This window comes from Vulpes lagopus, chromosome 17 (genome assembly GCF_018345385.1).
Source record: "Vulpes lagopus strain Blue_001 chromosome 17, ASM1834538v1, whole genome shotgun sequence".
NCBI classification, from domain to species: domain Eukaryota; kingdom Metazoa; phylum Chordata; class Mammalia; order Carnivora; family Canidae; genus Vulpes; species Vulpes lagopus.
Genome location: NC_054840.1, coordinates 39,185,426 through 39,329,604, shown reverse-complemented (window position 1 = coordinate 39,329,604; position 144,179 = coordinate 39,185,426). Strand labels below are relative to the sequence as shown.

Sequence of the window (144,179 nt, the reverse complement as noted above, 5' to 3'; positions counted from 1 at the left end):
ATCCCAAGACTCCAGGATCACAACCTGAATCAAAGACAGATGCTCAACCGCTGAGCCACCCAGGTGTTCCTGTTCTTGGCATTTTTGCTGAAAATCAATTGACCATAGAAACATAGGTTTATTTCTGGACTCTCAATTCTACTGTATTGTCGATATGCTTATCCTGTGAAACTACCATGCTGTCTTGATTACTATTGCTTTGTTGCATGCTTTGAAAGAGGGAAGTGTGAGTCTTCCTACTTTGACCTTCTTTTTAAAGATTGTTTAGGCTATTCTGAATTAGCCATTAATTTTTTTAAAAAGACCTTATTTTTTTAAGTACTCTCTATAGACAATGTGAACTTACAACTCCAAGATCAACAGTTGCATGCTCTTCTGACTGAGCCAGCCAGGCACCCCTGAATGAACCATTGATTCTTAAAATATTTTGTTTATTTATTTGACAGAAAGAGAGAGGGAGCACAAACAGAGGAGTAAGGGAGGGAGAAGCAGACTCCTGCTGAGCAGGGGCCCCAACACAGGCTCAATCCCAGGACCTTGGCATCATGACCTGAGCTGAAGGCAAACGCTTAACTGACTGAGCCACCCAGGTGCCCTAAACCATTAACTTTTGATTCAAATAAATGGTGGAACTTTCTTTCAATAGCAAGTGTATGTGTAATTATTCAATTATCTTATTTTTAATTGTTTCATTTGTATTTGTGTCTATGATTGTGCTCATCAGTTTATATATATATAAGTCTTCAAGATGAGTACATGGATACATGATAGATAGATAGATACATAGATATATAGATACATAGATAGATGATAGATAGATAAATAGATAAAAAGAGAAAGAATGGAATGAAACAGAATGTACACATGGAGGAGGATTTGCAGGGTCAGAGGATACTTTGACCCAAAGCCCTTGCCTGGCCAAGCCAGAAATAAGTAACAGAGGTCTAGGGAAGACCTTGTGGCTCTTGCTCCAGGAAGGTATGTTAACCTGAGTCTACAAATTCCAGGAATTCCAAAAAGCAATCAACCCTGAAGTCTGCTCTCCAGGGACCTTCAGCCTACCGCCTCCCCTCTGCCCAGACATCATGCTTTCCTGTCACGTGTTTTCTGGGTGGGTAGACCCTGGGGCTGTGAGCTGATGAGGAACCCTTCCCAAGGGAATTATAACTGGAGCTCCTGGTTTGCCTGTAACTACTCTCACCTTTGTTTCTCTCAGCCCACATTCAAACACGGAGGGGGTCGGGTGTGCGGAAAGCTGGATCTCAGGGCTGGGTAGCATCCAGCAGAAGAGGAAGTGGGCTTTCACTTCTTCCTTTTGTGTGTTGAGGGCCCACATCTCTCGAAGTTTGGTGATTTGCTAGAAAGACTGAAAGACTCCATAATAGGTTGTACTCAGGGCTAAGATTTATTACAGCAAAGAATGCAGAGAGCAAGGAGCAGGAAAAGATATGCATTCGGGGAGCCCAGAGAAGTCCAGCAGTCCCCTACCATGCCCCCTTATCCGAGCCCACTCAACATGCTTTTCCCCTGCAGAGAACTCAGGGTCATGTGTGGAAGGCTCTGTCCTGGGGGAACCCCAGGGGCCAAGGTGTTTATGGGGGTTGTCAGATTGACTTATCCTGCTATCAATCACCCAAGGCAACTGAAACTCAGGACTCCCCACAATGCAACCAGGCATACATCATCAATCTTAACATTTGTGAGGGCATCCCAATTAGCTGGTAGGGCCCGCTCCATTGCTCTAGGTGTACACAACAAAATCATCAATCACCTACATCACAAACCTTCTGAATGCCACATTCCCAAGGATTGGCCGAGGATTAATCATGGCTCCAGGTTTCCCTGGAAATATGCAAGGAGCCAGCAACCAGGTCCTCCGTGCTGGCTCTTTCCCCACATTTTAACATTGTCCAAGTGGTCATCAGCTTACAGTTACAGATGCATCTATGCAGCCTCAGAAAACTGTTTACTGGCCGCAAGACACCATCCCCATGGCCCTGGTCAACGTGAAATAGGAGAATAAGGCAATATAAGCACACATGTGGCCTGGTTTTAGAATCTCTAACTTGTATGTGTCCTTGAGAAAATCATATCACATCTCCAAACCTGCTATGGTCTTCTGCATCTCATCCAAGAGAATGTGAGATCGCTATGGTAGGGGATGTACGATGTGAGTTCTTACTCTTGCTGATCATCACACTTGTTTAACATCTGTTTTTCCTGCTTCGGCTCCTCATATCTGAGAGGATCTGTAAATCTATAATCTCCACTTACGGATTGATTCAAGAAATCAGCCCCAACCCCCTGAGGCCATTGGCTGATCTTTTTTAGAGATTTATCCTGCTAAACTTATCCTACTTGGCACTTTCTACCTACACAAAAATCTCTATTTGCTTTTGGACAAATCTCTAAGCCCAGTCTGTCCCATTTTTTGTTAATATATTATCATATGGAAGACAATTCATTTACTGGCAAGGGTACGTTAGTCAGCTAAGATTTACTGGGAGTTTCCAGTAATAATAATTCCCATCCAGCAAATATTTATTGGATGCATACTCTGTGCAAGGCATCGCGTCCGAGCAGGGATACAGGAGATGCCACAAATAACAGACACTGGAGCTCTGCTCATGAAGTTTCCACCTATCTGCAAAGTGGGGTGACCAAGTGTTCACCACTGAGGGGGTCCCTGCGATGCAGTATATTCAGTGCTAAATTTGGGAAAACCGTGAACAAATGAGACAGTTTGGCCACCCTATTTAGCAGATAACTGGTTATCCTATTGCTGAGGCAGATACTTCACAGTTAATTATTCACTGGAATTGTCACTGGCTCTAGCAGAGTGCTGTATACTCAGCAACACCCACTCAACCCATGCTGCTGCCTCTGCCCCCAGAGAATCCTTGGGACTGACACTGCCTTCCAGGGCCACCAGAGCCTGGGACCCCAAGGCCTGATGCTGTTGGAGCCGAAGTCAGAGCCTCAATATGCCAAAGATGGGTGATAGTCTAGAACGACCCCTCAAGCTTTCCACTGAGGCCACGGTTGCATGGGTGCTGCCCTGACTCCCTCCAAAGTCTGGAAAGATCTCACTGGACCTTCTCTAATACCCAGTAGTGGAAACCCCCTTTCACGGTGGGTGTCTTGCTGCCCTCAGCTCTACAGACTCACTGAGAAGTTACGAAGTTAAGCACCAGGCTTAGGCATAAGGCTCTCTTCCCCAGGCGGTGTTCCTTGCCCCAGAGCTGACCACCCTGCCAGGCCCCAGAGACACGGCCCTCCCAGGGGTGTGTGTGTGCCATGCCTGCCCACTCACCCACTTCCACCCTGACCCTCCTCACGTGACTAGCCCTGGGCTTTATATTTTCTCGTATTTTGCAAATTTCCTATAAATGGACTTTTATAATCATAAGAAAATTGTTTTATTTTGTTTGTTTGTTTGTTTGTTTTCCTTTTTGGAGAGAAAGAGAGAGCAAGAGAGCAGGGTGGAGGAGGTGGGCAGAAGGACAGAGGCAGAGAGAGAATCCCAAGCAGACTTCATGCCCAGTGAGGAGCCAAACCCAACCCTAAGATTATGACCCAAGCTAAAATCAAGAATCAGACACTTGGGCAGCCCCGGTTGGCACAGCGGTTTGGCGCCGCCTGCAGCCCAGGATGTGATCCTGGAGGATCCTGGGGATCGAGTCCTGCGTCGGGCTCCCTGCATGGAGCCTGCTTCTCCCTCTGCCTGGGTCTCTGCCTGTGTGTGTGTGTGTGTGTGTGTGTGTGTGTGTGTGTGTGTTGCTCATGAATACATAAATAAAATCTTTAAAAAAAAAAAGTCAGACACTCAACCAATGGAGCCACGCAGGTGCCCCCTAAACAATTTTCTTTTTCTTTCTTTTTTTCTTTTTTTACAATTTTCTTTTAAATAAGCAAAAAAGAGATTCTTATTTTGCCAAAATGTGCACCAGTGTTCTATTTTTGTCCCTAGTGTGGCCACGGCCATAAAGAAGAAATAAGTTGTCTATCCAATTCATTATCTTGAATTATTTATCTCTTTTAAGACGAGCTGTTTCCTTTATTTATTTTAATTTATTTATTTATGTCATCTGAGGTTGTGTCCTAGCTGACTTTTCCTGACGTGGGCTGTGCTGAGTCGTGCAATCTGCTTACTGCACGTCTCCACAGCTGTGCTCACCCAGGCGCCCTGCTTACACCGGCTTTTCCTCGTTAATCCCCAAGTTTAGGATAGAAGACAAGGCTGCTCTGATTTCATTAGACCAGCAGATTGTTTTTGCAAATCACCTAGACGGTGTCTTAAAGGTGCTGGTTAAAATGAATGTTGTTCGACATGTTGAAATGACCCCCAAGGAAGAAAGTGTGATATGGTTCTGATTTACCAAGTTCCAGAAAAGGGAATCTGAAGGCAACAATGGCAAACACTGATGTTGACAACGTGTCCCTAAGACTTCGCTATTTCATTCATTCGATAATCATGTGAGATGTATTGTGTGTCCCACTGTCTGCCCCCTATTGGAGATGCAGGGAAGATGACATATGGTCTTTATATTAATAAAATGAACGCTTTGGGCTGAGACCTGACAGATGGCCTATATAACCCATAAAGGGCATAGAGTGTAGATGGGCCATCTATAGATGGGCCCCAGAGATACTGGGGACAAAGCAGAAATTCTCTCCAGGGATTATCTTGGCTCCCATGTGGTGTTCACTTCCTCCTACCCCTGGTCATGCTCTGCCAGCAGCAAGGACCTGGGGTGTTCACCACCAGAAGACAACTATAACCCACTGCCCCTGCCCCCACCCCCCACCCCCTCCAAGCTCAGAAATTGAGCAAAACTCAACGGTTGAGTTTGTTCTGATTGGCCCAGCTGGGGTCCGGTGTCTGGCACTGACCAATCAGTGGTGTGGATGTGGGTGTTTATAAGATCAAGTGGAGAGATCAGTAGGGTGGACCCTAATCCAATATGACTGAGGTCCTTTTTTTTTTTTTTAATTTTATTTATTTATGATAGTCACAGAGAGAGAAAGAGAGAGAGGCAGAGACACAGGCAGAGGGAGAAGCAGGCTCCATGCACCAGGGGCCCGACGTGGGATTCGATCCCGGCTCTCCAGGATCGTGCCCTGGGCCAAAGGCAGGCGCCAAACCGCTGCGCCACCCAGGGATCCCCTGAGGTCCTTATAAGAAGGGGAGAAGAGGCATACAAATGCATGTGAAGATGAGAGACAGAGATTGGACTGTGTGTCTGCAAGCCAAGGAATGCCAGTGATGTCAGAAGCCAGGAGAAAGGCAGGGAAAAGATCCTTCCCTCGAGACTTCAGAGGAAGCACAGCCCTGCTGACACCTCAGCTCTAGCATCCAGAATGGTGAATGAATAGATTTTTTGTTGTTTTAAGCCACCCAGTTTGTGGTCATTTAGTAAAGCAGGCCTAGGACCTTAATACAATATACAACAAAACATTCCAAAAAGTTAAATATTTAAATGTTTAAAAATAAAGCATGAGAAGAATAAGGGAGAGTATATAGTTTGAGGAGAGGAAAGTCTTTCTTCTAAAGACTAAAGCCTGGGGATCCCTGGGTGGCGCAGCGGTTTGGCGCCTGCCTTTGGCCCAGGGCGCGATCCTGGAGACCCGGGATCGAATCCCACATCGGGCTCCCGGTGCATGGAGCCTGCTTCTCCTTCTGCCTGTGTCTCTGCCTCTCTCTCTCTCTCTCTGTGACTATCATAAATAATTAAAAAAAAAAAATTAAAGACTAAAGCCTGAAATTTTGAAAGGAAAGACTGGCCAATTGACTACGTAAAAATTACGTGTGTGTGTGTGTGTGTGTGTGTGTGTATGTGTGTGTGTGTGTGTGTATGGTCACAAAAAAGACTAAAGTTAAAAGAGCCATATGTGACAAGGAGCTAATATGCACAACGCATAACGGCTTCCATAAATGAAAAAATATCAGTGGCCCAACATATACACAAACAAATTCAACTAGACAAAGTACAGAAGAATACCCAATGATAATGAAATGTGAGGAGAGTTTTGCTGCTTCCCTGATAAATAAGTGAAAATTAGGATAAAACCATATGATTTTTCCCAAATCATGCTGGCAAAGATGATAACACCTGGCGCTGACAGCAGCAGCTCCCCATGTTCCATCCAGAGGGATTTAGAGTACAAGGTTATCTCAGCCGACCCGGGTTGCTCAAACTCCAAGTGTGGCTCTTGATTCACTCCTGGGACACGACCTCTAAGAGAATCTTTCCTGCTAACAGTGATTTTGTGTGTCTGAGAGTCTGGGCCATGCCAGATAGTTGATCCTCGCTGTGGGATTTATGGGGAGCACCTATTTGTGTCCGTCTGAGGCTATAGCAAATGTTGTATGAGGCTGCAGAGTTTGGGCATTTTGCCTCAGACCAAAGCACAGCCTGGAAGCCATTGGGAGCCACTTAGAAGTTATCTTCTTGTTATGGAGTGAATTGTGTCCTTTCAAAATTCATACACTGCAGTTCTAACCCACAATGTGATGGTTTGGAGATGGGGCCTGCAAGGAAGTACCTGAGATTAAATTAAGTCAAAGGGTAGACCCCTGGCCCAACAGGACTGGTGTCCTCGTAGAAAGACAAACAGACACCAGGGATGCAGATGCAGAGAAAAGGCCACGTGAGGCATGAGGACAGTAAGCAGGGGCCACTGCCCTCCAAGGGGACAGGCCTCTGGAGAGGCCAGCCCTGCTGGCACCTCGATTTTGGACTTCTGGCCTCAAGGACTGGGAGAAAATTAATTTCTATGGCTTAAGCCCCCAGGCTGTGCTATTCTGTTACCCAATCTACCTCTGAAATGGAGAGAGAGAGAGAGAGAGAGAGAGAGGCTGTTCTCAGGGATTTACTTGGCCCATTGCTCCATTCTTGGTTCTTATTCTGCTCTCTGAGGATCCTGAGGAGCTGGCTTTGCAGCTGGTGTAGTAGGTGACACCGTGGCCACTGATGTCCCAGGGCAGAGCTGGTCACACAAGAAGGCAGTTTGTCCCGGAGCAGGGTTGTAGCAGAGCACTTCCAGCTCAGGCTCTTGCTCCCATGGAGGACAGATGAGGGGAGCGAGGGGACATCCCAGCCAGGAGGAGCATGTTACCCCAGGGAGCGGGCAGGGTGAGCCTGTCTCCTCATGACCTCAGCCCGACCTGGGCTCCTCCGGCCGCCCTGAGGAGCCTGTCCACCCCCCCGGAGCTGAGTGTGGCGACACCACCCCCATTCTGGGCGCCCTGAGCTCTGGAGCCGGGGCCCTGCTGCAGCTGCCGTGTACCGGGGCACCGGAGCCTGCCAGTAAGTCTCCGGTCCCGCTGGGGTGGCGAGAGTATGCGGGAGCTTGGGTTCAGCGCCTCTGCTCAGAGCTCCCGTAGGAGGCCCCTGATCTCTCCTCCCCTGACCGAGCCTTCACTTCCACCTGCCCTCATTTCCAGGGTGTTCGGTTTGCCGTGATGAGGCAGGGAGGCAGCTCCTGCAGGCCGTTTCTGAAAGCCAGACAGGAGGCAGAGAGAGTGCTCCGGCAAGGCGGCTCCGATGCCATCACTGGTTCTGACCCTGTGTGAGTGTGTACAGTACGTCCGTGTGCAGCTCATCACTTTTTCATCCACGTTTATGTCGTGCCCACTCCGAGCCGAGCACCGTGCAAGATAAACCGTTGAGTTTTGCTAATGAAGTTCAGACAAGTCATGGATTCGATTAAAAAAACCAGTGTATTAACATGAGGCATAGAGTACCTTATGCAGTTAAGATGATCAAGAAAGACTATTTGTGTTTTGTGTGTTTTTGTTTGTTTTGTTTTGTTTTGGAGAAAGACTATTTGGAACTAGCCCACGTTCAGAACAGGGCAGTCGGGCCAGCCCGGGTGGTTCAGTGGTTTAGCGCTGCCTTCAGCCCAGGGCGTGATCCTGGAGACCCAGGATCAAGTCCCACGTTGGGCTCCCTGCATGGAGCCTGCTTCTCCCTCTGCTTCTCTCTCTCTCTCTCTTTCTTCCTTTGTGTGTCTCTATGAATAAATAAATAAAATCTTAAAAAAGAAAAAACAGGGCAGCGGGGATGTCTCTGCTGGGGAAGCCCTCCTGCCCACCGACCATGGTCATGGTCAGAATCGCTGACAAGTGCTTCCCAAGGCTCCTTCTCACTTCCCCAGGCTCGGCTTTTGTTTTCAGAGCAAGTGTGACCCCTGCCCCTGGGACAGTGTGATGCAATCCTCTCTTTGCTTTCTGTTTATAATTTCTGTGAAACGAAGACGTAATTGCATCTCTCAGTTCGGTCTAATGACTTGTCAGATGCCTCAAAGGGAGTTCAACCCTGCTGTTCCCTCGTCTGGAGGGTCTCTCTGAAGCTGCATTTAAATTGTTGGCTTTTTCTTAGAGACAGCGTTGATTCCAAGGGCACAGGAGAGGACTGGGGGTTCCTGGATCTCTACTCTTTAAAAACTGTAACATCCAATTTATGGACATGCAGGCCCATCATTACCTTTCCCCCTGGAAACCACAGCTGAGGCTTCCCCTAAGGGCCAGATGTGAGGGGCCCTTCCTCCCAGGGCTCGTGGTTCCTCTGGTGCTGAAAATTTGGGAGGACAGCCCTTGTCTCGATGGTCCTGGAAAGGGGGGTTCTCACTTCACACCCCTTGAAAGCGGCCTTGCAGCAGCTTGTTAGCCAGCCTCTCCCACGGCCTTCCAGCAGCTTGCCCATCTGCTCATATTTAAGGATTCTTTAAAGCATTCAAAACAAAAATCATGATAAAGAAATGGAATTTCGGGACGCCTCAGGGGCTCAGTGGTTGAGCGTCTGCAGCTCAGGTCATGACCCCAGGGTCCTGGGATCGAGTCCCACATCGGGATCCCCATGGGGAGTCTGCTTCTCCTTCTGCCTGTGTCTCTGCCTCTCTCTCTTTGTGTGTCTCAACGAATAAACAAAAAAATCTTAAAAAAAAAAAGAAAAGAAATGGAAATATGTTTAATACTGTGTGCCAAGCACTGCACAGGCATTTCCTTGTACATCAGTCCACTTGGGCACATTACTTGACCGCCCTGTGCCTCCACTTCCTCCTCCATACAGACACGCCTGATGGTCCTGGGACTTAATCAGAGGAGCCTCGTAGAGAAGGACAGGAGATGCTCAGAACGAGGTCCAGGATGGGAAGTGCCTGAGAAATGTGAGTAGCTATTTTCTCCTCCTCCTCCTTGTCATCAAGGTAGCTATTTAGCCCATTTTACAGATGAGAAAATGGAGGCCAGGGGGATGAAGTAAGCCTCACCAGTCCTTCCTTGTTGGGGGGGAAGTGGTTCAGCGGTGATCCAAACCAGCCCAGCTCCTCCTCCACATCACACCATCTCTCCTGCCGGGATGCACAAAGCATTTGTGAAAACTAGAACATCATCATTACCTCCCTGGTGTCTGTTTATCATCTACTTTCAAGTTCAGTAGCTTTCCAATGGTCCTGACCGCAGCTCTTGGTAAGAAATGCCCAGAACAGATACATATATATAACCGGGAAATCAAAGTTCCCGGAAACATACTTTCTCTTACTATGTTCTATTGTTCTGTGTACCCTGCTATTTCTGTTTGGTACTATTTTATTTCATTTTTAAGAGCTGGCTTCAACGTGGCCTCGTATGGCTGTTTGAAAACCACCAGCCAGATAAGCGAGAGCTGTGGTCCTGAGCGTCCCCTCCAGGTTGCCTGGGCCTCGGGTCCCCCAGCAGCCCCTCCTGCCCGCCTCACGGTCTCAAGAGGCAGGGTTGCAAAGCCCCTGGCGAGAACAGGAGGCAGGTGTCGCCCGAAGCTCATGAAGTCCACCTGCAGGGCCCGCACGGGAACCTGCCGGTCTGGACCAGCCAGATTTGCTCAGGCCCTGTCCAGGAATTTACCCAGTCAGGCTCACCGTTTATTTTGTATTTTTTAAAAATATTTTATTTATTTATTCATGAGACACACAGAGAGAAAGGCAGAGACACAGGCAGAGGGAAAAGCAGGCTCCATGCGGGGAGCCCGATGTGGGACTCGATCCCAGGACCCCAGGGTCATGATTCGAGCCGAAGGCAGGTGCTCAACTGCTGAGCCACCCAGGCTCACCCTTTAAAGGGCAGATGCTGCTCTGGTGTTTGCATCTTGGTGTCCAAGGGACACGTACTACAGAGCAGGGAGACCGGGATGTCCCAGGGGAGGCCAGCCCGTGCTTAGCAGACAGACGGAAGAGCTAGGGGAGGAGGAAGTTAAAGGAATATTCCTGCAGGGATGGGCCTGTCCTGGACTGATCGGCCAGGCCAGGCTGTGTGCTTCCCTCAACCCTGTCTTCTTGCGGCCCCCAGTGCCCTCCACTTGCCAGCCGCCTGTGCTCTTCAGCGTGGCCTGTGCCTGCAGAACGCACGTGGGCGTGACGGGCCACACTGCCGACCCCGCTGGTGCACGAGCCCATGCACGGGCCAGCGCTCCTCCCCACCGAGGCATGGCACAGACAAGCTCAGAGACCTTGGAAGCCTACGGAAGGCCCTGGGGTCCCCGAATCACTGCTGAGGTGAACACCACCTGCTCATCAGAAGCTCCTCCTCAGTTTCACAGGAATGAGGCACAAACTTGGATTATGTAAAGCCGCTAAGCCACAGAGATTATCCTCATACACAAATGTTCTCTGAATATCTAAACTATCCAAGTTCAAGGCGGTGGAGCAAGAGACTCTCAAGTGTGATACATTTAATGAGGCAAAAAAATTTACTCCGAGGATGCCTAGAGGCTCAGTGGCTGAGCGGCTGCTTTCAGCTCAGGTCATGATCTGGGGTCCCGGAATCAAATCCTGCGTGGGGCTCCCCACATGGAGCCTGCTTCTCCTTCTGCCTGTGTCTCTGCCTCTCTATGTCTCTCATGAATAAATAAAATCTCAAAAAAAAAAAATTACTTCGAAACAGGAGATCCTCTGTGTCCCGGGTTCAATAGCGTATCCCCAAAGTTCATCCCCAATCAGAACCTCAGGATGGGACCTTATTTGGAAACAGGGTCTTTGCAGCTGTAACAGGTTAGGCGGCGGTCATCCTGGGCACGGGCGGGTCCTGCCTCTTAATACGACGGCGTCTGTATGAAGGGAGAGGTCTGGACACGGGATCACAGACTCGCAGACGCCGGGCCACGTGCCACCAGAGGCAGCACCTGGAGCGACGCAGCCCTAAGTCAAGGACGCCGAGGACTGGTGGTGGCCACCAGAGTGAGAAGAGGGGAGGGAGGGTCCCTGGGGGGACACCGCACCCCCAGCACCGCTGCAGAATACGAGTCTGCTGTTTCACGCACCCCCATCCCAAGTTTGTGCTGTTGCGTCTCGGCAGTCACAGGAAGCTCATATACTCCACAATCAGAGCCTTGTGTCATTTTAAGAAATTGCTCTATTTTTATCCCCATCCTGGGTCATATGTTCCAGGGAGAGCGCATCCGAAATCTGTGCCTCCAGCTGGAGGATGTGCGCGCAGCCCCAGGGAAGACCCCACCTCCTCGCAGCCCCCCCCCCCCAAAATCCCTGAGGCTGGACTTGCAGGGAGGCTTGCAGGGCAGGCAAGCTCTCCGCCAAGGAGACACACTGATTCTTTGGGCTTCCAGCCCAGGCCTAGCGGCACCTGAGGAACTTGACCCACCCTTCACAGGGGCCTGTGCCTCAGACAGTGGCTGCAGGGCCCACGGTCGCGATTAGGCAGGTGTGACAGAAAACCTCTGGGAGAGGCGCTCGTGCTGGAGCCACAGTGTGGGAGAGGCCGGATGCAGAGAGAGGTGCTGGGAGGGGGCGGCCTGGCGTAGGGATGGAGGGGAGCAGGGAGCTGCAGGGGTCAGTCCAGCCAGGAAGGAGGGCAGGGAGGCTGGGGAGGGACCGAGGAGGAGCACCAAGACGATCACACGTTCTCCTCCACTGCTCTGTGCTATGGCTGCTCCCAGAACCCCACCCAACAGGTGGGTGTCCTTCTCTCACCCTGAGGCCACCCATTTATTGAGGTCAGCTAGCTTTTCTTTATCACCCTAGTCGTGTCTTACCTTCACTACAAGTTTTCAGAAATATCACAAATCATGCATTTGATGGCCTCCTGAATCAAATTCTATTTACTTTTTAAAAATATTGTATTTGGAGAGAGAAGAGAGAGAGCATGAGGGATGGGGAGGCAGAAGCAGAAGGAAAGAATCTCAAGTGGACTCTGTGCTGAGAGCTGAGCCCAAAGTGGGGCTTGATCCCACCACCCTGAGATCATGACCTGAGATGAAATCAAGAGTGGGATGCCCAACCGACTGAGCCACCCAGGCTCCCCATTAAAAGGCAAAATATATCCTAAGCACGATAGCTAATCAGGCTACCTCAAGGAACACTAACTTGGGACACCTGGGTAGCTTAGTGGTTGAGCATCTGCCTTCAGCTCAGGGCTTGACCCTGGGGTCCTGGGATCGAGTCCTGCATCGGGCTCCCTGCAGGGAGCCTGCTTCTCCCTCTGCTTGTGTCTCTGCCTCTCTGTCTCTTATGAATAAATAAATAAAATCTTAAAAAAAAGGAATGCACTAAACAGACATTTTTCTAAAAGTGAATAATCAGCCCGTGAACTATTTGCTAGGGCTACTGTAGTAAAGTACTGTAAAGTCAGTGGCTTGAAGAACTGAAGTTGATTATCTCCTCGCTATCAAGTCTGGAAGTCCACAATCCAGGGGTCAGCAGAGTTCGTCTTCCCCGATGACTGTGAGACAGAATTTGTACCAGGTCTCTCCTCTGGCTCCGGGAGGTTTGCTGCCCATCTTTGGCTTGTAGATACTTTACCCCAATCTACATATGACACACTCCCAGTGTGTGTATCTTTGTCCAAATTTCTACTTTTTATTAGACACCAATCAGATTAGGGTCTGCTCTATTCCAGTATGACCTCATATTAACTAATGACATCTCTAATGACTTTTTTTTCTTTCTTTCTTTAGAGATTTTATTTATTTGAGAGAGAGAGGGAGAGCTAGAGAGAGCGCATGCACAAGCAGGGGAAGAGGCAGAGGGAGAAGCTGACTCCCCGCTGAGCAGGGAGCCCAATTTGGGGCTCAGTGCCAGGACCCCAGGACTGTGACCTAAGATGAAAGCAGATGCTTAACTGACTGAGCCACCCTCAAACAGGCATCTCTCAAACAGCGGGATTCTACTCAGAAATAAAAAGGATAGACTCCAGCCTCACACAACACACAGATCGAATGAATGTTCAATTCAGGCACCAAAGCCAAACAAAATAAAAAAATGTAGGAAGGAAAGAGAAGAAACAAGGATAACGAAGATATAAAAATAGGCCAGGAGCAAGAAGCATGTTTCACCTGCTCTCTGATTTAAAAAGCTCCATTAACCGGGAGCCTGTATGTATGGTGAGTCAAGAAACATGGGTGGAAAATCTTGGATCATTCCCATTGGAAGAACACTCAGGAATTTAGTCCAGCCCAGGGAAATAAATGTGAGGCTCCTTTGCCTTGTTCAGGATGGGCTGCTTTCAGCCTTGTGGCGAGACCATAAAATTAGAGAAAGGCATTAACTAAAGGGAATTGCTGTTTCCTTTATTTTGAGACCACAAAAACTGGTGCAGAATGAAGCTAGCTGTTGGGGCACCATCGGTGGCCCTGACGTGAGCTGCCAGAGGCACAGGACTCTAACATCTCCCCATTGGGTGCCCTCAACCTTCCCAGGCTGGATGTGACTTTTGGAAATGGCCAGAAGATGTTCAGAATCAAGTCAGGTGAGTGATCTGGGTGACCAAAACCAGTTCCCTATTCAGAGGCAAATCCAAGATGTGGCCACCAATGTGACAGTCCTGGTTTCCCCGTGTGAGTTGTCATCTGGTTCTTTTTTTCTATCTATCTATCTATCTATCTATCTATCTATCTATCTATCTATCATCTATCTATCATCATCTATCTATCTAGATTCTATTTATTCATGAGAGACACACAGAGAGAGGCAGAGACACAGGCAGAGGGAGTAGTAGGCTCCATGCAAGGAGCCCGATGCGGGACTGGATCCCACGACCCTGGGATCATGCCCTGAGCTGAAGACAGACGCTCAACCGCCGAGCCACTCAGGCGTCCCCTGTCATCTGGTTCTAAAGGCATTTCCCTACAAAAGTCCCAACGCTGTTTGAGAAGGGCAAGAACACAAGGAAAGCTTGGACTTTCTGCAGGTGCCTTTTCTCAAGGGCTAAAGAAGTTCTGTCAAAAATCAGATCCCTGAGCACCTGGGTGGCTCAGCGGTTAAGTGTCTGCCTCTGGCCCAGGGCATGATCCTAGAGTCCCAGGATCGAGTCCCGTGTTGGGCTCCCTGCATGGAGCCTGCTTCTCCCTCTGCCTGTGTCTCTGCCTCTCTCTGTGTCTCATGAATAAATAAGTAAAATATTTTTTTAAAAATCGGATGTCTACTTTCATGCTCCCCTTATTGGACTCCCACTCTCAGCTGGGTTCACTAATGGTCATCATCTGTTGTCAGACACAGGACAAGGGTGGTGCTGTGGATGCCAAGGAGGAAAAGAGTGTCAGCCCTTAGGGACTGGCCATGGAATGTGGAGAAGGCGGGCAAGAACAGGGTAGACCTGTATTCGCCTCCCATGGCCGCTATCACCAAGTACCACAGACCAGGTGGCTCAAGCAACAGAAATTGTCAAAAGTTCTGGAGGCCAGAAGTGCAAGATCAAGGATTCCCTTGCTTCTCATCCATCTTCTAGTGCTTGGCCAGCGATCCTCGGCATTCCTTGGCTTGTAGGACTTCAATCTCTGCCTCTGACATCACAGGCATTTCCCTGATGTGTCCCTGTCTTCCTGCAGGAGGCCAATCCTACTGGATTCAGGCCCACCTGACTCCAGGAGGACTTCATCTCAACTAATGAACCTGCAATGACCCAGTTTTCAAATAAGGCCACAGTCTGAGGTCCTGAGGGCTAGGGCTTCACCGTATTTTTCCGGGGGGACAAAATTCAATCCACAACACCACTTTTGTCATGCCTGGGATAGAGTTAATTAGGCCCATTCCCCCACCCAACCTATGTTCCTCAGGTACTATTTGTACCTATACCCCATTCCCTTCAAACAAATGCCTTCTTGGAGATCCAATCTGTTGTGCCCCAGAAGATCTCAAAATACAATTTTTGTGCTTTTTTATTCCCTTTGTTTCTGACAGGTGCCCACACACCAAACAAGCTCCTTACTGCAGAAGCACAAAAGATAGGGCTTTGAACAGATAAGGCTTTTAATTCCCACACTAGGTTCTTGAGATCCAGGCAGGAAGGTAGGAGGGCTTTGCAGCAGGCTTGAGTCCTAATGAAATAGAAGGGGAAGGAAATCCATGGCTCCATCCACTGAAGCCTAGGGAAAGTCCTGGTGGTGGGGAAGGATGGGGGGTCTGGGTTGCTGGGTAGGAGAAAGAGGGAAGAAGACTTGAGTGTGGACAGCCTAACACTGCCTGGCCAGAGTCTGGTGGGAGCCAGGGGAAGCTGAGCCCAGGGCACAGACCTTCCCTGTGTGGGTGTCATTCCTCAGGGTCATGGATCAGTCTCTTACTCTGCCCTTTGACCTTCAGTTATTGAGGCTGCCTGTGGCTTATCTCTGGAACATTCTCCATGTCCTGAGTCTTCACTGCCCCACTGTCAACAGTGTGAAGGTGCACCTTGGCTCTGCAGAGATGGTGGTGGGGAGGCAGAGAGGAGGGCAGGGCTCTGTGGGCACCATGGAGGCTGCATCCAGGTTCCTGGCTCCTGCAAAAAAGGACCTACACAAACTGAGTGGCTTAAAACAATAACAACAAAAATATTCTCTAATCATTCTGGAGGCCAGAAATCTGAAATGAAGGCTTTATTTCAACCAGAGGCTCTGGGGGAGAACCCCTTTCCTGCCTCCTCCAACCGGGGGCAGGGGCTGCCCACATTACTTGGCTTGTGGCTGCATCACTCTGACCTGTACCTCCCTGGTCACAAGGCCCCCTCCTCTTCTACATCAGCCTCTTTCTGTCTTCCTCTTATAAGGATTCACGTGATTGCATTCAGTGCCCGATGAATGAGGGCCAGGGCCTAGTAGCCAGGATAATTCAACCTCCAGCTCCTTAATTGAGCTGTATGTGCAAGAACTTTACCACCTGAAGAAGCACTTCTAGGTTCCTGAGCTCAAAGTCTGGTATCTTTGGGCATCATTAGTACCCTACAACAGTGAGGATAGGAGTGGGGCACCCATCTGCATTGCCAGGCTCCCTTTCTAACTCCCCAACAGGTGCACCCAGGGGGACCCCACTGAGGTCCTCAGGCTCTAATGCAAGGGTGAGAGCGGATCCCCCGTTTCCCTTCTGCTCTCCTCAAATCTCCATGTGTCCCCGGGCGCTCTGGTGGTCCACTCCCAGCAGAGCTGGCTCATGCACGGCGGCTCCGGCACTTCCCCTGCACCCGGCTGAGGAGGCAGCCTCTGCGGGCGGCTTCCCCACACTCATTCGGTTCCAGTGACGCCACACGCCAAGTGCTCGCGGCTCCAGCGGGGCGTGGGGAGCACGGCCTCAGCATCGCCTGGGAGCTCGCTGGAAAAGCCGAATCGCAGGCCCTGCCGCAGATCTCCCGGGTCAGGCTGCAGCGAGAGCAGCCCCGGCCTGACAGGCTCGCTCAGCTCAGCGGAGCTTCCCCTCGGCGGGAGGCCGTGGGCTCCGTGGCTCTCGGGGCGGGGGCGATACTCATTCAGGTTACTTATCTTACAAAAAACCTATTTTGCATTTCACCTTCTGAAACGTGGCTGGGGTTGCTATGGGGGGGGGAGGCGGGGGGGGGCCGGGGGGCGGGGGAGGGGCAGGTGCGCACGAGCTACGCCCTGGGACCGCCGCTTCCGGGAGCCGCAGGCTCAGCCTCCCGCGGCCGCCCGCCCCGCAGGCTCCAAACCCGGCCCACGCGGCCTCCCCGCGACGACCGCCGGCTGTTGGTCCCACCGCATTTCACCCCTTCCCAGCAGAGAAGCTCGGCTCCCGGAGTGGCTGCCGGCCACGCGCCTGCTCCCCTCCGCCACCGCCAGCGCCACCGCCACCGCAGCTCCAGGTCACGTGGCAGTCACGCGACTTGGCCCCGCCTGCGTCCTGGTCTCCCGGGACGTGATTGGGCCAGCGTCGGTCACGTGACTGAAGACGCGCCAATCAGCGTCCTTCCCCGGGGCTGTCCGTGCTGAAGCGGGGGAATCGGGTCTGGCAGGGGGTTCAGGGCCGGGCGCTGGCCTGGGTGTCCCCCCGCGCCCCCCGCCCCCCGCCCACCGGCCTCGCCCCGTGGAGAGCGCCCTCCGCCGCGGGGCACTCGGGGCGATCCTGGAGCGGCCTAGATGAGAGCCGCGGCGGAAGAGGGAGTCCCGGCCGCACCCAAAGCCCCCTCCGGCCCTCAGGTCGTCGGAGTCCGGTGCCCAGCACGGCCCCGACATTCCCTTTTCTGCCTTAGGCTAGTCTGGATCTGGTTTCTGTCCCTCCAGCTGCGAGCGCGGACTACGTACGTACGGCATCCCCACCCCGCCGGGACGCGTCCCTCGGCCCGCCCCTCACCCCTGTACCCAGCTCCACCGCCCCCCCCGGCCTAACGTCCTCCCCTGGGACCCCCAAAGGTGCTGGCGCCCGCTGGGATACTCCAGCGCGTTTCCTCCAGGGCTTCAGGGTCCGCACCCGCCGCAGCAGCTTCCCCGCCTGCCCCACTGCCCTTGTGGGGACGTTTCCCTCCCGAGGCTCTGAGCATCCCGAGGGACTCGCAGCCTCGTAGCCCGGGGTCCAGTGGAGCCCACAGTCCTAGGGCATGGTCAGCACCAGGGCGGCGGGAACACCCAGACGCCACGCGTGGGCCTTAGACGCCGTGTGGGCGGGAGACCTGCTGGCTCCGGTTTGGGCGTCCGCCCTGCTGTGGTGGCGACCCCCGGGCTCCCGGGATCGAGCCCCGCGTCGGGCTCCCCGCGTGGAGCCTGCTTCGCCCCCTGCCTCTGCCTCTCCCTCTCCCTCTGCCTCTGTGTCTCGTGAATAAATAAATAAGATCTTTTTAAAAATAAATAAACTCCGTGTGGGCGAACATGTGTGTCTGTGACCGTTCACGACGGCCAGAAAGACCCCGCTGCCTCCTCTGTCCCTCCCCCTAAGGGGGCAACCCCAGCTCCCGCTCCGTGGGCCGGAGGCCTGCAGGTGCCAGTGAAGCACTGAGGACCGTGTCCGGGGCCGCTAAACATCTCTGAGGACTCGCTTGTATCAGGTGCATCGTCTCTACCCCCCGCCACTTCCTCTTCCTTCTCTCACCTTCTCCCCATCCTCTTCTGTCATTCTTCCCACCTCTTCTCGGCCTTTCAGCTCAAGGGTGACTGGCTCACGGGTACCTGCCGCGTCTCCGGGGGGGTGCTTGGGGCTGGTGGGTTGGCCGCTGAGATATGCCGAGATGCTCCCTAAAGTAGGAAATATATCTACCCCTGGGACTCCATTTATCCATCCTGTTGGCTTCATTCCATCCCCATCGCACCACCCCCAAGTTAGAGCCTATTTGCAGCCAGGTGACCCAGAGCGAACGTCTTTATCCTCTGGACATAATCCCAGGCTTATCCCCTGGGACTGGCGGAACAGAGACCCCTGTGGCAGACGCTGGGTGGCTGCACTGTCACAAGGAATCAGCACAGGCCCCAGGGAGCTCCCCTGGCCCCTGAGTAGGAGCCTTGAAAAGGTAAAAGGACACATTTGCTTCTGCACAGTATCTTTTTGCTCTGATTACTATACTCTCCCCAGTCAGATTCACCCAGGAAATTTTAACATTTGAATAGTCAATGCTGACCGTTTACTCTCTGAGAGGCCAAGTGAGGCACTAAATTGTCCTCTAAGTGGACAGCCCTGGACCCCCAAGACAAGGCACTGGGCCGGGAGCAGGCCCTCCTGGCGGACCCCCGAGGTCAGCAGCAGGCCGCACCACTGGAGCCGTGCTTCTTCACAGCTGGATCAGTCTGCTAAATCCCACCACACTGAGTGTTTGAAGCGACGCCTAGAGTTGTCACTCGTGGGTGAAAGACCTGAGGTCAGGAGGGACACAGGCAGAGATGTGGAGTCCTTCCAGGTCATGTGCTTCTGTTGTTTCTCCTGTTTGTATCCCTGTCTGCTTCTCTTAGTAGCAACACCCCAATTTTCTTTCGGGAGGCCCCCGTCCCTGCGTCAGTCGGAGGGTGTGAGTGGGTCCCAGGTCTGGCCACTCAGAAGGCCCCACTTCCCTGCCGCTCTGATCAGTCTGGATGGGCAGGTTCCCAAAGCCAGGCCACAGGGAGGCTCCCGAGCATCCCCAAATCAGTCTGAGCCAAGAGATGGAGAAAGGGAAGGTTTTTGGTTACTTTCTCTGAATGACAGATCCAGCCACGCTGAAGCTGAGGCTCCCTGGCTGTTTCAGGTAGGGGGACCCATCACTGCTCTTTTCTGCACACCTGGTGAGGCTGGGATTCCTGACCCCGCAACAGGATCCCGACATTCCTTCCCATTCCCCGCCATGCTGGCTGGCAGTCCTGTACCAGTCTCCTGGGGCCGCCCTGGCAAATGACCAGTCCTGGAGAGGTGTCAGCAGGCCGTGCTTCCTCTGAAGGCCAGGGAGGATCCTTCCTGCCTTTCCAGCTCCCGGTGGATCCCCAGCGTCCCATCTCTGCCCCCACCTTCCTGTGCCTTCTCCCCCTTCTCCCATGTGTGTCTCTTTCTGTCTTCTCCTCTCTTATTAGGATGTGAATTTGAGTGGAGATCCAGGGTGCCTGGGTGGCTCAGTCAGTTGAGCATTGGCCTTCAGCTCAGGTCAAGGTCCTGGGGTCCTGGGATCGAGCCCCATGCCAGGGGAAGCCTGCTTCTCCCTCTCCTCCCTGCTCCTGTGCTTTCTCACCATCTCTGTTGCTATCTTTGTCTCTCTCAAATATATAAATAAAATCATAAATAAATATATAAATCAAGATCTATCTGATGACCTCTGCAAAGACTCTATTTACAAATAAGGTCCCAGTCACAGGTTTCAGGTGGACTTAAATTTGAAGGGGAAACTACCCAGGCTACTGCAATGCCCCATTCCTTCCTATTTTGCCCCCATCCTGCTCCCAGGACCCACAACTTTGTTCCACATCCTGGAAGGGCCCTGGCACTCACGCTGCTTTGGTTCAGGATTCAGATCCCCCCAAAAATCTGAAGATCTCTCATTCCAGGGTCTCCCATATGCCACTTAAAATTTTCCAGAATTGATCCTGGCGACCCGGGATCAGGTCCCACACTGGGCTCCCTTGCAGGGAGCCTGCTTCTCCCTCTGCTTGTGTCTCTGTCTCTCTCATGAATAAATAAATAAAATCTTTAAAAAATATTCCAGAATTTATGGGAAAGAAATGTATGCAATATTGATGATATAAAAAGTCCATGAAATGACACTAGCTTCTCCCCACCCCCCCCGCCCCTTTGGAGCAGGTCTTTAATATGCTAGAAAGGCCTTGATATGAGGAACTATTTATGGCAAATAACAGAAGCATTTGAAAATGTCTATCTTTCAAGAGTTTTGGTTTGGTTTGATTTGTTTTTATTCCTAATTGTGGCCAAATACCATAACAGAAAATGTACCATTTTAACCACTTTTAAGTACACAGTTCATTCCGTGGCATTAGGTCCATTCACCCCGTTGTGTAACCATCCCCACTATCCACCTTCAGAAATTTCTGTCATCCCAAACCCAAATTCTATATCTGTGACACAAAAATTCCCCATGTTCCCCAAGTGGAGCCCAAAATTGCCTATTTAGAAGACAAAACGTTTTGGCAACTGAGTTTTTTTTGGACCGAACAGTTGAAAACTCAGCTTGCCATTAGTTTACCCCAGGATGAGTAGCAGCATTTCCAGCCTCTGCCTGCTTGTCCCCTCCAGCCACACCCTCATCCCTGCACCCCCGCAGGGCGTGGCGACCCCCTTCACTGCTCAGAGTCTCTGCTTCTTTGTTCTTAAAGCCAGAGGCGGGCCTGATTGGCTTGAAACCCATGCTGCTGGCTCTAGGGAGGGTAGGGGGCTCTATTCTGAGGGCTCAGAACTGACAGTTCACTAAGTCTTGGAGGAGGGACCAGAAGTGCGACAAATAGGATTAACTCCAAAACACATTTCCCCATCCATGGAGCAGGGGTGTCTCACAAGGTGCTTCCAGCAGGCACTACATTTTCCAGCAGCCCCATGCAAGCATGGCCCGGTGGACTAGGAACAGAGTCCTGTGGGTACTTCCTGTGCTAAGGCACGGACGAAGTGGGGTCCCCCCTCCTACCTCCCTTCCTTCACTTGCCCTAGAGGAGCCTGAGGCCTGGAGGGGCAGGAGGACAGGAAGCTTCAGTGAAGATGGTAAATATTTGCAGAAATGTCGCCATTTCGGCGACAGCTGCTGCATGAAAGCCACCGCAGACAACATGAGAGTGGGCATGTCTGTGTGTCGATAAAACTTTATTTACAAAAGCAGGCGATGGGCTGGGTTTGGTCTCCTGGCCAGAGACAGCAGGGGTTGGTACCTCGCCCTCGACTCGGCAGCGTGCGTGCTGCTCATGCTGCTCATGCTGCTCATCTGGAGCCTCAGAGCAGCTGCGCTGCAATGGGAAACAAGTGGCTGCGGGTGTTACAGGAAGGATGAAACAGCAACCGCTTATTTCTTTCCCAGATTTGGGGGCTGACCACCATGCCTGACGTGGGAGACCACGGTGCACCTGGGAGGCAGGCCCCTCACCAGCGCCCTCTGAGGGGATGGCCAGTAAGGTGTGCATGAGGCATGAACCAGGTGGGGGAGCATGGCAGGTGACACGCAGGTGACACCCCCCCTCCTCAGGCAGATGGGACTCTGACAGTGCCTGGAGGAAGCCCGTTCGGCAGAGGCCGCTGGGGAAGACTCCTCCAGGACAGAGGTGGGAGCAGAGGCCCCCAGGGTGTGTGGAGAGGCCTGCTGCATGGAGGGGTGCAGAGGGGTGTCCTGGGGGACAGAGAGGGCAGGAGGCCGGAGGGCCGGCCAGAGCCACCAGGAGCCGGGCAAAAGAGGTCTTTAAACCACCACCAGGCCACCTGCCCTGTAAGAATGGCTTGCACCCACTAGTTCATGACTCCAGAGTGAATCACAATCTTCTGGAGGGGGTTAAACCCAGGTCTCGAGCCACATCTCGAGTCTGATTCCGTAGGTCTGGGGTGAGCCCAGGAATTTGCACTTTGGATGTATTCCTAGAAGCTGATGCTGTAGACCCCAGGAATCTGAGAATCCCCGGGTTTTGGAAGAGCTCACACATCCCCATCACCCTCTCTGTCCCGTCACCTGTTAGATCCCCTGCTCTGGACCAGACGGCTCTGAAATCCTCTGAGTCTCACATGCACCTGTGTCCCTTCTTGTCTTCCTTGGCGGGGACGCAAGCACCCTGGGACAGACACCTTGTCTGTCTGGTTGAGGACGGTGTTTCCACCGCCGAGAAAGTACGCGGCATACAGCAGGCGCCCAGTGGGCGATTCCCCATGTTCCCAATGAGAAATGAGCAGAACAAAGGGGAGCACGAGCTGGTGGGGGCGGCGGTGGGCACGACCCACAGCACTGAGGTCCACACAGGTCTCTGGGGTCGCGCATTTCTGCACATCTTGTGAGGAGAGGAACACACTGCCACTTTGTTCGGATCTCTCAAGGATGTTTGTAGGGCAGACCTCCCTGGAGGAGCACAGAGGTAGTGCTTCCCTGCAGGGGACACGGTGGGTGGGGTTATCGTCCAGTAAAATGAAGCTACTCTCACCCCTGGGGGTGGGCAGAGGCTGGGTGCAAACTGCCGATTATAAAGCACGCATGTTCCCTGAGCTCAGGGCTCGCCAGTGGCGCAAATCCATTGCCTGGCAGCGTCCAAGGGGAGCCAGTGCAAACGCTAAGCTTGTAGTAGCCACGTCTTATGTTTTCAGGATCCTGACGTTTTGGTGTCTGGGCCCTTGCTGAACCTGGGGTGGCCACCTCTCCCTGGGACAGCCAATCCCTAAATGTAGTTAGTGACTCTTCAGGAGGGCACTTTTGAAAGATAAACCAACCAATCCGGAGCCTGCACCCTGACCACCTCTTTTATGGGGCTGTCACTCCAGGCCACCATCCCCCTGTTGTGTCACCCCAGGGCCGGGTACCAGATGACTAGGGACAGCCCTTATGGCCAGAGCCCATGGAAGTTGCTCAAAGTAGCCAGTCCTAAGCCTGCTTCCCTGCCTTGCTTGCTCCTCCCCATAGAAACCACAGCCAAGGCTCTTGTCACAGTTACTCCTGGTGCCCTCTTGCGAGAGAGACACCTGGTGCTTCCCCAGGTGGCCCCATGGGGGCATGCCCCCTCCTCTGGGGAAATGTGTGTAGCAACCTCTATTTCCCATCTGTTGGCCTTACTATCCCTCAAGTTTTCTACTAATACACAATATTTGAAAGCAAAACTTGCACTGCTTGTTCTGCTGTAAAAAGCCCCCGTCCCTGCCCCGGGAGCCACGTGTCACCTGGCAGCGTCCATGACACCCAAGGACAGGCTACCGCGTGGGAGCAGGCCAAATCTCAGAGCGCTCACAGTCTGACAAGACCCAGGCCCCAGGTTGCAGTGGGTTTCGTGGGAGCTGTGGGGTTCAAAGAAAGTAATGGAATATCTGGAAGCAAAGAAGACACCCCCCCCCCATGCCCCCAGTCAAATTGGGCGTGGGAGAAAGCAGATCCTCCTGAGAGAGCTGAATGCTGGGGAGCCCACCTTCTGGCTTTTCCAAAAGGGGGAGGGAGTGTGAGGTCAGGAGGGAACCCCAGGCCTGTGGAGTCTAGAGCAAGTCCCCCGGGGCTCTAATGCCCCCCCCGGGACCCCCATCCCCCAGGGAGCTGGTGCAAAGGTGGACAGATTCAGGGTCTGCAGGCTCCCAGGGGATGCCCACGCTGCTGGCCCTGGGCCGTGCTGGGAGCAGGGGCCTGGGGGTGCTCTCAGTGCAAGGCTTGCACTTACCCATGCGTCTGGATGATGCAACAGAGGCTCCCTTAGGCCTGGCCTATGCCACCCTGGCTCTTATCAAGCCCCATTGCCCCGTCCACCTTAACACACATGGTCCACATCCCAAAGTCTGCATTAATTCAGCAGCCCAAATGAGGTGCTGGTGGCTATGACTGCCAGGCATCTTAGGAAATTTCTGGAAAAGAAGCTGGTGTTCTCAGAATGGCCCTGATCTGTGTTGGGGTGCCTGGGTGGCTCAGGTCATGATGCCAGGGTCCTGGGGTCCAGCCCCTCATCGGGGTCCCTGCTCAGGGCGAGTCTGCTTCTCCTTCTCCACCTGCTCATGCTCTCTCTAATAAATAAGTAAATACATATAATATATTAAATACAAAGGAGGTGGGCGGCCCCAGTGGCGCAGCGGTTTAGTGCCGCCTGCAGCCCAGGTTGTGATCCTAGAGACCTGGGATCAAGTCCCACATCAGGCTCCCTGCATGGAGCCTGCTTCTCCCTCTGCCTGTGTCTCTGCCTCTGTGTGTGTGTGTGTGTGTGTGTGTGTGTGTGTGTGTGTGTGTAGCTCATGAATAAATAAATAAAATCTTAAAAAAAAACAAAGGGGGTGCAGGCAGACTGGGGCGATGTCACCACGAGCCAAGGACGCCAAGGATCACTGGGGGCCACCAGACACTGGAAGACACGAAGGAAGAGCCTTCCCTGGAGCCCTGGCAGGGAGCCAGCCCTGAAGACGCCCTGGTTTGCGCTGCCTGCCTCCAGAGCTGGGACACTACACTTCTGTTGTGGGGAGCACACCCCTCTGCCCCCGCAGCACGTGGCACTTTGAAGCCAACACAGAGGGGACCCAGGCCCCCGGGCCAGTGAGGGCCGCAGTGGGAGCTCCCAGGGGCCGCAGAACACTCAGCGGCAACAAGCGGGCACCTGGAGAAGGCTGGGGTCCCTCTGCTGCCATGTGACCCAGGGCAGGAAGCACAGGCTGCGGGACCCTCCGTGTTCCCTGCTGGCCCCGTGGGGGGCAGCCCGGCTCCTCACCCATCTGCTCGCACCCGTGGTAGGAGCAGCGCCCTCTCACCAATCCGATGGCAGGTCGGGGTGAGGACAGGCTGTGGGGTGTGTCCTCTGAGTACTCGCTGACTGGACGGGAAATTGCAGGGACAATGAGGCCCCGGGGTCCTTGCCTCCCAACCTTCTGCCCCGTACGCCCTCCCTTCATTTCCCCATTTTGCGACGCTCCTGCAAGCGCCTTGAATGCCAACCCCAATCCTTCCTGCCCGTCCACCAACAGGTCTCAGCACCGATCCTCATCGGCAGTGTGACCCTGTCCCACCTTGTCATAGGGATGCTTCGCCTTCTTCCACCCAGTGGAATGACAGTAGGAGCGCCTTCCTCCCCGGGGAAGGCAGCGGGTCTTCAGGGAACAGGGCCCAGGAGGCTCTTCCAAGAGCACCCGGTACCTTCAGGCTCTGGACGTGATTCCCAGTCTTAAGAGCATCAAGGTTAATGGCAAAAACCAGGGGCCAGCAAACAGCCTGCGAGCCAAGAGTGGGTTTTATGTTGAATAAAAAAATAAAAGAACAGAAAGATTTTGTGACACGTGAAAATGATCTGAAATTCAAAGTCCCGTGTCCATAAATAAAGTCTAATGGGAAGCCAGCCACACTTGCTCGCTTCCACGTGGTCTGTGGCTGCTTTGGCCCTTCAGCCGCAGCGGAGAACCGGGGCAGACCCCACGACCCGTGGGGCCCGAAATGTGTGCTAGCCAATGCTTTACCAGAAAGGTTGGTGGCACAGACTCTGGAGCCGAATGGTCTAGATTCAAATCCTAGATCTACTGCTTACCAGCTGCATGAATGGGGGCAAATTCTCTCTCTCTCTCTCTCTCTCTCTCTCTCTCTCTGCCTGCATTTCCATATCTCTCAAATGGACATAATAGCCCTGATGTCAAAGTATCTTTGTGAGGATTAGAGGAATTATCACTTTTAAGGTCTTACAACAGCGCCCAGCACACCTAAGTACTGAGGTTGGGTGACATTCTTTTCAGTCTCCCCAGATCCTATAAACACCAGCGTCCTACATACAGCAGAGTCAAGTGTCTAAGAATTCTTCAGCCCCCCTTCTACTTGACACACAAGAGTTCTTTAAACAATCATTTCCTTCACTTTTCATCATTGCTCCCTATCCAAACAGATCCAGGAAGTCTTAGCTCAGACTTCTCAAATCCCAGATGGGTTCTAATTTGTTATGTCAGAGGAAAAAAGTCTGTCTTCCCCAGCAGGTGCACAGGGAGGCTTTGTTAGTCACAGACGCCACCTCCTTACTCTTCAGCATTAAAAGACGTTTTTGCAAACTCTACGAATCTTGACTGTAAAGCAAAAGCAGAATGACGAAGAATGGATTTCCCACAAGGACAAGGAGGTTTTCGTTTCTTGACTGTGGGTGGTTGGGGTGACGCATGGAGGAGTCTGGGAGAGCTGGCATGTGGACGGTGGACATCGATAGTGTCCCCCACCTCCTCCTACTTGTTCCACATGATTGAGTTATGGTTGGGTTCCTGAACACTCTGCTGGAGATTCCACTGGTCAACCTCTTGCATGCTTGGGCATGGTCCCGTGACTAGATGCACACCCACTGGAATGGAGGTGACAGGCACCACTGGTGCTTCTGGCTCTTAAGGTATCAAGCCTGTCTCCACCACGCCGTCCACCTTCTCGTGAACCACACAGATAACAGCGACACCCTGAGTGATGGCCAGACAAAAAAATGGACAGAACCTGGGTCCCTGAGTGACTGTGTGGAGCTAAGCATCCTTGGACCCTTTGTGAGAGAGTGAACATCCGTGTTGAGTCACTGTCATAGGAGTTTAGCTTTTACCCTCACACAAAGGCCCTGCAGTCCACCACCTATGGGTGACAGGTGAAGATGCTCATGGATTGGGCAATCCCCACCCCCACCCACATCCCATACTTAGCTGCAGAACAAGATCTAGAACCATTCTCTTACTTCAGAGCCTTGTGCTCTGCCACTTAGCATGGACATGTTTATTTTTTGAAGACGGGGCTGTATCACCTCAGGTCTCTGAAATAACCCACCTGATACTTAGCACAGGGAGCCACCTGCTGCTGGAGAACAGTCTGGGTCCAATAAGGAGAGGGAACCACGTAATACTTCAAAAAGGGGAAAGTGTCAGATAAGGATCAGTAACTGTAACAGGATGGGGGTATGAGGAATTGGCTGGTAAGAAGTAGAGACACTAAAGAGGAAATGAATACCAGTTCTAATAAGGAGCAGCCATGCCCTAAGGACTGGGATGGTGCACTTGGGGAAGAGGCTCCCAGGGCTGAGATCCAAATGTCCATGGAAAGGTCCTGGCCATGGCTGATGGGATGGCAGAGAAGTGCCCATGGCGCCATGGTAGCAGAACTTGCCAGAAATCTGCCCTCTAGGGTGTCGGGGCTTAGGGAGGAAGCTGCTGGCATAAAAATGAGAGTGGGCTTGCGATTGTCACAGATTTCTAGAACACATTTATGTAGGCACAATGATCAACTTTTGCTCATCTTTTTTCTATTTTCCTTAAAGACTTTCAACCTTTTTTTTTTTTTGAGAGAGAGAGAGAGAGAGAGAGAGTGTGTGTGTGTGAGCAGGAGGAGGGGCTGAGGGAGAGGAGAGGGAGAGAGAGAATCTCAAGCCAACTCTTTGATGAGCATGGAGCCTGATATGGGGCTCAATCCCATGACCCTGAGATCTCAACCTGAGCTGAAATCAAGAGTCAAACACTATCAATTAAGCTTCCCAAACTTTTTTTTAAACAAATGTGCAATTCATTTTAAAATACCACTTAAATATAGGCACCCAGTTTTATTATTGGGTCATTAAAACCCCCCCACAAAATCAAGGCTCAGGCTCAGATACATATATTCATTTACAATTTGGAAGAAACTGGTCCGGAACTGTAATTGTTTTCTATTGCTGCAGAACACATCGCCACAAACCTCAGCGCCTAAAGTGGCCAACATTTGTTATGTCTAGTTTGTGTGGCCCCTTTGCACACAGCTGGCAAGAAGGCAGGTAATGGGGTGTATGAGTCTCCTCGGGCTGCTGTACAAATTACCACACACTGGGGGACTGACAACAACGCCAGTTTACTCTGTCGCCCTGCTGAGGCCAGAGATCCTAAATGGAGTGTTGGCTGGGCTGCACTCCGTCCGAAGGCTCTAGTGGTTTATCTTCCCATAGATCGTCTCCGATTCACTTCTCCACACCTCCTACCTTGCAGAAAGTGGTTGCTTTTCTATTTGTAGAGTTGCAGCTATTCTCTTCTTAGATTTCTGGTTGAGTTTGCAGGGTTCAGAATGATTTAGTAGCTATCTAGCTGTGCTCCTGGGACCAGACCAAACTATGGTCTCCTACTCCTCCGCCGTCTTGGACTCCCTTTGTGCCTTCTGAAGGCTCTAGTGGAAGACCCTTCCTTGCTTCTTCCACCTCTCATGATTCCAGGTGTTTCTTGGCTTATGGCTGCCTTATTTCAAGCTCTGCTTCTGTCCTCACATCCCCTTCTCCCCTGTGGTTGTGTCTCCTCCATCTTTCTCTTTTAGAGACAACAGTATTTGGATTTAGGGTCCACCCTAAACCTAGGGTGATCCCATGTCAAGATTTCCAACTTAATTACATCTGCAAAGGCCCTTTCTTTAATCAAGCCACATTTGTAGGTTCCATGATCAAGGCTTAGACATATCTTTCTGGCGCCACTATTCAATTGATTTCTATAGATTTAGAAATCTGGTTACATCTATTGCAAAAACCAGATATTTCCCTTCATTTTGCTTGAGCATGTTAGGGCCTTGAGCATGAAGGGAGGGGGCTAAGCTGAGGTGGTACTCCCATCAGAGAGGAGAGGGCGAGGACCCTAACCCCTCAGGCCACCACCTGCCTGGTGTACACAGGCCTTGCATAATCCCCTCTCCTTGAGGACCTGATGTGTATTTGCTTGATGTAGATGAAACTGCCATTTGGAGATGAAGAATGAAGTCTCTCGGCAACTTCTGTGTTTCAATGGAACGTAAGTGTTGTGGAATTGCTAGCTGCTATCATCACAGACAGCTCTGGGGACCTACATCCCTATGGCTCCTCAACCAGAGGAGGGGAAAGGGCTGCTTCCTTCCAGCTCCAGCATGAAAAGCTCAGAAACAGCTATTCTTGTTAACGATTGGTGATTGGATGGATTGAATATACAATAAGTGCACGAGGGAGAAATCAAACAGTAGATCAGGTCACACAACAGAAAGTAGGCTATTTCTCCTTCTCAGAAGTTTCTACCGGTTTCGATTATGTGCTCATCATTCCAGAAATCCTTTTTGTGTCTATCAGCGTGCATATGGAAATACAGAGATATAGATAGGAGTGCCCTTCACCCATTTTTCATGCAAATGATGAGTGCCAGGTGTTTCCGTCTTCATCCTGAGCATTACTCCTCCTCACGCCAGTGGAGACATCTGACCTCATGTCATGAGGCTTCCTTTCCTCTGGTTTCTGGTTCTTCTTGGCCAACACGAGGCCCTGGCAGAGGATCAGAGTGGAGGGGGTGTAAATGAGATAGGAGTGTTGGTTCCCTGGCTGCCTCTCTGGGAGGCCCCTGGGTGTTGGTTGCTCCCCTACCAGCTCCACAGCTCCTGCCTGGGGTCCTCTCTCCAGCTCACAGCCTCTCTAAACCCTGTGACAGCTTCCCCCTACCCTTGCAGGCCTTCAGCCATAAAGTCCCTCCTGTAGCTGCCCCAGGGCCCTGCGCCCACCCTCGTGGGTTCTCGTCCCCCTTCCCCATGCATTGGTAAGTCTTCTGTGAAATCATGTCCCTAACAGGAGGCCCACTCCACACTTGGGTCCTCATCTGGAAAATGTGGGTAATGTTAGCACCTGCCTCCTGCAGTTGGTGTGAGAATCCAATGAGCTATAAAACCCATAGGACAGCCCCAGACCTTACCAGGTGCTGGAAAAGGCACTTTTCATCTCAACCAGGTGTTATCCCAACCCAGGTGTCCCTGAGGCCCCACTGGACAGCGTTTGCTGGGGTACTCACAACATGAAGTTCACTCTACTTCATGTTGGATCCAAGCATGACACTGGGGTTTGGATGGTGACTAAGTAGCCCCTGTGCCCAGAAGGGAGCCATTCTCTATCCCAGGTCTATGTCGGCTCCATGTGAGCAGAGGAAAGTTTGAGACCTGCTCCACTCGGGTGGGTTACACACCAGCCATCCACGCGGCTCCTGGGAAGGACTCAACCAGGAAAGATGGAGCCTTAATATATCAACGTCCATCTGGTTTCCTTTCCCTGTGGCTCTTGTGATCTCATGGAGAGCTAGCACCAGGGAAATGGAGCAGATACAAGACATGTTGATGTGGAGGGAGTCAGGGGGTGAGAAGTGTGAGGTTAGGTCAGTGTGCTTCAGCCGTGGGGAAGGTGGACCAGGGTACCCTTGGCTTCTTAGTTTGGTTCAATCTCCTAGAAAAGGGTGTTAATTACACTTCTGTACCCACCTCAAGTGATTCCAGAGAGAAGGTGCTTTGGTAACCAAGGAGAACTAATTCTGCATAAGAGAATTTTCCCTAGGGAGTGTCTGACCACTTTCATTCTTTATACACCAAGATAAAGAGCTTCAAGCCTACAAGTGTTTCAAAGACCTTTGGTTTAAGACTTGAAAAAAATTATAGGACTCAAATTTTGGAAATAACAATATGAAACTCAATAAATGATTACTTTAGATATTCCTTCTTCATTAATTGTGAAACTGAGTATACATACTAATCTCCCTACATTTGAAAACCATTTGTAAAGCTAGATTTTCTCATGTTACAAGAATTCATAAGTAGGCCCGTGATTGCCAGGAAATAATAGCTAATTGTAAGTTAAACGAGCAACTTGCAGCTAAATCATTTTCAGAACAAATTCATGGCCCTGCCCAAATGCCTCAGAACTCATCATGCCAGGTGATTGCAGATTCCAGAATTGTCTCTATCTCCGCCTTTTCTCTCTCTTGCACATCATGAGCACCAAACAGCAAAAACTGCTTTCTTTAAAGATGAAAAAATACAGAGAGTTAGGTTGAAGACCAAATCATTCTGGTTGCAGCTGCAGGGACATGGCTCCTAAGTCATAAGGTCAAATCACCATCAGCCCGTGTGTATCTTGTGGCCTTTCCCATCCTGCTTCCCGCCCGCCCTGACCCCGCCCCAGTCCCCTGCAATGAAGGGAAAGCAGCTATTGCAAACCCACACCTCACAAATGCCAGGGATTTTTTTCTTTCTCAAAGGCTCACTCTCCATCATTGTAAAGTCTGTTTTTTAAGTGACTCTAATTGGAATAATCTCTTTTGGCTCCCTTGGTGTTGAATCCAGATGAGACCATCTGGATGGTTCCAAACCTCTAAGGATCCTCTCAGGGCCCCCACCCATCTCCCTGCCTTGGAGGAGTGTTCTTTGCAGGTCTCCCTCCCTCTAGAGCTCTTTTGTTCAAACATTCCAGTCACTTGAATGGTTTATTTTACCCAACATGTTAATTAATGATACTTGCAACAAGCTTGTGGTTATTAATTAAGCCATGTGAGTGAGCCCCCCAAAGACAGTTAGCAGCCTGATTGAAAGCCAAACTTCCTATGGCTGTTTCTAAAAAGAAATAACTACAGGGTATGAAGAAGAAAGGCGATTCAGCTGCGGGACAGGAAGAGCCCAAATCGGCAAGGGAACAGGAAAAGTGTTCTCTTTAATGAGATGAGGCCCTCTGGCCGAGTATTAGGAATCTAGCTGTTGAGGAGCAGACGATCCAGTTTTGGCACGCAGCATGGTAGCTTAATTAGGCACTAGAACAAGTGTTGGAGGCTCTCCGGGAAAGATGATACAGAAAAGTGCCTCCCCTCCCTTACACGCTTTGTTAGTTATAAAATTATTTTCCACCTTCTGTCTGGGCACTTGGGAGCCCGCTGGTGGTAGTCGACTTGGAGGGAGAGCTTCTGGGGCTGAGAGTGACGCAGAGGAAGACCCCATTGCATGTTGTGGGAGGGACAGGAACACAGCCTCAAGATCTTGCGCTGGGGTCACATCTAACCCGCTATGTCCAGAGTCCCTGCTGGGACGGCGGGTGGGCCAGCATTTTAGGGGACGGGATTGGGGTGGACGACCACTTCCAACTCTACTGACCCAGAGGCCACTCTAAAGAATATTCTGGAAACCCAGCTTGAATTTGGCTGTTCAGATGTGCATTTACCCCCCTCCACCAGAAACAGAACTTGCATTTTGGTCATCCCCTGAGATAATATGTATGCTCAGGTGGCATCAACTAGACAAAGGCAAGTTCATGTTTCTGTGCCCAGTTCTCTTTGTTTGAACTTTAGGTCCCTCGTGGGGCATCACATCAGACCAAGGTAACTCTGAGGAGCTGGACATTTGTTGGAGGGAATGCTATTTCCAGTTCTATGACAAGATCATTCTCAAGACCCACTTTTGTGGGGTACCTGGGTGGCTGTCGTTAAGCATCTGACTCTTGGTTTCAGCTCAGATCATGATCTCAAGGTCGTGGGATCCAACCCTCTGTCCAGCTCTGTGCTGAGCAGAGTCTGCTTCTGATTCTCTCTCCCTCTCCCTCTTCCCCTCCTCCACTCGCACATGCACGTGCTCTAATAAAATCTTTAAAAAAAAAGAAAAAAAAGACCTACTTTTGCGATGAAGGACAAACAGTTCACCAACTGTTCACCGACAGAGGCTGGTGTGCTCACGGCCATGTTGTAGCAGGTGTAACACCCAGATGCACACACCGCCTCCCCCACTGGCAACATGCAGCGGCAGAGGGGCCGTCATGATGGCTGAAGGACCCCGTAGCCTACCTGAGCGCTCACTCCTGGTGCTGGACGTTCTGGGGGTTTGGACAAATGCCTAACTATGTATCCATCGTTATGGTTCACACAGAGTATGTCCACTGCCCTAAACACTCTGTGCTCTATTCATAGCCAAAACCCATCCCTGGCAGCCATCTTTTACTGTCTCCATAGTTTGCCTTTTCCAGAATCACAGAGTAAGTAGCTTCTCAGACTGGCTTCTCTCACCTGCTAATACGCATTTAGACTTCCTCTGTGTCTTCTTCTGGCTTGACAGCTATTTCTTTTAGAGCTGAATAATATGCCAGGGTCTGGATGCCCCAGAATTTATCCACTCACCTACTTCATTCCCTTAACACCTTATTTTTTGATAGAGTGAACAAGTATCATAAATTACATTTTTGAGTTCAGACGTCCACATTAGCAGGTTTATTTATGATCATATTCATCTATTCTCAGTCTCATAAAACTCTGTCCAAATTTCCCTTCATGACCTAAGCCAGCGTGACAGGTCAGCAACTTGAAGTTCTTCTGGTAAATGTCAGTGGCTTCCAGTGATGATAGGACACTGGGGCTCTATGTCCCTTCCCTATAACCTCCTGACAAGACCATTAAAATGAAAGTTTCACTCCAAATTCTACCAAATGGACACTTGTTAGAAGCAGGCCCCAAAGTCATCAGGTCCCCACTCTGTCCTTGGTCCTCTAGATAGATATGTTGTGTGATCAGCTCTCTCCAGGGCTCACGCAGTGACATCGGTGGCTGACCTTCCAGCTGGGCCTGAGAGAGGGTCCTCTGGGAAAGAACTAGGATGAGGCAGTTCCTGGCTCTCAGGTAGTGATTACACAGGACGGGGCTCTCTCCTCTCTGAAGCAAATTCTTTCTCATAGCTTTGGGTTTTCACAAGTGTTGGAACACAGATAACTTTTATTAGCATGGTGGCCAATCTACAGAGAACCAACAAGCCAAACCATTGCTAAGTTCTCAGAAAAATTACCTAAATTACCCAATTACCTCTTGCCATTTCATTTTGAAGACTTTATATAAAGAAACCAAATAAAGGATCTGGGATGCTTATTTCTGTTCCATGGACCAAGTACTGGCCTAAATTGTCCATTTCAGAGGTGGCTGTGTCAGTTAAGTGTCCAACTCTTGACTTTGGCTCAGGTCATGATCCCAGTGCCCTGGGATCGAGCCCTGAGTTGGGCTCCATGCTCAGCGAGGAGTCTGCTTGAGATTCTCTGTCTCCCCCTGCTCCTCCCCCTGCTGCTCTCTCTCTCAAATAAATAACATCTTAAATAAATAAACAGGTAAATAGACTACTCTGTTTCCTGGGCCATCATGCTCTTCCAGCTAGCAGGAGTGCCCCAGGCCCACCTCTCCCAGAACAGATCCAGCTTCAGCAGATGACACTCTTCCTAGGGTGCCTTAGGTGTGGTTGTCGGCAAGCAAACATCAGCATTCCAGCTGGTCAGGAGGTTCCAAAGAGGAAAAAGAGCAGCTGGTCTTAAACGGCCCATCAGCCCTCCCCCAGGCTGTAGCAACTGAAGAGATTGTTTTCCTGCCATGAATCCTCTACATGGTAGACAGCAATCAGGAGGTAGATCCCCAGCACACCTGACCACATGGACTTCCACTATGAGAAAAACTCACATCGCACCCGTATGTGGTTAAAGACAAGCTGTATTTGGTGTCAAGCTTTTAAAAAGCACTATTTGACATTAAAAAGTATTCTCCTCTGTATTAATGGCCTCTGTCTTCTGAATTTTCTTCTCGAGGTTTCCTAAACTTTCCTTGTCAGAACGAAGAAATCTGAAAGTCCTATCATGCCATTCTTTCTAGATTCTCTAGATTGAAACAGATAAAGGCACTTATTAGTCATTTCTCAGAGCACACAATACAATTTTTAGGAAATGCAATATAATTTAAAAGCTTTACCTAGAAAAATTGATGATTTCTGGTCTCTAATCAGTAATTCTTACCTCCAAAATTAAAGCATTCCGTTTTCTTTTACAAAAATGGGCATTTATTTCGAGGTAAAAAGATCAGTGCCATATCTTCCTGACTGACCACTCAAATTTTAGTCACCACTGAAGCAAAAGTATCCTTCTATTGGAAACGTTGGTCCAGGGAAACCAAAGGACTGTCTTGAATCTATGAAACTTTGGCATTGCCAACAGCGTATCTCTGGATTCTTCTTTTTTATCTATAGATTCTTCTTTTGTTTAAGAGATGGGGAACAATCGTACATTTGTCCTGCCAACATCCATGGGTATAAAAATACTGAACTCGAACAATGTTCACTCTCTATGTCAGTGGGGGGATGAGAACTGTCTCGAGGGCTCATATTTGGAACAGGAATTAGTGGTTCTAAACCGTAGTTTACCATAAACAGCAAGTGCCTCTCACAGCCCCGGGGGAATCATGAGGCCGAAGTGTCCCAAAGACCAGACTGCTGGAGGATGATGCCCGGCCCTGGGCCCTGATTGTCCTGGGCAGGAGGACACCTCTGCAAGTGCGCTTGCTGTCCTCGTCGCACTGACGGGAAACAGAGGGCCATGGGAGTGTATTTCCCGGTTACGGAAGGGCCATTCACCAAGCGATGGAAGAAACACGAACACCGAGTGGGATTTTCTTTGCACTTGCCTTGTGAACTCATTCTTCACTTCAGGCTGCCACTAACGGCTGCAGAACAAATCTGGCCATGAACGCAGGATGCCAGATCCTCCTGGAAACAGGAAGGGGCCACTCCAACCTTCCAGGGGCTTCCCACGCCTCCCGGGCTAGGTCCCTGCAAAGCCACCCCTGCGTCAGCCCCCCAGGGCTTCTCCTCGGCCCGGGACCCTGCTTGGGCTGCCCAGCCTGGCCTGTCACCCACGGGCAGACCCTTGGCTCATCGGCGCCTGCGTGACCAAGACGACAGTGCAGGGCAATGTCCAGCACCCTTCAGTTGGGACGCATGGGTGGGTGTGAAACACTCTTGGATAAGCAATGAGTGAACGTGTGCATGAAAGCATGAGTGAATCCCGGCATGAATAATTACCAAATAGGCAGGAATCGCTCCCACTGGGGAGAGAGGCCTCTTGGCACGTTCACAAAGATGGGTGGGGAGAGGGTGGGAGAGGAAAGTGAGCCGCTGCTCCCAAACGGGGTTACGTGGGGGCATCGGAGCTTTTCCCAGGAGCCCTGAGGGGGCTGTCCCTGGCCAGGGCCACAGCAGCAGGTTATGCACAGGCCTCTCAGCCGGCCCTCCTCTTTTCTCCTCAGCCACTCCTCCAGGGGCTGAGCCACCTCTGCTCAGTCCCGGGCTGCAGGCTGAGCTGGGGAGCCAGAGCCCCCTCTGAAGTCACCATCATCAAGGTCACAAGGTAAGGGACAGCTCCACGGTGGCCACAGTGCCCATCCGACCCTTGCCGCCCCCTCGGCCTTCCCAGGCCCCCTCTCTGCCAAGGTCCTCCTCCTCTTCCTGCTCCCTCCTCCCCCGCTCCAAGCCCGGAGCTCCAGCTTCCGCTGCCAGTGCTCCCCTCATCCTGCCACATGGTCGGCCACCCCCGGGGATTCCAGCCCGGACCCGGACTCGCTGGACACCCCCACCACGCCAGGCCACTCCACAGGCCCACCAGCTCACAAGGCCTGTCCCCCACCCCCCGGCCCGGGATGACAGCAGCTCCCACTTGGAGCCCACGCCCCAAGCCCAGCTAGCACCCCAACCTGGGCAGCCCTTCCTGGCCGGCTCTTGTTGGCACCTCTGCAGAAGCCTCCTTTGTCTGGGTGCTTCCAGGGGTCTTCCCACCAGAACCCACCACCCACTCCCATTGCTGGACAACCGCACTCCCTGGAGGCAGGTCCCTGAGCCTCTCCACCTCCACCACCTGCAGGGGGCAGGCAGCCCCAGGGTCTCGTCCCCCAACAAGGTCCCTGAGGATGGGAGAGCTCGCTGTAAGGGGACTTCCCAGAGGGACACCGAGGGTGGGGAAGCTGCCTTATGGGGAGCACGCTCTAGGAGAGGCCTCTCTGAGTAGGGCTGTGGGGCAGCCACGCAAAGGGGCTGGGATGCTCCAAAAGAACAAGCACTGGGGCCCCAAGTGTGTTTGGGGGGCAGGGGGCATGGCCTGAGTGAAAGGCACAGAGACCCGCGTGGCTGGCGCACAGTGAGCAGAGGATGCGTGAGTGCTACCTGGAGGAGTGACACCAGGCGGCGGGGCCCAGACTCTGTCCGGCCCAGAGGCCATGAGGGCCAGGGTGGGAAGCTTCTGGGAGGTGACTCGACAGGTGGCTGTAGAGGCTGGAGCCAGAGGCAGCAGGCACGGGGACACAGGGATGGATAGAGGGATGCGGGGGCGGGGGAGCAGGAGTCATCCAGGGTCATCCACACCTCTGTGCCGACCTCTCTGTCCTGAGCTCATGGGGGATGGCAACGCAGTTTACAGAAGGGGGAAACTGAGGATGGAAACGTCTGGGAAGGAAGGTGGATTTCTGTGGGGACACTTCCAGCCTGGCGTGTGGGCCAGACGTCCCAGTGGAAAGCAGGCGGTTTGACCTCTAAGTCTGGAGCTGGGAAGCAAGGCCAGCTGGGTGACAGGACCAGGGAGCCTGCCAAGGGCTGAGACTCCCAGAGGGGTGGAGGGAGGGAGGGAGACAGGGGTGCACCGGGCTGGGGTGGGGCGGAGTGTCTCGGAAAGCCCGGGAAAGCCCGCATGGCTCTGGGATGCTTCGAGATGGGCGGGATCCCAGGGAGAACAGAAGGGGGCACGTTGGATACACATTCAGAGAACAAAGGCTAGGAGTCCCAGCCTCCACCTGTAGGGTCATTGAGAGGCGCCTTCGCCTTCTTCTCTGTCACCTCTAACTTGCTGCAACGTCAAACCAGCTGATATACTGGACTTAAGAGTCGAGAGAAATTCTGGGTAAACTTTTTGTAGAGACAGGATACATTTCTCTGACATCTGAAGAGAACCGGACTTTAGTCCACCACTGGCCTGAATCACTCTTGAAGAAAAGTTGCCTCCTGTGGCCTAGCTGCCTTCAGCACCTCCTAGGGACACCTCAGGGACACCTCAGGGACACCAGGGACACCTTAGGGACAATCAGGGACACCCCAGGGACACATCAGGGACAGCCAGGGACACCAGGGACACACCAGGGATACCTCAGGAAAACCAGGGACACCAGGGACACACCAGGGATACCTCAGGGAAACCAGAGACACCTCAGGGACACATCAGGGACACCCCAGGGACATCCCCGGGACACATCAGGGACACACCAGGGATACCTCAGGGACAACCAGGGACACCTCAGGGACACTTTAGGGACATCTCAGGGACACGTCAGGGACATCTCAGGGATACCCCAGGGACACGTCAGGGACACCCCAGGCACACATCAGGGACAGGCCAGGGACACGTCAGGGACACATCAGGGACACCCCAGGGACATCCCAGGGACATGTCAGGGGCACCCCAGGGACAACCAGGGACACCTCAGCGTCACCCCAGGGACACCTCAAGGACATCTGGGGGTGCAGCGTATGTGGCTCTCTCCCAGCAGAGACAGGATCACCCAATACAAAGGTACTGGAGAAATGAGAGAGGAAAGACCTTCTCTAGGGATCAACACACCCCAAGCCCAGCGAGTGCTCATACTCACAGAGTGTCCTTTAAAGTCGCAAGGTAGGACTCCGTGTCCACTTCATGTATGTCCGAGTCCATTCTGGACAAGTAACGGTAAACATAGGAGAAAGTCTCAAACGGGATGCGCGCAGGCCCGCCCTCGGGGTCGGTGGTGAGGATCTCGCACAGGTGCTTCATCGAACTGTTCAGTGACTAGAAACACCACAAACCAGGTGGGGAAACAGTTACTACCTGGAATCACTAAAATGAAAGCACGAGACAGCAGTGGAATAGATGCTTGAGTGTATTTTACAGAAATTCTCCAAAAAGTATGCTCTCCATCTAAATTAGGAACTAGGTAAATTTTTAATTGCTATTGGTGAAGAAGTAAAAAGGAAAGGTTTGATCAAGATGCATTTGGCCTGAAAAGAATTCTAATCCACAGATTTTATTTTATATTAAAATGGAGGCCCCTGGGTGGCCCAGTTGGTTAAGCGTCTGCCTTTGGCTCAGGTCATGATCCCAGGATCCTGGGATTGAGTCCTACATCAGGCTCTCTGCTCAGTGAGGAGTCTGCTTCTCCCTCTCCCTCCACCCCTCCTCCCTGTCGAGTTCTCTCTCGCTTTCTCTCTCTCTCAAATAAATGAATAAAATCTTTTTAAGATGGGAATGAGGAAGCATCACTCTCCTTAAAGGTGGGCCCTAGGCCACGGAATGCTCCAGCCCCTTCAGCACCACGACACATGTGGGGACAGACAGAACTAACAGTCACCAAGCAGAGGGGCCACCTGTGGAGGGCGGGTTCTAGGGCCTCGCCTGCTGTCCTGATGCCCCCCTGTGATCAGGCTCTGAGCAGGCTGCAAACAGGGCTGGTCCTGCTCTGGGCCTTGACTCCATTCCAGAAAGAACCAGCCCTTTCTCCCGTGTGCGCTGTGCACCTGGTTCATGCTCCTTCCATCTGGGTTGGTCACTCCACCCGACCCTGGCTTTTGGCCCAAACGCTGGTCCCTGGAGAAGCCACCCCCATCCTACAGGGTGCACGCTTGGGGCATGCTGGCCCTCCCTCGCTCCAGGAGGGCATAAGGAGCCACTGCCGACGTCGAGTGGAGGATGGTGTCACTTTAGCACTAGATTGTACCCAACCCCCAGTGATCTCACAAGAGCCCCCTAGAGCGGCAGGGACCAGGCCGGTAGCTTGAAATGAGGCACGGTGGAAGCATGTGCTCCTCATTTGGGGGCTCAGGCTGCAAGTGAGGACCCTTTGCCTCTGCAGAGAGCAGGCTGCTAACATTTAGGGGCCTCACTGAGGAGGAAAGAGCGAGAACAACACAGGGGGGACAGGCACCCACGTGGGGAGAGTCACACACAGACCTGCTTGATAGGGATCCTGACATCCTTAGGAACACACGCCTGGCTGGGACCACATTTCCTATCTCAACGTGTCTGTGGGTCCAGCATCTGGGCACCGCTATGCTGGGCTGTCCAAGGCTCCAACTGCGGTGCCACTGGCTTGGCCTCATCCAGAGGCTCGCCTGGGGATGGACCTGCTTCCCCGGCCCACGCGCTGGCCGACTGGCATCCCTGCGGGGCTGGCCCCCTGTAGACCCCTGATGCGGCCGTGCACTTCCTCCAGGCTCCAGCTTGGTCAGCGTCTAGGGAACGTCGGGGAATCCCTCCTGCTTCCGGCAGGGAGAGCACGAAAGGACTCGAATGAAGTCCAGGGGCCCAGAGAATCTGGGGGGTCAGGCCCAGGTAACCCAGCAGGCCCGCACCCCAGTGCCGGAAGAGCCCCAGGGCTGGGGGTCTGGGGGGCTCCAGGCACAGGTGGGCAGTGAGGAGGCCCGAGCAGCCCCGAGCTCCCCAGCGCCCCAGCTGAGCCTTGGTGCACCCAGAAAGCCACTCACCGCGCCACCCGGACCCAGGCCGTGGCCCGGTCTCACCCTGGGGCAAAACGATGCTCTGACGGGAGAGGCAGCCACAGCAGCGCCCGCCCCGCAGGGCCGTCCTTGACAGGACTCGGGGAAAACAAAGCTGCCCATTTTGCAATCCATGCTCCTTGCTTGCAACTTCCCAGAGACACGTCGATATGTTAGCTTCGCCTTTATGTCGTGGCGGGCGGCAGCGGCTGAGGAAGGCAGGCGCCGGAGGAAGCAGCTGGCGCGCAGCCGGCACAGGAGGCCTGTGAACGCGCCGCACACGCTTCCAGGCCGAGGTACTTACGGGAAGCGGACGTGCAACCGGCCCGGGGTCACTGCCTCCTGCAAAGGCACGGTGACGTTACCCGTGTGAATGTGGCTGACAACGGGATGCGTGGCAATTTTTACATCCAAGAGGATTCCTAGAGCAACTTGCCTGGCTCTGTCCCTGGGGGGTCTGTCTCCTGGGCACAGACTCCTGGGCCCAGGGGCTTGTGGGCCGACGCCCCCTCCTGGGCATGCGCTGCCCTTGGTTCCTGCCAAGTACAGTCCAAGCCCCAGCCGGTGACATCAAGGCAGAGATGTGGGAGGAAAACAGGACTGCAGCACCTGTCTCCTGAGCGTGCGGGCAGTGCCAGTGCTGTGGGGTCTGTTTCAGAATTTTGGGGGCTCTTGTGAGGACACCCAGAGCCACCTCGCACCTCCCCAGATTCCCTTTTAGCTCACCAGGAAGTGGCTATCTGCACGACACACGGAGGGACCCCTTTGCCCAGGAGAAGAGGGGACCTCACTCCGAGTGTGGCCTGACCTGAGGGTGCTCGGGAGATGGAGCTCAGTGCTTCAAGCAGCACTTGAAGCTTGGTCCCACCCCCCAAATTCCACTTTTAAAAAGCTGGAGGTGGGGGCACCTGGGTGGCTCAGTGGTTGACCATTTGCCTTTGGCTCAGGTTGTGATCCTGGGGTCCTGGGATCGAGTCCCACATTGGGCTCCCTGCATGGAGCCTGCTTTTCCCTCTGCCTGTGTCTGCCTCTCTGTGTATCATGAATAAATCTTTTTTTAAAAAAAAAGCTGGAGGTCCTTTTCACTTACTTCCTCCCCCTCGCGGTTTTTTTCTCATCTAAAGTACAGCTCAGATCGTGGACTTGTGGCAGGTGAGGCTGGCAGACAGGTGTTCTCCAGCTGGCCGGGGCACAGTCGTCTAGAGGAGAATGGAGCACCCCCGTGTGAGCCCAGTGACAGGCCAGTGGAGGCATGGGGGTCAAGTGCACCCGCCTCTCCTCTCTTCTCCCTGGGTGGGGGGGGACACCCAGCAGTGGGGTGACTGGTGCTGGAGGGGGGGGGGCGTCCAGGGGCCCAAGAGCAGCTCCCCTGCCTCACGGGGCAGCTATCAAGCAAGCCTGTGACTTGGGGCTCCCACCCATGCAGGCCGATTGATGCCTTTTCCGGAGCCACAGGGTGAAAGGAATATTGGAGTCTAAGCCCACCTGAGATGGGCTTAGAGACCTAGCTGGGAAATCTGAGTGGAGAGCAGGAGGGGTGAGCCGGGTGCTGTCTCTGCCACTGGGCTGCCAGGGCACCCGGATGATGGTCCAAGATGCCCAGTCCTACACGGGGAAGCACAGCTGTGCTTGGGTGATGGTCTGGGGATTCCCTGGAGAGTGCCGCTGGGAGGCTGACATTGAGCGCCTTTCTGAGTAAGAATCCTTCCAGGATCTCAAATGACATCACCGGTAATCCCGAGTCGTACTCTCTGGGGCAGGAATCTGCAGGCTCTCTTCTCCCTCGGCATCCGGCCCAGGGGTGGTGCGCTCCTGAGGCCCTCCCTCCTGGGCACCTCGGAGCCTGGGGTCCGTGTGCAAATCCTGCTCAGCCGCTTCTGGGGCAACTCACTGAGCCGGTGAGGTTCCCAGAACAGGCCCTTCCTGGAGGGCTGCCCCGAGGATCAAGGACCACACAGCCCATGGCGAGGACATTCCACGTGCAGCCCATTCCTAAGCCGTGTGCGTGGACAAACACGGCGCAGCACATGTGCGTATTTGCCTCTGCACATGGGGAGATGTTCTTGTGAGGAACCAGATTCAGTGCTTCTCGGGGCCTCACAGAGTCGGGCTGCGGGCTTGTCGTCATGGACAAGCAGGTCATGGACAGTCAGGTGCAGGGGGGATGGGGCACTTCCTTCTCAGTTTTTTTTAATATAATAAAAAAGATCTTCACGCTTAAAAAACAGAGAATTCTGATCCACGGTTTTAATGCTTAGGATTGTTGCGGGGGCTGCAGCAATGTGAAGGGTCACGACGGACCACACCATCATCCTGCCAGGCCAGTATCGGGCAGCGCTGGAGAACACAGCCCTCCCCGCACCCCCTGCCCGGCCAGCCCACGGGCCCCGCCCCCCACCGGCTCCAGGGGTCCGCACACCTGCCTACTGTGCACTCAACAAACATTGGGAAGGAAGGGAGGGAGGAGGAGGGAAGGACGACTCCGAAATGTAAGCAGAGGCTCTGGTCCCTGCAGAGACCTTAAGCTCGGTTCGTCTGACCAGTGATTTGGAGAAGTCTAAGAGCTCAGAGAATGTGTCTGCCAGCAGCCCGCAGAGGCCGGGGATGAAGGAAGCAGAAATAGTCTGTTGTATTGACAGAGGAGCAACTAGATTCCAATTCAACAAATGTGGAGGGGCACCTAGGTGGCTCCGTCGGTGAAGCGTCTGCCTTCAGCTCAGGTTGTGATCTCAGGGTCCTGGGATGGAGCCCCACATCGGGCTCCCTGCTCAGTGAAAAGCAGCTTGAGGTTCTCTCTCCCCCTTCGCCCCTCCCCCTTAAGAAAAAAACAAAGATGGATGCTAAAATGCCAAACTACACCAAAACTGTCACCTCGTCATCTCCAAGTCACAGCTCTGTGTGGTTGGTGTACTTCCCAGCTACCCCGGCCAACGTGGGCACACAGTGGCTTCTCCCCATCGGGCCTGGTCGCCCCAGAGCTGTGTGCACTAGGGGCAGGAGTGGCCGGCCAGGAAAGCGGACACCTCCATCCTTCCCCCGCCCTCCGCTTACCCTTCCCCCAATACATACGTGGTCAGTGAACCAGAGGGGACCCTCCCCGCCCGCCTGGCCTCAGAGTCCACTGCCCACAGCAAACACACTGTTAAGGTGGCATAGCGAGGGGACAGGCCAGGACCCCACACTGCCCAGCTAGGATGAGAAAGAGAGGAGAAAGGAGAGGCCCTGTGTGATGGCTTCCCTGTCCCTGCTCAGTTCCAGGAGGTGACAAATGTCTCCACCTAGTGTCCCACACGGCACATGGACAAGAGACCCCATCTCTTGCTCCAGGCTTGGTTTTCAACCCAGGGCTTACTTTTCATGATTGGGGGAGTTAAAATTACAGAGATGGATCCCCAAAATACGAAATGTCCTTTCTCACCACTGTTAGAACCTAAATTTCACAGCTATGTTTAAAGGCACAAACCACAATTTCTAATATTAGATATTAATTTTATATTATGAAAACCTTGCTTCCAGAGTTCCAGATGAACAGAGCAACGTGGAATCATTTTCAGTAGGCACATCTGTCTTTGTCCTCCCCACCTACCAGCCCACGCCCCCTGCTACATCTGAGCCCCTCGTAGCTGCAGGAGGGTCCCCGGCACCCATTAGCCCAGGGGGGCGACCTCTAGGGCTGGCCAACACCCTGCTTTGGGCCCTTGTGCAGCAACCAGCCCACACCAGGCTCTACTGGGGTCTCAGACTCTCTCACTGGGGCCACTAATAGAACCCGTAAATGGTGGTCTATTCACGGAGTACATATTACACATCAGGCCACGAATGACCCTCAGCGGTCTGTGATGATGCAGATGGGGAGAGTCAGAAATCTAATTGGGAATGAATACAAGTTCCAGAAGATTACTAATAGCAATGACCTCTTCATAAAGTTAAGACCAATGAAAATTAAGTAATGTATTTCTTGGGGGTGTGTACGCGCCCCACAGGAAGCAGATCTGCGGCAGTGGCTGCAGGGGGAGGGATGGAGGAAGAGCACAGGCGCCTGGGGCAGTGGTCACGAGGGGTTCATGCGCTCCTCACACAAAGTGACTTCTAAGACTTAGAGTCAGAGATGAGTGTGCGCCATGAAGCGAGGACTGTGAATGATCCAGTTACGTGCTGAGCAGCCCAAAGACAAGGCGGGGAGTAAAATGACTGCACTGCCCACCTCTGCAGCAAGGGGAGCCAGGGCTCCTTCCAAAATCCCTTCAAAAAAAAAACAAAAAACAAAAAACAAAAAACAAAACCCTTCTTCATGGGCAGCCCAGGTGGCTCAGCAGTTTAGCGCAGCCTTCGGTCCAGGGCGTGATCCTGGAGACCCGGGATTGAGAGTCCCATGTCAGGGTCCCTGCATGGAGCCTGCTTCTCCCTCTGCCTGTGTCTGTGCCCCCCGCTCTCTCATAAATAAATAAAATCTTTGGGGGGTAAAAAAAAAAAAGCCCTTCTTCGCGAGTGTAGAGTGGTTACGCTCCCTTCCCTGGCGCCTGGCCCCCGTGTCTCACAGAGACTCGGACACTGGAGCTGAAGACAGAACTTCCAGATCCCCAGAGAAGTCCTGCCGAATCCGCACGCTCCAGTCCCTCCCTGCCCAGCCCTCCTTGGGTAGCAGCCCCCTGTTCCGTGGGGACTGGAGGGTCCTCTGTGTCTTCTTTCCCAAGTGTCACACTCAACATCGTCAAGGTGGCACCGTATCTGTTAGCCGCTAACCACATATTTTAACTCAACTATAAAATAATTTTACGCCTCTTCCCATAGATGAGGAAAACATGGTATTATCTGTTTACCAAATGATGTGTAGCTCAATAAAAAGTCATGGATGCATTCTCTTCTAGCACCTACATGCATTCTCATAGTATCCTTATATTTTATCTACTGTTAACAATTTTTAAATGGAAGTATTCCTAAGCCTTTAACTTCTGCAAATTAAAATAACTGTAAGTCTAAAAATACGACAGGCATCTGAAAAAGAATCGCTTCTCTCAGACAAAATTACTAAAGTTATGAAAGTGTTTCCTTCGGTTACTGAAACACCTACCTTATTTTTAACCAGGCCTATGATTACACGGGATTATTCATATGCTACTCATAGGTACATACCCCACCAAGCATGCTACATCCGAGCGCTAAAAATTTTATCCACTCGATCTTGTCTTCGCAAGGATCCAACTGCAACAGAGCCCTGAAGTTCTCTATTGGCAGGCACAAATTTTTCCATTTCTGCTCAAGATCTGCTAATTCCACATACTGCTTGTGGCTACACTGTATAGAAAACACAGTGGGACAAGTTTTATAAGCTTTTAAGTTTGTATTTTTCTTTAAGTTTTAAAAACTTGTGAAATAATATAATGCTTATGAATACCGACACGTGTCCAAGTACCCAACTACATGCAGGGAAAAAGGTGAACTCTGGACTCACAACACGGTTACCCTGAGAGAGCAAGGTGGGAAGGGGTGCGGCGGGAGGGCCTGGCCAGGAAGGGGTGGCAGGAAGGGGCAGCAGGGGATGTTTTACTTCTTGGAAGTCAAAAGGCCTGTGATGCAAATATGGCATAATATCATGACTGAGCAAAAGGAGCATACATGCATTGGGTAGATGATTCTCTGCTGTCTGCGCGAAACACTTCACAACAAAAAATGAACTTCAATAAATAAAATAAAAGCATTTAAAATCCAGCCCACTAAACTTAATAGTTAAATGGAAGAAATCTTAAAATTGAAAATAAATGCCTTCCTTCCATTATTTGAAACAATCTGTGAAAATGGGTCACCACTGCGATCTGCTAATGGCAGCATGCTACGTGAAAAGCTTTGAGCAATTTCAGCATATTTTTTCCCAAGTTACTTCTTCCAATGATCATTTGTGTTCCCTTAAGATAGACAACATGGAATAATCCTATTTTTCAAAGTCAGTGTGTCCTGCACAGAAGCACTGTACGTCAAAATGTATAATGGGGAAAAAAACCACTTTAAAGATCAAGGTTAGAATGCCTGGTGGCTCAACGGTTGAGCAACTGCCTTTGGCTCAGGTCGTGATCCCAGGATCCTGGGATCGAGTCCCCCAGTGGGCTCCCTGCAGGGAGCCTGCTTCTCCCCCTGCCTGTGTCTCTGCCTCTCTGTGTCTCTCATGAATAAATAAAATCTTAAAAAAAAAAAAAAAAAAAGATCAAGGCTCTACCAACGATGACACTTTTAGCAACACAACCCAATCGTTAGGAAGGCCCCACCTGGCTGGGCGACAGACTCCCTATTAACTTGAGTCTCTACAAGCAAGGTGGCAGGAGAGGGCTGGCCAGGAGGGGCCTCGCCCACGGCCAGGCTCTCTGCAACACCACACACCAGACACCAAAGGGCAGTGTGTCCTTCACATGAAGGTGCTGGCAGATTGTTTCTTGAGCACGTATACAATTTTTATTTTATTTACTTATTCATGAGAGACACAGAGAGGCAGAGACACAGGTAGAGAGAGAAGCAGGCTCCCTGCGAGGAGCCCAATGTGGGACTCCATCCCAGGACCCTGGGGTCACGCCCTGGGCTGAAGGCAGATGCTCAACACTGAGCCACTCAGGAGTCCTAAACATACTTCAAGAAGAGCCTCATGGCCCCCATTTCCAGAGTGGAACTTTCCTGTGTATGGTCCAGCACCAACTAAGTGTCTTAATTTGGTATTTAAAAGAAGTTCTATTTCACCTGCCTACAATCTAACCATGAATCTGTTTGGGGTTCTTTCCACTGGAGGAAAGCCCCTGAATACAGCAAATCCCTCCCTTGAATGAATCTTGCAGGTTTGTGCAAGGAGAGCAGGCCTAGCAGAGGTGACCCCGCACATCTGTCACCCGTCCGTGCAGCCGCCACGCTTTAACCGTGAAGTTCAGAGCAAACTGAGACCCTCTCCTACCTGCTTGTGCAGGACTTTCAGGAGTCCTTGAGTCAGGCCTGTGTCTGTTTTCTGCGTGGCCACGGGCATCTCGATTCTGTCCTTGACAGGAAGTGGGTCTCCTCTGGACAACGCTGAAAAATACCTAACGGCGACAGACATCTCTGACTTCTCATCCACCCCACAAGGCCCTGTGGTTCAGGCAAGCTTCTCACACAAGCCCTGAGGGTGACCGTGCCGGGGGCAACCCCAGGGACACTAGCGTCTGAGGGCTGGGCTTCCGGGCTGGTTCCTCCACTCAGTTCTCCAACTTAACCCTCTAGGCATGCCTCAGTTTCTCTGTCTGCAAAGTTGATAATGGGAGTCCCTGTCACTGGGCTCATAGGAGCAGTGAGCTCAAGTTGCAACTGGCCATCGGGGGCTCCCAAAACACATGCAGTTCTTACCAAGCGCATGCCAGGAGGGGACCAGGAAGGCTGGTGGGAAGGCAACGACCCAACCGAAACGTCATGGTCCAGTCATTCTACTTTGACAGTTGGCGTTGGGTCTTCCCTTTGCTTGGCCGTGCTGCTTTCCAAGGGGGTTGACTTCAGCCATCTCTGCTCAAGTCTACAGGCCCAGGACCAGGGAGGTCACCTGTCTGCTCCACCCCTCCTCCACCCTTCACTTTTCCTGTTTTTTTTTTTTTTTAGTGATTTTCTTTAGTATTTTTTCCCCTGAGTTGTTCCTTTCTGGGATGATGCCGATATTGGCGCTTCTACTGGGGGCCAGTGGGGGTTTGGAAGCAGTTTAGGGCAACAAGTTAGGAGTGGGTGCACGCGGGCCTCCCGCTGGCGGCGGGGGGGGGGGGGGGGAATGGAGGGAGGGGGACAGGCATGTCACGATGGCTGAAGCCGAGTCATCTGCCATTCTGATGACTAACACAAGAAAAAGAAACAATATACTCTGGAAAATGAACTTACATCCACCAGGGCCACAGGTCAGAGTGGAAAAAATAGGAGTGATTAGAAACATCTGATCGGTAACAAAGACAGCTGTAGCTACATGGGTATTTGCTGGGCTCAATGAAATGTTACATGCATCCCCTTTACTCCCTCCACCCATATTTAGTGGACTTAACGGTTGGAGGGGGAGTCAAAACAAGGGCGACAATGTGGGAGCCAAGACGGACAGGAAGATCTAAGGTGATGGAGGGGCGTGGGGGGGGGGGAGGCACCGGGGCTCAGTTTTGCCATATTGTTCCTCACTAGGGTTTTCACCTACTCCGGGGACTTTATTCCTCCTCCTCCTCACCGACCAAACCCATCACCCAGCTCCACACCCTCTAGAGCAGTGGTTCCCAACAGTCCTCCCACCCACTGCCCTGGGCAACATTTGGAGACCTCTGCGGTTGTCACAAGAGGGGGTGGGTGGTATAGGTCAGGATGCTGCTCAGGGTCCTACTGCCCAGACACCCGCATACCCCCACACTCCCCAGCCATTATCCTGTCATGGGCTCAACAGGGCCAAGGCTGAGAGTCTGCATGAGGGTCAAGGCCCCCCCCCCCCCCCCCCCCCCGTGCTAGTCCCTGGAGGCACATGGGAGCAGAAAGCAGCCTCTAGCACTGGACTAATTCTCACCGCCCCCCTGTCACCCTGTGCGGGGCACCCTGAGCGGGGCACCCTGCGTGGGGCACTGGTGACAGAACACAGACGGTCCCCTAGTGGCCGCATCACAGATGGGGGCCAGGCTGACGGACCTGTGCACCTGAAAGCCTCGCTTGTGCATCTTCCCCAGCAGGTACCCACCACCTGTGATTCGTGGTTCTCTGCTTTGTTTTTAGCTTTTTCGTTTTTCTTTTTGTCACCTCTCCTTTGTTCGTACGCTGTTCCTCTCCCCAGAATGCCCTAGCCTTGTCTTAACCTCAAAGAGCAATTCGCCCTCTTCTGAGCAACCTCTTGCCCCAACAGATGCTGTGACAGCTGGGATTCATACAAGCCCATTTCACACGCACCACTTAGTGAATGACGCCTGCTTTTTCTCCTAAGCTCCAAAATTGTTGAGAGAAAATTAGTTGCATGGAACATCCAGAAAGTTCTCAATGATGCCTTTTAAATTAAAGTGAAGCTTAAATTAAAATAATTTAAAGTCCCAAGAGAAAAAGGGATTTAATCTCGGAATGTTCTGTTAAGTACAAATAAACGCTTGTGCGTCCTTTCATTGATGCTTGAATGACGGTTAAAACCAGAGGACATGATTTTTTTGGGCAAGAACCTTGAGAGGATCTTGCAGAAGCAACTGACAGAAGTGCCTGTCACAAGGTGAAGCACTGGATTAATAAGTAGCCTTGTGTGGTGGGTTCACTAAGGACCACTAATCCTGGAAGCTGTGCATCTTATTTTGCATGGTGACAGGAACTGTATAGATGTGAGAGAGGATTCTGAGGTAGAAAAATTATCCTGCATTATCTTGATGGGTCCTAAATGCATCAGCTTTAAAGATGGAGGAAGGAGCCATGAGCCAAAGAACACAAAGAATGCAGCTCCAAAAGCTGGAAAAGGCAAGCAAGCAAGCGATTCGATTCTCCGTAGGGCCTCTGACAACCTGACTTTAGCTAGGTGAAACTGATTTTGGACTTTCAGCCTCCAGAACTATAAGACAATACATGCCTGTTGTTTAATCCATCAAAATCTGTGGTTATTTGTTATAGTGGCCAAAGGAAACTAACTCACCTTGGTTATTTATACCATTTAGAGGTCAGTGAAATCTGATATGCTAGTTACTAAAACATTTAATTTTTAAAAAAGATTTTACTTATTTATTTGAGAGAGAGAGAGAGAGTGCATGAACAGGGGGAGGAGCACAGACAAAGGGAGAAGCAGATTCTGCTGAACAAGCAGCACGACCTGGGGCTGGATCCCAGGCCCCTGAGATCATGACCTGCGCCAAAAGTACACGCTTAACTACTGAACTACTCAGGTGCCCCAAAACATTTAATTTTATACTGGTTCTTGTAATCATAAAATTGAGTTTCTAAGTCTGTCTACTGAAGAGAGGCAAAGAGCTTTCCTTTCCAAAGGAAAGGGTTTACTTTAAAGCTTCTAAGGTCTGTTAACTTTGTAACTTTGAAACTATGACCATTCCTGAAAATAGCTATAATGCTGCAAGAAAGGGTGAAGGCTTATTTGCCTTCTGGGAACTAAGTTGAGCAAAGTTTAACCTTATTGCAGCATTGGGATAATTACCCCAACATGACCTCGGGGGCTTTGATCTAAGAAACTTAGCGCCGCCTGCAGCCCAGGGCATGATCCTGGAGACCCGGAAAGGAGTACCACGTCGGGCTCCCCGCATGAGCTTGACTCCCCACCGACCCCGAATAAATGAATTTTTAAAAAATCTTAAAAACAAAACAAAACTCAACAGGGTGGGAGGATTCTCCAGAATGAGCAGCTTAGCCTTACAAGAAACCTTGTAAAAACCATTTCACAAATAAAATAAAGGGAGCGGAGTAGTCTGATTTTATCACACAATGCAGAAACTTTTTACCGAAAGCAACTGCTTTTTAAGTTTCGGTCTGAGCAAGTACCAGTCTCCAACAATGGAGCTGTCATGCCTTTGCAGGAAAGGGAGCATTTGGCAGTGATTGCTGGGAAACTCAATCAACTGTGATGCTTCCTAGACAGGTCCTCAGGTGCAGACACCACCCGCGCGGCGCACCAGGGCTGCAGGTGGGAGGCCAGGGGCGCGACCCGGCTCGCAGACCGGCCGGCGGCCCCCGGAGGCGCTTACCCCGCGGACCACTGCAGCACGTCGGCGGGCTGGGTGCGGATCGCAGCCTTGGTGAACTGCTTCAGGATGTCCGGCAGCTCCGGCGGAATCTGGATCTGCTGCGCGCAGAACATGGTGTCGGGCAGCGGCATCGCTCTCCGCGGACCGGACCAGGCTGGGAAGAGTCAAGACGTGCTGCGTGGAGGAGGGCGAACCCGTGAGCCTCGGGCTGCCCTGCCTCCCCCGGATTGGGAGCCCGGCGCGGGGAGGGGCGGCCAAGCGGCCGGCTTCGCGAGGTCCGGGCGGCCGGGGGCCTCACCCGCTCCTCCTCCCGCTCCTCGGGCTCCTCGGGCTCCTCGGAAAGTGAGGGCCAACGGCCCCTCCCCGCGACCGCCCGAAAGCGCCCGCCGTAGCGATTGTTTCGCGGAGTATCCAGGCAACCGGGACGCCCGCGGGCCCCGCCCCTCGGCTCCGCTCGGCTCGGGGCGGCCACTGCGCTTGCGCAGTCTGGCCCTGGCCTCGTTTCGCCTTTCGCTGAACGTTTCACTTAGACCATTCGATCGATTTCCCATTGCGATGTGAAGGGAGGATTCACAAAGGACCCCGCCCCCCCCCCTTCCCTTGCTCTGGCTCGGTCGTCCTCGGAAGGAGGGTGTCACAGCCCGGGCCGGTCGGTGCCGGGAGCACGAGCGCCCCCGCGCGAAGGACCCTGCCCCTTGCCGTCCTCCCAGGTCCCGCTCATGCTGCACGCAGCCCGCCTGCCCCACGCCCAAACCATCTGCGCTGCGTCCAAACCGAGCCCGTCTGCCATCCGGTCCACGCCAAGCCACCGTCTAACACCCTGTCCAAGCCGTCCAGGCCTTCAGGCCTTCACTCGCGCGGTTCTCACTGCCCAGACCTTCCGATTTAAGAGCCACTTCAAGAGTTTAGATAGTGGGCGATTTTCAGCTCAAGACAATGATTCAGGCTGATTGGGTCTAGAAGGACATAAACTGTCTTCGGATACATTAACTTTGGGTCAAAGGATAGGAGAACTACTCGGTTCTGGTGAATCCTGACCAGGGCAGCATACAAGGTGTGAATCAGAGCTGTGGCTACCCACCTGCCTTCCCCTGCTCACTTCTAGCCAGAAAGATGGAGACCCAGACCCAGCTATTTCCAGGAGTCGCCAACGACAAACCCTTCCTCCTGCCCTAGAGGTATCACCCCCATCCATTACTCCCCTACCAGGGGACACATTTCCAAATTAACGGCACACTAGCAAAAACTGAAAAGTCACTATTTAGTGTTGATGCAAAATGGAAAAACAAGGAATCTCCTACAATGATGACAGAGGTGTTAATGAGTACATTCTGGGGGCCATTTGGCACTGTATTTTGATGACTTAGCAATCTATAGATTTATCCTATAGAAATACTAGCCTGAGTATATAAAGTAATATGGACCAAAATGTTTAGTAAAGCACATAATAAAATTGGTAAACTAATTCTTTCAGAACATTTTAAATCATAATCTTAGCCACACAACAGAAAATAATTCAGCCAGAATTTTAAAATACAATAGCTACTTAGGTATTGACATAAAAAGATGTTCACAAAATATGAAGTGAAAAAAAGCACCTGACAGAGCAAAGTCTGTGTCTACCTGTACTGTGATAACAGGAGTCTGTGAATATACATTTACCTGTTGCACATCCTGGGAGCAAACACTAAACTACTGACTGTGGTTACCTCTGGAGAATGGCACATGGCTTTCAGGTTTTGTTTTTACCATATACACATTATTTTGATTCTGATCCATCCATTCATTTACTCAAGTGTATTTACTGAATGCTAAGTATGTCCTAAGAACTGTTCTGAAATATAGTAATAATCCCAAAATAGTTTTAAAAAAATCTCTTGAGGCTTATATTCAAGTGGGGGAAAACATGCAAATATAAATGAGACAGGAAAACCATATGATTTGTTGTTAATACATATGAGAGAGAAAACACAGCAGGAGAAGAGTCAGGAATGCCCCAGTATCTGCAATTTTAGAGAAGCCTAAGACAGTTCAATAAAGAAATGAAGAGCCTGGGGGAGGGCCTAGATGAAGAACATTAAGGCATACCAAGCAGCAAGTGCAAAGGCCCTGAGGTTTGACCTGTTCTAGAAGCAAGGAAATTGCCTGGAGCACAGTGAGCATGGGGCACCATAAGGCAATTGTGAACTTAGGACTCTGAGTGATGGTTAGCTGAGTAGAGGACTACTGTGATCGTAGATCTGTACATGATCACTCTGGATCCTGTGTGGAAAATCAATGGAAGAAAAGTCGAGAGAAAATGGGCAGAGGCCGGGAGCTCAGGAGAAACTTCAGTGACCCAGGCCAGAGGAAGATGATGGTGTTTTGCACCAGGATGGTAGAAGTAGAGGTGGTACAACATAGCCAGAACCCAACTCATTTTGAAGACTTGCTGTCCAACTTTATGTGAAGCGTGGGAGCAAAACAAGTGTCAAAAGTTATTACCATTTTTTATTTAGCAACATGAATCCACCCAATTGCTTACCCACTGAAACAGGTAAGTTTGAGAAAATAGATTTGGGGTAGGGGAATCCTGAGTTGTATTTTGGACCTGCTAAGTTGGGAGTTGTCTGGAAGACTCCACAGAGACAGGTGCACAGAGGTGTCTGCAGTTCCAGGAAGGAAGATGAAATGAATATGTATGTGAGAGATCAGCATGTAGATGGCCTTTAAAACCACGAGTGAGTGAGAACACCAAGTCAATGGGTGTAGGTAGAACAGAGGTCCCTGAAAGATAAAATAGGGTCAGTGAAGGAGTTTATAAAGGAGAATCCAGACAGGAGAAGAATGAGGGGAGTGCTGTGTCCTAACAACCAGGGAAATAGTTTCACCGGAGAAGGGAACCAACCATTTCAGGTGAGAGCTGAGAATGAACCATGTAATTTAGTGTGGCCATTCTCGACCTTTACAAGAGCAATTCCAGTGGAAAAGTGGCACAAACACCTGATTGCAGCAGGGTTGGAAAAGAGGTGAGGAAAAATTGTAAATAACATAGGTTAACTGTTTCAAGGACTTTGCTGGAAAGGAACATAAAGCAGTTGAAGGAGTTAGTGGGTTCAAGATTTTTATGGAAGAAATGACCCCACAATGCTGACCATGAGGGAGGGAGAGGACTGCAGAGCAGTGCCTTGAGTAGGTGCCTACTGCCATCTATTGAGCCTGTGCCCAGTGGGCTTGGGGGCAGGTTCCACACTGCAGTCTGCATGCATGCTGGAGGGGATGGGCTCAGCCTGCACAGCCTGGTGAGCATATGGGCACAGGTGCAGCTGAGAGGGTAAATGTGATGGTGTGAACTTGTAAAGACTTGTTCTGATTGCTTGTCTTCTCAGTGAAATAGAAATTAAAAAGTCATCAGCCAAAAGTGAGAGGAGGCACTCTGCAGAAAGAGAAGTATGAAATGATCCCTTAAGGAATATGTATTACTTTTTGAAACCAAGATGTAATTAACATGCAATGAATTGCACAAATTTAAAACGTACAATTTGTTAAGCTTTAACATATGTGTACATGTCAAACCAGAAGCACAGGAGATAAGGAACACACCATCCCATGTCTTTATGCCTTTTTGAAATCCCTCCAAGTCCCTCCCCACTGATCTGTAGGTCTGCTTTCATTTGGCATTGAGACCTGTCCATGGTGTATCAAGTTAACCGCTCTTTTTACTGCTGAGCTATATCTCATTGCATGGATGATCATTTATCTATTTACCTGCTGATGGGAATGTGGATTGTTTCTAGCCTTGAGCTACTACAAATAAAGCTACTAGGAATGCTCATGAATGAGTCATCACATGGACTTACTTACAGCTTGGTCATTGACTAGAGTGCTAAGTACTTATTGTTAATGTTTTTCAGAACTGCCCAACTATTTCCCAAAGTAGTTAACACCACTTTACCTTCCTTCCAGGAGAGCGTGAGTTCCAGTTCCTCATATCCTCACCAACACATGGTATAGTATTTTTAACTTTAGTCATTCTAACAGATACATGGTGGTAACCAGTGGTTTTAATTTGTATTTTCTAATGGCTAGTTATGTTGAACAGCTAGCTTCTCATATGCCTTTTTGCCATCTGTATATCCTCTTTAGTCGTGTCTAAATATTATTTTTAAAAAAGAGTTATTTAAAAGCAAGATAGGGAGAGCGCGTGTTCAAGAGAGCAAAAGCGGGGGAGAGGGATAAGCAGCCTCCCCGATGAGCAGGGAGCCTGATGAGAGGCTTGATTCCAGGACCCTGGGATGGTGACCTGAGCGAAAGCAGATGCTTAACCAACTGAGTCACGCAGGTGCCACTATTTTGCCCATTTTTAAAATGGGCAAATGTATCTTAAATTACTGAGTTTTGAGACTTATCTATTCTGAATGCATGTCTATTATCAGAAATGTTCTGCAAATAATTCCTGCCGTTCTGTGGCTTTTTTTGTTGTTGTTCTCTAAATAATATAGATCAAAGAGCAGACATTTTCAAGTTTGGTCACGTCCAGTTTATCAAGTTTTTCTTCTATGGATTGTGCTTTGTGTTGTCTAATCTAAATCTTTGCTTCCCAAGACATTTTCCCCTTTGTTTTCTTCTAGAAGTTATATAGTTTTAGGTTTCATGTTTAGGAATATAATCCATTTTAGGACACCTGGGTGGCTCAGAGGTTGAAGGTTTGCTCAGGCCATGCATGATCCAGGGATCCAGGATTGAGTCCCGCACCAGGCTCCCTGCAAGGAGCCTGCTTCTTCCTCTGCCTATGTCGCTGCCTCTCTGTTTCTCATGAATATTTAGTGTGGGGTTTTTTTTAAAGGAATATAATCCATTTTGTTAATTTTTGCTTATGTTGAGATATGGACCAATTTTAATTTTGCATTTGGATGTCCAATTATTCCAGCACCATTGACTTTCATAGCTTTGTCAAAATCAACTGTCCATATACATGTGGGTCTATTTCCTGACTCTTTTCTGCTCCATTAGTTCAATGGATTTGTACAAAATCAGAAGAGATTGATACAACTGAGCAAAAAACAAAGGAGTTACTTTTGAAAGGGGTTCTTGGCATGAAGCTTCTTGGTCTAGAAGAGTTACTGAACAAGCACCGAGAAGCAGAAAGACATGGTACTGTTACATATGTAAAGAGTTTACAGATTTCAAGATAAGACCCTGTAAAGTGTGTAGAGTGGTGTGAAGGGGACCTCCTGCACTCAGGCTCCCGGCTATCACTGAGTGAAGTACACCGCAGGGGGCTTGGTGGGGGGGACACAGGGTGTGGCGGAGGGGTCTGTTCATACAGCCCAGTTAAGGAGTGCCCGGGGGGACCCTTCTCTGTATTCCTCAGGGCATAATATTCAAACCTGGACTATAGCCTTTGCTCATTTTTCTGGCCTTTTCCACTTGAACTGGGCTCCTTGAAGGCAGACATCATACCCTGACTCACTACAGTGAGAGGAGAGGACACTAAACCAAAACACTGTGGGAGAAGGGGAGAGGGTTACCCTCTCATACCCTAAATCCACTTATGATGTCAGTTTTATATTTGCAACAGAAGTGGATGTACACTGTGGGGGGTGAGGGGGAACCGTTGGCCACTTTCTAAGATCTACCATGCAAGGTTCTTTGCTGTGAAACTTCAACTTCACAGATTACAGATGCCCTGTGGTTCAAATGGCATTCTGCCTACCACCAACTGCATTTAAAATGAATAAGAAAGTACTTAAGAAGAAATCCTAAAGTTTAGAACTTAGAAACAAAAGGACCCATTCACATTGAGCACTGAGGAAGAAAAAAAAGCTTCATCCACCTCTGTCCTTTGTCTCTGAAATTTACAAATACATAGAATGGACTTGGGTTTTACTGCATTCCAAGCATCCACTTAAACAGAAAACCTGTGAGGCTTTGGCACGTGCATCTCGTAGAGACAGGTGCGGGAGTGGGTGGCATCTCGTGTGCAGCGCAGGAAGAGGGCCTTCAGTATTCCCAGTGACGATGGTCTGTTAGGACGGTGAGGAGACAAATGGGACAGGATGTGTTCTCTGCAACCAGACTTTAAAATTTATACTTAGAACAGAATAGACAAACTATAATTACATGTACCTTCTTATGTAACTTACATAAAAAACTACCTAGATTTTTCTGCCTATGCAATTACCCTATGCACGTTTCTGTAATTCTGAAGCAATCTTGCAACAAAGCAAAAACACCAATAAAAAATAAATTTATTATAAAAATAAAAAAATAAAAGAAAAAAAAAAAACAAACCAAAAAAACTAGGCTACAACTAACATTCACTTTATTCAATTTTGTTCTCTTGACTCAGAAGGCAACAAACAACCACATAAAAAAGGGAGCATTGTAGAATCTTTTGGCAGAAAATTGGCCTGGTTATCTAAGGTGTTTGCTTGAATAGAAAAAGTGATGTTCCAAATAACCAAACAGTTCTGTTTACCGCTACAACATGCATCCTTAGGCCTCACAGTCATGACACTTCCATTTACGGGACTACTTGACTCTCACGACAAAACAAGGCACTCCTACAAAGTAGATGGGAATGAAGACAGATACACACTGTCCTAACTTTATGTTATTTTCATGCCAAACGTATTGCTGGAGATTATCTGACTGAAACCCTTACTCATGATGGCTGCTTTTAAATATAACCCAGGGCAGTAGGAGGGTGAGAAGGAAATGTCTGCCCAAGGGTCAAATTAATAAGGAGATACAGCCCAACTGAGGGAGTTAAGTCAATCTCCACACTGAGGTTTTTAATAACACTTTGGTGGTAAGACATTTTACTTTTGTCTTTTCTTGACAGTGACTGAGTAGGTAACATTCTAAAGGAATCTTTTCAACAATCATTTAATTTTACAATGTATAGAACTGATCACAGTAAGTAGCTTAAAATACTCAATCCTGAAAGTGAGAATAAGTTAAAAAAAAGTGCCTGTGTTCTTAGACCGGCACTACATTCTCGTGTGTGTGCACACGCATGCATGTGTATGCATGTGTGGTGTGTAAACACAATACAATGGAAAAATGCCCAGTGTTTGTTTTAAAAAGTCATGAATTCAACCTAAATTCAAGTTATACTTTAATAATAGCATTTGCCAATACAGAAATGACCTCTCTAAGACCAAATCCTTTAAGAAAAAGTTATTCTCTATTACTTGAATAACGGAAAGAAAAAACACAAGACAAGAATCCACAGTAAATAACAGCTATATTAGATGTTGAAATAAAAATTACTTTTTGTTTACATCTGGAATCGAGATGTCCAATTTCAACTGTTTCTACAGCAAACTAACAGGAAAAAAAATCACCTAAAAACATGGAACTTTTTTAAGGCGAGCTATACATGAATTTCACATTGGCATTTTCTTCAGTTTTCACCTCAACTATCAGTACTTAATAGTTTTAAAAATCAAACATAATTTGCTAATAATGAACAACTGCACACTTCATACTATGACCATTTGATAACTGGTCATATGAAACTAACTCCCAAATGTTGATTTGTCTTCAACTTATAAACAGTTAAAAATAAAGCAAAATGTCTTCTTTCCTAATTAACTTCCTTGAAGACTGTTTTAGCCCAATGTAAAATGAAGCAAAACTATGCTACTAGATATATACAAAAAAAAAACTATAGGAAGAAGGGCAGTAATATAGCACTTTCTGAGCTAGAGGTTTCAAATGTTTGTAAGACTATTGGTTAATAATAAAATCCTGATGCTACCCATGTAAAGATTATGCCAGCGAATGCTTTCCTTGTGGAAGTATTCATCTGATCGAAAACAGGACAAAGCACAACCGAAAACCAAGAGGAAATCCTTAAGTACAAGATAAAGTTATCTGCCAGTGAAATGGAGGGCAACTTTTTGGCCATTCATACACATTCATATATGTGTTTGGGTTTGTTTTTTTGTTTGTTTTTTACAAAATATGTGGTAAGATTCATTTAAAATTCTGCAGAATAGCAATTTTTAATCTTTTATGGTATCTGCCTAGATCTCTTCCTGGTAAAACAGATAAATGTGTTCCAATGACTTTATATCAAGATCTACAAATTCTCTGAAAAATTAAAAAAGAAACCTAAATTAATATCAAGTTATATGCCCAATTGGTAATATTTTTTCTCCCAAAGAGAACAATTTATATAGACCTTGACCACGACAGGTGGCATTACATTTTAAGACGCTCCTAATTTCTTAAAGTAGGACTAAAATTCTAAGTAAAGGTAGGGCTAGCAAAGATCTTACTTCAAATACAAGAGAAAGGACTGCTACAAAGTGCCAAAAAGTGTAACACTGAACCCTATTGTCAAGCTTTTTTCGATACTGATGTTTTAAAAATATTTTTTTTTAAAGTAAAGTAATAACTACTTTGGGAAAAACTGTTGAAATACAAAACCAGAAAATGTTTATTTTGGTAGCTTATGTTTGGCTGACTTTAATATTTTAAAAAATCTTCAGATTAGAGCCTATAGATTTTAATACTATATGGAAACTCTTTAAGAGTTCCTGAAGACCTATGCTGTCCATTTTCTCTGAGAACTCTAGGTTATCATTCAAAAGCAAACACCACACTTACAATATACCATTATCATTAAATACTTGGATCGGGTGCCCAACTGTTGTATTCCTCTAAACTTCTTACTTGAAGCTTTGGTTATAAGGGGAAACCAGATTTATAAGTGTTCTTAGATTTTACAGCACATTTCCAATGAAATACATTCTTCACTCCTATGTTAAAAGGCCAGCTCAAGTCAGCTTCCTTCTTCAACAAGTAAAATCAAGTTGGTTTTATTTGTAGTTCTATCCTGTAAACAAAAAGCTCTGGAAACTTTGGGATTCACTCATGGAAAACTAGGAAAAATGTACTCCCCACTAATTGTCACCCAATGGTGCGCTAACCAGCAGGACTAGCTGTTCTAACCAGTCTTCTCTAATGCTGCTGGGTCTAAGACCACAAGCCATATCTACATTTAAGAAACATCTCAGTGTGTTCTAATTCCAGTATGATGCATTGTTGGTGATGATATTTTATAAGACTTGTGATCCTGCATGACTTTTGGCCACTGCTGCCAAAAAGGAAACGACAGCTGTGTATGGAAAGGGGGGGCTGAAGGGAACTAATGAGAATGTACTTGTGGACTTTTATTCTCTAAATATAGACATGCCCCTAACAAGCACAAAAACCCAACCCCTAATGCTGATCACTAGGAATATTAAATTATCAAAATTAAAAATAATTTCCTCACCTAGCACAAGATACTATACAATATTATAAACACAGACACATGAAAAAAAATCAGGCAGTAGAAAATGTACAACAGCTTTGGTGTTATACAAAATAACTTCCAAAAATGATTGACAGTGAAGCACAGAGTTCATGTTCTCTTACCACAGACACTCCACTGCTGATTTCTACTTGCTTCCTTTTAGGTTCTTGGTAAGGTCTGAACAGCCAAGAAAGACAGAATGTACAGTTTACTTAATAAGAACTCCTAGGAACACCATGATACTGTGCTCCAAAAGACGTAATTAAAAAGTCTTGCCTCTGCACTATGGCTCTGTGGCACGTTTCCTGTCAAGATCACAGCAGGTCCAAAATAAAGTGACAACTAGATTTAATAAATTAATATACATTTTGCTTAAAGATGTACAATGCACATTCTGTTTAATCCAAGGTTTTAGGGTATCCAGGAACTTCTATTTACACATGTACAAATCTCAGACAGCTATGATGTCGGAAGATGCAGGAAGGGCGGCAGAGCCGTGTTGCACTGCTGCTCTCTGAATGCTGAGAACACAAGTCAAATACAGTTAACTTAAAAACAATGCTGAGAGATCACTGGGAAAAATCTCCAAAGAGAGAAGTCCACAAAAAAGGACACGTAAAGGCAAGGGGAAGGTCAAGGTAGTTGAGACAACCACTTTATTCTTGGGACGACTGTGGAGGTGGCGGAGATGTGCCTTGTTTGCCAGATTTCCGTTCATAATTCACGAGGCGTTGGCCCACAAGGTATCTAGGTTATAAAAACAGGGTGGTTACTCTCTTATATGACCTTACATGTTTAAATATTCTTCCTAAGAGCAGCCAGTGATAGTTTTTAAATTCAAATCAGATCACTCCCGCTTACAACCCTTCGATGGTTAGAAAGGTAGAAAGGGACTCTAGAACGAACACCTGCAAAAGGCACACAAGCAGGCACCTCACAGTGAGGTGCAGGCCAGTGGGAAAACATGAGAACAGCAAACATCAGAAGTCTCAGATGCTGGGCAATGGAGCACGTGGTGCTCTGGGTTCTCACAAACTCATATGCTTGGGAGTGGAGGTAAAAAGGCACAATAAATAATATTATATTATAATATAAAATATATGTATATAATATAAATAAATAAAATTCAGGGAATTTACCGGTTACAGATATTTTATAAAACAGCTCAGGGGACAGATATGCAGAAACAGACTAGAAATATGATCTTCAGAAAGCTAGGTATGGAGGCAAGAGGACTGGAAAGGCTCTAGTTCTAGACAAAGGGAGAAATCAAAGGGCAAGGTTTTCAGTGAGGTCAAAGGGGAGATGGCAGAGAAGTGAGCATATGTAAGGGACAGAAGGCAGGAGGTTGTGGCCCAAGAACAGCATTACCTGTTCCTAACTTACACGCTATGATGACAGGAAGGAAAGAGCAAAGGGTGCAGAACTAGAGACAGAAATGACCCCGGCTGGAATGATAAGACACCACATCCCCAGGACGACAGCAACAACTGTGAAGCAGCAGCAGTGGCCTCACTAAACGTGGGGAATGGCCTGCACGCCAACCCTCAGAGGACATGGGTGACAGAGCTGACGATGGCAACGAGCTCCAGGGTAAAAGGTGCCTGTTTGGAGTGAGCACTGAAGACCCAGGAGTGCCCTGTAAGTCCTCAGAAACCTGGGCAAGCAAGGGAGAGTGAAGCCAGCATGTGATAGGATACCTGGGAGTTGGGTCTCTAAGACCCAGTATCAGTATACTCACCAACAGAGTTCATGTCCTCTGATCATTCTAAGAAACAGAAAGCATACTAAAGCCACAGCAACAAAGGCCTGGCATGCGCTACTCAGGATAGCGACTTTCACTCCACAATTACTCTTTCTACCTTGACTTTCACCTGCCACTTTCTACCAACAAATATATGACTAATGAGATACTTTGGCAGGTGATGCTGAGTAGCTTAACATGTCATTTTTAAAAACATTTCACTGATCCTACTGCTTCTTCATCCATGATCCCACTGTTTAATATTTTCTTTCTGTCTTACCAGTTCTTTTCCTGAAGTTAACTACTACTTTCCACACTGTTCCCCAACCAACCAGTAGTTCTTTAAACTGTGAGGACTTGATAAATGTCTTAAACAGTAACAACTGGATAGACTCATAATGCATATAACTCTACCTGACACACATGTCATCATAAAACATACCAAGTCATGCCAAGAATGGGGTTAGCATTATGGCAATGAAACAGCAATAAAAAAACAGAGAGAAATGGTGTTAATTAACTTGCCCAGGACCGAATGGTAATTCAATGGCAGAAAAAAGGAGACCTTTCCCTAATGCCCTAGCACCTCTCCTGCCCCCAGCCAGCACCCCCCACACCACACGCACCCAATGCTCAGCACCTGCCCCTGATCAAACCCTGCTGGAGGATGGGGACACAACAGTACCCCAGATGCGGCCTTCAGAGAGCCTGAACTTCAACAGTTTTCTCCAAGAAGGAACAAATGGGGAGAGAGAAAAGAATACACTTGGCTGCAGGAAAAGAGCAGAAAATAATGAATAATAAAGGCTGAGAAGTGGGTGGGAAAGGACACCGGGCACACAAGAGGGCAGTAGACAAGAGCTGAAGAAGAAAGCAGCAGAGCATCAGACCTAGCCAAGCCTTATTTGCTTTCTACCCGCAGAACTTACTCATCAGCCTAAACAGGTAACGTGAGGCAAACTGACTGATCTTAATCAGTGAAAGCTGAAACCCCCCCACCCTGTTCTTTCATGGCACACAGAACTTTATACTCTGACCACCTAACTATACTCATATTTTACTGCCAGCAAATGCTGTGGAGAAGCCTTGAACACCTTCAATTTCATTCTTAAAAATATTACTCTAAAGTATCCTCAGAGTAAATAAGGTGACCATATAATTTGCTGTCTAAACCAGGGCACTCACAAATAAACAGGGGTGCTATTAACAATGGCACGAGACAGCATGTATACACTGGAACTGTCCCAACAAGCCAGGGTGGAGTTATCAACTCCTTTTCCCTGCTGGACACCACTAGAGCAGAAGAGGATTCAGCTTTCTGTCAAGGACGTGGAAGGTCAGGTGGCGGTTTTCCCTGGAAGCTATTTCCCTTGGCTGCTGTTGGTCTCCCACTGAGATTGGGTTCCAGAGAGTCCTCCAAACAGAGGCTCTACATTCCTGCTGCAGGGGCCTCACAGCCTCCCTCAGCACTGATCAGAGTGACCCAGTGGCCCGTGGAGGCAGGCAGGGCTGAGGCAGGCTAAGTCTTCATGCAAGCTTCTTATTTTTATCCAAAGCTACTTAATATATTGTCAAATCAAAACATCTGGAAACAGACTAAAAACTATTTGAAAAAGGTGTTAAAAAGTCTTCCTCCCCTTACTAGTTTCTCCCAGTCTTTTCATCGCATAAATGACAATTCCATATTTCCAGTTGCTTGGCTCATCTGAGTCCTTGATAACGCTCTCTTTTATATCCTACACCCAACCTGTTAGCAAATCCTGTTAATTCTATCTCACAATATATCCAGAATCTGAGCACCTTTCCCAACTATGATTTATCACAAAAATTCAGAAATGAGGTATCTTAAGAACAGCTAGATGAATGAAAGTCTAGACTTACTTGTCATTTTTAATGTGTTCATAAAGGCGCTTAAACTGGCGGACCTGGAAGGACAAGATCCCCATCAATACCACAACCATCAGTAAAAATGGATAAATTCGCCGGTGGACCAAGTTCTGCATTTCTGCAGTAACACCTGCAAAACCAAAACAGGAAAACTCTAAGTGTGTATGGAAGGACAGTGAAATGAAAATATGTTCTGCCCCTAGGAGGAAGGGACTGGTAGTGCTTAATTAAAATGGAAACTCTTTAATGGAGGCTCACAGTGAGGCCAGCACACAGAAGTCACAGCTCGAGGAGCCTCGGGAACCACATCAAGGAGCAGACTGTGCTTTATTTTTATTTATTTATTTATTTTTTTTATGTATGATAGTCACAGAGAGAGAGAGAGAGAGAGATGCAGAGACACAGGCGGAGGGAGAAGCAGGCTCCATGCACCGGGAGCCTGATGTGGGATTCGATCCCGGGTCTCCAGGATCGTGCCCTGGGCCAAAGGCAGGCGCCAAACCGCTGCACCACCCAGGGATCCCCAGACTGTGCTTTAAAGGCCACTCATGAACCAACAAGAGAGGATGTTCACTCAAGAGGAACAATGAGACTCATTCAAAAGAAAGGTCATTGTGGCTACAGAGGGGAAAGTGAATCGATGGTGGTGGCTTCAAATTAGGGAAACCATATAGGAGGTCACTGAGGTTAAGGTGAGAGCCATGGAAAAAGGTGCCCGATTAATGGGTTCCGGAGGCTAGGTCAGCACTCTCCATTTGAGCATGGAAGGCAGAGAGCCTCAAGTGACACAGATGACCTACCAAATTTCTAATTCATGAAGCTTATTGGATAACACTAGTCACCGAGAGAGAACTCAGAAAAAGATTTGGAGGGGAAAACTTTGTGCTCGTCATTCTGAACATATGCCGGGTTTAAGGTCCTGTAGGGACTCTTCAGCACACAATAAGATAACATCTAGTTGTTGAAGTATCACTTAATATCATTCCCTCTTTGCTTTTACCTTTTATGGTAGAGAACATTTTGAAAATTAAATATAACAACATTTTTCTGTGGTTTTACAAATATGGGATAACAGTATTTCTAGTCAGGAGAAGACAACCTGAAGAAAAATCTGTTCCTATTTCGCGGACAGTGTAAACATTAATACTTTCTCACCTGCCTAGAGAAAAAAACTATACCAGAGAGCTTCAGGACTCTCCAAATCTCGCCCTAAGTTGCCAAGTCTAAGAAAAATATCCTTCTGAAATCACTGTTTTAGCTAGATTTATATTTACAAATTAATCACTTGGAGCCAGAGAGCCTATGATACTGGAAGTGACAAGAGTATAGTGATATTAATAAACGTGCTCTTTTGAGCTACCCAGCCAGCATTACCCACCTAGTAAAGGAACAACGCCAGACGCTATGACGTAAGGTACACACAGGGAAAGCAAGAGCACAGAGATTACTGGCGCTGCCAGCTTCCGAATGATATAGTGAAGGTCAATGTTCCGGATGCCATTTGCATAAACCTGAAAGATGAGGGAGAAAATCAGAACGAGAAAATAGGACAAATTCCTCCAATTAACAGAGCACGCTCTACTGAATTCAAGCCCAAGGGTGTTGAATCTATTATTTTTCCCGAAGTCAAGACAAATTCTGAACACAAACATAAGTATGGTGTCCACAAGTTTTTATAAGGAATGCATTTACTTCCTTAAACTTTATAGTTAACTATGCTAAGGGATGAAATAAAACACCAATCTAAATCATAACTACACTAGCCTTGCACTGTACAATACCAGATACATCTAATAATGTTAGATGAATACCACATAAACTGAAGCAACTGCACACACAAGATTGTGGAAGAGCGATCTGTGATATTACTCAAGACTGTGTTCATGTTATATAAATACATTATCAATGGGAGATTTTTGACAAATCAAATATTTTATACAAAATTTTAATATGAAAGAATTCTACAGTGAATTTTTTTTACTTCAACAATTTTTTTTAAAGATTTTATTTATTCATTCATAAGAGACACAGAGAGAGAGGCAGAGACATAGGTAGAGGGAAAGCAGGCTCCCCATGGGGAGCCCGATGTGGGACCAATCCCAGGACCCCGGGATCATGACCTGAGCCAAAGGCAGACACTCAACGTCTGGGCCACCCAGGTTCTCCTACTTCAAGAATTTCTACAATATTTTCATTATCTTATCCAGAAAGTTCTAATGAATAGCACACTTCAGAGCAAAGTACAAATCGAAGTGGGGAAAACTGGGAATAATGGAACATAAAGATGGTGTGCAGAGAGGGACAAAACAGAAGAGCATTGTTCTTGTTTTCTCCCTGGCACTTCAACTTCTCCTGGCCACAGAGTACTCTGCAACTCAACCCAATCTCTCAGGAATGGGCCAGAGCATTTAGAAGTGTATGACAACAGGCTTAACCCTCCAAAAGCATGCTTCCAAATCCCAAAGAAATCCAAATCCCAAAGAAATCCCAAAGAAATCCAAATGCACTTGAATCAGTGCAACAAGGCACACAATCTCAATCCTTTTACTCAAATTTACACATATGCATGAGAAAAGAATGCATCTGAGAGCAAAATATTACAAAAAGCAACAATGTTTCACAGCCTTCAACTGGTATTAAACCTTTATTCTCCTTTGCAAAGGCCAGAATCTCACCAGTAGACTCCAAAGTGGAGAGATGCATGCACAAAGCAACTCCTTGGTTCGCCCTAGTTCCACAAATCTCTGGGTTCAGGAATTTTTTTGGTACTTTATTGTGCATACTGGGCTGAGAACTACTGTCTCTTTCCTATACATCAAAAGGAGGTGTACCTTTACTGCAATAGAACTGTAACGCCTAATTTATTTGATGCTGACCTAAGGATAAGAGGGCTGTCCAAAAGAACATTTTCTCGACAATTAAAATGTAAAGAAGTATGTACCAAAATCTGTTATGTTAGTTATTAGATAGAAATCTTCCTAAAGTGAATTATCATACTTCCTAGTCTTATTATCAGAGTATACAAGCACAATCTACTTTTTTCAGGTTATCACAATGATCAAGTTATCTGACAGTTCCACGGTAAGAGGCTTAGGTGCTATGTAGCTAGAATATTCCCAAACAGCTCTGCTTTTGTTTTCATTAAGATATGTAATTTTTAAATTTTACTTTTTTTTTTTTTAATTTTTATTTATTTATGATAGTCACAGAGAGAGAGAGAGAGAGAGAGAGAGAGGCAGAGACACAGACAGAGGGAGAAGCAGGCTCCATGCACCGGGAGCCCGACGTGGGATTCGATCCCGGGTCTCCAGGATCGCGCCCTGGGCCAAAGGCAGGCGCCAAACCGCTGCGCCACCCAGGGATCCCAATTTTACTATTTTTTAAGGCTCTGAGAATACATATATTTTTATGTTTCTATTTTAATTCAAGTAAGTTAATAACACACAGTGTTATATTAGTTTAAGGTGTACAGCTTTTTAATCTATTTTTTTATTTTTTAAAAAGATTTATTTATTTGAGAGAGTGCATATATATATGTGAGCGAGAAGGGCAGAAGGAGACGGTGAGAGAATCTCAAGCTCTCATAACCCTGAGATCATGACCTGAGCCAAACGAAGGAGTCCGGATGCTCAATCGATTAAACCACCCAGGGATCCCTGCCCTTTTTATTGTCTTGAACAGTAACCTCTTTTCTCTGCTTCAGATTTAGAAAATTAAATACTAAATCTAAATCAGAACTCTGGCCTTGAAAAAAAAACACGTGCTAAATTTTTGCCTTTACTTTAGAGAGGGTTTTAGGTACTTTAAGCCACTGGTTAAACTTCAGATAAGGGAAGTCTTAAGAGTGGTTAATGAAAATTCATGGTGATAAAACAGAAAACTTTTTCTTTAAAAAAAACTTATATATTCTTATTAAAGAAAGCGTAAAAAACTCAGAAAGGTAGAAAAATTAAACTTAAGCACCCAGGTACCAAGCACAACCTCTACTACCCCAGTCTCTCCTGAAAGTTGATTCTGCTCACCTGCTCAATCACTGTTTTCAACCACCACTGAGGACCCATCAGTGTTATAGCTGCAATGATTTTGGCATGCAGGACTCCAAGTGCCCAGTCCTAGGAAAATAAAAACCATTTTAAGATTTATTTATTTAGTTATTTAGTTATTTAGTTATTTATTTATTTGAGAGAGAACAAGGCAAGGGGCAGGGGGGGAAGGAGTAGACTCCCCACTGAGCAAGGAGCCTGACATGACGTGGAGCTCGATCCCAGGGTCCTGAGATCATGACCTGAATTGAAATCAAGCTGGACGCTTAACTGACTAAGCCACCCTGGTGCCCTGGGAAATAAAAACCATTTAACAATTTTTGTTTTCAGCAATAAACCCAGCATACAGGATACACAGTTTTCTTGCATATTTCATTTCAAAACAGAAGTTCTACCAGATTAGTAACAATTTTACAGAAGACTAACATACACTAGAAAATCCAGGGAAACTGTCCCCCCAAGCCAAGAGCTCAATTTCAATATTTCTAACAAAAATCATTCTAGTATCTTTTAGAAACCTATGTTGCTTTTCCAAGAGAATTAGAAAACATGTCAACATTAATGGAGATCTCAAGAGCATTTATTTCATCAAACCATCTCAGGCTGCTGTGTTGGTTTTAGCTGAGCTAATTATGTCAAAATAAGCCGGTGGAGCCATGTTTGACCTAAAGAAACCATCCCGAAGGCTGAGAGCCTCTAGCTCTAGTACTGATGAACTATTATTAGACCCCCCCATGGCCACACCAGGCAGCCAGAGTGACAACCATTTCCACCCACTACATGATGTCTTAAAGCACTAATCAGACCACAGAAGGAAAATTCCCTGCTTATAACTGAAAGTCCTCAGCGCAGCATACAAAGTCCTTCATAGTTTGATCCCTGGGGGGTTTTTTTAATGTATTTTTTTTAAAGTAACACATAACGTTTTGATCTATTTTTTTTAAAGATTTTATTTATTTATTCATGAGACACACACACACACACACACACACACACACACACACAGGCAGAGACACAGGCAGAGGGAGAAGTAGGCTCCATGCAGGGAGCCTGATGTGGGACTCGATCTCAGGACTCCAGGATCACGCACTGGGCAGAAGGCAGGCACTAAACCACTGAGCCACCCAGGCATCCCCATTTTGATCTAATATAAAACCAAAACCTAAACACAAAACAAAAAAGAAAACAAAAACAAAAAACAACACCCACAAAACAAAAACAAAACCTTTTGTAGAGAAGGCTGGAGTCCTCTGTGACTACCAGCCTAAATGCTGACCCTTCCCCAGCAACGACCGCTGCTAACACTGGTATGGACCCTCTACATTTTTCCCCTATATGTTTACCTATATCTACACATACACATCCCATAGAAAAGATGCAGTATCATTTTTTTAAAAAAGATTTTACTTATTTGACAGAGAGAGAACATAAACGGGGGGGGGGGGGGGGGCGGGCAGAGGAAGAAGCAGGCTCCCCTTTGTGCAGGGAGCCCAATGTGGGGCTCCATTCCAGGATTATGACCTGAGCCAAAGGGAGATACTTGTTCAACTGAGCCACCCAGATGCCCTGTATTATCATTTTCATATGGATCTTGCTCATACTGCTTTTCCTCTTCATTGCCCACCATCTTGAGGTTAAGGTTCTCATTTATTGATTTGGTTGGTCAGAGGTGTGAGCATCTTCTTCAAATAGGGTCAAAGGATGATGCATGCTCTGAATTCTTGCACATCCTAAACATGGCTCTTCACTCTGACACATGAACGGCTGAGTGACATTTTGCCCGCCTTTTCTGCCAATGGTCGAAAGATGCTCTTCTGCTATATGACTTTGTGGTATTACTGAAAAAAGTCCATTACCTGTATGATTTTCTTTTTTGAAGTTTATGACATCTCTTTACCTTTAGAATTCAGAAATCTTACCAAGATATGCCCACATATGTGTTTTTCTTATCAATCTCATTTCATCAACGTCCACTTTACCAAATCTGATGAGCCCTTTTAACCTGCAGAATCAGGACTACTATCAATCCAGTTAACTTTCCTATTTCATTCCATGCTGCCTCATTTCTGCACTCTAGAGCTCTTATTAGGGGACGTTAAGTCCCCTGGATGTATTCTCCAAGTCACTTACCTTTCCCTTTAACTTCCTACTTGTTCAATTTAGCTCTGTGCTTTGCAGTGGTCTTCCAGGGGCCCAAAATGAACTTCAATGGTGACTACTCACATCTTCATCTACTGAACATCTGAGGCCCATGCTATATACCAACACAGTTTCACTTTGTTTTATTGCCATTGTATGTGCACACACACATATTCCCCTCGATCTCCGTTTTTATTCTTCTATTTGGATGCTCACGGTTCAATGACAGTTCCAGGTCACAGGGCATGTGTTCTGATTGCTCTATCTGACCTTTCTTTCTGTGGTTGCTGTGCACCCCCTTAATAAAGCATTTGTTTAATAGTGAAAGGGAATAGAAGGAAAGGGAGAAGAAGTGGGTAGGAAATATCAGAAAGAACATAAAGACTCCTAACTCTGGGAAACGAACTAGGGGTGGTGGAAGGGAGGAGAGCGGGGGGTGGGAGTGAATGGGTGACGGGCACTGAGGGGGGTACTTGACGGATGAGCAATGGGTGTTATTCTGTATATTGGCAAATTGAACACCAATAAAAAATAAATTTATCATTAAACAAAAACAAAAACAAAAAAATAAATAAAGCATTTGTTATTTTTCTCTGCAGGTTTGATGAGGTTCAGGTCAGACTAAGTATAAACTGAGAGGCTGCCAAAGGATCTTTTACCCTTTAGATCTCTGGGATAGCAAGCTACCAGTCAGTCCCCTATCAAGGACATGGTGAAAGCCTCCCTGCTGCTTCTGTACTATCCCAGGTTCCCGGGCAGGGAAGATTTGACCAAATTTAGCTTTCTTTTGGTCTTTGGGAGTCTAGAAGGCCCTCAAGTAAGGTTCATATTCATTTGAGAAGGTCCACAGATCGCTAAGGTTCAAGCTCTTTCAAGATCCACAGATATCTGGTCCTTCCCCTATGGGGTAGGACACATAACACTAGTTTCTTTGCTAGAATTCCAATAGACTTCCATAAATCTATAGCTGCTTGACACAGGGAAGACAAGTAGCTTAGAGTCAGGAATGGAGACAAAGCAAACTGTTCTTTCAAATGTTAAGAGTTTTATCCAGAATTTTAAGGATACCATGCTGCACGCATCCATCTATAGCTTATATTTTTCTTCTACTTAAAATCATGTCTGAGAGCTATCTGTAGCAAAACATATACACATTTCTTTAGTCAATCTCTGCTGATGAACATTTGGGTTGCTTATAATTTTGACATTAAAAAATGATACAGGAGAAACAACGCTGGTTGTGCTTTCTGCACACATGTAAATGTTTCTTTGCAGCACATTCAGAAAAGTGAAACTGCTAGGTCATAATATATAAATACTCTTAAAACTCAGCAGTTCGTTATTTTGTAAAATTACAACTGTCAAGATCACCAAGGACACACGGGTAACTGTGCAAGCTGCATTTACTACTCACTGTAGGGAGGACGACAATGCAGTATGGGGAACTTGTGGTGCTCAGTAAGAATGTTAGAAAAGCTTAGTATAGTATTTTGGTTTCTGTGAGGTGACCTGAGAGAACTTAAGGAAGCACAGCTTTGCTCTATGTCACATCCTTTAGAAAGCAAAGGTAATCTGTATTAGGTATCTCACTAAATCTTATCCAAATGCAGGGACTACCGTTGGTAATGAAGCAGCAGCCAATGATGTCAGCTGGGAATGGGGGTTGTTTTCTCATTTTCCTGGTTTGAACAATGTTCCTGTTTTGCCTATGTTCAGATGGGATTATGAACGATTCTTGTTTTTATCTTGCTCCATCATGGTCACAGAGTGGTCCTGTGTGATGCTGATGATGCCAGGCCAGCTCCAGAGGTCAGGGCCTATGTGCTCTTCTTCAATGCTGAATACTGTATGACATCAGGAGGCAAAGAGTACCTAGTTACGATGCATTTGCAGTGATCATGGTGGTAAGTCAGCATCTATCTGACCCTTCCATAGCAAAGTTGTGTGTTTTCCTTTGGGATATCAAGTAATCAATCCAGAATATGACACTTTGCCGCCACTTAAATGACTACTTCTACATTGTAGTGATGTTGAAATATGCCTGCAAAACCTCCCATCAAGTGGTTAGGGTCTATAGCCCCTTCCCTTGAATCTGGGCCAACCTTTGTGCCTGGCTTGTATCTAATAGAATGTAGTGAAAAGCAATACCATGGGAATTCTGAGATGAGGTCATAAAAGGTGATGGAGATCCTACCTTGTTTGTTGGGACATTCATTTCTCTTAAATGCATATAAGAAGCCCAACTACCTACCTCGAGGCTACCAAGCTGTGAGGAAGCCGGGTTATATCCAGGAGCTGCAGCTGACAGCCCAGTTGGGGTGATCCACGTCAACCCTCACTTAAGAGTGATGAGGCTCCTAAAGGATTCCTGCCATAGCTCTCAAATCACATTCAGTTACTGCGCTTACCCAGCTAAGGCCCAGATAACATGCAGCAGAGACAAGTCGATATGCCCTGTCTTAATTTCAAACCCACACACTCTCTGGACAAAATAAATGGTTGTTTTGAGATATATAATTGTGATGTAACTTGCTACACAGCAATAATAACTCAGTAACTGAACCATAGACAAATTTCACCTGATGGGTTCAGGATCCACTGACAATCCTTGCTGGAATCAGTTATTTTGCTAACTACTGCAAAATAGTGATTTTCTAATTCTGCTAATTCCTCTACCTTTGTTAGCTGGCATTATTCTGTAAAAAATAGCTTTCCTTCAATCCCTGATTCTATCTGACTATACAGTGATAGAGTTTTTACACAAACACATCACATGTGCTTAATTATCTCCCTCTATTTCTCACTTTCCTCTCCGAGTCTGCTCCAGAGCACACTGGATTAGAGGCAGTTCCATACATATGTTCTGTCTCACTGCGTGGTCCGCCCCCTTGCTCCTTCCTAGAATATCGCTTTCCTTTTTTTACCGACTCCTCTGTACTCTACTGGTTGTTCTAGACATGGTCTCCTAGAGGAAACCAAATCCTAACTCCCAAAGCCAGGATAAATACCTCTCCCATATGATGCCACAGCAACCTTTGCTTGCCCCAATCACAGAGCAGCTTACCTGTTACCTGTCTGCCTTGCCCACCAGCCTGTAAGGTGCACAAGAAGTTCCTGCATTGGCCTCATTTCCATCTGAATTATACAATACAGGGTTTTAGCACACATTAAAGCACTAATGTAAATATCTGCTCTAAATGAAGTTTGTGGAGGCTCTTCATCTGCAAAGTAGAGGAAGGGAAATACATCCCATTTTCATTTCCAGTAATTCCACTGTCATATGCAAGAGGAAACAGAAATAAGGCTGAAAAGCCTCTGAATGACTGAAGTCAACTAGGTGCCTACTAGATGCCTAGCTCTTTCCCCTAGGATCTCTTAACTTCAAATCTATGATATTAATTTCAGGCTCTAAATGCTAAGAGAAAAGTAGTAATTTTTCTTCCGTACTAACTTTAAGATCTTTGCTATGACCTATGTAGGTTTCTTCAAAATGCTCTTTTTAATAAATCTGTGACTTTGTATAGGAAAACAAGCTGTAATTATTTAAAAGTCTCAAACCTCAAAGAAGCAAGATATCTCTTGGAAAGATCAATGAATCTTAGTTTCATCATTACGTATCAGGTGAAGCCTAAATGACTAGTGACATTTTAACCTATAAAGACCTTTTATTTTTTTATTATTTAAAAAAATTTTTTATTTAAATTCAATTTGCCAACATATAGTATATGCACAGTGCTCATCTCACCATGTGCCCTCCTTAGTGCCCGTCACCCAGTTTCCCCACCCTGCCACCCCCTTCCCTAAAAAGATTTATTAAAGGAGTTATATAACCTGCATATTTTGAAGGCAATAAATTAAAATGCATTATTTAATCGATTTTATAAAGGTACCTACAATAGAAAAAATTAAAGAGTCTTTCTAAACAAACCACTAACAATCACTTTAAAAAAAAAATCAAGGATTTTTCGGATTCCAAGTCCACAAAGAAATGTCATAAACAAAAGTCATGTACTTACCTGCCATGGGTAAAAAAGAGGAGTCTGATCCAAGGGAACCCTCAGGGGAGCAACGATAACCAGTTCAAAGAGGAGCCCCAGCAGGAGCGGGACAACCCCTGCCAGCAGCACGGCCACTATCAAGGTCTTCATGATCTATGAAGAAATGAGGCCATGTCACTAGAGTGTCTTTCTAGATTTTGAGCTAAACTTCATTCTATTTGGAAATTTATTTTTCTTCTTTAACCTGATGCCTAACAAAACAAATATATTACCTCACATACATTTATGTGTATTATATTTCATTAAATGAAATTTGAATGTGTATATTCAAGCTTAAGCTATAATGAAAGCATGACATTACTCTGCATTTTTGCTATAAAATTATACAAAATTCATTTTAGGGCAGCCCGGGTAGCTCAGTGGTTTAGCGTCGCCTTCAGCCCAGGGCATGATCCTGGAGTCCCGGGATCGAGTCCCACATCAGGCTCCCCACATGGAACCTGCTTCTCTCTCTCTCTCTCTCTCTCTGTGTCTCTCATGAATAAATAAATAAAATCTTAAAAAAAAATTCATTTTATTCCATATATTAACCAGGTGGCTGTGCTGTTTTTTTCAACCTCATTCTCAAGAATAGGCTTTTGTTTGTCCAAGAAAAGCCACTGATTATCCAGGCTCTTCTAATCCAATGGTGGCTCACAGTGTGATTCGGACTGGTAGGGGAGAAGGGCTCTGCATAACCTCAGTGCAGGTAATTCATCAATGTGACCAAACTGACTCCATCCAGAACCCTCTGTGGTCCAAAACAACTCATTATGATGACAGAAATGTCTTGTATCTGTGTTGCCAGTATGGTGGCCACGAGCCACACGGTTATGGAATTTGAACAAAACAAAAAATGACGGGATCCCTGGGTGGCGCAGTGGTTTGGCGCCCGCCTTTGGCCCAGGGCGCAATCCTGGAGACCCGGGATCGAATCCCACGTCAGGCTCCCGGTGCATGGAGCCTGCTTCTCCCTCTGCCTATGTCTCTGCCTCTCTCTCTCTCTCTCTCTCTCTCTCTCTCTGTGACTATCATAAATAAATAAAAATTAAAACAAAAACAAAAACAAAAAATGAAAATAAAGTCAACACAAAGATTAAAAGTGTCACTACAGAATCCTGATGAAGAAAGGAGTCTTTAGAGTGACTCTGATGTCTGAGGACCTCCCTTTCTCTTAAGGCAGCCTCAGTGAGTATGTCTGTTTTATCTAGAGACTGGTATGAGGTGAGTGAAGATGCAGTACTTGCTTTTTTAAATGGCATACTGAAGACACAGAAGAATATCAAATGGAAACTGGTATTAGCTGGTTTCTGTATATTAAATATAGTTACATGTCTCATTATCATGTGTAATTAAATAGCAAGTAAAGCCTTCTGTTCATATTATACAATAAATCTCATTGCTTTCTTTCAACACTAATATTAACCCTCTAGTGAAATGAAACTCTAAATTCAGATACAAAACTAGAATTATACAAAAGAGGCATAAGCAGTGACTTAAACCTATTTACCAGTCATAACCAAAATCACAATCAATCAGTAAATCACCACACCCGGACAACCATCTTACGCTGATTTCTTTCCCCCACCTTTGTGTAACTAAGTACTTTACTGAGAAATATTTTCCATTACTTACTACACTTTCACATTAGCCAAGACATTCTTGAATTAACAACAGAATGTGTAATTAAAGAAATCCCATTTATATGAAAAACATTAACTTAATCCTGAAGTCAAGATTTTACATATTCAAATAGATCAAAAAATCAAATTTTAGAAAAAATATCTTAAAAGAAATTCCTACTTAAACTGATTTTAAATTCTACAGAGTATCTTATTCCTTAAAAATTTCCAAAACAACTTTTCTAATTGCATTACTTACTTATTAAGGGCCTTATTGGGTCATTTAGCATGCTTTTCCTTTTGACCCTTGAATATATCCGACTGTGGTTCTCAGAATGAACCAGAAAGCTGCATCTTAAAGGAATATTCCTCCTCATAAAAAAAGAAAAAATCAATTCTCTTGATGCTATCATCATAATTAAGAAATGAAAGTGAAAAGATTTAAAGAAATGACTAAAAAAGATTTCCACTATTCCTGTCATACAAGATCAGTTCTTCATTAGAAAAACCTACCATGAGGGACCACTCTTTAACCTTCTGGAAGATCACTCTGCGTCCCTGGGGCATCCATGCCACCAGCACCGTCACTGCCCTTATGGTTAGCCAGCAAACATAGAGACCACAAGCAGCTGTGTAGAGTTCATGAATTTTGGCAGTCCCCGTCCAAAATGACATTAACCAACGGCCAGCAAATACTGAAAACAGAAAGGCTGATAAATGAAATACGTGGCTATACATGTAAAGAGAACTACAATTTTGATGTTGTTCTGTTAGTATTTTCAATTACTTCAATCATTTTAAGTGATTAGTAAAAAAGGAATCACATTCTAATATAACAACATCTTCATTAAAAACAAACAATGACAAAACCCCCCACAAACTCTAAAGAATGCAATTATTTGATTAGGACACAACCAAAGCACAAGAAGTCACTGGGGACAAGCTCTCCTGTGGCATCTACTCTGACTGGCCATGTCAATTATCTGTTCTTTCAGAAATGAAGAGGTTGTTCTTGTTTTTATCACCAAAGAAAATTATTATACAACATAATACAACAAAAGTGGGGTATATTTATTATTTATACTTTCAACATTTAAGAACACTACAAATAATTTAGATTAACTTTCTTTCAATTGACTCATCGAGACAGAAAACTAAGTTTATTTCAATAAATAAGTGGGTATAATAACATTTAAAAGCATAACAATCACAGAATATCGTATTAACTTTCTTAGGAAATAAGATCCAAATATGCTAAAACTTAAACAGATTTGAGAAGTGTCTAAAGAACTGCCTCGGGGATCCCTGGGTGGCCCAGAGGTTTAGCGCCTGCCTTTGGCCCAGGGCGTGATCCTGGAGTCCCTGGATCAAGTCCCACGCCAGGCTCCCAGCCATAGAGCCTGCTTCTCCCTCCTCCTGTGTCTCTGCCTCTCTCTCTATCATAAATAAATAATTAAATCTTAAAAAAAAAAAATAAAGAACTGCCTCAAATAAAGAGTTAATGCAAATAAATTCTACACTATACCCATAAAAATCTACCTCAGGCAAGACCATTATTATATTAACTTTATTCACATGGTGAATAAACTTCTCAATAAGACCAGAAAGAAGAGCAACGCCCAAATGTCTTGTTTACTTTTCTATGGTTGATTTCCTCTTAATACAGTACTATTTGCTATTTTCAAATACCTAAAAGGAGCTTGTGGCTATGCTGAGCACTTTCCGTATATTACCTCATTAATCCTCCCCAAAGCCCTCAAATAGCCACTACTCCATTCTAAAGATTAAGAAACCAAGGATCAACAATAGAACCTTGCCACACCAAGGTCGCATGAGGGTGGAGGCTGAATTTGAACTCATACCTATGTGACAAAGCTCATGCTCTTGACCAATAAACCACACTGCCTCCAATTAAATGAAACCAGCTCAACAGTTAAGTCTTACAAGCCATAATGTTGGCAACCAGACTTCTTTGTAACCCCACAAAATGGTTTGTGTATGAAGAGAAGTTATTTTTAAAAATACACATAAATGTTATGTGAAATAAACACATGTATATATTAATTTGGGGATATAAAAATTGCTACAGATAATTCTGTAGAAATGTCTAATATTTTGTGTGTGTGTGTGTATGTATGCACATATACATTTTTATTCCAAGGTTTTTATAGTTGCTATAGTTGGGTTGGCTGGTTTTTAAAAATGTAATGGACACTTTCTACTGCACACTTCATATTTCACTTACTTCTAATCAAGTGTTTCTGAGAGGACAGGGTCAAGTTTCTAATTTGTAGTGAATTATCATCAGTTAAACTACAGCTACAGGGCAGCCCCGGTAGCGCAGCAGTTTAGCGCCGCCTGCAGCCCAGGGCGTGATCCTGGAGACCCTGGATCAAGTCCCATGTCAGGCTCCCAGTGCATGGAGCCTGCTTCTCCCTCTGCCTGTGTCTCTGCTACTCTCTCTCTCTGCATCTCTATGAATAAATAAATAAAATCTTTAAAAAAAAAAACAAAAAAAAAAACCCTACAGCTACAGAAAAGCAACCTTCGGGGGGAAAGAATCTCCTTGCCACCTTAAATGCATTTTATGACACCAAGTATTTCTAGGATTAAACAACCATGTTCTTCCCATTAGATGGTGGGAATGGGTTAACAGGGAAATATTCAGTTAACAATCTTCAATGAAATTACTTTTAGTGCCCAATTCAGGTAGTAAATTACATTTCCTTCTTTTAAGTTTTCCTTAATATCTCTGATAAAAAAACATGAAAATGGAATATAAAAACCACGAATGTAAAACTGTCCAAAGTTCAAAAACTAAGTTTTCTCAGCAATGTTTACCACATTGTACCCAACCATTAATCACACTTTATCATTTTTAAGAGCTGTGATATGACAAATAGTGAGCTTAGGAGCACAGTTCTTAAGGTCAAATCATTATTCAGAAACATGTAAAAAAAATTTTATTTTTATCACCACTTTAAGTTAAATCACAATTTCTACAGATTAGAGAATATTCTCATTATGTTTAGAAACCTCACTTGAAATTACACTTCCTACTTGCTCCTTACTGACTTTAGCCCTCCTGGAAAAACTCAAGTATTTGATACAAATTTGATTTATAAAATTATAGAGGCAGTGCTATAATCAAAATACTAACTCAATAACATTTATGGGCTTATATTTAAGAGATGAAAAGTATCTTCCACTTAGTGATTATTTAAGTGTCTAACATGTAACAGTATGATTTAAAATTTTGTGGCTTGCCATACACACCAACTGGGAGTTGCTGTTCCCAACACTTTGTCACTGGCTTTGGGCTCAACCCCATTTATCCCTGACCTTTGCAGAACATGATGAACAGTATACTACATTCATCCATTCAAGTAAGATTCATTCATCTTACTTGCTAAAGAAAATGTCTAGCCGAAATTTAAAGATTAGTATCTGCGAATACCAGATGATTAAGGGAAACAATCTGGCTTTATAAAGAGTCTAGGAACACCATGCAGTGGACAGGAAAGATACAATGAGGGCAAACATGTTAACATCAAAAGGCTGGCTTGAAGAAATGATTTAAGCCATACAGATAACTTTTTGAAAACCTACACTATAAAGAGAAGATGCCCAAGAAAACTGAGTGACCATATATACTTTACTTCTAAAAATGAATCAGAACTTTTATCTTGATTTTGTTACCCTGTTGCAATACAAATGACTCCAAGGAGATGGAGAGCCCTAAAAAGATCAATATCCCATATTCAATCAAAAATAAGGGGCAAACTATTTCAAGCTTAAACTTGATGAAAGATACAAAGCATCTTTGCATGTCATTAGCTCATACCTGGTAGAGTAAGGCAGATGAGGCTGGCAATCAGTAAGGTTATACACATGAAGACAATCAACAAAAATATCTGCAAGGCAAAACGTAAGAGTGCATAAATGGTTTATATGTGCTCAACGTATTTCAAAACACCCCTCAAAGAATCACCATAATTCTACCAGTAAAAAGAAATTGCCCATATTTCCATGTTTCCTTCCATTTCACACCAAAAGGAATTTTTAGTTTAGGTAAAATTACCTATAATTTCGACCAAAAGAAAATGTCTATTTTCATATAACAGACACATCAGCAAGTAACAAGTAAATGTATTTCTGAATCAGCACAAAAATAAAACACAATCAGCTTAAGTTTTCCCTATTAATTAAAACTAAAAACATTCACTTTTTAATCAAATTCTCAAAAACAAGTTTTCATAAAAAGAAAGCTCACTTTCTAACAGTGCTGTCTAATCAGAACTGTCCATGACAACAGGACCTGCACCACCCTACACAGTGGCCACTGCGCACCTGACGCGGGGTGTGAAGGAGCAATGAAACTTTACACTGTATTTACTCTGCATCTTATCCTACTAGACAGGGTTTTCTCTTTTTTTCAGCTTTATTGAGATATAACTGACAAAATTATAATATATTTAGAGTGTACAACGTGATTTGCCACATGTACACAATGTCAAGGGATTCCCACCATTAAGGTAATGAATACATCTATCGCACCACAGCCTTACAAAATGAATTCACATCTAATTAAGTTTAAACATAAAAGCCACATGTGAGCTGGTGGCTCTCATACTGAAAAGTACAAATAAAAAGGGAACACACTGAGAGGAAAGCAGCTGCTCTCGGCAGGAAAGGAGCAACTGCTGCTTGCCTTCTACCTTACCGGGCACCCCTCTTCCCTCGTCCAGAAGGCAGGGCTCTAGCAAGAAGGCTGAAAAGGACCTACAATCACACCCCAAGAGGAGCCTCTAAGGCTGCCAGCTTTCACTGGTTGAGAAACTTCTCACCGATCCTCCCTCTGATCCAGGATGGAAAGAAACTCTCACCCATGGAAGAGCCTCATCTCTTCTTTCAGGACTCCTCCCATCTCTCACCCTCACCCTCTAAATACACTTAATTCCCTGCAGTTCCAAACCTACCATGTCTAACCTGCCTCTTGTTTTGGCACGAGCCTGGAGTGCCCTCCCATTTTTCCATGTTGTCTGTGCCTGGCCTAACTTAAGAGGCTTAAAAGCATCCCCTCCTCTGCAAAGATTCCTGAACACTTCCCGAAAAAGCATTCTGTGGAGCTGACCAACTGTGTGACACATTACTACAGAGCAAGTAAAGTGAGGCCCAAGATCTGACCATCAGATTTAACAACACAAAAGCTACAACCCATCAGGAACAGCTTTGGTGGAATTTGGAGGCAAAGTTTCACTGGGACAGCATTTCCTTACCCAGTCTGGTCTTCAGTTTCATCTGAAGGTTACTACTCAACCTTGCAGTATTGGGATGGATAGTAAATGGGAAAAACATTAGAATGCCCATTTCAGTTCCTGATACATAGCTGAAATACATCAATAACGTTAATTTCTTATTTTCACTTAGGGTCTTTAACACTGCTTCAAACAGCAGGGAGCAACAGTACATGGTATCCCAACACTATAACCCATCTCTAAAATCTGATAAACTTATCTGACACATATATATATTTTTCTGCTAATGAGAGGACTAGGGGTTCTTGTCAGGAGACCGTAAGATATATCGATACAGAGGACTGCATGCTAAGAGCATCAACACCACCACCAAATTCCTCAAAAGAAAAAGAAAAAACGTGACTTCCAATAAAGTCTTATTGTACCTACCCTGAGTGGAAAATTTAAAGGTCGGCGATAAGGCTGAAAGCCAACAGGCCCTCCCTGCTGGAGTATGGCTTGGTGGGCTGCATGCAGGCCTTCCCCCACCACGGGAATAGCGTTGTTATTTCGAGCATGCTGATTATTGTTAACTTGTTGATTTGCACTGTTCTCATTTTCTTCCTGGTCTCCCAATAAATAGGAATGAAGATCCCTGTGTAAAAATTACATTCTCACTTCAGACTAGAGTGAAACAGTAGACATGAGACTCACTTTCTTATTATTAAGGTAGAAAATGTACAAGTAGAATCTGTACACAACAGTAATTATTAATTATCTCACTCTGGGCTAATGTTGGTACCTGCTTTAAAGTAAGCTTTTTCAAATTTAATGTTAATATTAAGAACACCCCACAAATTCAGCTCAGCTATTCTGTCTGCTGTGGCATGGAGCTCAAATAAAACCTCCGAACTCGAACAGCCCAGGCAGCTCAGCGGTTTAGCGCTGTCTTCAGCCCAGGGCCTGATCCTGGAAACCTGGGATCAAGTCCCACATCGGGCTCCCTGCATGGAGCCTGCTTCTCCCTCTGCCTGTGTCTCTGCCTCTATGTGTGTCTCTCATGAATAATAAAATGTTAATAAATATTAAATAAAAATAAATAAATAAAACCTCTGAACCACACATCAGTCATGGCAAACCTGGGGCAAGCAGAGACAGACACCTGCTTAACCCAATATAACCAAATGCATATTTCACAGTAAGGTCTCTGCAGAATGCCACATATTTTCTGGGGAAAAAAACTGTAATTACAAAGATTCAACTTTAAAATAAATATATAATATACAAAGATGGAAAAAACAAAAGGCAATATGCGGACTAAATGCCTCCACTGATCAGGATAGGACTTCTAAAATAATACGGGTTGGGGCACCTGGGTGGCTCAGTCGGTTAAGTCTGCCTTCAGCTCAGGTCATGATCCAGGAGCCCCGGGATCAAGCCTGATACAGCTCCCCTGCTGCACTCCTTGTTCATGGGGAGTCTGCTTTCTCCCTCTCCTCTTGCCCCTCCCCCCTGTTCCTACTCTTGCTCTCTCTCTCAAATAAACAAAATCTTTTAAAAAAGTAAATAAATAAAATAATCAGGGCTAAGTTGGCTTGCTTTAAACATACTGAAAAAAAATGTTTACTTTTACCCTGTGTAACGAAATCAAAGAACCTGGGCCAGCAGCAAACTTCTATGAGGACAAAAACATTCTCCATAAAACAATGGAGAATAATTAGAAAAATAAGAAAAACTAAGAATTAAAAGTATTATATACACCTGCAAATATCACTAAATGGTCTGTTCCTAAAACTAATTCCTGAGTGGGGCATGGAACATACCCTGTTAGAAGGGTTATCAGCGGCCTACTTACAGCAAGTATCCAGCGGTAACGGTCCATGCTCGCACAAGCCCCTTCAGCCACTGCCGCGTGTGTCCCTGCTCAAGTAATGCTGGCAAGACCACCTGAAGCAGAAGCAGCTCAAGGGACAGTTCACTCACTGGAGCATCACTAAGACAATTACAAACAGCTGTAATTTACAGTGTGACTTTATTTTCCATTATAACTGTATCACATTGAACTTTGATGGGATGACCACAAAACTCCTTGAGGACTCTTATGAACTCATCGTCATTATCACCAGTCCCCCCACTCTCCTCTTAAGGCTTCTCCCTCAGACTCCTCCAAGACTGTTCCCCATAAGGGTCGCCAATGACCTCTGTGTTAAATGTAATGGTCAGGTCTTGGTCCTCACCTCACTAGCTATATTGTATCATGTTACACAATTGGTCACCCACCCCTCGCTCCTCAAACACTTTCTCACTAGATGTCTATCTAGATCCATTAGTTCCCGTTCAGCTCCCTGGGCTAGAGACAACGGGGGCCCCAAGCTCTGGTCCTCTCTCCTCTCCTCTATACATGCTCTCTGGACAAATGCAAACTCATGTGGCTGAAAATACCATGTTTCTGTAAATTTCTACGTACCACTCAGACATCTTTCTTAACTCCTAACTTTATATCCAAAGTGCCAACTCCATGTCTCCTCTTGACATGAAGACATCTTAAATTGATCATTATCAAATTCCCACTCTTCCCTTTTAATCCTGCTCTCCCACAGCTCCTTCATCTCCATAAATGGTAACTCCATCCTTCTAGGTATTCAGAACAGAAACTTGGATCCTTGACTGCCTTTTTTTCACTCCACAAACAGCCAGAGCCCTGTTGAGTGGACCCTAATAATACCCTAAAACTCACGATTTCTCATGACCTGCACTGCTACTTCCTTCATCTCAGACTCCCTCACCTCTCACCAGGACTACTACACTATCCTCTTGGCTGGCCTCCTGCCCTGGCTACCCTGACCCAGTCTCTTCTCATCACAGCAGCCACAGTGACATGTTAACCTGTATCAGATCACTCTTCTATTCAGGTCTTTCTAAGAACTCCCCAAATCACTCGTTAGACCAAAGTGCTTACACTAGAGCTTATGATACTCTCTAGGATCTAGCTTTCCATGACGTTTCTAACGTCACAGCCAACTACCACATGCTTTACTTCTTCTACTCTGGCCAAACTGGCCTGGCCTTCCTGCTGCTCCTCAAAGAGACCTCAGCACCACTGCACTTGCCTGACCCCCTGCAAGGACACTATCTCCAGGAATTCACATGGCTCACTCACTCATCACCTCCTTCAAGGCTTTCCTCAACTGTCACCTCTGCAGGTCCTTATCAGTCACTTATTCTAAATTACAACCCCATCCTGACCACTTTATTTCCTTTGTCTGCTTCATCTTTTCCCTATAGTATTTATGGCCCCTAATATACTTTATGTTTGATCTATTTTTATGTAGTCTCCTCCTCACTGAAATGTAAGCTCCATAAGAACAGAATCTTCTTGATTCTGCTTTGTTCACTGTTATATACCCAGTGCACAGAAAAGTGTCAGGTATATAATGGGAACTCAATTTTTTTTTTTAAAGATTTTATTTATTTATTCATAGAGACAGAGAGAGAGAGGCAGAGACACAGGCAGAGGGAGAAGCAGGCATCATACAGAGAGCCTGATGTGGGACTCGATCCAGGGTCTCCAGGATCACGCCCTGGGCTGCAGGTGGCGTTAAACCGCTGTGCCACCAGGGCTGCCCGAACTCGATTTTTTTAATGGAGGAACGGACTAAAAAATGCTACGTAATCCAAAAATTTTGTTAAACTTCTAGGTATAACAGACTACGAAAATTGGTCTATCCTAACAATATATAAAGCCAAAATCTGTGCTTTCTGGTTCTATGACCAGACACAAACACATAAGGAAGAAGTGATGACTTACACTAGTTAGGGAACAACTCAGAGGATAAAAATCTTAATTTGGGGGATGCCTGGGTGGCCCAGCAGTTGAGTGTCTCAGGGCATGATCCTGGTCTAGGGATCGAGTCCCTCATCGGGCTCCCTGCATGTAGCCTGCTTCTCCCTCTGCCTATGTCTCTGCCTCTCTGTGTCTCATGAGTAAGTAAAATCTTAAAAAAAAAAATCTTAATTTGGATTTTGAGGAAAGAGAACAAAAGCTTGTCTGGCAAACATGGTGAAGAAGGTTATTACAAGCAGAAAGGAAAAGACAGGAATAGCTAGGTATTTTAGGGAGACTTAATGGAGAGGAGCATGGCTGGAGAGCAGAATTCAAGTCAGACAATGTTGGAACAGAATGTTGAAAAGTCCATGTGAAATTATACCAATCTGCGCATGTCTTTTTAAAAGACCCAGATATTATCATGTAGATTATGGAGGAAGAGGCAGGGGTGTTAAGGATGGTTTATAATGGAGAACAAGAGGAAGGCCTAAGCTAAGGAAGTGGTAAATCAGGTTGGATTAAATATTTTTAAAAATTAGACTTGGAGTGCCTGGGTGGCTGAGTTGGCTAAGCGTCTGACTTTTGAATTCAGCTCAGGTCATGATCTCAGAGTCCTGGGCGCCAGCCCTTACGGCTCCACGCTCAGTGGGGAATCACTTAAGGATTCTCTCTCTCTCTCCCTCTCTCTCTGCCTCTTCCCCCATCCACACACTCTCTCTCTAAAATAATTAAATAAAACTTTTTAAAGATGAGACTTAAAAAATTTAAAGACTAATGAGAAATCTGAGGAAGAAATCCAATTTCTTGGCAGATTTCTGTAATACCAAGTAACTGAAAAAAGGAATATAGGAGGAGTGGTAGAGAGTAGGTTTCTGGGTGATTTAAGGTTTTAAGTCAAAAAGATTTCCATCCATAAGCCTTATATCTTATTTTTAATCTATAATTAAATGCACAACTATGGTTACATACCTTATGATGTGCTTTTCATATAAAGATGTTTGTGGCTAACATGCTCTCATTAAGTAGTAAACATTTCAATGCTGAACAAAGGCATACTTCATTTGCAGAAAAATAATTAAGTCTTCCTTTGGAAAATGAACCTGCTAAACTAATGTTTATATAATCTTAAATGGTAAAAATTCAACTATCACATGATTTCCAATATCTGTTAAGAAATGAACGTTTTAAATATATGCACTCTGGATATCAACAGAGCTAAATTAGTAAAGCTTCCAAATTCAAAAACTCACCTGTAGAGCATGACATTGTATGGAAGAAAATTAGGCAGCAAACTCTTAATTATACGTATAGGAAGCCAGAGCATCAGGAGGACAATGGAGCCAAAGACAATCTGCAGTAAGAAAAAAAGACATGACACCACTGTGAATCATTCCCATGAGAGACAAGCAGACTTCTGAACATACTCAACCAATACACAATCCAAGTCTACACCCATGCATGGCCCAGAGTGCTCTCACTCCACACACTAGACTTGGATCACTCTGGAAAGAATGCATTCTTGGGAAGGCAGCTCCTCTCTCTCTAGGACACAAGGGCTTTAACAGGAGCCACAAAGATAATCACTGCATGGTATTTGAACAGAGACTCAGAAACTTACAATGAAGGACCAGAATTGCCTGCAACTTAATAAATCACCTATAAGTATTTTAAGACATGATCCTAATGTTAACGGCTAAAAATTTTCCAAAGGGCACAATATTACTTTTTAAATTTTATTTCAGAGACACTTAGCTTTAACTAGAGGATTTCTTCTATGCGGGGGAAAAAGCTTTGACATACTTCTGTTAAGAGTTAATTCAGAAGCTATTAAATATATCTCCACTGCTCCAATGAAATTCTTTTTTTTTTTTTTGCTCCAATGAAATTCAATGTAATTCAGAAACCCATAATTTGGCAATTATGCCACTGAAGAACTAGACAGCATCTTTGTCTTAGTAAGCATTTTATTTACTTTATCAAAGTAACCAATAAAACAGCTATTTGACGATGAAGTTCTACAAGCTTTGATAAACATAGATTATTTAATATAGCTACTCTACCAATCCCTGACCCCAAAAAAAAACCCCAATAAAACAAAAGGGTAACAGACTTCACCTGAAAAACAATAAAAAGGTATGCTTACCACTGACAAGATAAATCTTCGGAGATGCCTATAAATGGGCAAATGGATCATTTCCTGTACTGGATTAAAATCTGGATCATTCAAATTTCTTAGAAACCATAAGACACCAGGTCGAAGTACCTGCAAATATATTTTAAAAACTATAAATATTCGGGCAGCCCCGGTGGCGCCACGGTTTAGCGCCGCCTGCAGTCCAAGGTATGATCCTGGAGACCTGGGATCAAGTCCCACGTCAGGCTCCCTGTATGGGGGCTTGCTTCTCCCTCTGCCTGTGTCTCTGCATCTTTCTCTCTCTGTGTCTCTCATGAATAAATAAAAAAAAATCTTAAAAAAAAACGATAAGTATCTTCAGACTCTGTATATTAACTAAAATATTAACATAAAAATAAGCTCTTAGAATTTTGGCTTCTTAGAAAAATGGGCACCAGAAAATTCACATGGCTCTCTTTCTTATGAAAAGAAGTCTGTGGGGTGCCTGGGTGGTTCAGTCAGTTAAGCATCTGCCTTCAGCTCAGGTCATGATCCTGGAGTCCCTGCTCAGCAAGGAGCCTGCTTCTCCCTCTCCCTGACTGTGCACTCTCTCTCAAATAAACAAATAGGAAGGAAGGAAGGAAGGAAGGAAGGAAGGAAGGAAGGAAGGAAGGAAGGAAGGAAGGGAGGGAGGGAGGGAGAGAGAGGGGGGAGAGAGAGAGAGAGAGAGAAAGAAAAGAAAAGAAAAGAAAAGAAAAGAAAAGAAAAGAAAAGAAAAGAAAAGAAAAGAAAGAAAAGAAAAGAAAAGAAAAGAAAAGAAAAGAAAGAAAAAGGAAGAAAGAAAAGAAAAGTTCCTAAATCTGAACCTATATGAAAACTGTATCTTTTGTTTGATGTCCTTTGATGCTTTTATTCATTCTATGAAAAAGATTTAAGTACAATTTGTCAAGAAATCGGGGATCCCTGGGTGGCTCAGCAGTTTAGCCCCTGCCTTTGGCCCAGGGCATGATCCTGGAGTCCTGGGATCAAGTCCCACATCAGGCTCCCTGCATGGAGCCTGCTTCTCCCTCTGCCTGTGTGTCTCTGCCTCTCTCTCTCTGTGTGTCTCTCATGAATAAATAAATAAAATCTTAAAAAAAAAATTTTGTCAAGAAATCTAAGTCTCTGAGGTGAAAAGCTTTTAAAAAAAAAAAAAAAACTGTCACTATGGGATGCCTGGGGGGCTCAGCGGTTGAGTGTCTGCCTTCGGCTCATGTTATGATCCCTGGGATCCAGGATCGAGTCCCACATCGGGCTCCTTGCTGAGAGCCTGCTTCTTCCTTTGCCTTTGTCTCTACCTCTCTCTCATGAATAAAATCTTTAAAAATAAATAAATAAGAAATAAAAATAATAATAATAAACTGTCACTGTACTGCATCATCTGGTGAAAGAATTAACTGCAATTTATAAATGCTCTAAATAGAAGAACTGATTCCAGTCTTACACTCCCAAGAGGAATTACCTTATTAAGAAACCCTAAAGTTTCTCAGCATTTTCATTCTACTGTCTACATCTTTTTTCCCTTTCTCAATGGAAATCATTAACCCAAGAGGCTGTGGGCGACAGGGCAATGGATGAGTCTAGGTATTAGTCCTTGGTGGTCCAAATTCATTGAGTTACCCCATGTTAAGCCCCTTAACTGCCCAAACTGTATTTCTCCATCTTCCGAGTGAGGGGGTATACGACCTCTAAGGTTCCATCCACCTCCCCAATATGAGGATTCTGTACCAATAAAAAACCCACCACACTGAGAAGATGAAAAACTCTAATGTAAAAAACTTTATCACTTAACACTATAATTCAGAGGTTACACATAATTACAGTTTTGAAAAGATTAGTCTCAATTGCTTATTTCAAAGAAAGAATACAGGGACCCCTGGGTTACTCAATGATTGAGCATCTGCTTTCAGATCAGAGCATGATCCCAGGGTCCTAGGATCTGCAGGGAGCCTGGTTCTCCCTCTGCCTATGTGTCTGCCCCTCTCTTTATGTCTCTCATGAATAAATAAATAAAATCTTAAAAAAAAAAAAAAAAGAAAGAATACAAGTTTTTTTGCAAATAGGCTTTACTAAACTTTCACTATATAATTCAGGAGAACTCTTTGACCCTAGCCTCGTCTTTAACTCCTCAATCTCTCAAAGAACAAAGTACACCAAGAATAGCATTAAGCCTTGGTGCTTTTGTATTGTATTCACATTGGATTAGGTGGTCTCTTCTGGCAGCCCTGCACATTTTCCTGCCCTGCACTTCTCCATCACTTCTCTCAATGGAATAAGCTGACTTGTCTGATGGCTATATTGCTTCCCAGGATATACAATCAAAAAGAATGGGAAAAAAAAAGAAAAAAAAAAAAAAAAGAATGGGGATTCTGTTTTTCTATTACCTTAGCACAATGTCTGGCCCAGAGTGAATATGCAATAATATTTAAGGAAAGAATATATAGCAGCAAGTACACTTGTCAGAATTACTCCTTTTGTACTTCCCACTGCATCAGAATGACTGAGCATGAGATGTACACTAATTAAATACTGACCCTACTTTCACTCTTCAAATCAGTAAGGACTATATTCTAAAAATAGGATTAGTAAAGATACCCATCTGGCAAATGAATTGGAATCATAAAGGACCCTCACTATAATTCCAAACTTAAGGGGCTTGATTAACTTATTTTACATTTTGATCCTACAAAACCATATCCCCCTTGGGTATTTCCAGCACTGTATTTCCTTGAATGGAGTCCAAGACAGATTCACATCACATAAAATTTCAACAACTTGTATGAGTAGATGATCCTAATACCTATCAAATAAAACAAGTACTTTGAGTTTTTTCCCCTCAATCTACTTATCTTTCAAACTCTAATCAAAGACAGATTTCTATTAAAACTTGTCAATTTTTTAGAGAAACGACTAAAAAGAGTTTAAAGAAATAAAGCCAAACTCATCAGCTATTCCCTCTTAGACTAAATTAGAGAAAACTAGTTAGGAGATCGTCATAGCCTTTGAGGCACGACTTATGATTAAAACAAAAGTCCTTCCTATAAATTTACAGTGTTGGCATTTTCTTGTAGAACTTACCTCTCTCAGCAACAGGATGAAGGAAGCAAAGTAGAACACATACACCATTCCCACTAGCCAATGCAGAAACATGGTAGTACCTGGAGCTGACTGAAAACTCAGTTCTCGATCTTTCAGAGTAGCATCAAACATTTCCTAATCAAAGCAGAACAGATGAGAGAGATCTGTATCACTTACATCTACCAAATCAACATCTCTATTTTCTTGGAAGCGAATAAATCACTGTGTGTATGGATTATGATATTCTAGAATTACAGTTCTTTTAATGTCATTTCATAGCATCACAGAAATATAAATGATAAGGTTGGATTCTACTTCAGGGATGTATAATGACACTTTAAAAATTTAAATATAAGAAGCAAGACTGATAAACTAATTGGTGAATCAGAACTTTACTAATGCTGCTACTGTGAAAGAGCCATTTGTTAATAATACCTTCTTTCCGGGGCGCCTGGATAGCACAGATGGTTGAGCATGCCCATTCTTGGTTTTGGCTCAGGTCTGATTCCAGGGTCCTGAGATCGAGCCCCACACCTCAGGCTCCAATGAGTTGTGCTCTGCACTTGGCACCTTGGGTTTCTCTCTCCCCCTCCCTCTGCCCCATCTCCTCTACCACTTGCACACACACTCTCTCTCTAATAAATAACTCTTAAAGAAAAAAAAAAAAAACCAATACCTTCTTTCCATGATTACAGGTCTGCATTCATGACAAGTTTTTTGTTTTCTTTTAAATTTTATTTAATTTTATTTTTTTGAGAGAGCACAAGCGCACACACACAGGAGGGAGGGGGAGATGAACAGAATCTTAAGCAGTCTTCCCACTGAGTGTGGAGCCATACGTGAGGCTCAATCTCACAACCCTGAGATCATGACATGAGCCAAACCAAGACTCAGATGCTTAACCGACTGAGCTACCCAAGCGCTCTTCCTGACAAGTCTTAACAGTAAGGTATGGGTGAAAATGTTATCTCAGAACCAAAGGCAGCATGTTTCTATATACAAAATATTTTTGAAAAGTCGAAACTTGACTATCACTGATAGCTATTAAAAATTATAACCAGGATTAAGCATCTTAGTTAAAAGAAATGGTCAGAGTTGAATTTATTATTACAAAGACAGTCTTATCAGATTGTTCCCTTTATGTGTATAATGTCTAGGTATTTATATGTATAATATCTTGGTATATAAAATTAGGAGAGTAAAATGAGTACAAAAATTCTTCACTGGTTATTAGAGAGGTTCCTGTCAAAATACTCTCGGCAAATTTGCATAAAGCCTCAAAAAAAATCAGGTACTCAGGAAAAATTCTTAACATTAAGACTTTACAATGATGTTTTCAGGGAGAAAAAAAGCCAATTATTATCACATAGTTTCCCTTAAAAGGAGTCCATTCTAAAGACCTCCCTTTTTGATGTCTCTCCATTATTAAATTATACAATGAGTATTAAACTTACCAGGGAACAGATATCCAGCCACCATCCACAAATGAGAGGGAACACTCCGATCTCTACCACCACTAACAAAGAGACCTTAAGTAAAGACAAAGACCATCAATATCCAAACAGGGAGAAATCATTTCCAGTATTAACTTGTAACAGGAATTACCTTAACAACAATATAGCAGACTCCCAGCAAGCGACGAGACCTATGAAATTTAACAAGAGTTGCCAACCCCTATAGCATTTAGTCAAGGAAAAATTGAGTATTTAAAGGTACAAAGGAAGAGGTACTTATATAGGCAACATGTATTACTTGATAGAATTTATTTTATGCTTTGTCTGCCCTCATTCTCACTACAAAGAGCTACAACTTTTACTGAGAGGACAGAAGAGAAACAGATTTGTCCTTAACAGGAACAACTCTTTAGTATGAAAAACAGTATCACCAAACATCCATGTTAGTTCATTAAAGGATACATGACAAATTATCAGTGTTATTGCTAAAAGTATATACCCAACTATGGTTGTGATTAGACCTTCAAAATGAGATGCTTGGACCTAGAAATAAAAATAAATAGAATTTAATTTTACCATATGGCCTACCTCCCATTTTAACAATGTAGTAAATACGAGCAGACTCAAAGTGAACTGTTTCAGCAACTTACAACCAGAAAACTATAAAACCCCCTTGAATGACATCTCTGCAAACCAGATTCTCCTACTAGTGTTCTATTCAAACAAAATAAAATCAGAGTGAATTAAATTTTATGAAAACCAAAGTTTGTACTACACTAGTCTGCACTCTATTCTACCTGAGAGGGACTGTGAGCTGAGCAATGAAAGTAGCAGCGCACTGTCTGAGCAGCCCACCCACCAGGTACTACTCAGCCTCACCTCCTACCCCCAGAAGTGATTAAGTTTCCCTTGCTTTCCAAATCTGTTCCATTTTTAACTTACAGAAAGTAAAAGTTTGGACAGTGACAAATATTTTAGATTCCTGAACTTGAGACAGCAAGTGCTGATAGTTTGGAAATTCAAATTTATCAAAGCATGTATCTGAACCTTTCAAGTTTTTGTGTTCAACCAGCAAGAACTGAAAGCTGCACTGAATATTGGAACACATCTCCTTGCTCTTTCAGAACACTTCAGAATGATCTTTCAGGATTCACATACATAAATTGAACAGAACATTCCAGAAATATTAGTTCTTCCTTAAAAGACTAGTTCTTTCTGGGGCTCCTGAAAAACAGTTCTGGTTGACATCCCAATATTTATCTACCTTTAAAAACAACAGAATGTCAAAATTAAAATAAATTCTTTAGAAAACAGTATAGCCTATCATTCCAAGACAGACCAACCCTTTTTTTTAACTGACTGGTATACTGTTACTTTTCTAAATTCACTATGGAAAAGTTGAAGAAAAGGAAAAGAAGGGAACATACAAGTTAATGGAATGGGTCAAAAATCAGCCTATAAGAAAACCTTTCAATAGCGTGCCTTTGGCCCACCCAACAGGAAGGAAGATAGTGCAACACAGGATTCAGAACACGTTTTTCTTAACTGGCAACATGACCTCGTAGGTCTTGAGCCACTGTTAGTTTAAAAAAATAATGAGATCATGTTGGATAACTATGCCTTTGCATAAGGCAAATTGAGAAATGAAGGCACTCTTTACAACACTATCGTTTATTCAACAAATACCAAATTTGGGGGCAAGTAATGAAAGCAAATTTGTAAAAGTATTATACTCACGTGTTCTTCAAATCCCAAACCAACAAGGGAGAAATGACCAATGTGGTAAGGGCAAAATGCTAAAAGGGGGAGAAAAATTAAATGAAAACTTCAAAACCAAAACAATGAACGTAGTACCAACCCACAATAAAAGAAACCGGGACTTTTTGCAGAAATGGAAGATTCCAGAACTGGAGCCAAAAATGTACTGCCTAGGACATTCCCTATAGCCAGACAACAACAAAGATATCAAAGGTCTAATAGGCTCATGGCAAAAGGACAGAGGAACCATCGCGAAGAGGGTCTTACAAGCCAAAGAAAGGATGATATGAGCACCAAAGAATAACAGAAACTGATGGAAATACACTGAATGCTTTACAAATCCACAAGTTCATAATACTCAAAAAGGGGAAAGCCAAACAAAACAAAACAAAATGAAACACAAAAGAAAAAAAAGCAGAAGAAAAAACACTTCCCTCATCCATGGAAACAGCACATCAATTCCTTACACCCTGAAAGCTGATAACTGGAGGGAAAGAATTGCACACCTGTCTTGCTTCTTCTGAACAAACAGGTTCAGGTTACCTAAGATGTTACTTAGATGTTCCAGTTTAAAGGAAGTATGGAGACAAAGGAACAAGGTGGTGGACGTCATACAGGAAGCAACTGGACAAATGTAGAATCCAAAGCACTCTTTAACAAATCAATGACAAACTAGGGTAGGGGTAGATGAGGGGAGCAAAGAGAAGAATATCCTAGATCAAAAGGAACTTAAACTTGGGACGCGCCTGGGTAGCTCAGCATGGCGTGATCTTGGAGTCCAGGGATCAAGTCCTGAGTCCTGCATTGGGCTTCTGGCAGGGAGCCTGCTTCTCCCTATGCCTATGTCTCTGCCTCTCTCTGTGTGTCTCTCATGAATAAATAAATAAAATCTTAAAAAAAAAAAAAAAAAAAAGGAACTTAACCAAAAGTAATGTAGCCCTTATTTGGATCCTCCCTCCCTCAAATGAACCAACTGTAAAATGACACTGAAGGGGCCAATCTAGGAATTTTTAATATGATGGATTGTCAGGAAATACTGAAATTTGTTAATTTAGTACAATGTGACAATAATACTATGGTTAAATGAAAAACTATTCTTAAAATTTTCATAGTAAAAATTTTTATAGTCTCTTCAAGTCTTTCTTGTCATGTTAATAAAATTTTTTTCCTTAAAAAAAATAAAAAATAAAAAAAATAAAAAAAAAAATAAAATTTTTTTCCTTAATAAAATTGAATTATTTTCCTTATGGCAAAATTAATTAAGTATCATAGATTTTCAGGGAAGGAGGAGATCCAATCATTAAGACAAAAGTCCGAGTGAATTTCTAGGGATCTGGCCTCAGAACCTTTTTAATTAAGTATTCCATGGGTAGAAATTTTTTTGAACAAATATTCCCAACATATTGGAATTTATAAGTTATATACACATTTTTTTTTACTAATATGTGTATTATAATATAAAGCACAAGAAATTCTTAAGGAATTAAAAAAAAAAAACTATATGCAGAGTTTTTCCTATTTTGTTGTTTCACCCAACTCTGAGGATGACTCAAACAGGCCCCTGGGAAAGGCAAATTTTCAAGTTCCAACTCTATTTACATATCTAAATATTTGCCCGAAGCACCAATTGTTAACAATCAATTTCTATCCCATTACACAGCAACCACTAGATAAGTATCCCAAATTAAGGTTATTGGGCTGGCGAGACTGGGAGCCTCAAAACGGCCGACCCCAGGCCAGCAACCTCCCAATGACGCCGCCTTGCCGCCCCACCCCCATCTTCCTGCCGCGCTGCCTTGCTGCCCTACCCTAACTTAGCTTACAAAGACCTGTAACCCTTGCCGTAACTGAAATGCCACCCTGCCCCTATCTTCCCGCAAGACTTCCCCGCTCTCTCCCTCCCCTGCGGGCTGCGAAACTTCACCCAACAGCATCCCATTAAAAGCCTGTTTCAACCAACTTTTGCCTGTCCTCTCTATTCCATTTCACTACCGAATGGGATTAAACCTGACAAAGGTCACTTTCTCAGTATCATTCCCTTCTACAAGGAGATAGTTGCATTTTAAGGTTCTAATTCTGCAAAATACACGACAAATGTCCAAAAATGCAGGTAGAAAATTCCAGCAGAGCACTCCAAGCAGGAAAGAAAGATGTGCTTCATCCCAGTGATCATTCACCTTTAAGGGAAAATATACTCCTAAAAAGAGGAAAACTTGGTTCATTTCAAAAGATCCTAAGTATAATACACATAGATTTACTAAAACAATTTTTTTATAGTATAAACTGAGGAGGTTGGATTAGAAAAAAAATTTACTTCCATGAGATGTTTTATATGTTACCTTTTCTACAATTCATGTGGTTTTCTTTTTTTAAGTTTTTTTTTAAACTTCTTAAAGTTCATTTTTTCCCCAAAATCTCTACCCTCAACATGAAGCTCAAATTCCTGACCCCAAGATCAAGAGTTGCATGCTCCTCCCACTGAGCCAGCCAGGTGCCCCACTTTAATTCAGATGTTAAAGGTGACTCTTTCCTCCAAACATTAACTTAGCATTAAGGTTTTCTTATAAGAACAAAAGACTAAATCTACAGATCATTTTTCTCTGAAAGAAAATTTGGCCAAGAATCAGAACAGTTTCACACTCTCTATATACCAATTGTTCTACATAAAGAAAAAGGTATGGCCCTTTTTCCTCTGGGCCGCCAACATGCCATCCAGACTGGGGAAGACCCGGAAACTTCGGGGCCACGTGAGCCATGGCCACAGGCTGCATCGGCAAACACCGGAAGCACCCAGGAGGCCAGGGTAATGCTGGTGGCATGCATCATCACAGGATCAACTTCGACAAATATCACCCAGGTTACTTTGGAAAAGTCGGTATGAGACATTACCACTTAAAGAGGAACCAGAGCTTCTGCCCAACTGTCAACCTTGATAAACTATGGACCTTAGTCCGTGAGCAGACACGGGTAAATGCTGCTAAAAACAAGACTGGAGCTGCTCCTATTATTGATGTGGTGCCATCGGGCTACTACAAAGTTTTGGGAAAGGGAAAGCACCCAAAACAGCCTGTCATCGTGAAGGCCAAATTCTTCAGTAGAAGAGCTGAGGAGAAGATAAAGGGTGTGGGGGGGCGCCTGCGTTCTAGTAGCTTGAAGCCACATAGGGGGAGGTTCATTAAATGCTAACAAGTGCTTAAAAAAATAAAAAATAAAAAAAAATAAGAAAAAGGTACGCAGAATAATCTGCATTTTTATGTTTCACCCCCCTATGCAAAAGGAAACAAAGAATGAGTGTCCTGTTAACTTGCACCATTTTAAATGGCTACTAAAAATTAAGCATCACTGGAACTTTTAAGACAATTTTGTTTGAACAAGATATCTGTAAATTAATTTTGTTCATATTTTATAGGGAATATGAGAAATTAATTTGTCTCATCTTCAAATTTATATATAATTCAGTATCCTTTTGACTACAGTTTCCTGTTGAAGACAACTGCTTTCTGTGTGGCAACATGGTCCCCAATCCAAAGCATACTTGCTTTAGGATTCAGGGGAAGAAACTTGGGAAATCTTTATTCTACCTCCTAGGCAGGACTGGGGGATAACTCACCTGCATCAAGAAGGAATTTCTCAAAGATCATCTCTATAGAGTTATCTGGAGCCCAAGGTGCCTCTAAGAGACACAAATCACAGCACAATCTAACAAGATCCTGTTTCTATCAGACTCCACTTTCAATCCCTTGAGATGCAAGAACTGAATTTTAAGGCATTGTTTTGCTTCATTTTCTTTTATCTTTCTCAAAGCAGAAAAACCTGTCACCCCTCTCTTCCTTTCTCCATTACTCCCAACAAAAGGGACTCTTGCTTGGTCACAAAATTCTCACAGCTGCGGTTGGAAAAGTGTTTAGAAGTAACTATGAGTTTACTGGAATCTGGTTCTATAGGGCTTTCACACCACTTGGGAGAGGTCTACTCTCTCAAGACTATATTCATCTCTAGTGACAGCTCCCAAGCCAGGGTCTCTGGTAAGGCCTTGGGCAGGATTCTGAGAGAAGAAACAAGATCTTCTGTCAAAGGGAAGAACACACAGGTAATCAGCACAAAATCAGTTCCAGAGACAAGCTGCTGCATATCTCAAGTCAGTCTAAAATCAACTTCTATGAAAAGAGATGGAAATGCCCAAAAGAAGCAGAGATGGTAGGTAACTGTAGTTCACGTTGCTTAGGAAAGAAAAGTATTTGTATACCTGGCGTCTTCCTGTACAGGATGACTATCTAAAACTGTTTCATGTATTCCAGTGCTTACAAACAAAAATAAAACCCTCTAACAAGGCTCCCAGAAAACTAAACTCCTATCACAGTATCTTAAATAACAGCATAAACGCCACTTACCAAAAACAAGAATGAACAATGTGTTTAAAGACACCACCCAGAAGACATGTTCCTAAAGGAAAAGAGCATTAATAAAACATATTCAGTTCTAACTGGACTACTCCACTTAGGAGACTGAAATTTTCACCCCATAATGTTGAGATTTCATTACGTGTAACTTTTCATTTTTCATTAGATAGCTCATAAAACTAAGCCTAATAAAACTCAAGTTCATAATGTCACATGCAGGAAAAAAAAATCAATCCATAAACATTTCCTCTTCAGAAATTAGTAAGCCATTACAAACTACACAGATTCTCATAAATAATAGCCTGATTTCATTTAAATCAAATGATACTGAAAAATTCCAAATGGAGGAAAATTTGAAAATCCCATTAATTCTGAACTTTCACATCAATGTATATCACACAGTGCTTCTTTCCAGTGTCCATTTTGTTCTTATGGCTTCTGTAAGGTTGCTTTTCTTCCTCAGTCCCTTTTCTGCCTATGGCACTCTGGTTTTCTGGCCGTTCATCCACTTCTCAATAATGTCTTATCACCTCCTCCAAGAGGACTGCTATGTGACATTACTGTTTCAGTCAGTACCCATAGCTAGTCATCTTGAAACCCAAAGCCACTTAAAAATCCCAAGTGATTTTTGTATTACAGAACCCAGAAAAGAGCATTACTTCTCCTAAAGACCAGGTTCTTTAAAGAATTATTCCTTCTCTTTGAGTTGTACTCTTTACTAGTAAGGTAAGGACAGGCAGGGTTCGGCAAACAGAGGAAACCTAACATGAAACTGGAAAGTTTGCTGCAAAGTTGCTCTATTTTTACCAGTTCAGGAATTGATTAATATAGTGCGAGGTTTAAAAGAAGACCAAGTTCTTCTTAACTACTATTAAATTCTGTATTTCATTTTCTTTTCTAAAAATCAAGTATTTAATAATGGCCTTTTTACCTTTGTCCTTTGCCAATATTTTCACTGCAAAAAACAGACTTTCTTCAATACATCAAGTAATCAAAAGTCTAAAAGCATGTTGACCTTTAGTATAAAAAGCCAGCACATACTACTGTAAATTTAAAGTTGCTGAATCATTGATAATTAAGTCACAACTATATTAAAAAATATTAGCTTCACTTACTAGAAAAACCAGTGATCCATCAAGTCCCAGCATCTGAAATAAGTAACAATATGCATACATTCAAGATGCAACAGGATTTTTTAATTCTATTTAGAAAAAAGGCTCATTTTCAATTATATTTAAACATAATCCTTCCCCACTACTTTCCAATACAGCTTATCATTTTTAGAGAATAAAAAATATTAGTTTTATATTTGGGCCTCTTTTTATTCCAAATCATATGATTATAAAGTCAACATAATTCCATCTTGAGTTTAATTCTTACATTAGATATGGAGCCAGTCAAGATTTCATGATATATCAACTGCAGTGTCAGAATAATACAATTTAAATTGTTACTTCATTTTATGGAAGTCCATAATTTTTTTTGTATTAAAGGCCAGGAAATAGAAAAATAGCAATAGATTACAATATTTTTAATATTTTCACCATAAACATCACATTTCTCTAGAAATTAAAGTTCTACTGCAGCTTCCATCTAATGTAGCTACAAACTTAGCATATACATCTATATATGCCCAACTTTAACATAGTTTAAAGTTAAGGCACTAGAATGCATGATAGAAAGAATCTTACTCTTTCCCATGTAAGCTCTTCTGCAGCTCGGTCCCACTCTAAAGCATTCCAGTTCATGTCATCTGGAAATATAATAGTTGAAAGATTACTGATGAAACCTGAACCATAAATAATAAAACATATTCTCTTAATTTAGTGTTTTGTAAGCTGTTGATGAGAAGCTACACCACATCTGCTTGTTAGGTAATAATACATATACATAAATATAACAGACACATATAAGATGATTCTAGGTTGTGGTTAAGTGCTGGAAGAAAATAAATAGGATTATGTGGAAGAGGAACTTAACTGCACTGAATCAGGAATGAATCTGGAAAATTTGAGAAAACTGAGGAAGCCAGGGGACAAGAATTCTCAGGGTGTGGGGGGTGTATAAGATATGGTATGAAAGGCAGACAGGGATCAAATCATACAAGGGGGAAGGTAAAACCTGGATTTTGTTTGTTCTTTAGTATAACAGAAAAACCACTGCCAGATTTTAAAGGCAGTAGAGTACTATGAACACTATGCGGAGCACAAGTGGAAGAAGCTACTTAGGAGCTATTGTGTGAGATGAAGTGAAGGAATGATGGCCGCACCAGGGTGGCAGCAGGCTGCCTTCTTGTGGCCTCTGAACATAGATTCGCTACTCCCTACAAAGGTCCCTTGCTCCCATTACACAACTTGTTTCTTCTCATCCTTTGTGTCTCACCTCAAATATCACTGACTCTGCGATACCTGGAGAATCTTATTTAAAATAGGCTCTCCCAACAGCATCCTCAGAGCAACCTGCACATTTACCACACTGTGTAACAACATATTTATTCACTTGTGTACTCCTGCTCCTTCACTAGACCAGAACTCCATGAAGGCAAGGACCTGAGTGCCTGGCACCCAGGAGACACTCAGACACCAGCAATGTCCAGTGGACCTGGAAGCCGTGCAGTGCTTGACAGGAAAACTCTGGGATGAGAGGAGAGAAGTGGAGGTGGTGAGCTATTGCCAGCTGACAGGCAGGCATGGTCTGGGATTTCCTTTAGCATTCTGGAGTTATACCACTATAAAATGAGAAAATGGTTCCTTGATATCCTCTGACCTGCAGTATACCCTTCAAGAATTCTTCTTGGATATTAAAAGTTATCTTGACTCAAGAGAAATGGGACGGAATAAAATAAATCTGTATCAAATTCCTTTAAAAAAAACTATGGTCTATGACAAATAACTTCTTCCTAACCATCCTATAAAAGTCCCGACTAGGATTTTACAACACAAAATGTGCCCTGCTTCACAGAAAAAAAATTAATACATATGTATATCCATTAATGCTAATCTGCCAAAATAAAGTAAAAAGTTTAGAAATAAAACTCCGAACCCATAAAATTTCTAAAACTCCCAGTTCTTCTCCTCAAGGAAAGCTGGAAATGGACTCATGGTCATGAGGACTCATGGTTGGGAAGGAAGGGTAAGGATGGGCCAGCAGCCATTACCCTGGGCCCCGTTGTTGGCATCAGCGGCATCCTCCCCGCCTGCGTCGTCCTCCTCCTCGTTGTCCTCCTCCTCCTCTTCCGCCTGCTCATCCTGAGCATCAGGGTTTTCTCCCACCACCGCGTTCTCAGCTGGTGGGTTAGCAGGCTGGTCGGGGGCAACATTTTCAGCACCATTTCCTCCTGCAGGAGCCTAAAATGACAGCAGAGCCCTGAAATTCAGCTAACTTGTCTCAGTTTCATTCTATTTCCAAATCACACTCCCCCTGTTAAAAAACAAAACTAGCACACAAACTATTAAAATTCCAAAAAATAACCCTCAAGTCATCTTTTCTACGGATCAACTCAGCATGTAAAAACATAAACTCACTTCACAGCATGTATATTCACTTAGTATAATTCAGGTATTTCACAAAGTATTATAGAAAATGGGTCTAACTTTGACACTTCAGGCACATCTGAAACCAGTTACTGGTGGGGTTACACAAGTTTCTATTCAAGCCAGCAGAGCAAGAATCAAGAATTTAGAAAGTTAAAGCCATTACCTCTTTGGATACATAAAAACAATGTATTAAAACATGTCACAAAGTGCAAAAAAGGAGGCATTCAACAGAGTAAGAACAAGCAGCAGGCTGTCTGTCTTAACAACAGAGCAGAGAAACTCCTTCTGGAGTTCAGTTTCAGGAAACAGAGCTGCCTCAGCCAAAAAGAGGTCCAGACAGGAGTTTTGATTTATTATTACAACTAGTCAGACAAAACTCCAAGATAAACCAAGGCTCAGATTCCCCATGACTGCTGTTGGATCTTGCAAAAAAGAAAACTCTGGTTATTTTTCACATGCAAGAAGAGCAAGACCGGAGCAGCACTCAGCCAGTGAGTCCAACCCCCGGCTGATGTCTCTGCACCCGAGGTCTGAGCTCCTCAGGCAAGACAACCTGGAATTACTTCTGCACCAGCATCTCCACAATCTGCTCCTGACTATGTGAACAGTGGGTCTCAGCTACTGTCCAGCAAGCTCCTATAAAGGTCTGAGGACATCCTTGGGCCCAGCATCAACCTGTGCCTGGAGGCTGCAGGGCTGGTTGGATTCCTGCATGGAATAATCCCAAGGTCTTCAACAGTCTTCGGCAAGGCTATCTGGTAGAGGCCAGGAGGCTCTTGTGGAACCTGGACCTGGGCGCCATTCTTAGGATGACCTCTGGCTCCTCAGCCATCATTTCATTTGGTGGTGACTTTATTTGATCATTCTGGACTTCTCTATTTCTTTATGTCTTTGGTACCATTTAGTCTCCATTCTTTAACTCTAGGAAAAGAGAACTGAGACTCTAGCGCAGGTGCCCCCTTGGCGGGGTACATGGGGGTGGGGAAAACTCCTGATGAGATTCAAACCCCACAACCAACTCTAGAAAAGGGCCATAATTCTTCTTTATAAGGCATCTCCTACCTTAACTGAATGCCTCAGGGATAAACATATATTTACTTATATACCTATATGTTTACACCTATACAGGTAAGTAACTTAATTCTCAGTTATCAGTTAAACACTTGAGAAAGTTTCTAATTCCTATTCAGTAGGTAAACCTGTCCATATGGACTTTGTCAGTTCCCACATGCACCTCCTCTGGCTCTCACTGAGTTCTGCTACCTACCAAATGCAAAGACACAGTTATAGTCGAAGATTCTAAAAGAGCAACTGCATTAAATGTTTCAAAATATGAGGTACAGGGGCACCTGGGTGGCTCAGTTGGTTAAGCATCTGCCTTCAGCTCAGGTCATGATCCCAACATCCTGGGATGGAGCCCTACAGGGGGCTCCCTGCTTGATGGGGAGCCTGCTTCTCCCTTTCCCTCTGCCTGTCCCTTCCCTTGCCTATGCTTTCTGTCAAATAAATAAAATATTTAAAAATTATATATGAGGTACAATAACAAAAATATTAACACTAGGTAAGAAGTGTCTTTTCTTTCTAGTTTCATTTCTTGCATGTGTGATTTGCTAAGGAGAAGTTACACTCTTAACTGTGTAGAGAAAAAAGTATGGCAGAAGTTGATGAAATCAACCTATACACTGACACACAGCAGGTCCTTCAATGAAAAATTAAGTTAATTATCATTTTGAGTATCTTAGCATCAATTTTTCATACTAAAAGGTTATGAAACAAATAGTTTTTGTACATAGCTAATATTTTGACATTTTCAGCCCCATAATTGCTCAGCAAGCGAGAGACTAAAAATCATTTATCTTACTCTCTTTCTCTTAACACGTCTAGCAAATGCTCCTGCATCTAACATAAGCATGTTATCTCTTATAAAGAAAAAGTGAAACTTTGTGAGATTGTTTAACAGTGTTCTAATTTTTCTTTTGGTAATATTGCCATTGGGAGCAACAAGCACAGGGCATTTCACATAAGAAGAAACTGATGAACCAAGACAGTAAGTAGCCTCCTCAATGTCACACAGCATGTCAGCATCATAGCCAGGAAGTTTGTATGTTAACTTCCATGACAGTAGTAAACCCAGGCAAAGGGAATAAAAGAGCACTCAGTACACCCCCTAACACTGTTCCCAATCTCGCTAGAAAATAAGAAGCAAAGTCAACGTAGCCTTCTTCGGATTTTTTGCATCTCCCTTAATCTTCTCCCAAACCTTTTCAGTGTCCTGCTTTGCAATGAGGGGCAGAGGAGTCAAAGGTTTAAATCTTAGAGAATGACAATAATTCCCACGTCCTATGCAAAGAGAATCAATTTGGAGATGGAGGGAGTTACCTCATTTTGGTGGTGCCCAGCAGCATTGAAGGGTGGAGCAGCATGCTCCAACCAAATCGGTGCTCCCCCATGGACTATCTGCTCTCGCAACCACACGAGGCTGATGAATGCACACAGTGTGCATGTTACCACAAAACAACCCTGCAAACAATCCGCCAATAAATTGTCCCTATTAAAAAAAAAAATTATAAAGAATTACTCCAAAGAATGCTTAAACTTGAGAAACTAAAGGTAACATTTCATCTTACACTAAAATGTCAGAAACAACAGCCAGAAAAATAAGTAATAATTTTCTAGGTAAAATTTCAGTTTCTCAGAATTGTTTCTGAATGGTGAAATTCTATCTACCTTATAATAAGCTAGCCAAATATATTTATTTATATATTTGTATCATATGTATTTGTATTATAATAAGTGAAAACTAACATCAGAATTACGTAGAAATTAGCTATCTAGCCACTCTTTGAACATGGCTTAGAAAGAGGCAGGAAAAAAACCAAAAACCATAAGCAGTCAAACACCTGACAAAGACCAAGTATGTATGCAATCTACTGATTGCAATCCAACCCATACTAAGAACTTCCTTATCCTTATTTTACACACAAGTTTAACAAACTTGGTTAGCTGATACCCATACAAATGAAGATAATCAGCAAATCAGAAAAGGAAAGAAGCACCCCCAAAAGGCCTAATGTCAATGTAAAGAAAGCAACCTGAGATATACTCAGTATGCAACGTGTAAGACAAAGTCTGTAATACACTTTAAATTACCTACCACTTAGAAAGCAGAATAAATTTTTATGCTAACTGCAAATATACCATAAGTATGTTACTAGTTTCTCAATAAACTCACACAAATTATGTTATGATATATGTAGTATGATAATACCAAAGACCTCTTTGTTCTTTTCATCTCAAGGGGTTTGTCGTTCCCTAGTCTATGCCTGATTCAAGGATAACTGTGAATCTTGGTGGCCTTAGGAAAATCCTTTATCATAATGTAATGACTTTTTCCTCTATGGAAAATCTGAGGAAGAGTCCATTTGAGAGACCTCAGCCTACTGGCTCCAAACTTAATGAATTGATGTGGCCCACAGAAATGCCCTGGAATATAACCTAATCAAAAGAGGAAGCCTCAGGATTATTAAAACTTTGATAACTTAGACTAAAATAGAGTAGACTTCTCTACTCTGTACTTATCATCAGCAATAGGAATAACAACTATTTGATGTCAAATTTATTTATTTATTTATTTATTTATTTATTTATTTATTTATTTATTTATTTATTATTTAAGAGACAGAAGAGAGAGAAGCAGGCTCCATGCTGGGAGCCTGACATGGGACTCCATCCTGGGTCTCCAGAATCACACCCTGGGCTGAAGGTGGCGCTAAACCGTTAAGCCACCGGGGCTGCCTTGATATCAATTTTAAACAGGGACACTTCATAGAGTTCTTTTCCCTCATACCTAGAATCTAGGCTGGTTCTGTGAACTATCTGAACCAAGGTGAGGCTGCCTGAGTTTAGAGCCTAGAAGAGAGCTTGTGAGCTTCTACTTTTACCGTTTTAGAATGCTGCTCTGTGACCTGCTGGCTTCCTGCAAGATGAGAGGCCACATGGAGGAGAACCAAGGTACCAGCTGGAGCTATCTTAGACCAACTAATCCCAGAGTAAAACACATGAGTAACTGAAGAAAGCCCCACAGATGAACTGATCAGCTGACTCCCAGAATTATGAGCAAATAAAATTATTGTAGTTTTAAGCCAGTAAGTTTCAGGGACAGCATGTTTTGAAACAATAATTAACTGATATATTGTACCTGGGGATGATCTGAAGAACCGAATTACAAAATATGTAAGCAGCTGCTATGATATTAAGAAATTTAAAGTAAATTTTCAGAAATAAAATTAATACTACAGAGAAAATAAAATACAGCTCATTTTAAAAAAAGAGGAGTTTAGTTAAAAATGCTTTCAGGAAAACTGGCTCAATTCTTCAAATTGTAAAAGGCAGCATGGGATTACAAAACCAAACTACATTTACAATGCCTTTTGACTATCCCCAGCCATGCCTGTAGTGTTCCTCCTGGGTCAATCAGTGGTCTCAAGAAAGCAATTCTGATGCCCACTAACCAATCAGGTTATAAAGAAAAGGGGAACTTGCCAACATAAGGCAAGCAACAGCTCTGAGCTTCAGTGATAATTCTGCTATATTTTAAGCCAATACTCAAAATTCACACATAACTTTTAAATATATATGTGAATTTAATCTTTGAATAGCCTATCCCTGAGGCATGATCTTCCTCACTTTATAGAGGAAACGGGTTCAGAAATTTGCCCAAAGTCAGCAAAGAACCTGCAGAATCAGAAACTGTATTCCAATGCTAGGGTTCCTTAACAACCAACTACCCCATTGTATTATCTAAGTGATCACACCTGCCCAACAACCAGATGTTCAATAGTTCTACCAACAAGAAGTAAAGGTAGTAGGTAAGTGGAATACTACACCTTGTTTGTCTGGTATTTTCACTAACATGGCTTCCACAAACACCTATTTTTCATATATCCAAAGCCTACCAATTTAGGCTTTGATAAATATTAATATATTCAGCCACTTAAGACAGAAACCATTAGAGAAATAATGTATATTTGCTTCATTAAACTGCACAGATAGGAACTCAAGTCACCTTTTCTAAACAATTGAGTAGTGACTGGCTGCTACCATGCACACTCATTAACTACAATGGTTTACAGAATTTTAGCCCAAATTAAATGGAACAAGGCTAACCTATGTGAAATGATTCTTTTATTAGCTTATACATATTAAAATAAAACTTCCATTGCTCTTAGTAATCACCCCTTGCTTTTATTGGACTTCTCTCGCTACTTCCAATATGCATCTTTGCAGTGTATACAATCCCTAAAGGCAAGCCAGAGGTGAATGATGTCATATACACAAAGACATAGTGAATGGCAGATGAGCATTTAAGACAAACTTCTTAAACTTCTATACTGAAACCCTGTTCCAGATGGCTGAGAGAAATATTTGATGTCCAGAAATGGGAACGCTGTCCTGTTGTTTCTACTACATCACTTTACAAAAGGCCTGTATTTTTATACAAAGGGTTATCTTCTCACACTAGTGTGTTAAATTACGGTTTCTCCTTTTTATGGCCACAGCTAAGAGCACCCTATTTCAAAGCCCCTGTCTACTTCTAAACATTATTTTATAAAACTGTTCTTCAATAGTGAAAACAATAAATAATTCTAATGTAAATGAGTTCAAGCTGCAAACCTTTCATCAAGTATTCCCTACACTGCCAAAGACACAGAGAGAAATGAAATAACCCATCTGTTCTATCCCAAAAAGGTGCAACCAGGAAGTAGAAAAACCAAGTCACAGACACATCTAATGTTTCTAAATATTTAGAAATATGATTAAAAATAATGATGCAGATGCAAGAGATTTTTTAAAAACTCCTTAATTTCTTTTCTATCAGAAATAACAGCATGCTCTCCTACTCTCTTCTATTGCTTTGTGGCTTATCTTGATAGTAATATACTTTTAATACTTCTATTCTATAGGAGAGTTTTATATTGTTCTTTGTCTTTACTGTCACAGGGATCAAAAACTAAGGTCAGTCGGGTACAAAAGAAGATTTAGCAAATACAGGTGCAATTATTGGTACGCTTAATACTCTCATTATCTTGATATAATACATCATTTACAGCAATTCTAGTTCTGATATTAGTAATGAAAACACATCTTTTCCAAGAAAACACAATTACAATGCTTAATGTCAAATTAAGGCACAATAAAACAATGATAGTAAACAAGTTTTTAGAGTCCATATTTTAATAATCACAAGAAACATTTAAAAACTAAATTTGTATTCAAATGGCTACGTTGTTAAAAATACATGCTTAAATTGACATGATAGTGCATATCTCACACTGCACAGCAGCCTATTTAACAGACCGCCCCACCCTTACAAAACAGTCCTTTAAAACAGGTATGTTTTAAAACAAACATGTACATGTGTCAGCGACTCTTACTGTAGCTATGATTGTCAGACTAAGAGACATAAATTCTCTTTGTTCTTGGAACAAAAGGACTTTCAAATTACAACAAAAGTAAAAATGTGCAGGAAAAACAAGCACTAGGCTATGCTGTGCAGCCTTCAAGCTTCACGAGGTTCTGTACTCACGTGGACAGCATGTCCAGTGGCAGTGTCAGTAGTGAGCTCACGGAGCCAGTAAACAAGCACTTGTAGATACGGCCTATCAAAAGTGCAGGATGGCAAACAGTTACAACACACATCATGAACTCAGACAAGCACTCAATTAAACAGAGGTAAAGTGAAAGCCACTGAAATATTTAGTCTTTGCAAGGCTATCTTAAACTATTACATTAAAAATTTACATTATAAATAAGCATACTTGCTTTGAATATTTTATACATATATGTAAGTAATTTCTGTTATAGACATTTTTTCCTACTTTTTCCATTTTGATTTGGCTTTTGAAAACAGCCATTGAGGGGTACCTAGGTGGCTCAGTTGGTTAAGCAGCCAACTAAGGTTTCAGCTCAGGTCATGATCTCAGGGTGTGAGATCAAGCCCCCTGTTGGGCTCCACATTCAGCGAGGAGTCTGCTAGAAGATCCTCCTTTTACGCCCCTCCCCTCGCTCTCTTTCTAAAATAATATCTTAAAAAAAAAAGAAAAAAAGAAAAAACCCAACATGGTTAAGCATAAAAAAGACTAAAGAGCAAGTTACAAGCTAATAGAGAAACCTTAGATTCTCTATAGACTGACTTAATTATTTAATGAGCTTAGATATTTAAAAAAGAAATATAGGGGCAGCCTGGGTAGCTCAGCAGTTTAGCGCTGCCTTCAGCCCAAGCCGTGATCCCGGAGACCCAGGATCGAGTCCCATATTGGGCTCCCTACATGGGGTCTGCTTCTCCCTCTGCCTGTGTCTCTGCCTCTCTCTCATAAATAAATAAATTAAATCTTTAAAAAAATAAAAAAGAATTATATGGTAAAGATCACTAAATTATAATATGGAGAATGTTTTTTGTTTTTGTTTTTGTTTTTGTTTTGTTTTGTTTTGTTTTTTTTTTGGAGAATGTTTTTTTAACCAAGAATTCTAAAATTCACTGAGTTTGCTCATGAAAATAAAAGATTTCAGTTCTGGGAGTATATAATTTGAAATTAAGAGGACTTTTCAGAAGAGTAAATGCTCCAATAACATGAATAGCAAACTAATAGCAAACTAATAGCCAATTCTTTAAAAACAGAGATTCAAGGGTCCTCAAAAAAAAAAAATCTTAAATCTGGCCACAGAGGGAAAAATAGATCAAGTGTGGGTGAATGCACAGCCATCTCCTTATCCTCTTAGAAAAGCAAGAAGGAGAAACAGAGCCCAAGAGGAGACAGCTGAGATGTTCTTTCTAACCAGAACTTGTATATTAATTTAAGCATTCCCAATAGCCTTGTATCAGAAATTTTCAGTGGCTTCAATGGCTGTCTTTTTATTTATTTTTATTTTTTTATTTTTATTTTTTTTAATGGCTGTCTTTTTAAAGATTTTATTTATTTATTCATGAGAGACAGGGTTGGGGGGTGGGCCAGAACACAAGAACACAGGCAGAGGAGAAGCAGGATCCCCATGGGGAGCCTGACATGGGACTCAATCCCAGGACCCCAGGATCAGGACCTGAGCTGAACGCAGACGCTCAACAACTGAGCCACCCAGGTGCCCCTCAATGGCTGTTTTCAAAAGCCAAATCAAAATGGAAAAAGTAGGGATCCCTGGGTGGCGCAGCGGTTTGGCGCCTGCCTTTGGCCCAGAGTGCGATCCTGGAGACCCGGGATCGAATCCCACGTCGGGCTCCCGGTGCATGGAGCCTGCTTCTCCCTCTGCCTGTCTCTGCCTCTCTCTCTGCCTCTCTCTCTCTCTCTCTCTCTGTGACTATCATAAATAAATAAATAAATAAATAAATAAATAAATAAATAAATAAATAAATAAATAAATAAATTTTTAAAAATGGAAAAAGTAGGAAAAAATTTCTATAACAGAAATTACTTACATATATGTATAAAATATTCAAAGCAAGTATGCTTGTAACAAAGTAAAACTGACAACAAACTAAATGGCTGTAAACAGGAAAACAGATCATGAATTACAGGTCTCTTTCCCACAGAGTGCTCTGCATCTATTAAAAACTAAGGTAGCAAAAAAAAAAGGTAGCTCAACACGTTCTCGCATGGAAAGGTATCAGAATATAACGATAACTTAAAGAAAAAAGTTAGACTATGTTTTTTGTAATAGAACTTAATATTTTATTTATTGATCGTGAGTGTATGTGTGTACAAACACATCAGAACAGACAGCCAGCTTGTTAACTGCATTACTTAACATCCTCAAAGTCCCCACTGAACTTCTGATTATTTGATCTACCGATTTTGGAGAGGTGCGTTAGTCTTCCACTTGACTCTGAAGGCTTTAGATATTTCAAAGTCCTCTTCTCTGGTACATAAAAGTTCTTTTTTTTTTTTTTTTTTTTTTTTTTTTACATAAAAGTTCTTAAGTTTTATTTTCTTAGTAGACTATGCCTTTTACTAATACGAAATATAATGCTTTTCTCCATTTAAGGCTTTTTTTTTTTTTAAAGATTTTATTTATTTATTCATAGAGACAGAGAGAGAGAGAGGCAGAAACACAGGCAGAGGGAGAAGCAGGCATCATACAGAGAGCCTGACGTGGGACTCGATCCCGGGTCTCCAGGATCATGCCCTGGGCTGCAGGCGGCGCTAAACCGCTGCGCCACCGGGGTTGCCCTCCATTTAAGGCTTTTTATCTTGAATAATATCTAGCTAATTAAAGCTGTTCCTGAGTTCTGTCAGCATTTGCTAATAACATCCCTCTCACATTAACCTGGGCTGCTTTGCACTTATTTCAAATAGTTAACCACCTTCCTCTGCACAAAACTGTGTAAACTCTTATGATCACAGAAGTTGCAACCTTACCCTTCCCTCTCTTATTTCCCTTCCTGTCTTTTATTGGGACTATCCAAATATTTGCTGTGTCCTACTCTGTCTCCTCAGTATAAAAACTCATAATCCAATTTCCATTCTTCTGGTACTTACCTTGAAGTTTTCTTACGTTTTATTAAGGTAAAATTTACATGAACATTCAGTATATGTCCGGGTGAATTTTTAAATAGGTACATGTCCAGGAAACTGCCACCTAGATAAAAATATTCAGCATTTCTAGCTCCCTAGAAGGCTCCTCAATCCCCTACCAAGTCAGTATCTCCAGCAAAAAGTAACCACCCTTCTGATCTCTATTACTATAGACAGATCAATTTGGTCTACTTTAAAATTTCACATAAATGCAATCATACAATCCATACTCTTCTGTGCCTCACTTCTTTTTCTCAAAGTAAAATTCACCTATGTTACTCCATGTCACAATAATGAGCTCTTTTCTCACTAATAAGTACTATTCCATCGTATAGAAAAAACACAATGTATCTACTCTACTGTTGTTGATGGGTATTTGGTTGGTTCCAGTTTTGTTTTTTGTTTAATTTTTATTTATTTATGATAGTCACACAGAGAGAGAGAGAGAGAGAGGCAGAGACATAGGCAGAGGGAGAAGCAGGCTCCATGCACCGGGAGCCCGACGTGGCATTCAATCCCGGGTCTCCAGGATCACGCCCTGGGCCAAAGGCAGGTGCTAAACCGCTGTGCCACCCAGGGATCCCTGGTTCCAGTTTTTAACTATTAGCTTAGCTGCTGTGATCATTCTTGAATACACATCTTTTAGTGGACACACGGCTGTAGTTTCTGTCAGCTATATTCCTAGAACTGGAACTGTTGGATCATAAGGCATTTATAAATATTTAGCATTGGCAGATATTGCCAAACAGTTTTCCAAAGTGGTTATACCATATATACTCCCACTATCAATGTAAGCATGTTCCAAATGCTCCACATCCTAAGAAACATTTAGCACTATCTTACTTTTTAATTTTAGCCATTCTGCTGAGCATGATTCACAATATCTTCTTGTGTATTTCCCTGATGACTAATGATGCTGAGCAGCTTTTTGTGTGTTACTAGCTATTTAGATCTTCCCAGAAACACCTGTTCAAATCTTTTGTCTACTTTTTATTTGGGTTGTCTGCTTTTTTCTGATTTTTTATGAGTTCTCTATATACTCTAGATACAAGCCCTTTGATGTGTGTACCGCAAATCTTTTCTCACTCTATGGGGCTGGTCATTCTCTCTTAAAGATATTGAAGTATGAATAAAAGTTCTCAATTTCAAAAAAAAAAAAAAAAAAAAGTTCTCAATTTCAATTAAGGACAATGTATTCAGTATTTTCCTTTATGGTTAGTCTCCTACATTTTTTTTTTAAGATTTTATTTTTATATTCAGAGAGAGTGAGAGAGCACGAGTGAAGGAAGGGGCAGAGAGAGAGGGAGAGAAAAAGCATATCAAGCTGACTCTATGCTGAGCGTGGAGCCTGACACAGGGCTCAATCTCACGACCCTGAGATCATGACCTGAGCCCAAATCAAGAGACAGATGCTTAACTGAGCCATCCAGGCACAGAAATCTTTTTTTTTTTTTTTTAAGATTTTATTTATTCACTCATGACAGACACAGAGAGAGAAAGGCAGAGACACAGGCAGAGGGAGAAGCAGGCTCCATGCAGGGAGCCCAATGTGGGACTCGATCCTAGGTTTCCAGGATCACACCCCCGGGCTACAGGGGTGTAGGTAGCACTAAACTGCCGGGCCATTGGGGCTGCCCAAATCTTTTGGTTTTAACATTCACATTCAGGCTTATGATCCATCTCCAATTATTTTTTTTGTCAGGTGTGAAATAATGACATAGTTCATTTTTCTCCATATGGCCATCTAGTTGATACTATTTATTGAAAGTATGATTCTTCTTCCACTGAACAGCGTGGCATCTTTGTTGCGAATCGGGTGATGATAGAGATGTGCATCTATTTCTAGACTCCAGTTGGTTACCCCAATAATTTTTAATGCAGAGTGACCCTATATCTTCCTATCTGTCTAGAGTATCTACAGTCTCCTCACAAATAAGATAAAAAGCTCTCATTTCTTTTTTCTATCCTCTCCTCAGAGTTTCTGCCATGTTAAAATCATCTAGAATTTTAGTTGTAGGCTATTACCAAAAATTACCAATTATTGTAGATTAAAACAATTGCTAGTTAGCTGTAGGAAGCACCGGTCTCTTTTTCATGGTAGCTCACGCTTCTGATTCCTCACTCATTTTGGTAAAGTATATTCTCAAACACCTTTTTTCATAAATAGTTAAGAGATGACAAACTTTTCATGTCCTTGCATCTACTGACATGTCTTTATTAAATTGTCCCTCTGTCTGTGAATAACTTATGGGTAGATTTCAGGTTCAGAGATGTTGTCAAAGGCTGAAGATTCTGCTGTCTCTAGCATTTTAGAGCTGCTAATTTTAAAGTCTGACACCAGTCTCATTTTTACTTTGTAGAATAATTTGCAATTGGAACACCTATACACCATTTTATTCAGCTGTGGGAAACTAGAATGTGTTTCGGTTTATGAGGCTGTCTCTTACCCCCTGAGCCAAAGGCAGACACTCAAATGCTAAGCCACCCAGGCGTCCCTCTACTTCACTTTTTTTTTTTTAATTTTTTTTTTTTAATTTTATTTATGATAGTCACAGAGAGAGAGAGAGAGAGGCAGAGACACAGGCAGAGGGAGAAGCAGGCTCCATGCACCAGGAGCCCAACATGGGATTCGATCCCGGGTCTCCAGGATCACACCCTGGGCCAAAGGCAGGCACCAAACTGCTGCACCACCCAGGGATCCCCCTTCTACTTCACTTTTTAAACCAATTCTGCTATCCCATGTATCCCCAAAGACTTTCATCTTCATAAATGATGTATTTTATTTTAAAGAGACACAAGGCTATTAATTATATTTATTTAAATATCTCACTTATGTTTAACTCTGAAGAGTCATATCTACATAGTCTGGCACCATATGCTATCTATCCTTCTGCATATCTTTAAAAATAACAAAAACCCAAAAAAGGCTAGTATAGCAACCTCCCAGAAAACCTCCTATACCTTGAAAGATAAGCCTCTCAATTATTCGGGACTGTTACAGACAGGTATGTGAGTTCCTTTAAAAAGGGAAGGGGAAGGGATCCCTGGGTGGCGCAGCGATTTGGCGCCCGCCTTTGGCCCAGGGTGCGATCCTGGAGACCCGGGATCGAATCCCACATCGGGCTCCTGGTACATGGAGCCTGCTTCTCCCTCTGCCTGTGTCTCTGCCTCTGCCTCTCTCTCTCTCTCTCGCTCTCTCTGTGACTATCATAAATTAAAATTAAAATTAAAATTAAAATTTAAAAAAAGGGAAGGGGGAAAAAACTCAAAGTAATCCAATTTTTGCAACACTTGAAAGTTCTAATATACTTCAAATAGTAAAAATCAAGATCCTTCTGATTATAATTTGATTTTGCTTTTTCAATTCTTTCATGAACTTTCATTATTGGCTTCTATATGCTGTTTTTCTTTCCCCCATTCATTCAAGAAAATGACTGTTGAAAATAGTTCTTCATTTAGATGGATGTTTTCTTTTTTTTAAAGATTTATTCATTTATTCATGAGAGACACACAGACTGAGAGAGAGAGGCAGAGACATAGGTAGAGGGAGAAGCAGGCTCCTTGCTGGGAGCCCAATGCAGGACTCGATCCCAGATCCCAGGATCACGACTAGAGCTGAATGCAGGCGCCCAACTGCTAAGCCACCCAGGCATCCCAGTGGATAATGTTTTCTAAGCGAGGTTTTCCTAATACATGGAATTATAAAATAAAATAACTCAATATCATCCAAACAAAAATATGATGCAATATTACTTTATAATATTAAATAGTTATGTAATTTTAAAATAACTCCAATCACAGAGAAGTGAATACTCACATGCTGTAAGAGGAACAACTCCCAACCATGCAAAGGCCACAAGTGTATAATGAAACCAATATCGTATTGCAGTGCCAATACTTGTAACCAGTCCAGCAAATATGTCTTGGATTGGAAGCCGTGAAGGCATATCTGGAGAATAAACTGGAAGAGGAAAAAAAGTAGATATAATTTCATAAAGACTCAAAAAACAGTTTAATTCATAAATATAAGACAAGCACGCAGAGCTAGCTTAACATCTTTGTATTTCACTTAAATATTGTTTCCTATTAAAAAAGTGAATCAAATTAGTTATGATAATATCACATTTACCCAGAAGTCATTTAAGAGCAAATGACAGGTAAAATGTAGAACCAACAAAAAAGGCCTCTGTGCAGGAAAAAAGATTCAAGAGAACTTCACATCCCCCAGTCTTTGCCATAAACTTCATGCAAAGCTAACTCATAACATATTTTAGCATTTAAACAATGCAATTATCTGGTTTCCCAAATTATAAAAGATCAGATAAACTGAATAGGAGCAAAAGGTAAAGCTGCTGACATATTATCAAGAAATAACCCTCTTTAGTTAAAACCACAGTAAGATATCACCTAATACCTACTGAATGGCTAGTAACAAAAAGACAAGAAATAGTGTTGGCAAGGATGTAGAGATGTAGAGGACCTGTTGGTGTGAGAATGTAAATTGGTGTAGCCACTGTGGAAAGGAGTATGGAAGTTTCTCAAAAAATTAAAAATAAGGCAGCCCGGTAGCTCAGCGGTCTAGCGCTGCCTACGGCCTACAGCGTGACCCTGGAGACCCAAGATTGAGAGTCCCACGTCAGGTTCCCTGCATGGAGCCTGCTTCTCCCTCTACCTGTCCCTCTGCCTGTGTCTCTGTGTGTGTGTGTGTGTCTGTCACAAATAAATAAATAAAATCTTTTTAAAAAAATTAAGAATATATAGTATCATACAATCCAGTCATTCCACTTCTGGGTATTTACCCAAGGAAAATGAAAATACTATTTTGAAAAGATACATGCCCCCTTATGTTTATAGCAACATTACTTACAGTAGCCAAGATATGGAAGCAGCCCAAGTGACCACTGGTAGATGAATGGATAAAGAAAAAATAGTGTGTGTGTATATATGGATATACATGAACATGTATATACCCATATATACACACAGCCATGAAAAATAAGACCTTGCCATTTGTGACAACATGGATGGACTTAGAGAGTACTATGCTAAGGAAATAAGTCAGTAAGTAAAAGACAACATATGGTTTTACTTATATATGGACTCTAAAAAACAAAATAACACAAAAGCAGTAACAGACATATAAATACAGAGAACAAACTGGTAGTTGCCAAAAGGAAATGGGAGGTGGGCAAAATGGGTCAAGGGGAGTAAACCATAGGGATGAAAGGCAGAACAGCGGGAATATAGTCAATGGTATTACAATAGCACGTATGCTGAAAGATGGTGGCTACACTTGTGGTGAGCATAACATAACAGACAGCTATGGAATCATTAGGTTGTACACCTGAAACTAATATAACATTGTGTCTCAACTGTGCTTCAATAAAAAAATAAAGAGCCTTCCTCCCAAATACAAGCCTTAGACACAGCATTCAAAAAGTATAATCTGTAGCAAAGTCCTGTCACATGAAAACAAACAGCCTGATGTTTGTTAACCAATCAACCTACCCTAAATTTCAGAACAATAATTAATACTCCAACCAGTAAGTTCGGATCTTCCCAGCTCTCTTTAAGATGTGATTCAATACACTCAGAGAAAGGTTTTGCCATGTTTTAGATTTCCTTTTTAAATGGTTTCAATGAAGACCACTGCTCCACCTCAGGTAACTCAGAAAGAACATTTGGGAGGAACAAACACCTTTCTCCAGTGAGGCCAAAATAAGGAATCATAATGTGTAAAGTTTTAAAATCAGTGATTTAAAATTAATGAGTGAACTATTACAAAACTATCCACAGCTACAAACATTAACAATAAGCTATTAACAAATAGCAACTTTTTGCAATAAACCTACAAAGACCACTTACTTTAAGAGGATACTTGATACATAAGCCATTAAATCAATAAATAGTTTTTGGGAAAGCTAAAAAGAATGGCATGTCAAATGATAACTAAATGTGCCAACACAAGCTTTTATTGGTCTCAAAGTAAAAAAGCTCACAGGAGTATTTCCAAACTTCATGAAAATATTCAATTATTTAGAATTAGAGTGTGCTATAAACAAACCTTAAGTTGTAGTGTTTTCCTGCCCTACAGAAAATTAAAGAATACAAAATAACTGACTTGACTTTTTTTTTGATGGTGATAAATATAAAGTTCTAAAACAAAACTGTAATGACTTTAATCATTTATACTCCCTCACATAAAAACAAAGTAACACTAATACTAAGTTACAGAATTTACTCAGCAGCTCAGGATACTGTTAAAAAAACAAACAAACAAACAGGGCAGCTCGGGTGGCTCAGTGGTTTAGCGCCGCCTTCAGCCCAGGGCATGATCCTGGAGACCTGGGATCGAGTCCCACGTAGGGCTCCTTACATGGAGCCTGCTTCTTTCTCTCTCTCTCCCCGCCACCCCATGAATAAATAAAATCTTTTAAAAATAAATAAATAAAACAAAAACATAAAAAGCCTTTGGAAGAGGAAGGCAATGAACTAGAATCTCAGAACAAAAAGTATATTTCAAATTCTTCATAAGTTGCCAGTAGAGTTCTTTACCTATTTAAGATGCACAACATTAAATGTCAGTCAATAAGCACAGGAGTTATAAAATATAACTGGAATCTTAAAGACCTGCCTGCAAAATAGGTGCCATAGGTTTACAAGAATATTAAGCTTAGAAAAATCTCATTTTTAAAAAGTGAATTGAGGGGGATCGCTGGGTGGCTCAGCGGTTTGGTGCCTGCCTTTGGCCCAGGGCGTGATCCTGGAGTCCCAGGATCGAGTCCCATGTCGGGCTCCCGGCATGGAGCCTGCTTCTCCCTCTGCCTGTGTCTCTGCCTCTCTGCCTCTCTCTCTCTCTCTCTCATGAATAAATAAATAAATCTTAAAAAAAAAAAAGTGAATTGGGGGGGCACCTGCCTGGCTCAGAATATGCGACTCCTGAACTTTCTCTGTATTATTACTGTTCCAACCTACACAATTTTAACTCAAAAGATAATACAAGTTTGAATAGTGAGAAGATATTTGATAAAAACAAGGCATCATTATTCATTTTTCTGGGTGAATAATGGTATTATAGTTACTGTTTTTAAGAAGAATTCTTACTGTTTATAGAGATACAAATTAACATATTACAGATGAAATGATAAATAATGGGATTTGCTTTAAAAAGGATAGAGAGGGGGCACCTGGGTGGCTCCGTGGTTGAAAGTCTGCCTTTGGTTCAGGTGATCCTGAGGCCCTGGGATCAAGTCCCCACATCAGGCTCCCTGCAGGGAGCCTGCTTCTCCCTCTACCTATGTCTCTGCCTCTCTCTGTGTGTCTCTCATGAATAAATAAATAAAATCTTAAAAAATAAAATTTAAAAATTAAAAAGGATAGAGAGGTGGGGAACAAGAACACAGGTAAGGAATACCCAGTAAAGGCCACAAGTTGAAAATGAGTCAAACTAAGAGAGATGAACATGAGGGCTCATTATACCTTTTTTATTCATTTGAACTTATCTATAGTAAGAAATTTAAAAAGAAGGGCACCTGCCTAGGTCAGTCCATTAAGCAACCAACTCTTGATTTCAACTTAGGTCATGCTCTCAGGGTCTTGAGATTGAACCCTGTGTGGGGCTCTGCACTGAGCATGGAGCCTGCTTAAGATTCTCTCCCTCTCCCTTTGCCCCTCCCCACTAGTGGCACAATAAAAAAGAAATATTCCACAAATTAATTCACTCTCTCTCACACATGTCAATGTGTTAAAAGCTGACATGTAGTTTTAAAAAATATTTTCCAAAGTGTTATAGCAATACTTTGTTACTATCTAACAAAGTATTGTTAATTTAATAATGTTATAATTATGACAAACAAAATTAAAAATAGTTGCTTTAAAATTGCTTAAACACCTTTATGCAGCCAGTTATAACCCAAAAATGCAACGCAAACTTCTAAAGAACTTACTTGGTGTGAAAGCAAATCTGTGCTTGCATAATTCACAGTATTCTTTTCGACTGTGTTTCAGCCACTGAACTAAGCTGCAATCACAAATACATGCATAAGTACAATAATTACAACAAAGAAATTTTAAGGCTTCATTGAAAACCAATGTTCTGTTTTATTAAAATTTTACATATCATAGAGCTTTTACAATTTTCAGTTTCATATTTACACTGCTACCCTGGGTAGCTTAGTCTAAATTCTGGTTGTCACTAACTGGTTGGCTATGTACCCAGAACAAGTTATTTTAACCTTTCTATGCTTGTTTTCTCATCTGCATAATAATAAAAACATTCCACCTCATGGTTCTAAGAATTAAATGAGTTAATAAGATGTATAAAAGCAATGAGCACTACTTGGCACAAACCATTGCATAAATGTAAGCTATTACATTTCATGCCAAGCAGAATAAGAAAATCTTAATACTTCCAATGAACAAAATAAGTTATCATGGTGGAAATGAACAAACAGGTACTCACCTGCACCTAGAAAACAATAATACCAAAATGAAAAGGCATGGTAATAAGGAATATGGGTAATTTCCAAATTTTCAAAACAAAATTAAAAATAACTTATAGAAAAAGTTCACTGAAACAATCCCCCTTCATTATATAAATGACAAAACTGAAGCTCAGACATGAAATTTTCTAAAGGATGACTCACCATTCTTGATGAATAAACTTAATACTGCCAGTACATACACAAGGATGATAAAGAGGTTTCTCAGGTGTTCCTTCTGACCGACACACTCTACATATGTCTGTAAATGAAAAAGATACACAGAGTTATCTTTGATTATAACTTAAAAAAAAAAAAAAAAACAGAACCCCAAACCACAAATAATATGTTAAAGCAAGAATCCACCAGCAGCAGCAAAGTGTGATTATAATAATAATAAAGTATATTCTAAAACCAAAAAAAATCCTAATATATAAAAAAGCCAACTGTTCCTTTCGATGAGAACTGTGCTCATTAAACTGCCAAGAACTATCCCACTCATAGGCTCCGGAATGCTCTGCAGGACAACCTATGGAAACCTGGTTGCAACATTTAGACCATATTCTCTGTGATCTCCAAGGCCAAGTGCCCACCCCAATGGACAACCTGAAGGGCGACAAGTAGTATGTACTAGAGGCAGGGACTTAAGGAAAACTTTTGATCTACTCACTCAATGGAATTCCTTGTTAACAAGGAAAAACTGCAATCCAAGCCCAACATTAATGGATTTAATCAGTCCCCAGTGCCCACTGGGACTAGGGTACACACACACTGAGCAGCGTGGCCCTTGGCTCCCAACATTAAAAAGCACCGTGTTGCTCAATCTAGATGGCTGAGCACCACTTACTGAAGTTGAGGGGTGTGGAGTACTCAGGCTAGCTAACTGGTTAGTGCACTAATCCCCCTAGTTATTAATAAGCCAGGCAAATCACTGCCAACACAGAAGGCCATAATATGCCACTACCCACAGAACAGCTTTTGCTATGCCAGGTCTATCTGCAGGGTAGCCAGAAGGGGTTGTTGTCCAGATTGAGTCAAATCAAGCACACCCTCCAGGGCTATGTCTTTCACAGTTTCACTTTGGAACCATACACGCCAGCTACCACCACCTGAAGAACTTTGGTTCCCTGGAAGCAACCTGAGGGTCATGAGAATGATGTGGCCGTCAGCATCATTTATGGTCAGAACTACACGGGATCCATGGGATTCCAAGCCTCTTCAAACCTCCCACTTTCACCTTCATCCTTGATTAATGAAAACATCTTCCGTCTTGTATCAGTCTAGGACTTCGGACTCTAGCAATGCAGTATGAACAATCCTGCCTAATAAGCTTCTGCAAAGTTCTGACACAACAGAACAACACCAGAATTCCAGGATTCTCAGGACAGTATCCTGGCAGCCCAAGTCTGCTTTGAGCATTCTAATTTTCTCCAAATGTATACCTCAGCCTAAGGAAACTGCACCAAGAGCCAAGAGCTTTTGGGGAAGGGGGTTGGAAGGAAGATACCCTGGTGGATCTGCTGCTGCCCCTGTGGGAGGTCCAACATCAAATAAGGATTTTTAACTGCAGCAAATTCAATACCTGTACTGGAGCTGGGATTACCATGGCAGCCGGTACCAGACTTCCCCTGCAGTGGATCCTCGTTAAAGGATTTAAAATGGATTCATTCCAAATAGAGGCTCTTTTTTTTTTTTTTAAAGATTTTATTTATTTATTCATAGAGACAGAGAGAGAGAGAGAGAGAAAAACACAGGCAGAGGGAGAAGCAGGCACTATACAGAGAGCCTGACGTGGGACTCAATCCGGGGTCTCCAGGATCACGCCCTGGGCTGCAGGAGGCGCTAAACCGCTGCGCCACCGGGGCTGCCCCAAATAGAGGCTCTCGAGTTCAGTGTTACTTTTCATCACTGCTGTCCCACGTCTCAAGTAGGTAATCTACATATTTGCTGCCTTTCTTGGTTGGAATAGATGATCAACAAGCTCCCTTTACGGTACCAAACCTGGATTCATGGGCACCATGGTTACCACTGTAGGCACTATGACTTCTACCTAAAATAGCTGACAGGTCTATGGGATATGCAACTGATCTAGGTTATCTAGAATTACCAGAGTTGCTGGTGCCTATGGACATCAATTAGTTCCACAATTACCACAGTTATCCAGGTAAGAGCAGAAATAGTACTCAAAGCCTTTTGAACATGACCACACCAGCCGCAAGTGCTAGGATGTCCATGGATTAACTTTAGAGACAGGCATGTCCTAGTGAGGGATTAACCAGGGAATGTGGTTAGGTGCAAATGTGGATGAGCCAGTGCAGACACAGAGTGAAGAGGTCCCATGCTGTCCTATCTCCCCAGCCAGCTCTCAGGGGGTTGCAGAATTAGGGCACAGCAGTAAAAGCATGGCAAGGAGTGTCTGCATCAGGACATACTGTAGAAGAAAGCAGCAGAGACACTGCCATGCTCACACACAAATGAGGGTCACTATGTTGTCCTCCAGAAACAAGGTGACTCTTACACCTTGAAGATTATAAACTGGTACAGCCACTCTGGAAAACAGTATGGAGGTACGTTCCTTGAAAAGTTAAAAATAGAGCTACCCTATGACCCAGCAACTGCACTACTAGGTATTTACCCAAAGGATATAAACCTAGTGATTCAAAGGGGCACCTGCACCCCAATGTTTATAGCAGCAATATCCACAAAAGCCAAACTACGACAAGAACCCAGGTGTCCATTAACAGATGAATGGATAAAGAAGATGTGCTATGTATATACAATGGAATATTGACTCAACCATCAAAAAGAATGAAATCTTGCCATTGGCAACAACATGGATGGAACTAGAGGGTATTATGTGAAATGAAATAAGCCAGTCAGAGAAAGACAAACATAAGATTTCATTCATGTGGAATTTAAGAAACAAAACACAGATGAACATAGGGGAAGGGAAGATAAAATAAGATGAAATCAGAGGAGGAGACAGAGCATAAAAGACTCTTTTTTAAAATTTTTTTATTTATTTATTCATGAGAGACACAGAGAGAGGGGCGACACATAGGCAGGGCAGAAGCAAGCTTCCTGAGGAGAGCCTGATGCGGGACTTGATCCCAGGACCTTGGGATCACAACCTGAGCCAAAGGCAGATGCTCAACCATTCAGTCACCAATGTGTCCCATCATAAGAGACTTTTAACTATAGGGAACAAGCTGAGGGTTGCTGGAGGGGAGGAGAGTGGGAGGACGCGGAAATTGGGTGATGAACATTTAAAAGGAGGGCCCATGATGTGATGAGCAACAGGCGTTACATGCAACTGATGAATCACCAAATTCTACCTCTGAAAATCAATAAAATCAAATCAAATATTTAGGAGCGCCTAGGTGGCAGAGTCAGTTAAGCATCTTATTCTTGATTTCAGCTCAGGTCATAATCTCAGGGTGATGAGATCAAGCCCCAGATCTGAATGCACACTGAGCATGGAGCCTGCTTAAGACTGTCTCTCTCCCTCTGCCCTTCCTCCCTTGCTTGTGCACACACACTCTAAATAAATAAATAACATATTTAAAAAAAAATAATACAATTTTACATAATAAAACTTTTAAAAATAAGCAATGGTCAATTAAACACGTAGTTTACAAATATCACAGTTGAACTTTTATTGTACTGACACTACAATTCCAATATTATCAATGAAGTTCTTCAGCAAGGACTTAGCATGTGACTTATTTAATATGCATGTACACACAAATTTAAAAATTCATGTTAGATTTTATTTCTCTGATCATGTTTTTAAAAATGTGCTAAAACTTTCCCTGGCTATATCTTCATTGAGGGAAGAAAGCAGAAGATTTAAATAATGTCTCAACATTCCTAAAAGCTCTTTCTATGCAACCAACATCTCATTTCTAATTTAAAACCATTTAATCTAAATGACTGTAATACAGAATTTGGTCCAAAAAGTATCACAAGTCTCTTCTGCAGTACTGATCCTGTTGTTTCCCACATCGTGAAGATGTGACTGAGTTTTATTCAAAAGCACCTCAGGTATAAATATTACCCTAAATGGAAAGGTGAAGATTGTTGGTATAAATAAACTAGAATGGTGATAAGCCTTAGCTATAAAATACTTGTAAGGCAAATATTTGGCTGTTCAGCAGGCCCCAATCCCTGCTTAGACTGTGTGTCATGGGCATAGTCATACCTTATTAGGACACTGGAAGCTGGGAAAAGCTGCCAAAATGAAAGGCTGCACCTGCTCTCACTCTATATCTTCAATTAAATGTCCTTAGCTAGTCTGTGTGCAGACTACGAAGGAATTGAAGCTTCTTCCCTGCCAATCCATGTTCCAGTAGAAAAATCTGCAACAAGGCATAGGAATACAGAGCAAAACATTTTTTCTGGAAGGATACGTAAACTATTAGCAGTTCCTAATTTTGTATATCAATTTTGGGGGAAAATACACATCTTTTATATGTGATGATGTCTACAGCATATATTTACATAATAATTTGCTAATATCTTACTATTAAAATCAATAGTTTCTTGTAAACTTTTGTTCAAAGACATGTATAAGAACATTCATAAAAAAAAAAAAAAAAGAACATTCATAGCAGCACAGTTTCAATAAAAATACCTCCCAAATGGGGGCACCTGGGTGGCTCAGTCGATTGAGCATCCGAGTCTTGATTTCAGCTCAGGTCTCAATCTCAGGGTTATGGGTTCAGGCCCCATGTTGGGCTCTACCTCCAAAATGGAAACTACCAAACTGTCTATCAACAGTAAAATACATAAATTTTGGTATATTCACACAATTGAATATGATATGGCAATCAGAATAAACCAACTAAAACTACAACCACCATTTGGATTTATTGTATACTAATGTTTAGTGACAAAGAACTCACACACACACACAACTGACACAAAGAATATTCTACATGTAAAAAGTTCAAACAGGAGAAACTAACATTTATTATTATAAGTCAGCACCGTAGTTACCTCTAGAGGAAAGAGGCAATCAATACTACAAGAAGACTAAAGAAAATAGCCCAGATTAAATCGACATACTTCTCCCTATACCTCCTGCCAAGTACAGTTAAAAGTCCAGGACATTATAAACACAAGAAGGCTCTAAAAAGTGAAGAAAAGGCAGAGCAGCAAGGGAATTGATGACCCAAGAAATCACATGCACTTGAGTTCTCTAGTGTTTTGCTTCATGTATCCTGGGGACTGGTGGTGGAGGTGGAGAAGCTGACAACCTGAAAACACCACTGGGAACAATTTCCCTCCAAAAAACCAAAGACCAGGAAAGCAGCAACCTAGCAAGACAGTAAATTTTTTGACAATAAATGTCTCTGTACCCCAGCCAAATACCACAGGGGAAAAAATGTGGCCCAACACCACCTCTGCCAGCCTAGGCCAAGAGGGGAGCAGACCTATCTTAGCTGTTTTAGTTAATGAGGCCCAACTAAATTATCAAGCAAGTAAATGAGGAAATTAGTATTAAAACATAACCACCAATTACAAAAGAGTATTCCCTTTGACTTGCTTATTTTTCCAATTCTGCTGTATGATCTTCTCTTGAATGTTTTATTTTTTTTCCACAATTTCACGTCAGTATTCAATGTATCTTTACTATCTACTCTTCTAACTTTGTTATAGTCTTCCATTTCTACAGTAGACTGCTCCCTCTGGCAACCACATTACACCACTGAAATATAAAGTAACTAGGTAGTACAGTAGCTAATAATGACTAGTGAAGCCAACACTTCCACATTTTACCAAGTTCTTTCTTTGTGAATTTTCTAAGTCCTTTATCCAGCTTACTAATTGGGGTCTTAACAATAAGAAAACAGTTCAAAACAAAACAAAACCAACAAACAAAAACACCAGGAAAGGATTTGAACAGATATGTCACCAAAGAAGGTACACAAATGAAAAAATGCTGAGGTCATTAGGAAAGTGCAACTTAAAAGCATAATAGGATGGTGATGGTTGCACAAGTGTCCATATTTAATGTCAGTGAACTGTACATTTAAAAATGGTTAGAATGGTAAATTTTGTTATGTATATTCTACCATAAAAGAATTTTAAACCACAGTGTATCACTACATACTGGTTAAAATGACAAAAAGGAAAAAACAAAAACAAAAACAAAAACAAAAACACTCTTACCATATGATCCAGCAATCATATCCTTAGGTACTTAACTAAGTAAAATGAAAAATTATGCTTGTACAAAAACCCATATAAATTTGTATAATGGCTTCATTCATAATTTCCCCAAAATGGAAACAACTAATCAAAGCATTCCACAACTGGAAAAAAAAACCTGTGGTATGTTCAGTATTCTTTTCTACAACAGACGAGTAAGCAATAAAAAGGAATGAAATACTGATTGATACAATGTGAAAAAATCTTAAATGCATTATGCCTTAAGCAAAAGAAGCCAGACTGAAAAAGCTACGTATTAGATTATTCCATTTATGACATTCTAGAAAAGGTAAAAATACAAAGGAATGTATCAGTGGTTGCCAGGGTCTGGGGGTGGGATTGATCATAAAAGGGAACAGGGATATTTGAGAGGTGGCTGATCTAGTCCATCCCTTGAATGTGCTAGGTACACGACTGTATGTATCCATTTGTCAAAAACTCAGGGACAATACCATGCAGAAATAGACAAAGAAGATATGGCATATATGTATATACAAAAGCATTGCATTTTACTTGTTTTATTTATACATATATAATATACATCATACCCAATGGAATATTCAGCCACAAAAAAAATGAAATCTTGCCATTTGCAACAGCATAGATGAATCTAAAGGGTATAATGCTAAGTGAAGTAAGTCAGAGAAAGACAAATATCATACGATCTCACTCATATGTGGAACTTAAGAAACAAAACAAAGGGGAAAAAAAGAGATAGAGAAACCAAAAAACGGACTCGTAACTACAACAGAAGAAACAGATGGTTACCAGAAGGGAGACTGGTGGGGGAATGGGTGAAATAGGTAAAGGAGATTAAGAGTACACTTATGCTGATGAGCACTGAGTAACATATGGAACTGCTGAATTATTATGTTGTACACCTGAAATTAATGTAATATTATATGTTAACTACACTGAAATTAAATTTAAAAATTAAGCTAGCCTAGGGCAGCCCCGGTGGCGCAGCGGTTTGGCGCCACCTGCAGCCTGGGGTGTGATCCTGGAGACCAGGGATCGAGTCCCACATCGGGCTCCCTGCGTGGCGCCTGCTTCTCCCTCTGTGTCTCTGCGCCTCTCTGTCTATGAATAAATAAATAAAATCTTTAAAAAAAAAAAAAAAAGCTATCCCAGACAAAAACAAAAAACAAAACCCTCACAGACATTTTTTTTTTTTAAGATTTTATTTATTTATTCATTAGAGAACACATGGAGAACACATGGGACTGGATCCCGGATGTCTAGGATCCCACCCTGGGCTAAAAGCGGCGCTAAACCGCCGAGCTATCCGGGCTGCCCCCTCATGGACATTAAGGTAAATTTTACTGTATTTAGTTACACTTTAAGAAGACTTCCTAATGTATTATCTAAATAGACATATGAGAAGAACAAATGAGAAAGGATAATGACATGGAAAGAAATTATTGTTTCCTTCACTAATCAAGTTGTGTATTGAAATGTATCCCAACAAGCACATTAATTTCATCCAGCCAGATAACAATTAATATGGTAAGGGATTGTGGAGGACATCAGCATTGGACATCAAATATTTCTGGCATTCCATTTTCTGGATAAAGAGTAGGCTGCACTTCCCTGCCACCTCTGAAATTAGACATGGACACAGGACTTATTTCAATCAATGAAATATGAGCTACAGTGATGTATATCACTTCTGGGTAGAAAACTATGGGAGCTTATGGACATAATACATTACAGTGCATTTTCCTGCCTCAATGATCATGGAAGCACACTCTAAGATAGAATCTCCACCAATCTAGGTCTCCAAGTGACCACAATCAGCAGGGGCATCTCCTCCCAACCTGTATTAGACATAATATTCAGTGAGAAAGGACTTTTTGTTGCTTTAAGCTGCTGAGGTTTGGAGGTAGTTTGTGACTAAGACACAAATTAGCCCATCCTGTTTCATAAAGGGTCTTAGCAGCGTTGGGGGCAAGGACAGCGGAGCAGGGGGTAAAGGTGGGACCTAAAACAAGCACAACTACCACCAACACAGAAAAGTCAAAGAAAGAATAAACCTATTTTGCATACGAAGATCAATCCCATCGCCCAAAACCTCAACAGAGTAATACAACCAAGGTTATAAAAGAGGAATGTCTACAAAAGGCACAGCCTGAGGCCCTTTACTAAAACTGAAATAATAAAGTTCTGAGGTAGAATAAGGCTCCCACCAGATTTACATGCAGTAAAATCACAAATCCTGCTCAGGCCAAAATAAAAGCATTGCAGTTCACCTGACATGAATGTAAATCAATTTACAAACAGTAAAGCAAAACTCTTCCCACTTTTCGGCTTTCCCCCTACATCTCCCCAGGTTCTTCCTGCTTTTCTGTTTAATCCTGAAGGAACTTCTGTTGCTTATTTGAATACCTAGTATCTTCAAGAAGCATATCTTTTAGAAGTTCCTAGCACCGTGCCTAACTCAATAAATATAAAGGTGGCTTTTTCGTTTAATGAAAAACTTCAAATCCTTAATGGCTTAGTATGGAGATGGCCCAGGAAATGAGAGGGAGGGAGAAAAGACCAATCAGTAAGAGTAGGCTATCAAGTTGGAACCAGCTGTTCAAAGTCAAACCCATGTTGGTTTGGCTATCCCATTTGTCTTTCTAGCCAACAATTCAGCTCACCAAATATATCCTAAGTGAAAAGAAAGGAAAAGGAAAAGAAAAAAAGAGAAAAAGAAAAAGAAAACCCTAAAAGCTTTGGGTATATGTCACAATTTTTAGGCCACTATCTACCTTGAAAGTATTTCCACATAAGATTTCAAAATGTCTGCACAATCCTGATAATTATCCTTCTAGTGATAATTCAATAAACAAAGGATTGTTAAAGTATTAGACTTTATTTTTCAGGCCAATTTTACATTTACAGAAAATTTAAGACAGTGCAATGTGTTCACATATATACCCAGGATCCCCTATGACTAACATCTACATTAGCATGGTACTTTTGTTAAATTTACAAAGCCAATATTTACACATCATTAACTAAAATCCAGTTTATTCAGATTTCCTTAGTTTTCGCCTAATGCCCAAAGTTTCTAGTGCTTCTTTGTTTTTACACTACAAGGAAAAAAAAGTAAAAATTTGTGGAAAATACTTCCTTTCCAACTGTGAAAATTTACCTATAAAAAATGCATGTTATAGGTCTTGCAAAATAAAGTTCCAAGTCTACAAGTATCCCAAGGTTTAGTTATTTTCTTTACTCTTCAGATTACTGGTAATTACAAACTTCACCTGTACTACCACTCCTGGAAGTCTGAAAACTACATTTTTTGGCCTCTTTGCTGACTAGGTTCAAGCTGCACTGAATCAAAGAGAAGCACTTCGAGGGAAAAGGTAAAGCCATTTTCTACTTCTGGCTCTGAAAACAGCTGTGGCAGCTAATTGCAGTTGCTGTGAACAACTGCAGTAGATATATAAATCCTGGTGGTGATTCTCTTTTTTTCTTTCAAGTTTTATTTACTTAAATAATCTGTGGGGCTTGAACTCACAACCTGGAGATGAAGAGTCACATGCTCTTCCACCTGAGGCAGCCAGGTGCCCCCTGGTAATGATTCCACCAGCAGCAGTGGACATCTGTGAGTTCAGCAGCACTGGAAGTGGCTCCAACAACTATAGGAGTGTGCCAGGTATCAACCACTTTCCCCTCAGTTCCAAATTCATCCTTCAGTACCTGTTCAGTGGTAAGAGACTGAACGCGAAAGCACTTTTTAAAACAAATTTTCAGTAGAGGGTGCTGGAAGGACTACACAGGAGGAGGTGGTTTTCTGACTCCTGGTGCACTGTCAGTAGGTTTATTTATTATAATGACCACCTTTTACAACCCTACTGACAAGAACCCAATACACTCCAGGCCTTGTACTCAACAGCAGTATCTAATTCCCCTGCAAGCCCATCCATCAGCTCTGGCTCTCATGCACTCCACACTCCTTCACTGATGTCTAACCACAGCTGTAAGGAGTGGCCCTACCTCTTCCCAATCTGTCTCCATGTGGATACTCTCCCTCCTGTGCTGGGTACCCTTTACAGTATTCTTTACATCTTTATAAGGACCCTCTTACTATAGCTTAGTAATTCTTTCACCTTCCTCTGGTTAGCTATGTGTTTTCTGTCGCTTCACCAGACCAGGACTACAAAAAATATACATAATATTTAAAGAATAAAAAATAAAATTTAAAGAACAACATATCAGAAGTTTTTAGAACTGGAAATATTCTTTAGAGAATATGGGCTCATTCCTGGACTTGATCTCAACAGCAACAGCTGCCTCAAGAAAAGGTACTTTGTAAAATTCTTTGGAGTTACCAGCCAAACTAGCTGTTTTTCCTCCCATGAAACATGATGTTTGTTTTTGAAACATCATTTTTACCATGGCTAAAAAAAAACTGAAAAAACAAAAGTTATATTCAGACAGATCTGGGTATTCAGCAGATATTTTATCACAAAAGCATGAAGTGAGCCTAAGAGCCAAGGAAAACAACTAATGATATTTGCTGCCCGTGATAAAAACCAAATTTTCAAGGAAAAATTAGGATTTTAGAAATTTTGTATCCACAATGAGCATGACAGCTTCCCCACTACCTAAAAGATTTTTCAAAATGAGACAGGTAGTGATGTTAATGAATGTAAGCTTTTATAATACCCATGAAACGTGTCAACATTTGGAAGATCTGCATAACTCAGGGATTATCTACCAAAAGACCAATATATGATGTTACTAAACCATGCATAAATAGCAACAATAAAAAAACCAATGGATTTTTAAAAAGAGCTTTTGAGGGGCATGCCTGGGTAGTTGCTTAAGCAACTGCCTTCAGCTCAGATCATGATCCCAAAGTCCTGAGATGAAGCCCCATATGGGGCTTCCTGCTCAGCATGGACTCTGCTTCTCCCTCTCACTCTCCTCTGTGCATACACACTCTCTCTCAAAAATCTTAAAAAAAAAAAAAAAAAAACTTTATTGGGGAATAACTCATATACAATAAAATTCATTTAAAGGGTTATCAGGGGTGCCTGGGTGGCTCAGTGGTTTGGTGCCTGCCTTGGCCCAGAGCATGATCCTGGAGTCCCGGGATTGAGTCCCACATCAAGTTCCCTGCATGGCATGGAGCCTGCTTCTCTCTCTGCCTCTCTCTGGGTCTCTCATGAATAAATAAATAAAATTTAAGGAAAAAAATAAAAATAGAAAAATAAAGGGCAAAAAAAAAAGAAAGAAAAATAAAGGGATACTGGGTGGCTCAGCAGTTAAGCATATGCCTTCGGCTCAAGGTGTGATCCCAGGGTCCGGGATTGAGTCTCCCTAAAGGGAGCCTGCTTTTCCCTCTGCCCATGTCTGTATCCCTCTCTCTCTGTGTCTCTCATGAATAAATAGAAAAAGAAAGAAACAAACAAGGAAAAAGAATCACTTGATATGCTTGTCAATGATAAAACTGTCACCACAGTTGAGATAATGAACATAGCATCACCACCAAAATTAACTCAAGTCCCTTGATAATCTCTCCATCCCACTCTTCCCTCAGCCCCATTCCTAGGCAACCATCAATCTGCATTCTAGTACTATGGGTTAATTTGTGTTTTCTAGAGTTCTATGTAAGTGGCACATACTCTGTCTGGCTTCTTTCACTCATAATTATTTTGAGATTCATCTATGTTGTTGCATGTCTCAATTGTTCATTTTTTTTTTGTTTTCTTTTGTTGTTGTTCATTTCTTTTTCATCATAGACTAATATTCCATTGTATAGAATTTCTCTATCCATTAATCTGATGATGGGCATTAGGGCTGCTTCAAGTTACAGGATTTTACAAATAAAACTGCTATATACATTCACATACATGAGTTTGTATGCATTCATTTCTCTTAGTAAGTTCCTACCATTACTATGGCTGGGTTATACGTTAACTGCATCTTTAACTTTTTTAGAAACTGCTACACTGATTTCCAAAGTGGTTGTTGTACCACTTTACATCCAAGTAGTATATGAAAGTTCCTGTTGCTCCACATTCTAGCATTTGGTACACTCATACTTTATCATTTCATTTATTCTAATACTTCTGTAGTGATATCTCATTGTAGCTTTATTTTTTTAACAGCCTTACTGAAATATACGTACTATAAAGCTCAGCAACTAAAGTATACAATTCACTAAATGGCTTTTAATGTATTTAGAGAGTGATGTAACCAGTACCACAATCTAATTTGTTAACATCTTCATCATTACAAAAAGGAACCTTGTAACTATTAACAGTCATTCCCCATCTTTTCTCTAAGATTTTATTTATTTATTCATGAGAGACAGAGAGAAAGGCAGAGACACAGGCAGAGGGAGAAGCAGGCTCCATGCAGGGAGCCTGATGTGGGACTCGATCCCAGGTCTCCAGGATCACGCCCTGGGCTAAAGGCAGTGCTAAACCGCTGAGCCACCCAGGCTGCCCCTCTCTTTATATAGATTTGCCTATTTGAGAACATATCAATCACACAATTTGGATCACTTAGAATGTGGAGTTTCATGACCAGTTTCTTTCACTTAGCACAAAATTTATGAGGTTCAACCAAGCTATTATACCAGTATTTCATTCCTTTGTATTGCCAAATAATATTCCACTTTATAGATATACTACATTTTGCTTATCCATTCATTATCAATAGGCAATGGGGTGTGAACATATATTCTGAATTCTCCTGTGTATATACCTAGGAATGGCAATGCTGGGTCATATGGCAACTCTGTAACTTTTTGAGGTTAGCCACACTATATTTTACATTTTCCCCAGCAAGGAATGAAGGTTCCAATTTTCCATATCCCTGCCAACACTGATTATCTGTCCCTTTTGATTACAGTCATCCTAGTGGGTGTGAATTATTTCACTGTGGTTTTGATTTGCATGTATGTAATGACCAGTGATGCTCCACATCTTTTCATATGCTTATTAGCCATGTGCATATATTCTCTGGTGAAGTGTACAAATCTCTTAAACTGGGTCATTCGTTTTCTTACTGAGTTTTGAGAGTTTTTTTAATGTACTCCAATGAGTCCTTTATCTGATATACATTTTGCAAACATTTTCTGTGGGCTGTCCTCATTCTCTTAACAGTGTCTTTCAAAGAGCACAAGTTGTGAATTTTGTGGGTTTTGTTTTTTTGTTTTTTAAGTTGTGAATTTTGATGCCATCTAATTTATCAACTACTTATTTCAGATCATACTTTTGGTGTTGAAATCTTAGCCTAACCCAACATCACAAAGGTTTTCTCCTAGAGTTTCTTCTAAAAGTTTCACAGGTTTTTCATTTACATCTAACATCCCTTTTAATTTTGGTATATGGTGCAAGGTATGGCTCAAAGTTCACTTTTTTGCCTATGGCTAGTCAATTATTCCAGCACCATTTGTTGAAACTATACTTTCTCCACCAAACTGCTTTTGTATTTTAAGTCAAAAATCAATTGTCCATTTATGAATGGATTTTAAGTTGATTTAATTTTTAAAAAGAGATGTATATGCTTTCAAATGATATACTGCTTAAAAAAACTACCACTTGAATTTTGGCATAGTACCAAAGGACATCAAAAATTACCTGAAAATACATCTCCCTTTTCAAATTATCTGTGTGAAGCCCAATCTCCTTCACACACTTTAACTAAAACATAGGTAAGAGTAATTGCAGGGGCAGAGATGTGAATCCAATTGTCTTCTAATAATCCAGACATAAAGAGAAGTTTGCAAAAAATGGAAACAATGCTACTCACTAAAGTTATTTGTCTTGGAAAATGCACTTATCATAAAGTTATTTTTGTTAACATGTATTGCATTTAAAGTTGTTTTCATTTCTAATATAGTAAAAAGATATCAAAAACAAAAGTCCTCAGTATTTAAAAGTATAAAGGAATTCTAAGAGCAATGGTTTCAAACTGTTCCTTAATAAAAATTAATAAAATTAATTAAAAAAAATTTTTTAAATTAAAAATAAAGAAAGAAAGAACTCTGAAATGGCTAATAAAGAGGGAAATGAAATTCATGCAGAAAACAGTTGGCAAAGGGCCTAAGAACATAGCAGGTATTCCATATTTGATAAACAAATGAAAAAAAAAAAAAGGAATCTCCTAATGTGATTATATGTAAACTATACCTTATTAACCCATCATTAAAAAATACACAAGTTGGGGATAGGAAGAGAGAAAAAGTAAAAAGAAAATCATAATGAAGTTCAGTTCTAAAAAACGTGTACAGAACATATTTCAATGTCTTCCAAGCCTTCAAGAACTCGCCATGTCTGTTATGGACTGAACTATCTTATTTCTGCCAGCTGCACCAAATTCAGGTTTTACTTATTTGAGGGACCCAGAGAGAAAGTATGCAAGCATTGGGGGGGGGGGGGGGGGGGAGAAGCAGAGGGAACGGCTGAAGCAGAGTCCCCGCTGAGCAGAGTCCAACATCACAGGGGCTCAATCCCAGGACCCCTGGGATCACAACCTGAGCTGAAGGCAGACCCTTAACCAACTGAGCCACCCAGGAGCCCCACCAAGATTCATATATTGAAGTTCTAACCCCTAGAATCTCAGAATGACTGTGTTAGTAGGCAACAGGGTCTTTAAGGGGATAATTAAGTTAAAAATAAGGTCATTAGGGTGGGCCCTAATTCAACATGACTTGTGCCTTCGTAAAAAGAGATTAGGACACAGACGTGCAAAGGAAAAAACCACATGAAGACACAGGAAGACAAAAATCTGCAAACCAAGGACAGAAGCTACAGAAGCAACCAGCCCTGCAGACACCTTCTGGTCTCTGAGAAGTGTAAGAAAATAACTTTTTACCACTGAAGCCCCCCAATCTGTGGTACTTTGTTATGGCACCCATTACAAATACAAAATCCAAAACTGAATTTCTCTCTCCCCATTTAGAACTAATGAAACTGCACTAGAAATCATTTTCAAATCCTCCTCCCTGTATCAGTTCATCAATCACTATATTCTATAAATTCTGCCTGAATTTGTTGTTTCTTTCTCCACTACCTGAACTTAAACTCTGTGCCTTGCCCACTGAAATAGCATTCTAAAATATAGTGTGAATTAGTAAGTTTTTCCTTGGGGGTCTTACTTCCTGTTCTCCTTTTAAGAACTCTTTCCATTTTACCTGTATTATACTAAAAATAAGCCATCTTCATGTCCTTCCAGGAGAGAAGTAAAGCCCAACTAAAATAAGCCTGGTCTGGAAAAGGATACCCAGGTAACCCAACATTAATCACTCACAGCATTCCAGCCTGGAAGGTATTCAACAATGGCGAAGACAATTTTTGGGATGTCCACCCTGACCCTGAGTGAACACAGCCCTGACTTTTCTTTTTATTCAGATGTAACTTACATATAATATTAGTTTCAAGTGTATGACATAGATACAATGTATGTATATGTTGTGAAATGATCACCACAGTGAGTCTAGTTAAATCCATCACCACACATAATTTTCTTGTGATAAGGATTTTTAAGACCTCCTCTCTTACCAACTTTCAAATATATAATATAGTATTAACTATAGGCACCATGCTGTATACTATATCTCCAGGCCTTATAACTGTTAGTTTGTATCTTTTGATAATGATTTTTATTCTTCCATTATCTTCCCCACCACCACCCAGTTAACTGGGTCATGGGTAGGCACCTGACCCAACATGGGCTAATCAGATTCTAGCTTCCAGAAATTTGGATTTAAGATTAAGTTGATCAGGAAAGAGAGATATCCAGGGACATAGCCAGTGACAGAATGGCAAGACAATTTATGCCTCACCTCTGTTCAAAACGCTATCTTACAAAAGTAAAAGTAAAGACAAGTCTTACATACTTCTATTACTCCCCACTGGCCCCATGATCTCTCTAACCTCATACTGTACTTACTACTCTTGCCCAACTCATTCACTCCATTGCAGCTACACTGGTCTCCTGGTTATTACTTAAACATTCCTAGCATACTCCCATCTTAGAGATTTCACATTGGCTATTCTTTCTTTGCCTAAAATGCTCTGTCCACAGAGTATTCGCATGTCTATCTCCCTCTCCTACTTTGCTCCTTCTCAGTGAGGCCTTCCTTCACTGCCATATTTAAAATTGCAACACCCTCCCTCCTATCCTGGCACTCCTTATTCCCTTTAGATTTACTCTTCCCCACAGCATTTATAACCATCCAGTTATGCCATACAATTTGTTTTCAGTCTTCCCTTCCTCTCCTACCAAGCTAAAAGCAAGAATGTAAACTTTATGAAATAAGGGATTTTGACTATTTTGTTCCCTGCCTAGCCCGAAGTGCATAAAATAGTGCCTGGCTTGTAACAGGTGTTCAATAAACATTTGTCAAATAAGTTCATATCTGCTTGGTGGTGATGAGCATGCCAAGACAGTAAAAGTTGATCCATGGTGAGAAGAATGAAGCAGACATGCCTGGAAGCAGAGATGAAAGACCATGTGGTTCTAGAAAGATGGTAACTAGCTGTCTGGTTCTGACAACTTCCCATTTTTTTAACTCATTTCTTCCAAAACCATCACCTCAGGTTTTGCCATAGTAAATACAGAACATAATCAAATGTAGTACATTTCAACACCGTATCTTCCCAATATGTCTCATAAAGCATAAAGAATAACTTCTTTGGCACTCCATAAAAAAATTACTGAGATGTTGTATTACATCTTGCGAGGGTAAAGAGTAATTTAGAAAAAAAAAAAAAAAAAAAAGTCAGGTCTGTATCCCTGGACTGAAATTAGAACACTCTACTATGGCAAAATGTCTTTCATATCTTCATGAGGGTTTCATACATCAATACTTGCTTGCATCATTCCAACAGTGTGGTGTGTTTCTTTAAACAAAAGACAGATTTTTTTTTCCTGAAACTGAAAAATCTCAGTGCATTGCAGATCAGACTCCTAAACCATAAAATGAGGAAGCTGCAGATCCTCTGAAGTTTAAAGATTTAATGACAGCAGTTTAATAACCTATCTACACTCACAGAAACTACATACAAATAATACAAATGAGTCATTTATCTTGTTTTATGAGAATGGATTATAAGCCTGTTGATTTTACAAAAACAAAATTTAATACATAGAACACTTTTTAGAGATCTTTAAAATCTAGCAAACAGGGCAGCCCAGGTGGCTCAGCGGTTTAGCACTGCCTTCAGTCCAGGGCTTGATCCTGAAGACCCGGGATGGAGTCCCACATCCGGCTCCCTGCATGGAGTCGGTTTCTCCCTCTGCCTGTGTCTCTGCCTCTCTGCCTCTTATGAATAAATAAATAAAAATAAAAAAAATTATTAAAAAATCTAGCAAACATTAATATGAAGGGCCGAAATTCATCTGGCAAGTAACAAAATTCAATACTATTTACTACCAATACAAAACATTTTGAGCATTACAACACCCTTTATGGAACCCTAGAAAAAAGCAAGATGTTATTTTACCCCTTGTATGCTGGGCATTTTAGTAACATTCTCAGTGTGTTTGCTCAGACTGACATATTAAAAAAACAAAAAACTAAACAACACCATTAGTTTTTAACAATAAGTGACAGAATTTTTTAAATATCATTTTCTTTACATATTTTTGTAATTTTCTCTCGTTCTTGAGTCTTCTACAAAGAAAACCTGTTTCTTTTGTAATCAGATAAAAAAACCAACTGCATTTTTTCATTTTAAGAAATAATCTGTAATAACTAACTTAGCAAATAGAGCAGTTGTTTCCAAGCTTTTCTTCACGTTATCATGAAATCCTCTGTAATCCTCCCTCTCCTTTCAATGTTTTTTTCTTTTTTTTTTCAATGTTTTTTCAAGTTAAGTTTAACTTTAGTTTTGAAAATTTCAGAAGTCTTCTAATTTGGAACTTAGCAAAAGTGGGCATGAGAAGTATTAAAATTCACTTTCATTTCATGATTAATAGTTCATAAAACAAATGCCAAAAAGGTTCTGTCAAGATATGTAAATGATTCATCCTATAAAGGGAGTGACAAAAATAAGTTATTTTATCTATTTTAACCATAGGGTCTGATAGACCCAAGCCTGAATCTTACCTCTGACCTTTGCTACCTGTACGACTTGGGCAAGTCACTTAATCATACCAACCGTCCGTTCCTCTCCATAGAGTGGATACTGCCTATCTCAAAATGGTGAGATAATTAAATGTGTATGAAGTGTTCAGCAAAGTACACACCACACACACGTACTCGAAATCAGTTATTTCAATAATACCGTTCAAGTCCATAAATAAAAATCATTTATACCTTAACCCAATTATAGCTTTACAAGGAAAAAAGTGTTTAAGCAGTAGAAGGACACTGAAAATCCATCTTTCATGGTTCCATATAAACCCTCAGATCGTGCAAATCCCTGGGTTTCCACGAACTACAGCACCGTAAACGTATGCAAGTACTAAGTGTCCAGGCTCAAAAAATGGAATTTAATGTAATATGCCAGCACACATCAAGCGGTAAACACTTGCCTTACTAGACTGAGTCATTAAAATGTGAATCCAAAATGACCTGAAATCTATGCAGATGGAAATTTACACACAAGGACCATGTGTCAAAAGCAAAGTAATTCCTAACCTCTCAGCAATTTCACTTTACTATTTTTTCCAGCAGTCTCCTGCAGCAACCAGCTTCACTCACTGTGTGTAATAAACACAACTGAAGCCCAATGAACGGAAAACTCCATGTGTAATCACGATATTACAGGTTCGAATCTCTCGCTAGTGTGTGAAGCTCGGACAAGCTGTTAAAATAACTAAGCCTGGATTTCCACATCCGTAAAAAATATTAGTACCGCCCGGTCGCTGGGGCTACCGTGCCGGCCAGGTGCAGCCGCACGGGCGCGCCCTGCAAGCTGTCGCTCGACGCCATCACAGCCGAGGCTCTTACTACCTGAGAAATCGAATCTCCCAGTTCCTTACGGACAGTACCTAACTTGTCCTACTGCGGCACGCCGCGGCACTGCTCCAGGATTTTCACGAAAAGCCACCAACACCTCGGTCCGGGGGGCGCGGGACACACGTTCCCAAGAACACAGCCGAGGCGGAAAGGCATCGTCGCCGACAACCAAGCCATCAAGGCACGGGATAAGTCACCGATTTCCCCTACAGGCTCATGGCACTATCTGACGGATTCTAAAAAGATGAAGGCGCTGGAAGTGAATCTACCTTCGGTGGACGGGCCGACGCCCCCCAACACTCACAGGTGTTCATACCTTCCGCGCTCCGTTTACGAGGGTTACCTGTTCCCCAACAACCGGGCCCGAGGCACACGCACTCACCCCACAAAGCGCAGAAAACCCTGCTTCCCGGGTGCCAGGGACCCGACACAAAGTCAGCGGCGCCGAAACAAAAGGGTCCCGGAGCACCTCGCTCCTCCCCGTCAGGGAACTGCGCCGTGCGCGCCGGGCCGCGGAGGGCGAGGCTCTCTCCGGGGCTCAGCGCGCCGCGCCCGGCCGTCACCTGGCGGGGCATTTTTCGCCAAGTTTCAGAGTCAACAAAGAAGTTTTGTGGTCGCGGGGAGGGCCCGGACGGCCAGAAGCGAAACCACAATAAGGAAGACCAAAGCGAGCGGGGGAAGGGCGTGGAATCCGCCCCCACCCTCCGAGCGGCGACCACCGCGCGGCCCCGGGCTGGCGGGGGGGGAGGCCGCGCGGGCCCCGATCCCCGCGGCGCGGAGTCCCGGCCCCGGCGCGCCCCCGCCCTCCGTGCGCACCGGCGGGAAACGGCGGGGGGCGCCGAGCGGTCACCTTCCGCTCCCCGCCGCCCCTCGCGCCGGCCACTCGGCGGGCAAACGGCCCCGGGCGCCCCGACCCCGCCGCTGTCACCGCGCGCCCCCGCCCCGAGGAAGGCGCCCCCCGCCGCGCCGCGCCGCGCCGCGCCGCCCAGGCCCGCCGCCCGCCTCGAGCGCCGCGGTCTGCGCGGGCCTGGCCCGAACCCAGGCGCTGCTGCAAGGGCGCGGGCGCCGCCGCTTACCTTCCTCGGCGGTGTCCATCTTGTCTGGGGGGGCGGCGGTGACGCAGCCGCGAGGCTCCCGCGGCCGGGGCCGGAGCCTTCCGGCCGGGGTGGGGAGGGAGGGCAGGGGAGGAGGGAGGCGGGAGCGGAGCCGGGCCTGGGCAGGTGCGTGTGCTCAGGTGCGAGAGAGGAAGCTACAGGAAGGAGGGAGAGGGAGAGGGAGAGGTACACAGGCTGACAGAAAGCGGACGTGAGAGGGGAGGGGGGCGGGGAGAGCGGAGCGGAGAGGCCTGGGCGGGGCGCCGGGCGGAAGGGGCGGGAGCGCCCCGACGACGTGTGCCGTCACTTCCGGCCCCGGCGGGCGCTGGGGCGGGGCGGGGCGGGGCGGGGCGGGGCGGGGCGGGGCGGGGCAGGGCAGGGCGAGGGCGGTGGGCCTCGGGTGCCCGGCTCCGCGCTGCCTCGGGGTTGGGAGGCTCGGGGATCCTCCGGGTGACCAGACGGGCTCCGCGTCCCTCCCGTCTGCAGAGGCCCAGGAATGTGCATGTTTGCTCGGCCCTCGGGGCGTTCTGCCGCACGTCTCCAGGAAGTACCGAAGAAGACGCGCGCCAACGCTGCCGGGGTCCCTCCTGGGGAGAGCCGGCTGGAAGGACGTCGGTCGAGCCCGGGCTGAGGACCGGAACGCGCACCGCTGACAGCCCGGCCCGCCTCTGCGCCGCCGCCGCACCCCTTTGCTCAGCATGAGCTTGCCTTTTCTCTCAGCGAAGGTTTATTTGGAAAATACGGTTTATGCCCCCCGGGGGGGGGCTCAGCGGTTGAGCGTCTGCCTTCAGCCCGGGGCGTGATCCCGGGTCCTGGGATCGAGTCCCACATGGGGCTCCCTCGGGGAGCCTGCTTCCCCCTCTGCCTGTGCCCCTGCCCCTCTCTGTGTGTCTCTCAGGAATAAATAAATAGAATACTTTTAAAAAGAAAATACGGTTTAGAAAGGCCACCACCCTTGACTCGCCTGAGTACAAAGCAAAGTAGCCATCCACACACAACACACAAATATTTTAAACAATATGCGGATGATTTGCAGACATAGATTCAAGGATGCTGGCAATCTTTTCCATCTGTGTGACTAAAGGAATTGGAAAGACCCCCTTCCTCCAGCCTCCCAAATCAGAGTGAGATACAGCATAAAAATGGTGAAGCGGAGTCCTCCAAAAAGAGAGCAACTCGTGACAACTAATGTCACTGATCTGGCTGACTTCGCTGTTTCCCGACACAAGAAGGCAAATTCTTGACACAATAACGGGCACCCACTGAGCTTGAGAATTGATCACATTTAAGCTTTTCCTTTCAAATGCTGATACTATCTCCCAAGAGATTGATTTGAAGGAAGCTCATTGCCCAACCCCCCTCCCCCCCCCCCCCCCCCAGCCAACCCCAACCTGAGCTCACGCCCCCGTGAGGCCGGTGGCAGAGCACTTCTCACCGAGCTCAGTCCAGGAGCACAGCTCAGGACCACCAAAGCCGGCCTCCTGTTGCATGGCGTACGGGGAGGGATTCCGGGAGACCGACTTGGAGATTCGCTGAAGGAAGCGCTGGTAATATTCCAGGGCAGGTGTATACACCTCGGGGCAGCATGCCGCAGATTGGAGGGAAACGTGTATATGCGGTAGGGTGGAGGGCTCCCTCTTGTCTTTACATGTCTTACATCCTGAAACTCAGAAACTTTGCTTCTAGAGTTGAGAATTACCCCAACCTTGTATCGTTTAGCCTTTGGAAGTTAAATATAAGAGTAATAAGCTGATTCACTGAGTCCCTGCTACATACCAGACACTGGCCCTCACAACAGCCTTTTGAGATACATAGACAAGTCACTCTTGGTTGCCACTGACAAGAACCCAACTAAACGTGTAGGCAATGTTGGAGTGTGCTGTTGATCTGAACGAATTGTGGCAGGAGTAGTGGTGTAATGGACCTGAAGGACTGCTAGAACCAGAGTCCCTCTCTCTGCCCTCATCCCTAAATTCTGGTTCTCCCTACATACAAGTTTCATGCTGTCAGGCCAACTTCCTCCATACCACTGGAAAAAAAGGCCACTGGTAGATCTCAAGTTTACATCTTTAGCCTCACCATCAGATGGGCTGTGGGTGATGATCTCTAGTGCCAAGTTAAAAATTCCCAGGGAAGGACGGGTAATTGGTCCAGGTAGGTGCCCATCCCTGAACCAAATGATTATGCTAAAGAGCCGAGATCTGTAAAAACATGGACACTGCCACTGAACTACATTATCGAGGTGATGAAAGTAACATTTCCCCTGAGAAAGGGGAGGACAAAATAATACATGTGCATTATATTAGAATTACCGTTTGCAAATGAGAACACCAATGTTATGTAAAAATATTTTCATTTGCCACACTTTTATCCAAGGAAACCAATGTTAAAATAGATACAGAATTTTAATCTGGAACAAATGTTATTTTGATCAAAACAAACTCTTAAAGGTAAAACATACACATAGCTCTAGCCTCGTTTGTGTGTCTACTGTGTCATGAGGATACTATAGTGATGCTGGATTTCCATATGGCAATAAAATGAGCAAGAGGAGACCTGCAAGACTATATTTTGGGCACAAACTATAACAATAATTAACCAAACTCATTATGTCCAATGAACATTAATAGCAATCTGTGTAGTAAATGTTATACTCATTTTACGGAGGAGGAATCTGAGACTCACAACTGATAAGTAACTAGCTTGTGGCCATATACATAGAAGAGGAACCAGAATCAACTGTGGGCCTCCCAAGTTTTAAACCTCACCAGTTTGCCATTAACAGCCACCCTCTTCACACTGACCTTAAACTCAACTTTTTACTGTGAGCCCATGTTTATATGAAAACCCATGACTTTGCAACAGTTGCACAAAATTGTTGCTGAACAAGCATAGATATGGTAATTAGGCAAAATGCTTTACTATAAGCTTAAAATTGTCAACATTGACAAATTATCGGGACACTTGGGTGGCTCAGCGGTTTGAGCATCTGCCTTCAGCTCAGGGTGTGATCCTGGGTCCAGGGATCGAGTCCCACTTCAGGCTCCCTGCGAGGAGCCTGCTTCTCCCTCTGTGTGCGCCTCTGCTTCTGTGTCTCTCATGAGTAAATAAATAAAATCTTAAAAAGATATATATGAAGGCAATTTATGGCATTACCTAATACTAAACTCTTCCTATTTTCTTTCCTTTTCCTTGTCTCTTCCTTCCTGTCTTCCCTTCCCCTTCCATCTTCCCTTCCCTTCCACCTTTCTTTTCTATTTTTCTTGCCTTCTGCAGTGAAATAAAATAGCAATGTGGTCAAGAACATGGGAGCCGAAAGGGAGAGGCATGTAGGTGGCAGACAGAGAAGACCGATATGGTTGGACAATTGATAATGTTGAGAAAATAAGTAAAGATATTGAGAATAATGCTCACTTTCCCACACTGAAGAAAATACTAACAAGGAAAGGAGAAAAGCTAGAGGTCTTGGATTGGAAATGTAGGTATAATTATGAACTTGCTTTAAAAATATAAGCAGATAAAGAAATTTATAGGCATGTATTATATAAGATACATATTAGATATTATATAAACTGGGAAATATATATATAAATATAAATAAATAAAAATATATATACTTCCATATTTCCTAGTTGTGTCCTCTGAGAGGATCTATATGCAGTGATGATACCTGAATAGTCCTGAACACATTGAGTATGTAGATTTTGGTTTCTTTTTTTTTTTTTTTTTAAGATTTTATTTATTTATTCATGAGAGACACAGAGGAAGAGACATAGGCAGAGGGAGGAGCCCAATGTGAGACTTAATCTCAGGACCCTGGGATCAGGACCCGAGCCAAAGGCAGATGCTCAACCATCGAGCCATGCAGGCGCCCCAATAATTTGTTAATGTTAACAATTTTAAGCTTATACTAAAGCATTTTGCCTAATTACCATATTTATGCTTGTTCAGCATCAATTTTGTAGAACCATGTTCCACTGAAAGGAACCAAAACTGTATGATACCATAATGATGGAAACATGTGATTATACATTTGTCCACATTCAAAGAATGTACAACAGCAAGAGTGAGCTATAATGTCAACTATGGATTCTGGGTGATTATGGCATATCAATGTAGATTCATCAGTTGTAACAGATGTCCCACTCTGGTGGGAATGTTGATAACAGGCTATGCATGTGTAGGGGCAGGGGGTGTATGGGAAACCTCCGTACCATCCTCCTAATTTTGCTCTGAACCTTAAACTGTTCTAAAAAAATAAAGTCTGAATATTTTTTAAGTATTCATGTGGAAAAGAAAGGGAACCCAAATTCTGATTATCAGATTTTTGGGCTGGAGCAGGAAAAGTAAATGAGCCAAGAACATCTTATAAGAGAAATTAAGGAAATGCTCAAAGGCAGATGAGGGCATGTTCAAAAGATGCTGAAACCAGCTCAAAGGGGCTCCCATTGGACAAACTGGGGACAACTTGAGCATGAAATATTTACAGTTAATGGGTTCTAACAAATTGAAAAAAATAGGAATCCATGAGTTTGTGGTGACATGAATAACTAGGGCGAAAGAAAAGCTCTCCCTTTGCAGTATAATGACAACCAATAAATGTAAAAGAAATGATAGAGTAAATGACTTGCCAACCATTATGATGATTCAGCCTGGAGTTGTCAATTTAGGG

General features: G+C 44.0%; 2 protein-coding genes, 1 long non-coding RNA gene and 1 pseudogene across 10 annotated transcripts; 1 reads left to right on the top strand and 3 right to left on the bottom strand.

Annotated features, from left to right (window-relative positions):
• Window positions 1–15,213: 15,213 nt before the first annotated feature.
• Window positions 15,214–17,034, bottom strand: LOC121477500. Of its 2 annotated transcripts, XR_005984246.1 has the most exons (3): window positions 16,744–17,034; window positions 15,549–15,742; window positions 15,214–15,305 (listed from the first exon to the last, which is right to left on the bottom strand). It is a non-coding gene; the product is annotated as an uncharacterized LOC121477500 (long non-coding RNA). The 2 variants fall into 2 exon arrangements; XR_005984247.1 differs by having other exon boundaries at window positions 15,214–15,742.
• Window positions 17,035–27,891: 10,857 nt separating this feature from the next.
• On the bottom strand, window positions 27,892–51,600 carry ROPN1L (rhophilin associated tail protein 1 like). 6 transcript variants are annotated; one of them, XR_005984160.1, is made up of 8 exons: window positions 51,332–51,600; window positions 51,034–51,187; window positions 47,286–47,409; window positions 45,488–45,649; window positions 38,476–38,651; window positions 35,473–35,617; window positions 34,809–35,364; window positions 33,588–34,673 (listed from the first exon to the last, which is right to left on the bottom strand). XR_005984160.1 is itself a non-coding variant. In XM_041731418.1 (7 exons), exons 1-6 carry the CDS (start codon window positions 51,582–51,584, stop codon window positions 35,494–35,496), a joined length of 930 nt encoding a protein of 309 aa, XP_041587352.1. In that variant the 5' UTR covers window positions 51,585–51,600; the 3' UTR covers window positions 33,588–34,673; window positions 35,473–35,493. The 6 variants fall into 6 exon arrangements, 4 of the variants coding, with proteins under 4 accessions (XP_041587353.1, XP_041587352.1, XP_041587350.1 ...); XR_005984161.1 differs by having other exon boundaries at window positions 34,809–35,554; window positions 51,332–51,599; XM_041731418.1 differs by lacking the exon at window positions 34,809–35,364 and having other exon boundaries at window positions 35,473–35,554.
• A 6,647-nt stretch (window positions 51,601–58,247) lies between these two features.
• Window positions 58,248–139,734, bottom strand: MARCHF6 (membrane associated ring-CH-type finger 6). Of its 2 annotated transcripts, XM_041731515.1 has the most exons (27): window positions 139,490–139,734; window positions 123,486–123,642; window positions 119,450–119,546; window positions 118,751–118,824; window positions 114,622–114,765; window positions 107,825–107,897; window positions 103,618–103,786; window positions 100,860–101,049; window positions 99,394–99,455; window positions 98,818–98,850; window positions 97,694–97,745; window positions 93,282–93,340; window positions 92,007–92,087; window positions 91,696–91,764; window positions 91,545–91,619; window positions 90,091–90,225; window positions 87,004–87,123; window positions 86,111–86,211; window positions 82,890–83,027; window positions 81,485–81,689; window positions 79,642–79,711; window positions 76,311–76,492; window positions 74,155–74,289; window positions 67,979–68,068; window positions 65,335–65,467; window positions 63,951–64,086; window positions 58,248–61,072 (listed from the first exon to the last, which is right to left on the bottom strand). In XM_041731515.1, the coding sequence occupies exons 5-27, from the start codon at window positions 114,749–114,751 to the stop codon at window positions 60,982–60,984; spliced, it is 2,529 nt and encodes an 842-aa protein (XP_041587449.1). In that variant the 5' UTR covers window positions 114,752–114,765; window positions 118,751–118,824; window positions 119,450–119,546; window positions 123,486–123,642; window positions 139,490–139,734; the 3' UTR covers window positions 58,248–60,981. The 2 variants fall into 2 exon arrangements, with proteins under 2 accessions (XP_041587449.1, XP_041587447.1); XM_041731513.1 differs by lacking the exon at window positions 123,486–123,642.
• Window positions 95,984–96,863, top strand: LOC121477322 (annotated as a pseudogene).
• Window positions 139,735–144,179: the final 4,445 nt, after the last annotated feature.

Bases quoted from the DNA above. Each gene is read 5' to 3' on its own strand.
- MARCHF6 (XM_041731513.1), bottom strand. The intron at 103,787-107,824 runs GTGAGTACAGAA...TTTTTTTAATAG, and splicing joins CCACTGGACATGCTGTCCAC to GGACAATTTATTGGCGGATT. The intron at 101,050-103,617 runs GTAACTCCCTCC...CTGTCATTTTAG, and splicing joins CTGGGCACCACCAAAATGAG to GCTCCTGCAGGAGGAAATGG.
- ROPN1L (XM_041731416.1), bottom strand. From the start codon at position 51,584: ATGGGAAATCGATCGAATGGTCTAAGTGAAACGTTCAGCGAAAGGCGA. The intron at 51,188-51,331 runs GTGAGGCCCCCG...GACTCTTCCCAG, and splicing joins AGGAGCGGGAGGAGGAGCGG to CCTGGTCCGGTCCGCGGAGA. The intron at 47,410-51,033 runs GTAAGCGCCTCC...TGTCGCCGTTAG, and splicing joins GTGCTGCAGTGGTCCGCGGG to GTATTTTTCAGCGTTGTCCA.